Below are 144,179 nucleotides of genomic sequence, written 5' to 3' on the forward strand. Positions count from 1 at the left end.
GAGACCTATTTAAATCATTTACTCGTAAGTCAGAAAATACTGCCTTGTGTCCATGATTCCATCTTTTTACTTAGGGAAGATTGTGAATTATTATAGAAAACTTCAAACCAAAATAGTTCAAAATATTTAAATACTTAAAAGAGTAAAGCTTAGCTATCTGAACAACATACACAACTGAAGTGTTTTTTTGTTTTTCGTTTTTTTTTTTTTTTTTTTTTTTTTTTAATAATGATTTAGGGGCACCTGGGTGGCTCAGTGGGTTAAAGCCTCTGCCTTCAGCTCAGGTCATGATCTCAGGGTCCTGGGATCGAACCCCGCATCGGGCTCTCTGCTCAGCAGGGAGCCTCCTTCCTCCTCTCTCTCTGCCCGCCTCTCTGCCTACTTGTGATCTCTGTCTGTCAAATAAATAAATAAAATCTTTAAAATAAAATAATGATTTAAACTTTTAAAATATTGTTTGTATTGTATACATTTTGTTGCTTTAATTATATTATAATGGTAATAAATATCTATTTGGATATGCTAAAATCTCAGCCACCAGCCCATGAGGAAGAGTGAGTCTGAAGCCAAAACTACACAGGTCAGAAGATGCACAAATTGGCATGGCCTGGACGTTGAGAGCTTGTACTTAGGCCCCAAACCTGGCTCACTACTTTTTTGGGTAAATTATCCAAGCATTCCTAGTCAGATTTACTTATGTATAAAAAAATGGTAATGATTATAGTATCTAACTCATGGGTTATTATAAAATTAAGGGAAATAATGTACACAAAGTATTTAGAGCACTGCCTGGCACAGAGGCCGTATTTAATAAATATTAGCATTTCCATTGGATTAGCTCCTGAGGAGCTACCAGCATCCATTCTGATGCTCCAAGATGTGTCATTATCTCAGGCTTGATTTAGGCCGATATCCATATCTGAGGGTGTCCAGCCCTGCTTGCTGGGCCACATAGCAGGAGGTTCCAGGCAGAGGCCATAATGACAATCAGGTGGATGGCAGCACTGTGGTTCCAGATGGTCCTTTGGCAGAAGGTCACATCCATGGCTAGAAATAGAGGTGATGGGGTCCAACCCCCAGGGGATGGTAATGAAATTCTGAATAGGAATCCAAAGTGAACACAATGGTATTTAGGTGAAGGCTGCGGCTTGGTAAACAAACAGATGTCTGAGTTTCACTCCCCGTACACCAAGTACTGGGCCATTGGCAACTGTGTCTTCATGGTGATAATAAAATGATCTCCCCACTGTGTCTTCATGATGATAATATAACGATCTCAATTTTGGGGGGCGAAGATTGGCTCAAAAAATGGATTGGGCTAGAACTGCAGTTTAAAATATCTGCAGGTGAGTGACTTGGGGAAAAGCCATTTTAGAACATACAATCGTATTTCAAACATTGTCTCATATCCTTCTCGATTCAAAAATGTCAAGGTTGAGATACAGAATCCTATCCCCAAAGCATGAAATTTATAAGTGAAGGAGCCATGCATGGAAACTTCCTCTTCTCTTTCAGGGAGGTCAACTGCTTCTCCTTTTAGTAGTGGGGTCACCACAACTACAGTGTTATGTATAGTGAATATTCTAGTTTGAATGTAAAGCAGATGATGTATTGGACTACTTGTACCTAGCCAATATGGCTGCACAATAGTGCTCCATCAGTGATTATTGATGAATGTATAGATTACTTTAGTATAGTCTAATTACCTCATAAAACTGTGTCCACTTGTGCATGTAATAATTATTGCTTGAAGAGAATGGTGATATTTAAAATTTTTAAATGTAAAGATTGGGTTGTAATTGCAGGGTAATAGAAGTGAAGTATATTTATAATGAAAATACTCTCCAATACTTTTCTTTAAATTCTTTGATTTAGTCCCTATTTTATGGGCCTAAATGTATAAATTATTCTGTATGTCTCACTGAATTCTGATGACATTATGAAGAAAAAAAGTCATATATTTACCTTTCTCTTTGAGAACATAATAAATTAAATCCCAAAGTCAGTAAAATAGGTACATATTTAAGATTGTTTCAGATAAATGAATGTGTGATAGATCCATTGTAGACGCTTGTGATGGGCAGGGTTCTTGCTGTCATCTTCCTCTAGTTTAGGTAGAAAAAAATAGATTTTCTATTGACCTCCCAGAATTATACTGGCGGCACTTTACCTCTATCAAGGGCAGGTAGTTACTGAATCAGGAAGCCAGAGTCAACGCCACTTCTTCCCCATCAACTCTGTTTTGATGTACCTTAGCAAAATAGGTTCTCTGAACACTTACTTACCTTACATAATTTAATTTCAAATCAGTTTTGTAAAAAAACATCTGCTGGTGCAGAACCTAAAAACATTTTCGCTCCAGCTTCATGGAAGCCAGAAAATACAGCCTTAGGTATTTTTTCTCTTTTTCTTTCTTTCTTTCTTTCTTTTTTTTTTTTTTTTTTTTTTTTTACTATAATTCTATACTGGAAATTCAGAATTTGCCCTACTTGGAAACAATCAAACTATTGAGTGGTATTTTGCTGTCTCGGATGTTGAAAGCTACTGCAGATGTCAAGGGATTATATAGACATTAGGAATGTTTTATCATTATGTTTTATTTTATGCTCAACAGAACATCCTTTAAAAGTCCATTTCTGTCTTTATCACACATTGGACTAGATAGACTGTGTGTATGTAAATCTGCATGGAAATTTTCTATGAAAGAAAACCAGCTATCACAGTCTTCTTTTGTTACTGAATGTCTCCAACAGCGCCCTAAAAGAATCAGGAATCTGGATGAGACTCATCCACTTCCGAAACCATGTGGATTCTGATTATGTTACCATTACATAATTCACAAACTCAACTACAGAATCTTGCTTTTGATTATAGTCAAGGAAGTAAAGTAAGCTGAAAAGAACATATATATGCCAAATCCTTTCTTATTTATATTACTTGTAATATAATAATATAATATAGTACTTGAAAATATTTCCATATGTATACACAAAGCCACATGGAAGCTCTTTAGTAATTTTGTTAATCTATCATTTGCAAATTATTCACACAATGTAACACAACACAATACAATGCAATAAAAAAATAGAGCTTTAAAACTTGATGTTAATAAAAATTTAACATCTGTAGCCTGATTAGTCAATTCTTATTTATTATACCCACATGTCAGATACTATGTTTAGACAGATGCCCATACAAAATTATTTAGATCAGTGGCTGTCAGATAGGATGTCCAGGGTGTGGATGCATGCTGGGGGATTGTGCCATGACATAATAATAATAATAATAATAATAATAATAATTATAATTATAATAATAATAATGGGATAACAGTAAAACAAGGGTGAGGTCAAGGAAATATAGGTAGTGAAGCTAAAACATGGATGATATGCTAATAACAATATTGGTAGTAAACAAGAACAAATCTGTCTCTCTCTGTTTTATCAATCAGTGTGAGGTGAAAAACCAAACCATGTTACTTAGACAAATCATGTTAATAGAGCAGAGCTGATGGAATCCAGCATCAAAGAGGCTCTTCATGGGGCGCCTGGGTGGCTCAGTGGGTTAAGCCGCTGCCTTCGGCTCGGGTCATGATCTCAGGGTCCTGGGATCGAGTCCCGCATCGGGCTCTCTGCTCAGCAGGGAGCCTGCTTCCTTCTCTCTCTCTCTGCCTGCCTCTCAGTGTACTTGTAATTTCTCTCTGTCAAATAAATAAATAAAATCTTTAAAAAAAAAATAAAAAAGAGGCTCTTCAGCACCACAGTGGTTGATCAGGAAAGATCTAATATGAAATGATGAGGTCCCCACACCATCAGCCAAATATGGGACTTCCAAGTTTCCAGATACGGTAGCCATCTGTTGGACTTTTCCATTGGCAGCAAATAGAAAAGTCCTCAGGTCTTTGGGAGGGTGGATATGAATGAAGATTAAAAAGTGGAAATGGGCTCCTTCCTCAAGGCTGGATCTGCCTGGAATGGAAGGAGGTGGGAGGGCAAACAGCAACAGCAGACACAGATCATAACTTCTCCTCCACGTGCTACCTGCCCTCTTTTTTCTCTTTGTATTCTTTCCAATACAAATCCAAAAATTCTAATGCAATGTCTATAGGAACACCTTGAGAAAATGCAAAATCTATCTGGGCAATATCCTTTACTTATCTGCCTTTATAAAGCCACGGTAAGAAGGAAGAGGAATCCTGATTCAGGTTCTCTAAATGAATATCCCACCGCTTCCCTTTATATATCCTACACCACTGCATCTGGCGCACATACGGAAATGTAATTTTCCCTTTGCTCACAGGTTCCTGTGTTTCCCACTTATCCAAATCCCACCCAGCCTTCTTGACTCAGCTCACATCTCAGCCATTCTACTCTTCTTATCTAGCTCACATGCTTGAGCTCTACCTCTCTGCCAAATTCTTAGAGCATTTAAAGTCTGCAGCTTACAATTCAGTACTTAATATATCATCTATTCTTTGTTGTTGTTTCTTGTATCTTAATCCTCTTACTCTACTTAACAAAATTGCAAATGATACAAAGCTGTTTGAGATAGCTAATCACGAAAAATATAAATTACAAGAGGCAGGAGTAATGGGTGCAAGACACCATGCTAAAACTTGATAGAAAAAAATGAAGTCACCTTGGCCAATGACAACAGTAGGCCCTGAACTGCCAAGCATGATTAACTCAATTCTGTGCATTTTAGGTCCATTAAAAAAACAATAAAATTATAAAAATCCTGTAGGTAGGAGTGAAAATAGAGTTGCATGTATAGAATAGTAGTAACATACTAAAAACTGTCTCTGTATAACAAGGAACTAGCTCTTTCATTTACTCATTTATTTTTATGCATTCATTAAGCATTTATGATGACCTCAGAGGTCCCTCATACTGAGCTGAAAAAAAAAATGAGCTGCCTCTCTCCTCAAGGATCTCACACATCGCTATGCAAACTGAGGACTGGTGTATAGTATGGGGATACAGGCATGTTCAGAATGCCGGACGAAAGCAAAAGCTCAATTTTAGTAGTCAACCGGCAAATTAGTGGATAAGGGGTCCATGCAAACTGAGACAGATTCCGGGATGCACATTGTTTGAAAAGAACAAGTGAGAAGGTGATCCCCCAATCTTTATATAGGCAGACCAGAAGAGGGATGCTGTTAATTTATCAATAACACATATTAAGAAAAGGATTAGGGGATTATGGTGTACTCTGAAAGGGGCCACAGAAAATTTTAAAATAAGGGGAATTGTAATGACAAAAGAACAAAAGAAAGAAAGAGAGGAAGGAAGGAAGAAAGAAAAGGTGATTATACTTAGACACCTGAAGGAAGTATCTGGGGATACTTCCTAGATATCCCTAGGGAATATCTAGGGAAATAGGGAAAAGGGTTGGACTTGTTCCATGGAGGAAAAAGGCTGGACTTGCTCTGAAAACATATGTAGGGCAAAATGGGATGTGGTGGCCGAATGATAAGGAGGTAGATTTTGGCTAAATAATAAGTGGAATGCTCTAACAGTAAAAGTTGTCCAAAATGACAACATGCTGCCTTGGGAAGGAAAGTCCTCAAGTAAATGACCCACTGTCCAGATGAAATTTCATTGCATCATGTTTAAACTTCTTTCCGTATCTAACAATGATGAAGATTTTGATTATATTTATTATAATTAACTATTTATTTCCATAGTACTTACTGAGAATCTACTATCTTCTGTGCACCATATTAGGTGACTTATATTTAGCTATGCTGTTACGTGATTGTTGAAATGGGACAGTGGCATAACTGATAGAGAGATAGCAACAGGTCAAGTTAAAGGATATGGGAAAGGCAACTCAAAGGAAGCACATCCTTCCAGAGGACGTACGGGCTTTCTAGGAACCCTAATATTCCCCATCAAAACACTGAGCTGCTGATGCTACCACTACAGTAACTGAGAAATCAATCAGGAATAAGTTCTGTCACTTTCATGGAACATGTCTTAACTCTATCCCCTACTCCCTGACTGCTGTAGAAGCTCTGTGAGGGTAAATCTGCCCCCCAAGGGCAATGGAATGCTCCAAAACAACCCTAGAGTTTGCTACTTGAGAGTGTGTATCAAGGTGCGATTGCCCTAGAGTCCACTGCCTTAAGCCAACCTTTGCTTCAGGCTTGGTGATTTCAGAGGGAGAGTGGCCTGGGAGGTACTGACAGAAGGGACAGTCTGAGACTAGATTCCAGCTCCTGCAAAATCTCAAGTTCTCAAAGGCCTTTTTAAAACCTTTCAAATGCAGATATTTATGAATCAGACAAAATACTGAAAATGGCTAATTTTTCCAGTCGATTAGGAATCAGATTCTGTATTTACATACATAGAAAAAGTATATCTACATATATCTACATTTACTTGAAAGAAAACATGTTGTTCGTGGCTATTTCTTACATTCCTCCCTATAAGATGCTACATGGTATAAAAGGCCATGCCTCTTTCTTACTCATTTTTGCAATGGACTGCATTGGTACCCAGAGCATTGCAGACTGCGGACAGGTTCTTAGGGTGCAGAAGGGTCAGCGAAATGGAATTACATAGTAACAGAAGAGAAGCACAAGGAATCCCAGAAATAGTAAGAGACTGTTAGCACCCTCCCCCCTATGAATACCAAGAAACAGATAAGAAACAAGATGACCAACTATCACTTCTACCACAATACCCCCTGAGTGCAGGAACCTGAACCTGAATCAGCCAATGTAAGACCTGATTTCAAACTGATTTTGCAGTATCTACAATGAAAAATTAAAATTACAGCATAGCCAAAGTCTCTGTAGCTAAAACAATGACAGAAGATAATGGAATTGCATTATTAAAGTGCTAAAGTTCACCCTAAAGATGCTATAGACAAATCCTAAAGTAGGCTAACAGACTGGAAAAAAGATATTTGAAAAACCAAATAAACAATAGAGTGATATCTATGGGGTAGAAGTTTACTATATACACACTGTGGCTGAAAAACAAATATTTGGCCCACTTTGAGTGCAAATATCCTAGAATCAATTTCTTAGGTAGCTGATTAAATCAGAGTTCTTGGCAAAAATAAATGAGTGTGGCAATCTACTCACTGAGAATTTGAATGGTCAGCTTTAAAAATTTGACATCATGGTGCAGAAACAATGTGATATAATCTAATTTCTCTGGACTGCTTGTTACTAACAGCTTCTCCAGGCACAATGATGAACTGAAAGTAAAGTTTACTTGCAGTGGACATGTGGCAGCATCACTAATATATTTACACACACCAGAATGTAAATCAGGGGCTGAAAATCAGTCGCATTTCTAGAAGAACTTTTTCTTGCAAGCTTGGTCACGTCTCAAAAATCTCTCAATTTCAGAAACTGAAAATTGTCTCTAAAAATTATTTCAGTGATGTTTAAAATTTTGGCCTCCATAGTCTCAAAGGTGGATAAGGGATTATCTTGTTAATGTGTACTTTTAAAGAATGCTATTTTGAAGTTGGACGAGTAAGAAGAAAATTTGTTTGAGCTTTTTTATTCTGCTTCAACTTTTTCTTCTACTCTTTATATTCTTCACTATGTTGAGATAAAAAATAATTTATAATGGATATTGTTGCACATGATTTTGTAGTTTTTCCTCCTCATGACATTTAGAGGTGGCAGAGTTGAAAATCTGCTTTTAATTCGTCCTTACAAGATATAAAGTCTTCTCAAATAGGACTTTTTTCTTGAAAGGCTCTTGGCCTAAGCTGAATTAAATAACTAAAAATTAAATATAGCTCTTAATGCTTCTAAAGATTAGCATTGTGATATAATCTAATTTCTATTATCCTGCCTTTTTATTAGCATTTAAATTTTTATAAACATTTGCTGGCTCAAAACGGATATTATGTTCTTGTTAATGTTATCTATCTAATACACTCTCTCTTATTCATAATAACTGCTAATATTGTTTAACTATTTGAAAGTTCTTAATAATTTTTGTACACCAAATTAACAGCTTTCAAAATCAACATTAATTATTTCAAGAATTTTATTATTATAATAAATAAATATGCTTATATTTCAACTGCCTAAAGAAGCCTAGCCCATGGAGGCTTTCATTCAAAGTTGTATGTAGAATGCTTGCCTAAATTTGAAAATGAATATTAATGAACATTCAGACGTTAGCAATCAAGTCAAAGGCCACATCTTATTCATATCCTTGTTATCACTGTGCTAATTAGAGATGATGGAAATCTGTGTGACCACATAGCTATGGACAAAGGTGCCAAACGGTAGTATTTGGCTATTTTGTCTTCCCAAGGCTGAGGCTGAAACTAAGTATCATATTTTTTTCTGAATACTGAAGCCAAAGGTAAACTTCAAGGCATCCCTACTTAAAAAAGAAACCCTCCATAAAATTAAGAAGAAGAAAAATGGCCTTGTCTATAAATAATCCCCTAAAGTGGAAATTTGAAACATCGATAAACCTGTGAAAAGTTCCTTACCCCTGCCACTGATTGGGTCATGAAGATTTAGACAGCAGTGAGCTGCCACATCTACCCAACAGGTTTGAGGGAAAAAAATGAACGGTATTCTCACCAAACATTGGTGAGAATACATGTAAATGAAAAGCCACAAGCAATCTGCTAATACATGGTAAATGTAGAGCTTCATATACTTGCAAATGAGCAAACTCATTTTTAGTCTATCACAGAGAGACAGTTAAACATATACACCAGGGGTAATGGGAGGGCTGTGTTTTATCCAATAAGGAAATACTATACAGTAATTAAAAGGAGTAAATGGGATCTACTTTTATCAAATATAAAAAGAAAATAAAAGCAAGCTAGAAAATGGCGACTGAAACAATATCATATTTGTGTTATATTTTAAAAGATGCTAAAACATGTCTTTCGTGACTACAGACACAGAGGAAATAGACAAAGAAAATGCTTTGGAAGTTTAGATAACAATTCTAAGATGGTGATTACTTCTGAAAAGGGAGCCAAATAGCGCTATTATATTTTACTACTTATAAAATAGGTCTGAAAAATAAAATATATGGAAGGAAAAAATAGCACTGCCCTCTTTTTACAGATGGGGAAACTAAGGTACAGAGAAATGATATAACTGCCCCAAGATTACACAAGTAATTTGGGCTAAAGCAGACAGCTGAACTAAATCTATCTCCGGTGCCTACGCTCTTGATTACTATACTGCATTGTGCTCAACTGTTAAATGTTTCAGTAGATACTGTAAACAATAACAACAACAAAAAACTATTTCCATTAGTCATCTGGGAAGTGATATGGACCCACTTTAAGCAGACTCAAAACACCTCAACTAATAGTATCCCCATGGTCCCAGAAATTTAACGAGGAAGGATATCCAAATATTTAGCTCAGATGAAGGAAGATACTCTTCAAAGAAATTAACAATTTACTGTGTGCCATCAAGTCTAAAGATCTTCCATACAACCCAGTCAACCCTGGGATTTGGTTGCTCTAGTAATCGGTGTGCCTGTGTAGGAATTCCAGCCTGGCCTTTCTCACAACATTTATCTGACTGTTTCCAGAGAAAATTCAGGTAAGAAGTTTGGGAAGATAGGGATTTCTGGGTGGTTGAGTTGGCTGAAGATCTGCCTTCAGCCTAGGTCCTGGGATCAAGCCCTGCACAGGGCTCTGCCTCAGTGGAGAGTCTGCTTCTCTCTCTCCCTTGGACCCTCCCCTGTTCATGCTCTCCCTCACTTACTGTCTCTCAGATAAACAAATAAGATCTTGAAAAAAAGAACTTGGGAAAATAGGAAAAAGTATTATAATTTTGTGAGATTTAAAATCTAACAATCAGCATTGAGACCTCACTAATTCAAAGGGATTTGCTAATGTCAATTCAAAACAAGATCAAGAAACAGACTTGTAGTAGGAGGATAATGTTGCCATCTCTGGGAGTCAGGACAGGAGCACATGAGAGAGAAGTGGTCACAATATAATCCATCTTCTTTCTTGTAGCTGACACTATCTTATAAGCATGTGTTTGTGGCCCTGTCTGCTATAAACGATGAGTCATTCTTTCAAATAAAACATATATTAATAAGTTTACATGCATTCTGTATATTATACAAATCCTATAACCGATGTTCCAAAAAATAAATTACGGAAGCAAAATAAATCCTTAAATTGGCAATGTTGACAGGTGAGTTTGTGTGGTATTCTTAATGATGCTAGGAGATCCATATGTTATGTTCTTAAATACCACCCAAAGATGTTAGCTAGTATTTGAATATTCGCAATAAGCTATAGTTCTTTGTAAAGCAAACCCAGTAATTTTATCATTAAAAAAGGAAATGAGCTTTGTAGTAGGCAGCATAATGGCCTCCAAAGATGCTTGCTTCCTAACTGTACAAACTGGGAATATGTTACCTTATATAGTAAACTGAATTTAGCAAGATGTGATTAAGTTAAAGATCTTGAGAAGGGGAGAGTAACCTGAAGTACACAAGTGGGTCCAATTTAATAGCCGGAGTCTTCACATAGTGAAAGAGGGAGGCAGAAGGTCATAGAGAAAAAGATTTGAAAATGCTGTGCTGTTGGCTTTGAAGATGTGAAAGGGACCACTAGCCAAAGAATGTAGGTGGCCTCTCCATGCTGGGAAAGGATAAGGAAAGGATGTTACCCTGGGCTTCCAGAAACAATGCAGCCCTGCTGATGCCATAACTTTAGCCCAGTGACAATTTTGACCCACAAATTGTAAGATAATAAACTTGTGTTTCCTTAAGCCAGTAATTTTGTGGAAATTTGTTACAGTAGCAAGAGGAAATTAATGCAGAGTTTATATGAAACGAAATGAAGATGTTTCTGAATTCCCTCTTAACAGTTTAACCACAGAGTCAATGATAAAAGAAGGGAAATTTTCCATATCTGCAACATTTATCCCATGCAAAGACCAAGAATATAGAGCAGGGAATTTTCCACATTTTCACAATTTTAGAATGGCTTTTATTAATTTATTTTTAAAAGATTTTATTTATTTATTTGACACAGAAAGAGAGAGAGAGATCACAGTAGGCAGAGGGGCAGGAAGAGGGAGAGGGGGAAGCAGGCTCCCCACCAAGCAGAGACCCTGACTGTGGGTTTCAATCCCAGGACCCTGAGATCACGACCTGAGCCCAAGGCAGAGGCTTAACCCACTGAGCCACCCAGGCACCCCAAGAATAGCTTTTAAATATTTGTGGTATGTCTTTCAGTGTTTTGACCTTTACTTGGTGTAGATAGTTGCTTCGTTTATTTATCAAATGACAGTATCAGGTAGATAACATTTAATGTGTTACTAAAATACACACTTTTTCATTATATATTGGTTCATAACAGTATAAAAGTGGGCATTGGTTATTGTATTTTTCCCCTTTTTAGCAAATTCTCTAAAGCTTTATATAACTCTGTCGTAGAAAACTGATTCCTTGTGGTTCACTATAATTAATAAGTATGTAAATATTTATGAAAATATAGAATATCTTATGATTTCTAGAATTCCTGAGGATTCTTGGGAATTTTTATTTACTTTTCTTGGTTTTTTTTGAGAGAGAGAGATTGAGAGCACGTCCATGCGCCTACATGGGGTGGGGTGGAAGGGCAGAAGGAGAAGGAGAGAGAATCTTAAGCAGGCTTCACACAGCTCAGAGCAGAGCTTGCCCAGGGCCTCTATCTCAGGACCATGTGATCATGACCTGAACCAAAATCAAGAGTCAGATGCTTAACTGACTGAACCACCCAGGTGCCCCTACCTCTACCTGATTCCTCAACATAAATATGTATTTAGAATTTGACAAGACTATGTAGCAGGTGTGTAGGGGTGTGACTCCTCTTAGAGATTATAAAACTAGAAACTCCTTTCTTGAGTCTATACATTCAAGGGTATGTCCTCTAAAAAAAATACAGTCTGTCAGACTCGCATCATCATCCAGTCAGCCCTGGCAGAAAATAAATTTCAGCACTATAAATAACAAAGATGAATTGCTGGAAAACTATGGTACAGTAATGATTACAATCACATTAACTCCATCACCTCCATAGTATAAGAACAATGGTTGAGGGGCACACGGGTGACTCAGTCAGTTAAGTGTCTGTCTTCAGCTCAGGTCATGATCCCAGGGTCCTAGGATCGAGCCCCACATCAGGCTCCCTGCTCAGCAGGGAAGCCTGCCTCTCCTCTCCCTCTGCCTGCCTCTCCCTCTGCCTGCCACTCCCCCTGCTTGTGCTCTCCTTCTCTCTCTGTCAAATAAATAAATAAAATCTTTAAAAATAAAAACAAATTTGAAAACAAAGAACAATTGTTGAAACTCTCCACATTTATGGTACTATTTGGTAAAACGGAATAATTGGAATAGATCTAATAGAGCAAACCTAATTGAATAGCTCTATCCCTGGGACAGAATTCATTGTACTATGTACTGAGTCTCCCCATACTCTGAATGGGAAAGCTCAGACTTGGAGTGGCTAAGTTACTTTGGCACAAATTCCCCAATTCCTACCTTATTTGATACTCTGAGCCATTCACAAAAGTCATTACCTAATGAGATTTGAACATAGTCTTTGAATTCAATATTTCTAGGATTAGAATCACTCATTGTATTTTGTTCTATTTCTAAAAAGTGAATGCAATGTAAACCAAATTGCTGCCAGCCTATAAACTTGAAGGAACAACTCTTCATATCATGTTTCTCATTTTTGTGGATATAAAATCAGTGATCATACGCATGGGCAGAGTTTTCAGAGATTTCAGGAAAATGACAAACTGTTGAGATGAAACCTCATGGTATGACACCATCCTTTGCCAGGGGATAAGGTGATGCCTTTCGTGTTGCAATGAACTCTATGTTGGGCATATAGTGTACCTTAGCAGCGGAGGCGAGTACGAGGACCTCTGGGAATGGTTTCATGTTAATTCCATCTCAAACACAGAAAATAAACATCTACTCCAATGTCCTAATTAAGACTTCTGAAATTGAGATAGCAAAGGAAAAAGCAGAATCTATTCTCTTTATTTAGACATTCTGACAGGGCCGTGTAATGGAACATCTGTTGTGTAGTACGCTTAAAACAAAATCACAACCACAACAAACAAGTTTTTTCTGTAGTACCTGAGGTAGAGCCTCCCCTTTTTGGACCCTGACTAGATTGACACCCTAATTGCTCTGCATTCTCCTGGCTGTAATTGATGGGCTTTAACCTTTGTCTTTAAATTTGAAGATCTTCCATGTTTAAACAACTGCTCACTCTCTCCACTCTCCCTTGGTCTCTTTCTCAAAAACAAACAAACAAACAAACAAATATTAAAACAAATAGTATGCCTTTAGAATCATTAAACTTTTGTCATGCAATATTTAAGCTGCAAGGGTCTTTAGTAATTATCTGTTTCAACCATGCTTATTTTTAAACACAGAATCCGGTCAAAAAGCTTTTGGCATCACTGCATATTTGAATCCAGGGTCCTTTCTACTTAACAGTAAATATCATGTTTGCCCCCTACTTTCTGTCCTTTTTCTTCATTTTGCTGTATTTCAGGATTTCAAAAATCCAAGATGGGCTTACATCTGCATTGCTATCACAGTTTATTTGAAGCCACAATCATTCTGTAGAGGAAAAACAGAACCAAAAACAACCTTTCGGGTAGATATTTAACTGCACAAGGAATCAACAATATGAGGCTTTTGTGATGTTGTAATGGTTCAGTTTGTTACAAATAATCAAAAATATGTCAGGAGACATATTTCATGAAGTATGTTTAATTGTAGTAGTAAACTTTTCTGAGGTATTCTATAGAGATTATTTTCAAATTCTTATATTGTATTCTCACATGCCAAAGTTCATCCTTTTTTCCCCTAAAGTTTATTCTTCCATTAGATAAAGGTTGTGCCCTGGCACCTTTATTCATGGTAACCAGTGCAATGCATTTCTTCTTTATAGTATTTGTCAGTCTTGTGATAATACAATTATATGTGTACCTATCTTTTTAGTGTGTCTCTATGTTTTATGTGCACAGAGTCTACTCTGAAACTGTTCATTTATTTTTGAATAATTAATGCAATGTGATGGGACTGAATCATAGGCATATAAGCTAAATTTTTTTCTCAATGGAAAACCCTTTGATCTCCCTTCACAGTCATAGATTCAGGAGATATGTTAGGACTAATTTCCGATTCTATCGCATGAATCTGTTGTGTTAATGGAAGCAATGATATTCATCACAAATTTATTGAGCACTGATTACTTGCGAGATTTGGGGTTTCAAAGAGTTCTGACTTTTTTTCGGTTTAACCATAAATTTGAAATATGCAACATAAAGCATATTTGAAGAATGTTATGGGTTGAATATTGACCCCTCCCCCCAAAGAGGTATGTATATTGTAATCCTAACCCCAGTTCCTGTAAACGTGACTATGTTTGGAAATAGGGTCTTTACAGACACAATCAAGTTAAGATGAGGTCAGACTGCGTTAGGATGGGACCTACTCCAAAGATGACTGGTTTCTTTATAAGAGGAGAACAGACACAGAAGCAAGGAGAGAAGCAGGAAAAAAATTCTCCCTTCCCTCCAGTGGGAACCAAGCCTACTGACATCTTATTTTCAGAATTCTATCCTCCAGAAATGTGAGAAAATAAATTTCTGGGTTTTAAGCTGCCCAGCTGCGGTATCTTGCTACATCAACTCTAGGAAACGAATTCAAAGTGTTATTGTGGTGAGGTGGAATTCATACTGCAGCAAGAGACACGTGGGAACTTGTATTCAAGTTCTTCAAGTCAGTGACCTGGGCATTGAATTGTGTGACTGGGCAAGTTGACTGGGCAAGTTACCTAACCACTGCTACTAATTAGTTTCTTCATTTATAAGGTGAGGATTGTTAGACATACTCTAAAACTCCCTATGAGGATTAAGGATAAATTCAAAATATTTAATGGAGAGTCTGGCAAATAATATGTATTCAATAAATTGTTATCATTGTTATCATTGTTACTTACTGTTACTTACTTACTGTTACTTACTGTTACTTACTGTTACTTACTATTCTTGCTTTGTACTTTGTTTAAGATTAGAGGAGCAATGGGTATTACTTCACTTTTAGTTTATTACTGCCTGGTGTGCACATTTCAGATAATAAATACTTTTTTGACTGATGTAATGGTTTTGAAAGCAATTGCAAAGGTGAATAGCAGATATCTCAGCTGTCTTTTTTGTTCATTTTTGTTTAAATGAGGGAAGGGGATTGATCTGTCAGTCTCAATTTGCTTGAAATTCACAAAAATATGCAGCCCTTTAAGAAGAGAATGGAAGGGTTTCTACTGGGCCTTGCCCAGGGAGCTTATGACACAGAAGGCACCTTTTGAAAAGGGATGAACCCCATCCTCATTGGCTGTTCAAGAAAGTAAGCAATTGTTGGTCTTTGATGCATCAGAACCTCTCCATGGTGACTCAGCCATGGCACTCTAAGAGTTAGAAAGTTGAATTAAATTGGGGTGCCAGGGTGGCTCAGTCAGTTGGGCAACTGACTCTTTGTTTCAGCTCAGGTCATGATCTCGGGTTGGTGAGATGGAACCCTCTGTCAGGCTCCGTGCTGGGGGAGAAGCCTGCTTAAGACTTTCTCTTCCTCTCCCTCTGCCCACCCCCCACTGTCATTCTCTCTCTCTAAAATAAAAAGCTGAATGAGATTGAACATTTGTTAGTAGTGTTTGCTCATTAGTTCATTTCCCTCTTTGTAAATATGATATTTAATATTCATCAGGAGGATTCCTGTCCCATCTTGATTGATCACCTGTAAACTGCTGGGGACAATTCCTGTTGGTGAATGAGAAATATAAACTCGTTTATCTTTATATCATATCAGTTGCAAATTAAAGTAAAAACGTAGAGTTTGCACACTAAAATGGTTCTACTGTGGAGCAATGTGGCTATAAAACAGCATGCTAACAAGCATGACATGATGAATGCAATGCAATAAACTGCCATGATTTCCATTCCCCCCCCTACAGCTGATCAGAGAACTCACACCTATTGGGGACACAATAACAATAGTCCAGGGAGCCTAGTAAACCACCTTGAGGGCAGTGATCCTCAGCCTGCCCAGGGAAACCGTTCAGCCAAGCCGAGAAGAGCGGCGCTGAGCATCCTTTCCACAAATCTCTTCCCACTGTATTTGCATGCAAATGCTGACAACCACAAAATGTGCAGTATTGATAGAGGGTGGGAGCAATGTTAGCACCGGAGCACCTTGAGGTAATATTTCTCAAGAGGCAGAATGAACAAGGACTAGCAACTTCTTTAGACTTCCTAAGAACAAAGGCCAAGGGTGAGTGACTTATCCCCTTCTTACCTTTCAAGGCACTGTTATAATAAAGAACAGAGGAGTCATGATTTTGAGAGATTTTAAGTGTGAAAAAAGTTCCCAACACAGATCAAAACCAGTTTAATTCCATCTAGGCACTCGTGACCTGGGAAATGTGAAATACCAGAGGGTAAATACTTTTACAAAGTACTTCACTGTACTATGGATTTTTTAATAATGTGAGTCAAGTTCCGAGTTCTGTGTGCCTAGCAGTACCGAAGTCTGTCATCCACGTTGTGGCTGAGGCGTCCATCTTTCCCACTTTCTTGGGCCTCTTGCAGTCTAGACTCTCCATATCATATTCCTCCTTCATCTGAAAGTGTTCATTTTTCTGACCATTTTTTTTTTATTTTCCTAGAACATTAAAGGTATTTTTAAAGTTGGACAATGCATTAGCCATTCACTAATTTTTGTTTACCATTGGCCTTATGTTACAGTTTTGTCTGACAAACAAAGGCAAACAGGCAAGGCCGGCAAGCTCTGTATTAACAGACACCAGTCTCATTGCCTGGCAGAGACTAAAAAAAAAAAATACTTTAGCAAATTGATGGCAAACACAGCAACTTACTAGCAAATCAAGTAAATATTTTGTTGATTCTACTTGTGAGCCAAGTGGGGTGAGGGGGTCTCAAGAAATCATGTCAAAAAATGGTGTGCTCTGAGTGCTTTCCCCTCTAACTAGGATGGAGGGATAGTTATCAGATTTACCTTTCCACCCGAAGCAACTTAAAAAATAGAAAGAATATAGGAAGCAGTGGTTCTCAAGATACTGAGCATTAACTTAGGAAGGAGAGTGTGTGGAATGTATGTAAGAGTCACGTGGCCCCACCTCTCTGATGGTCCCTGCCTCCTGCCAGGGGAGAATTTCCAGGCTGTGGTACAGGCAGTGGGATCCTGAGAGCTCAGTGGACTTGAGTGCAGGAAATGAGCTGGAAGCCCAGGAAATCCAGGTGGCTGAAATTTGCAGGGCAAAATATTTGAGAAGAGAGAACTGTATGGGGAGACAACTCCAGGGTTTGCAGAGGAAGCGGGTGGAGTATTGAGCTAGGTGCTGCTCAGCTCACGAACGTGAGGAAACTTCCCATACCTGGAAAAACTACTCCAGAGGATTAGAAGGAACAACAGAGAGAGTTCATTCAGGGTTGGACAGTCTGTGTGGCCACCAGTGAAATTCCTCCTAATAATTCACCAGGTGGCAGGTAGAGAGGGGTTTCACCTCAGTAGTAAATAAAAATGAACTCTAGACCAAATGTTGTTTTTGTCCTACCTGACAAAGCTTTACAGCAAGATTTAAATGGATCAAAATGTTTCCAAGAGAGTTAACTGCATCCCAGAAAGAAACTCAATAGTCTTTATAGGAATATAGGAATACAGAAATATTCAGCACCCAACAAGTTAAAGTCTATACAGTCTGGTATATGATCAAAATTACTAAGCATCTCACAGGGAAGAAAATAAAAGTTCTTAGCAAAGATCCAAATCAAGCAAGGGAAATGGACTCAGAAATTACACAAATGGTGGAAGCAGTAGAACAGGCACTAAAACATATTTAAGGAGTAGGAGGAAATATGCAGCATGTTCAACAGACATGAAAGATACAAACCCAACCTAGGTGGAACTTGTGGAGATGAAAATTTAAAAATCCACAAGGAAAAATGTACTAAATTATATTGATGGCAGATTGAACATTGCACAAGAAATTGAGCTGGAAGTCATTGCAGTGGAAGCTTTCCTAAATGAAACAATGAAACAGAAAGAGAGAAAAGAGAGAAAAAGGGAACAAGAACCAAGAGAAAAAACAAACTGAGGAATACATGAGCTATAATTAGAATCACTTAAGGACTCTGAAAGAAACAAATACTTAGAGAAGTACTGGTCATATATTTTCCAAATTTGATAAAAACCCCAAACTCACAATCCAAGAGTTTCAATGAACCCCAGATTCCCCAAATTGAAGAGAGCTAACAAGTCACATCATAACCAAATTGCTCAAAACCATTAATTAAGGGAAATCTAAAGTAGCTGACAAGGGGGATGGCGTAGAGGGGATGTTTGAATAGGAGAACAGTAAAATTATTGGAACAAATGTAAGAGAGAAGACAGAAGAACACCATCTTTAAAATACTAAAAGGAAAAAAAAAAACCAACTAGAAATCCTTATCCAGTGAAAACATCCTCATAAATGAAAGAGAAATAGAATTTTGCAGTTATATAAATCTGAAAGAACTCATCCAACAGCATACCTGCACTGTAATAAACATTAAAGGAAGCCCTATATGCAGAAGAGAAATCTAGATCTATACAAAGAAAAAAATAAAGAAGATTGGAAATTATAATTAGTTGGATAAAGAGAATTACTTCTTATTACTTGAATCTCCTTAAATATGCTGGACTGTGTTAAAATAACAAAATTGTTTATAAAATAAAAACATATGTGAAAATCACATATATGAAAAAACTAATTTAAAGTTCACAAGGCAAGATATGGAATTATACATCTGAAATATTTGTATGCTATGCATGGTATAATATCACTAGAAGGAAGACTATTTTAAGGTAAGCAATTCTAAAGATAAACTAAACCCCTACCAAAGTAACAGAACAAAGAGTTATAGCTAATAAGACACCAAAGAGATGAAATAGAATCATAAACAAATATTCAATTATTGCAAACAAAAGCAGAAAAAGAGGAAAAGGGAACAAAAATACATAGGCCAAATGAAAATAAATAGCAAAATAGTAGATTTATACCCAACCATATTAATAATCACATGAATAGAAATAGTTTGAACATCCCAATTAAAAGTCAGAGACTTTTAGTTGGATAAAAAGCTACACAAAACTATATGTTTTTTACAAAAAAAAAACCATTTTAACTGTAATGACACAAACAGGTATGAAGTAAAAGGATGGATAAAGATACACCATTTTAAGGTGGTCATTATCGACTATAAAGAGACTTATTTCATAATAATAAAGGGGTGAACTAATTAGGAGGAAATAGCAAATATAAACATTTATACTGTCCATTAAAAAGTCTCAAAACATGGAAAGCAAGGACTGATACAATTGCAAAAGGAAATATATATATCCATATAAAGACCTATCCACAACCATTCATAGCAGTTTTATTTTTCATAGCCAAGAATTAGGAACAGTCCTAATGTTCATCAGCTGATGAATAAACAAATTGTGATACATCCATACAGTGGGAAATTATCATGACATGTCGAAACATGGATGAATCTCAAAATAATTATTCTGACTGAAAGAAATGAGACAAGAAATAGGACCTTTTGTAGCATTCTGTGCATGTAAGATTCTGGAAAAACCAACCAATCTATAGCAACAGAAAACAGAGAAGTGGCCATCTAGGTGCTGAGAAGATGCGGAAGGGAAATGAAGACTGACAGATGGGAGAGAATACAAAGAGACACCAGAAAACTTGAAAGGAATGCATATGTTTCTTATCTTGACAGTGGTGATGGTTTCATAGATGTATACATATGTTAAAAAAAAAATCAACAGTTTAAATATATATATACTGTCTGTCACATGCCAATTAAATACTCTGATTGAAATTCACTGTTGATGGGGCTAAAATTAGTTGCCATAAATGTCTATTTTTATGGTCTCTGTTGACATGGCCTAAAAATAATATGAACATGTGTAGTAGTCTTTGCATGGTTTCTGTTTCCTTTCAGTCTTACACAGTCCTATGAATGAATTACATTTTTTCATTTACTCTAAAACTGAAATAACTCTCTTGTTTTAAATTTATTTTAAATAAGGTGAATATTCTAGAGCAGTGGTATCCAATATAATACCCCCTAGCCACATTTGGCTAATTACATTTAAATTAATTAAAGCTTTAAGAAAATTTAAAAAGCGGTCCTCAGTCACATCATTTAAATACTTCATGACCAGTGTGGCTGGTGGCCACCACCTTGAACAGTCCAGCTGCGTGACATTTCTATCATCTCAGAAAGCCTTATTGTACAGTAGGTACATGCAATGAAAAGTAAAGAAATATGGCTGGTAGTTTGAGCTCTGCCTTGAGAATGAATAGGTCTTGTGTATGTCAGTTTATTCAAGTTACTCTTTTTTTCATTAGTCAGTTAATAGAATTGATCTCTTTTAAGGTACCTTTCTATTCCTAGCATCTAGGATTAATTCTACAAGATCACTGGGTGTTATTGGGAAAATATCTGTGGGTAGTCTGGGACACCAACATGTGTCTCTCACTCTGTATTTTTGTGAACATATACCCCTCCTTTCCTACAGTTTCTATTTAACATCTGCAAGGGTGGTAGGTAAATAGTTTCACTGTACCTTCCTGGCTCATCTAAACCAGGGCCCATCTTTGAGGTAGAGATCTTGAAGGGTACAGACAATGTGAGTGTGTAAATAACACTTGAGACAAAACCATGCTAAGAGTTAGTAAGGAACTGGATCATCTTTCCCCTCAACTTTACTCTCTCTTTTTCTCCGCTAGGCTCTCTTACTACTAATCCCTTACTTTCTTTCTTAGCAACCTGACTTTGACCAAGGCAATTCCTATTCAGCTAGTTCAAATATCATCTCCTCCAGGTCACACGAGGACTTTACTGATGCTCTAGACTAGCTCAGGTTTGCTCTGTTACTCCTTTTTTAAAACAGTCATCACAGTTCAGGTTAAACAATGTATGCTTAACTGTTTTACATAGGTTGTTAGGTTGAACAGGGCAGTAACCTTATTTACCTTGAAACTTTCTAACCCTGAAGTCTGGCCCAATGCCTGGTACATAGTGAGTATGTAATATATGTAATATATTTGTGTGGACTGTCTGAAATTCAGAACTTTTATTCCACTGGATGCAGTGAAATACTCCCAGAGAGAACTGGGGTTGAAAGTCATCATAATATGCTTCTACAATTTTTTTTTTTTGAAATTTAAAATAGCTCTCCTGACATTGAGTCATTCTGTCTTCTGGGTTCTTGAGATCACTGTCAATAACTCCATCATAGCACTTACTACCCCGTACTGTAAATTGTTTGGCTAAAGTCCAGTGATGTGAGTTTCTCAAAGGTTACCAATCATATCATTTTTTGAAATCCCTTAGTTATGAAGTGTAAGGTACATTAGAATCTCAATAAATGTTAGTTCAGGATACTCATGAAGTATGATGTAATTTGCCATTTCTAGCTTGAAGAATTCACAAAATCTTTATGGTGCACTTGACTTCAGAGACTAACCAAAGAGCTTGATTTCAGGAGCAAACTGAACCACAAATGCTCAGTTTTTCACACAGTGTTAGAAGTTGGCCAAGAGTGCCAGGGCTAGGTCAATTTCAGAAATTTATACTATTAAATTAAGTATCCAAGAAGGAATTTATGTGCCCCAGGGAACATGTAAAGCCATGGGTTAAACATGGATTCTTCATGAACCATCATTGATTTTCAAAGAGTTTTCAGGGGAAAGTTAAGCTTTTGCCCTTGGCCCAATGGCTTATTTTTTGATGAGTGGCAATCTCTTTAGTTTTATTTTTAAACATTATAAGTCATGTTACTAAATTTTGAAACATAATCATATGACTTTTTTAATTCATTCATCTAGAGGTGAACTATTGAAGAGGAACACCACAATGCAATGATCTTTTATTAAATACAATTAGTTCAAAACATCTTGATGAGCTGGATGAACCTCAGGGTCTTGAATTATGGGTAAAATTTGGATTGATAGTCTTGCTAGGTTTTAGAAACTTCCCTTAATTATAAAACATATTTGGCACATTTTTGTACTTTTTTATATTAGAATTAATATCATAGTTTTAATTGTATAAACCTGATCTTCCTAATTATTGGTAAATTCTTAAAATGCCAGTTTCATGCCATCCCTTCTCTGATACTTCTTATGGTATTTAACACAGGCAGAGCGAAGAGGAGGCGTTTAGTCAATTACTTTTAAACAGTAGGAAGCACTTACCTCCCATCCATATCAGGGTCCATTAGAACTGGACCTTCTTTGGAGCCTAAATTGTATCTTTAAGAGTCTCAACCATTAGAGGTTAATACTCTAGAAATATGGAATGAATGAGGTGGCCCTATATTTGGTGTCAGTTGGCTAATCTTGAGCCAGGAAGAAATTCTGACATTTTGGTCTACCAAACCAAATACTTGACCACCCCTTCTAATAATTTACTAAAAATGTTAATATCATCATGTTTAAAGATTAGCAATCCACTGATCTATTTGTTAAATATTTTTGGGTGCCGATCATGTGCCAAGTGTTGTGGGGACACTGGGTAGTCAAGGAAGAAATCTGTTACCAGCCACCAAAGGAAAGTGATAATTAGCAGGAAACTGGGAAGACAAATAAAATGATAATTCTAATTTCCTAGGGTTTTTGTGAGGACTACATGAGATAATTATGTAAAAATTACCACAGTGACTAGCACATTATATGTATTTCACATTTGGTACCAACCATTACCATGTACTAATTGGGCCAGGCTGGAAAATCATTTTTCATTCTACATTTTTGTGACTCAGTATCACAGATTGGTATGTAGCTGGAGAGTTTTCCCCAGAGTTCAGCTTGCATTTTTATCTTTATTTTTACCTCTCTTGGGATAAAAATACCTTCTCTGCTCAGTTAAGCCCATTTGCTAGATTCTGAATCATTATGCAATCTCACATCCAACACTTACCCTTAAGGAAACAAATACGATTCACATAAGCAATGTTTCCACTTAAAGCCTTGTCTCCACTTAGCCATTTTGAAAACTTGTGTCTGGAGGGAGTGGGTAGTGCCAGCGGATCAGTGAAGATTGATTGGAGAAGTGACTATAGGTAGGTGAGGTCAGTCCTGGGGAACAGCACATCAAAAACCCGTAGGCTCTGTTACCATCCAAAGTCACAAAGTTCTTGATGCATATGAGGAAAGACTCGTACATTGTCTGCTAGGCTGGGAATGGCATGGGTTGCATTCTGCTCTTCCCTTTGAGTATAAAGCTTTTAAAGTTTGTACCTTCTGGGGTGCCTGACTGGCACCCAGTTAAGCATCTGCCTTCAGCTCAAGTCATGATCCCAGGGTCCTAGGATCAAGCCCGGTCTTGGACTTTCTGCTCAATGGAAAGCCTGCTTCTCCCTCTGCCTCCTGTCTGCCTGCTTCTCTCTTTCTGATAAATAAATAAACAAAATCTTAAAAAAAATTTTTTTAAATAAAAAGCTTGTAACTTCTGATTAAACATACTTTAAACCAAATGCCTGCTCTGTGGATGCCCAGCGCCTCCCATTTCCATGGCAAAGTAAAGAATAAGGAAAGACACCAGAACATGTGAGCTTTGGCTTTGGCATCACATTAGCTGAATTATCTTGAACAAGTCATTTGTCTTCTATGAACCTTTGTTCCTTGAGGTATCAGCAGGTCTCACCCTCCCCTACTTTCCAGAGAGAAAACCTTTTAACCCCCACTGTTAAACCATGCAGTCATCTAGAAAAGGAACATAGACCAGTATTCCCAGCCATTAAATAGATGCATAGATTTATATAATATTAAACATCACTTAAAAACATAAGTCATTGCCCTACAATTTTAAGGGCACTGTACTTTTTAGTAGCCTTTTTGTTTTATGCATAAAGATGCTATAGTCAGGCTGGCTTCAGTTTGATAAGCATTGGCCTATAAGTTAAGATTTAAAAACAGACCTTGGCCAACATGATATTGAAAGACAAGAACAAAATTGAAGGACTGACACTGTGCAACATCAAAAAGTCAAGACACCAATTGGGTTAAAATATTTGCAAAAGACATATATGATAAAGGGTAATACATATATTATCCAATATAAGCATATATTATCCAATGCAATATATATTATCCAATATATATATATATTGGATAATATATATAAAAGCTCCAAAAACTCAGTAATAAGGAAACAAACAACCCTATTAAAAAATAGGCCAAAGACATTAATACTTTACCAAAGTACACAACTGGCAAATGAGCATATAAAAAGATGGCCCATACAGTCACCAGGAAAATGCAAATGAAAACAACAATGAGATACCACTATGCGTCTATTAGAATCATCAAAATCCAGAACACTAATACCACTCAATAGCGGCAAGGATGTGATGCAACAGGAACTCTCATTTTTACTGTTGGGAATGCAAAATGGGACAGCCACTTTGGCAGCTTCTTCTGTTTTAATAAGATATTATTTATTTATTTGAGAGAGAGAGAGTGCACAAGCCAGTGGGAGGGGTACGGGGAGAGGGAGAAGCAGACTCTCCTCTGAGCAGGGAGCCCAATGTGGTACTAGATCCCAGAACCCTGGGATCATGACCTGAGCCAAAGGCAGATGCTTAACAGATTGAGCCACTGAGGAGTCTCCAGTCTGGTAGCTTCTTATAGAACTAAGTGTACTCTTACCATATGATCTAGCAATGATGTTCCTTAGTATTTACCTCTAAAAGTTGAAAATGTACGTTGACATAAAACCTGCACACAGATGTTTATAGCACTTGTAGTCTTAAAAGCCAAAATTTGGAGGCCACCAAGATGTCCTTCAGTAAGGCAAATGGAGAAATAAAAATAAGCTGTGCTACATTCAGAGGGTGGAATATTATTTGGTGCTGAAGGGAAATGAGCTATCAACCATGAAAAAAAGCATAAAGAATCTTTAAGTGCTTATTACTAAATAAAAGAAGCCAATCTGAAAAGGCTACATACTGTGTGAATCCAACTATATGGCATTCTGAAAAAGGCAAAACCATTGAGATGGTAAAATGAACAGTGTTTGGCAGAGGTCGTCAGGGAGGAGAAATGAATAAATAGCACAGAGGAATTTTAGGGAAGTGTACATAATAGTGGATATATGTCATTATACATTTTTCCAAGCCTGTACAATGTACAACAGCAAGATAAACCCTAATATAAACTACGGTCTTTGGGTGACATGTCAAAGTATCAATTGTAACAAATATCCCACTCAGATGAGAGATGTTGATAATGGAAGTGGCTATGCATGTGTAGGGGCAGGGAATATATGGGAAATCTCTGTATCTTTCTGCTCAATTTTGCTGTTAACCCTCTACTGCTCTAAAAATATAAAGTATATTTAAAACAAACAAACAAACAAACAATAATAGACCCCAGACACGTGTCCCCATCAGCCCTGTCATTGCTATATGACTTTCCTACAGGGCTTAGCCCTCTCCACCAAGGACTTCATAATAAAAATACAATTCAGGACAGTAACACGTTAAGATTCATATAGAGTTAACTTCTATTATAATCTGTTCCAGTGTGGATTACTTTGAGTCAGTAGAAGAAAAAAAAAAATGAGCATAAGAGGCTCTGTTTTTGAGAGGAGGCCTGGGTTGGGCACTATAGTTTTGATGGCCCTGTATTAGTCAGGGTTTCTAGAGAAACGGAATCAATAGGATTGGTTCATTTTAAGGAACTGGCTTATGTAATTGTGGAAGCCCCATGAAACTAAAATCTGATGGAGGAGGCTGTGTGGCCAATCACTCAAGAAAAGTTGCAGTTTGAGTCCAAAAGCCGTCTTCTATAGAACCAGGAAGAGTCAGTGTTGCAGATGAAGTCCAGAAGTAGTCTGCTATAGAATTTCCTCTTCCTCAGATATGATCAGACCTTCAACTGATTAGAGGAGACCACTCACAGTAGGAAGAGAAATTTGCTTTACTCAGAGTCCACGGATTTAAAAATAAATATTAATATAAAAATGCCCTCAGAGAAACATCCAGAATAATATTTGACCAGATATCTGGGCACTGTCACCCAAATCAACACATACGATTAACCATCAGAGGCCCAAATAATAGGATGGAATTGCAGAATTTGGTGAAATCATCAATATCAGAATTGTAAAGAGATAGCATGGGCAATATATACTTTGAGGTTTTGTTAAATGCCAGGGATATTCATGGAAATAGGATCGCTGCAAGAATAGAGAAAAAAGGGGCGCCTGGGTGGCTCAGTGGGGTAAGACCTATCCCTTCAGCTCGGGTCATGGTCCCAGGGTCCTGGAATCGAGCCCCGCGTTGGGCTCTCTGCTTGGCAGGGAGCCTGCTTCCTCACCTTTCTGCCTACTTGTGATCTTTGTCTGTCAAATAAATAAATGAAATCTTTAAAAAAAAAAAAAGAAAAGAAAAGAAAAGAGAAAAAATATGAAAAAAAAATTTAGCCAAAAATTTTGTGGACCTATTTCTCTTGAGAGAGATGATACCAGTATCATCAGAAATAGAGCATTTTTTAATAGCTGAATATGAAATGTTAGCTTGCATGACCAGACATAGCTATTACCTTCCTTCTCTTCATAGTCAATGTGTTCTTAGAAATGAATATATGAATATAACAGGCAGATGAATGGCAATAAGACAATAAACAAAATAAGTTAAACAACTTCTCCTTTTATCCCTTTGCATTTTTAAAATGTGGGGTAACTGGGTGAGGGACTTTGGAGAGATTATGTGTTATGGTGAGTACTGGGTATTATATAAGACTGATGAATTACAGACCTGTAATCCTGAAACAAATAATACAATAAATGTTAATTTTTTAAAAATATCCAAAAAGAAGAAATAAAATGTTTCATATTTTCTGACTTCTCCCAGACCTTTACATTGCTGACTCTTTTGTATCATTCTTGGCTCAGAGTAAATGTCATTTCTTTTTTTTTTTTTTTTAAGATTTTATTTATTTATTTGACAGACGGAGATCACAGAGAAGCAGGCAGAGAGAGAGGAGGAAGCAGGCTCCCCACTAAGCAGAGAGCCCGATACGGGGCTCAATCCCAGGACCCTGAGATCATGACCTGAGCTGAAGGCAGAGGCATTAACCCACTGAGCCACCCAGGTGCCCCTTGAGTAAATGTCATTCGACAGAGAAATATCTTTGGTCCCCAATAAAAAGGGGGCACACGTTTCATTTACATCATAGCAAAATATCACTGATTCATGCAACACATTCCATAATCTCACCCACAAAAATGGTAGCTCCATGAGGACAATAGACACCTCTTGTGTGTCTCCTTCACTCGTATACATCCAGGGTCTGGAATAGTATCTGGAATATGGCAAACATAAAACATTCAGGGAAAGCACAGAAATCTGAAGTTTGGAGTCTAGTGAGTTGTTTACAGGGCACTTTGTGTAAAGATTTATTCTCTAAATCTGTCAATAGACTTATAAGTCACTTTGTGGAAAAATGAAAAGTTGCACCTTTGAAAAAATCATCTCCAGCCAGTCAACAGCAGATTACATAGCATCAATCTATGAAAATAAAAGGCTAAAACAGAGCTAATTCTCAAACCCTTCTTTTAGAGGGAGATAATAGAATGGCTAAGTAATTCTTATAGGTTGATTTGATACAAAGATAACTTTCAAACTTCAGAGCAATCAATAAGTCAATATAAAATAAAATCAACAAAATCAATTAAAAGAATAATGCTGCTATATAAGAACTACAGCTAAACTGTTTTTAGAATAACTTTTCAGACCAGGTTCTGCATAATGGTATGCCATTCTGATTCCTAATGCAGTATTAAAACAAAGTTCTGAGAAAAAAGAATTTTAAAATATGTTTTAAAAACCTATTTAATTTAAACATCCTATATCTTTTGCCTTCCTTTCTTAAAGTAGTGTCTACTAAGCAACATGTATAATAATATACAATTTATTTAACCCCTGATAGCTGGCTTCCACTCTCTCAACTTTTAGATAGTTTACCCATAAGGGGGGTAGTATCACTTGACTTTCTTAGGCAATGGAATCAAATGAAATTGTAAGTGAAAGATTTTTAGAAGTATGAAGCCTTTTGAAAATAATACAGTGTTTTGGAAAGGAGGCACTACGAATCCAAAGAAAATATTATGAAATAGACACCAGAGTCAGGATTTGAATGGCCTTCATATTACTGAACACAAATCCCTGAAATATGAGGTAAAATTTTCAAAAAGATTTCCATTCTTTAGGTCATTTTGGAATGCTCTTCATTGATAGAGGATATGATCCTCATTTAAGGAAAATCCAATCCAATTTCAGCATCAGTCTGCATGTTTCCAGAGACAAATGAAGAAACTGTTTTTTTGCCCCAAGGAAGGCCATAACAATTTTAATGTATCAAATTGCTAAAAGAATTTCAAGTTACAGACGCCACTCATATGAGAATAAGGTTTTGAAATTACTTAATATGAAGGTTGTTTGAGGATAATAGAGATTCAACTTTAAGAAGACTTAGGGAGTTTTTGATGATTTTCTTCAAATATATAGAAGAGTGATTAGTTTTATTCTGAATGTACCTGGTGATCAGAGAGCGGTTGGACATAGCAACAATGTTGAGCTTAATGGAAAAAAGAAAATTTTAATAAACAGAGCTGCAGGTGGATGTCTCAATATATTATGTTGTTATTCATCCCTAGAATGTTTAAAATGGACAAAGTATGAATGTGATCAATACTGCAGCAGATCAACCCCCAGGTGACTATCTGAGCCAAAAAAAACCACCCTGGTCCCTTCTAAAGTTGAGGTTTGATGAGTTTGAAAGAGATTTTTCTCTACTCAAGACAACTCTTGGACCTAGATGCCAGCTCCATGATTTGTATGTAGAAAATAGGTTGGGAGCTCCTCAAATTCCATCCCAACCAAAGTCTTAACATTCCCATTAGTTATAAAAAATAAAAAACCTGCCTCATATGTTGCAACATAAATAATCCATCCTTCCGATTTGATCAATATACTCAGGAGTGATCATCCATCACCTCCAAAGATACCTTATTCCATTATGGGATTATTGCAATTGTCAGACATTGTTTTTCTTCTTCTTAGGAATTTGAGCAAGTGAGTCCATGCTCTCAGCCTCAGGTAGTTCAACTGTAAATGAGGTGTTTATGTTATAGTTTCTGAGTGTCCAGTGTGAGTCTAGTCACCTTCAAAGGCTGGCCAACTATTTAAAGAAAACTGCCATGGGTCCTTCAGACATCTGTTTAGGAATCCCTCTGAGTGTCAGTGTATGAACAAAAAAGTACATATGTCTCATTAGATTATAATCAGATTTTGTTTTTAACCAAAAACTGCATTACCCAGCTTGAGCACTCATCTTATTCACTAAACTGGGCTCTGAATGTCTTTCAGTTATTTCCAAAAATTGAATCCATCTGTAAGAGATGAAGATTTACCACTATCGAGGTCTTAAAAAAAAAAAAAAAGTGCTACAGGCTTTGAAAAAATTCCAAAAGAAGAGTTCAAACAGCCTCTGAGTTATAGCAGCATCATTAAAATAATTATATAATTGCCCAAGGGACAATAATCATTTGAAGGTATATGTTCTGATTTGATTTTTTAAAAAAGTGACATAGCCTGTTTCATTCACAAAAATACTAAGTAACAATATGAAGCAGCATGTAAGAAATAGGGAACATAATAAGCCTTTACAGAGGTTCACAGAGGGAGGGTGATCACTTTACACTGAGTAGTCAAAGAAGGTTGAAAAGGTAAAATGTGTTCTACTTTGAAGAGTAGACAGATTCTTAGCATCCATTATTACCTGAATAAAAATATATATTTTACTTTATCAGAAGGAATTAGTTGGCAACAGTAGTTAGCTTTCACTCAGAAAAGAGTTGGATTGTGAGAGACTAGAGGAAAAGTCAGTTAATCTTTGCCTTGGTAGAGGTCTGCAAGGGCCAACATCAGGGTCACAGGGAGAGTGGAAGCAGGCCAAGTGCCAAAGGGATGTCCTCACTCTTTCCATCTCCCTACAAACATGTCCAGTTCTTTGGTCTATGAAGACCAGCATTTTCCTGAAGTAAAATCTCACCCACCACTAACCACCAGCCCTGAGGAAGCCCATAAACATCAATAAGAAACCGAAGCAAGATCTATTCACCCTTTCAAGGAGGCAACAAAAGACTCCATAAAGACCCAGATATACATTCGCCTACCATAAATAGATTTTTGGTTCTTAATCTCTGCTAACCTACCTAAATTTACAGTTTTTTGTTTTTTGTTTTGTTTTGTTTTGTTTTCCTAGAAAGATGTTATAGAAAGGATTCTCAATTCTGACTTTTATAACCACTCCAGAAGAATGGCTAGCAAGTGACAAGATTATCAGGACATTTAAAAATATAGAAACTGGTTCACAAAAGGAGACTGGAGGTGATGAAAATGATTCCTCCTCACTTAGAAGTGTAACTTGAGTGTAATCTACTTGCTCTTTCTATGTCTCAAAGAGAGCAGGGATGGGGAATGTCAGTAAACCAGTGTGTCACATGCATGCAAATCTCTAAGTGTTCTAAAGGTCATTTGCAATCCACATGGCTTGGCATTTGCCTTCCAGAACACTAAAAGGAATAATTTAATTAACTCTTCCAAAGAAACATAATCAGACTTAATTGGAATTTATGCCGATCAAAATGTTTGAGCCTAGGACCTCGATAACTGGAAAATAAATGATACAAAAAATATTTGATAGTTAGTGTCAGTAAATTAAGGTTGAGAAGTACTTGAAAAGGAAATCAGAATTTAACGTACAAGAGTTTGCACTTCATAAGAATTCAGTTTAGCACTTCAGCGGTTTTTTTCTTGGTCCCCTTGCCCAAATTCTTAATCTCTAGAAAATATATCAAAAATGAGTCAATAACAAAGCTTGCCTCTGAAACAGGAGACTTGACAACAAATACTGCCCAACTGTCATTGTTTAAGCTGTAGTTTACTTATGAGCAATTGAATCTCATTATTTCAGCCAAATTATGTTTTACTGCGGTGAGAAGCCAAAAAAAAAAAAAGAAGAAGAGGAAAAAAAAAGATTTTGAACTGTTTTTTTTTTTTCCCCTGTACTTCAGATTTCAGTGATATGGAAAAACACTGAACTCTCAGGAAAACAGGAATGACTTTTTAGCCAAGCAGAACAACCCAGGAATGGCAACCAGAAAGTTTTATTGACCTAAAAGATAGAAAAAAAAAAAAAAGAGCATTTTAGCCAGATCTTTATCAACCAAATAGTTACTTAGAGTAGAAAGTATACAACGGGTATTTCTAAAAGTTATGTGTATTTGGCAGAAGAATGCAAGGAATGTTATATCTTCTAGAAAACATGTCTTAGTAAATGACTAAAAATATAATTAATAATAATAAAATTACTATAAATCAAGTGAGGTTATAAGCTAAATTATTTGCATCAATTATCTTATTTAAATTATCATGTTAAAAATACTGTGAAGTATTTCCACAGATGAGAAAATGGAGTCTAAAAAGGATAAGTAATATGCTGAGGTTACCCAGCTACTGAGGAGTTATACTGCCTTTATAGTAAGATGCAATACACTTCAAAATGGCTTGGAATAAAACAATGAGAAGGACATTGAGAATAAAACATAGAGAAGGACATTGTGGCCCATATTAAAAAGGTGTTTGACAAGATAACCCCACCTGGCACTGCATCGTGGGGAGGAACTTCGGTAGTTATGTGACACATGAAACCAAACACTTCATCTACTTCTACCTGGGCCAAGTGGCCATTCTTCTGTTCAAATCTGGTTAAACGCATGGACTGTGTCACACACCCAGTGATCTATCCAAAACCAAGGACTGCAGCCTTAATTCCAAATACCAGAGACTAAAATCTTCAACCTTGCCTAGGGGAACACCTCGATCTTTGAACCTTTATTGTGTCATTCTGTGCAAGGTATTCTCTGTACAAATTTGTTGTGGTTATAAAACAATTAGCAAAACAGCTTACATTTGTATTTATTTTCCATTCCATACCTCTGCCCCATGTTTTTTCTCCTCAAAATCCATTCCTTTCAAATAAATCTGTTGGAGAAGTGAAAAAAAAATCATGAATGTGAAACGTCCAATGGCAGATGTACCCTCAGTTTGGTAAAGATGTCACTGAGATTCTGTCTGTTTTCTCCATGCCCTGATCACTTTTCTTCTCTGTCATCTTCATTATCAGGCAATATTCCTACATGAGAGCAGAGAAAGTCACCAGCATCCTAGGTTACAGCTGTAGAGGTTTGACATGACATACTCTCAGAGATGCAAAGAAATAAAAGTACGTTGAGTGTTATAACTACTCTAGTTTTGTTCTGGAGTTTCTGTTAATGCTGAAGGCGGCACTTCTCCTACCCTACACACACTCCTAATAAAAAATAATACAGTCTCTAGTCAACGATATTATAATAGTGTTGTATGTTGACAGATGGTAGCTACACTTGTGGTGAGCACAAGATGATGTATAGAGCTTTTGAGTCATTGTGTTGTACACCTGAAACCAATATAACATTGTGTGTCACCTATACGCAAATAAAAAAAATTAAGATTAAAAATTAAAAACACTGTCTCTGCCACTTCACACCAGTCTATTTTAGAGTATTTCAAGATGTTTTCCAAAACACTCAACCAAATTTGAGATTCAAACATTTTTCTCAACTCAGAAATTGGGCCGTCTATTTTCTTTTACCCAAAATGGTAACTGAGTGTAGGGAAAACTCATCAATCTTTATGGAGATGGGTAAAGGTAGCTGTTTTGCATGCTACCTTCATTGGCCTTGGCAGGGATGTCCCTTGTCTGCTTGACCAAGGCTGTTGGCTCTATATTCCCCGTTCCCTTCTGTCATGCTCACCAAGGTTTACTCTACATTGTGCACAGGCTGGGGGTATAAACATGCACAGTCCAGGGCCAGCTCCCTTGTGTGAGATGTACTTCCATTGTATGTGGCTTCTTCCATCCAGTGCTGGTTCCAAGCACTGTGTGAATCAGTCTCTTCCACCAATTGTAAATGGAAAGCTGCATGCAAACCTTCCCTGTTTTGGATTTTCCCCTCAGATTTCATATTTTTAAAAGGACTTCTTCTCTCATTCAAATCTTATTTGGAGGTAGAAAGCTTATTTCCTGTCTTCTTCCTAGAATTTAAGGATTTTTTTTTTCATTCCTCTTTCTTCCTGAGATGAATTTCTTCTATGTCATACTCTCTCCTTTCCAGAGGAATGGAATATGTAAATACAGCAAAGAAAGAAACCACATTACGGAGAAAAAAAAAAGGAAACATGTCACCAACACTGTAGTGAAGATGAATCCTCTCTTGATGGCTTTAGTAAAGTCAGGAGCATGACTCATGATGATCCCATGTGGGTTCTATGCTCATTCTGAATCCATCATTGTGGAAAGGAAATGGAACACCCTAATTGGCCAAACCTGAGTCAAACGTTAATGTGATACAGGTAGTAGGGATGAGATAGAGTGGGTTAGCTTCACTCAAACTGAATGGAATTTCAGAGAAGAGAGTATAGAAAGAAAGAAGAGATTTATTATAAGATACACAAAATTATGCTTGGTGTGCATTGTAGATACAGTGGAATGACTAGTTTTACAATTAATTTACTTTAGTGTCCTTCTATATATTTGGAAAACCCAAAGAACAGAAACTTGTAAACTGATATACCTTTACCACCCCCCTCCCCCCGCCCTGCCAAGTCTCTCATCTATTTTTTCCTTTAACTTGGCCTCTACTCTTATAAAGAAATTCAGTTCTCGGTCTAAAAACAAAGCCAAAAATAAAAAGCCATCCAATACTTCTCAGTATCCAAGATCTCAGTTTCTAGTGATTGGTTATTTAATCAATTTCTAATAGATTTCACTATATGAGATTTTATTTTTCAGTTTATACCTTAACTTTTCAATCTAATTCCTAGGTAAGTTATCCTCTCTACATGACACATCTCTATCATGTAGTGTACGTAAGAGGCTAGTCTTCTGTGTTCAAATCCTCATAATCAAGGAATGAGTTAGAACATCTGCCCTAGTGACATTCTACCTTGGATTCTGGCAATAACTTCAAAATACATTTCTTAAGCTCATTCCTGCAGTACCTCATGAACACTCAATTATATGCGGTCTTTCTATGGTCCTCAGGATGGAAGCCAAAGTCCCGAGTCTAGCATGTAAGACTTTTCACCATTTGAACCTGACATACATTTCATATGGATTTAAAAAAAAAAAAAAAACAGCAGTTCCATACACCAATAGTTGTAAAAATTTAGGAAGGCTAACATTTGAGGATTTTGCTAAAAATTGAGAATTCTAGGCTCTACTGGCTCTAAATTCTGATTTAAGAAGTTTAATATAGGGCCCCCAAATATTCCTTTATTTATTCATTTCCCCAAAATCTATATTTTATTTTATTTTTTAAATATTGTATTTTTTTATTTGCCAGAGAAAGAGAGAGAAAAGAGCATAAACACAGGGAGCAGTAAACGGAGGGAGAAGCAGACTCCCCACTGAGCAGGGAGCCTGATACAGGACTTAATTCCTGAACCCCAGGATCATAATCTGAGCCGAAGACAGCTGCTGAACTGAACTGGGAGTCCCCAAAATCTATATTTTAAATGAGCATTTTTGTTAGTCAAGATATGCTAGTTTCCACTGCAATAACAAGGAAACCTCCAATCAAAGTTGATTTTCCATTTGACAAAATATACAACATAGTCAGTTGGAGACTCTTCTCTAGGATCAAGGCAGAAATGTTACCATCCACATCAGCTGAAGAAAAGACAATGTGTTGAACTGTATTTGTTTTCTAGCCTTTAAAGCTTCTACCCAAAAGTATTTTTACTTTTTCCACCAGTTTGTGAGAACATATAACCTCAGGATGTTAAGGACCAGGTGAATGTTATTTATGCAACTATTCCGAGGACTTTATTTTGAGACATTGGTACCATATTATTTATTCTGAGCTACCTTGTCCATTAAATTTCAAAATCTGTTCTCAGTTTTCTTCAGTACATTGGAATACCCCTTGCTCATGCTGAATCTGTCTTTCCTATTTCTAGGTGCACTAAGAATTCTAACCATTACGCTTATCTTGACAACTAAGAAGTCAAAGACATTTGCTCAATAATTTATTTACTTTTATTGTATTTTTTGAATACTCAACTTGTCTAGAATCATTAATATATCTATACCATAAAATATACTCTTATTTTTAAGAAAAAAAAATCTTTCAGAAATCAAGTCAAAGCAAAATGGATATCAAGAAAATTAGCTCTATCTGCTCAGCAGAATACAACTATTAATAGCTTATTTTCTGAAATTTTCTTTATAAATCAGTTGTTTGAAAATCTTTTCTATTTCTCCATTGGGGCAATATTATAATGATTGAGATTTTTGGGAGAGTATTCCAGTGCCTAGTTAACTCATTAGGCTGTATGTTCAAAATGAAACAATGTAAAATAAAATTATATAATATAAAATACAACACCTACACAGTGCTAGTAATGCAATAGGACAAAAAAAGGTAATTTTCAAACAAAATGTTTGTTATCTATATTTTAAGCTAATACTGAGGCAAGCCTTTTTAATTAAAGGAGAGTGAAAAAACAGGTGACGATTTTAGAGATATTTTGAAGGGGACTTAGGAGTCTTTCCAGGGGTTTATATGTTATTGTCAGTGGTTCTTGATTATTCCTAATTGCCACTTCGAAGCATTTGTCCTTGCCTTAAAACAGGTATGTCACTAACCACACTTTAAAATCTCAAACAATGATTATTCTATTGTTTGAATCATGATTGCAAGAATAAAGAAAGAATAAAATAGTTAATGAGGAAAAAAATAAGGAGAGTGAGAAAATACATCATGCTAAGTGGGAAAGAGTTTTAACAGATGAAGGAGAAAACAATAAAATGAAAGTACAGGTGTTTTATCATGACATTGTCTGAAAGGGAATCCCTGAGCTGTTAATTGGTAAACCGAAAGGGAGCGTGGTCCATCTGAGAGAAAAATCAAGTTGGTTGTGGTATAGAAATACTGGAGTCAGACAGCTTAGAGCAGGAGAAAAGGGGAGAAGAGAATTACTTGCTTGATGTTTAAAGTAATGAGTCCGAGTGAGACTTGAGCTCATATGATGATGTATTGGGTGGGAAGGAGACAGAAGAAAGAGCAGAGAAGGTACATCAAATATCTCTTCTTTAGTGTTTGAGGATGACACAGCGTAAGCATCATCTCTGCACTGAAGCTTCCAGAAGTTGAGGCAGAAGTTTCCACGGCCTACATCTTGTTTATGAGCTTAGCACGGCATCTGTATCTGCTTTTCCTTTGTCCATCAGTGAAGTCTGCATCAGTGAAGTCTGGTAGCCTTCTGGTCTTCATCACATTATGCCTCCTCCTTCTCCTCCCTCTTGCTTTACCCTATCTTGTCTTCAGGCTCAATCCTGGGAATTTCCCCTGAGTAGATCACAAACTAAATTGGAACTCGGATTATTAACAAACACAAAGCCAGGTGAAAACTGGACGTGCAGCAATCCCGGGAAGACAGTGACTTGATTCAAATGAGTCAAACATGTATCGAGTGCCTCCTTATGGATCAGACACTATGTTATGAAATTTCACATATATAATTTCTACTTAGCATTTAGTCAGTGTTTTGGCGATCATATACTCAGCAACCACATGCAGGGGCGGGAGGGCTAACTGGCATAGCTTCAGGTTCAAGTCAGAAACCCGAGCAAGATCATGACAGCTGGGGACCACAGGAGACGTAGGCCTGAGGGCAAATTCTGAGATCTGAAAGTGTGCCTTTTGAGTCCCTGTCTTTTCCCACTCCTCCTTCCTTGGATAGTTATGGTTCCCCTCAAGGAACCATTGCAGATCAAACCTGGTTCTTACAGCCTTCATCACACTGACATGTGAGTGAGACCTCCTTTAGGTGCCAGCAGTCTAAGAAGGCCAAGCAATTTCTTTTGAATGGAAGCCTTGGGATAAATAAATCCATTCATTTATGCATTATTCAGTCATGTATCGAATACCTTCTACACGCCAAACACTAGGCAAGGCTTTCTTGTTACCTGTCAATAGAAGTTATAAATGGCACACTGGAATTCCAGGTATTAGTTAAGAAATATAAGTTTGAAGGATGGAGATACCAAGGACTTCAGTCTTCTCTAAAAATCAGACCACAGTGCCCTATGTCCTTAATTTCTTCTTATCTCGATTACATGTTGAGGAACACCAGTAGTTTAAAAACAAAATGGACAAAAAAAAAGGGGGGGGTGCTTGGGTGGCTCAGTGGGTTAAAGCCTCTGCCTTCGGCTCAGGTCATGATCCCAGGGTCCTGGGATCGAGCCCCACATCGGGCTCTCTGCTCCACGGAGAGCCTGCTTCCTCCTCTCTCTCCCTGCCTGCGTCTCTTGCCTACTTGTAATCTCTGTCAAATAAATAAATAAAATCTTAAAAAAAAAATGGAATAGTCCAATGGACCTACGTAGTTTAATCATACCTGAAATGATGGGGGAAATAGCACAACCATAAACACGGAAGGGAGAAGGTAAGAGCAGAGACACAAAAGATTTGAGGAGTCCGTGAAGCAACTTGCTCATGCAAAGGCAAGAAGAACATGTCCACACAGATTAGGACTAAATCTAAGCTTCAAAATTACAAGAGAGGACCAATAGAATAAACAGACCATGAAATCCAGTTCTATGCAAGGGAAAAAACATTCAAAACATCAGTTTATATTTTTAAAAAGTGTTATCTATTCATCTATCTAAATGAGAGACATCATATAACATTTTAAATGGCAAAATATCTCAAGATAGGCCCAAGCCTTTCCTGAAGCACAGAGGTATGTGTCTATTCTCCCCTGTGATGGGATAGTAGGGCAGAAGAGTCTAGGCGTTGCTCTATGACACCTTAGGCTCAGGACAAGACGATCACTTGTCAGGTCTTCTCTGTCCAAAAATATTTCCTATCTTCTTCTGTCACTAAATTGTACCCCATCTTCATTCCTTTCCTATATCAGGATCCACCACTGACACTTCCTTGGGAAACACGGATATTTCTAGGAGGAGCAGCAAACTGTTAGAAGTCACTTTAAGGTTGTGAATGAGGTTATCAGAGAGCCATCCTCCGGCAAGCCAGGAAGCCAGGAGAGACCAGGCTTGACTGACGCCCTGCTGTGAGGTCCAGGTGCTCCCACTGGGCTTCCTGTATGGATTAGACTAACCTTTGAAGACAGCAGGTAGATCACTGGTTCAGTAGTTCTCAGTGTGGGGCCTCCAGACCACTGGTGTCAGCAAGACCTCAAGAATTTGGTAGAAATGCAACGCCTCGGTCCCCATCTCGTGTTGCTGAATGAGAAACCCTGGGGGCGTGATCCCAACAATGAGGTTTCAACAAGCCCTCCAGGTGGCTCAAATTCATGTTCAAGTTTAAGAAACCCTGACCTCGGAAGTTCCACTGAGGGTCCACCCTGCATCACGGATTCAGGTAATCACCCAAGAAGGAATGAATTTCTGGTGCTTTCCTGAAGTCCGATTTTGATGTCATGGAGAAAGAGCTAGAATGAAAGCCTCCAGGACCGGGAGTTGGCAGTGGCGGAGTGTGGGGTATAATGAGACGAAGGACAAATGTGGATGGTGTGAGAGCAAGTCCAGAAACAAAAGCACAGAAAAGGGAGAGAGACTGCAGGAAGACACAGGCATTACCATTTCTTTCTAGCTTAGTCTTAGCTTAACTTCAGTCTCTACCATGATAGACCTTGACACTGGGGACGACTGGGTCACAGACCTGGATTAGGGCTGCCCTGGGGACCATTTTATCCCGGGTTTTTGTTTTTCTGTCTCTAAAGGCAGTAGCAGCAGGTTAAGCTGCCTCCCTGTTTGTGAGCTTTCTGCCACCCCAACTGGTGTTTTTCTTTCTTTATGTAATGAGTTCTGATGTACTTACATCTTTCCAGGGATTAGGCCTGACAGCGACAGCCCACAATAAAGAGAGTACGAGGTCACACAACAATACAACAATATATGGGGAAGAATGAACTACAATTAAGCCAGCATAATTGCATATGAGCAACACCCTCCAAAGCAGGGAACAATAAATCTTTGGCTCAAAGTAATGAGGGATCGGCAGATGAGAACATTGGAAGAGCTCACTCGAGCAGTCTTAAAACTCAGAGTGAAAGAAAAACAGAAAATAAAAATTATTTTCCATGGCTTCCTAATCCCTGGAAAAATCAGGCTGACCCCCAAAATTGAAAACTCCAGCTTTCCAAGGTACATCATTGTTGCCAAGTGCTTAGTTTCCTCCTGGTTTGTTGCTGGATGACAACAGCCTTGCACCTTTATTACTGGAGCGGGTGTTCAATTACCAGGGTAATGGAGAAGAGCCTTATCAAGAGTAACCCAAACCTAAAGCTAATCAGCACAATATTCAAATTAAGTCACAATTCATTCTGTTTCTTAGTATTCTCATTCCAGCAACAAACTGAGTGTATACTTTGCTTCAAATGATTTTTAAAACTCTCCAGGTCCTACAGAGCAGAAGCAGGTTTCTGTTTAAGTATCGTTTCTTGCTGAAAGTCATCTAGAAAACTGACCTACTACCCGAGAGGAAATGCCACGGTGAGGGGCTGGAGGTTCATGCTAACGTGAAGATGGTTATTATTTCTATCTCCTCCTTAGGGAGGAGCAAAGAAGCCGCTGTATTGTAAACTATGGAAAAAGAACAGAGAGATGGGAATTTCCTGTTTCTTTAGAAATTAATTGTCTACTTAGGGCCCAAGAGCAGAGGATGGTGGATCTTTGGCTTAGTACATTTGTTCCTACATTACTCATATAAACCTTCATAATTTAGGACATTAGTGAACTAATAATTCAATCACTCAGAAAACATTAGTGAGTGTTTTAGAAATCTCCTAAATGTGGCCTAGTCATGACCCAAACAGATCACACTATCTTTCCTTTTTCCAGAGAATGTATAATCTATTATAGGGGTGGGCTGGGTTAAGACTAAGATACCTGAAACACCATAGACTATTTAAGTGCCTACACTTTTTTATTATGAGCTACAGATTACCAAATCAAAGGCAGGAATATAGAGAGATTACCAAAGAACAGAGAAGCTGAGAATACCAGAATTGAGCTTGACTTGAAATTAAACTCTTTATAAGACAGAAAATCCTTTTCCCCACCTTCTTCCTTGTACTTTCCCTCCACACTTGCAAAAATGGGCTTCAAACTTTCAGGCCAGTTTAAGACCATCTGGAGCATAATCTCACCACGGACAGTACTTTATCATATTAGCTTTTTGTAGGATACACAGAATGTCATTTAAAATTCACTCCTTATCAAGAAACTGGGTAGCAAAAGGCACCAGACTAGTTGGAATCTTAAGAAACTATGCCTTTTGAAAAATTTGCTAAGTGAAGAAAAAGAAGAGACAGAAAAGCACAGAGAAACAGAGATGGAGATACAGAGAGAAAAAGGAGGGAACTCAAACGATAGGCAAGGAGAGAGAAAAAAAAAAAGTTGAGCAGAAAAAGTTAGGATATTTGGAATATCTCATCTTCCTGTGAAAGGAATTTTATGTTTTAGAAGCACATGTTGCGTGTGTTGAGTAAGAATGTGTGTGAGTGTGAGTGTTGTGTGTGGGAAGTTCTGTAGCTGATCTCTCACCTTATGCACCATTGGTTTTACAACTGTTATCAGCCAGTTGTATTTGAAAACTGATCTCATGTGTGAAAACATTTTCAATTTACTATAGCAGGAAGAACAGGGTCATATGTCTTTCGGCTTCACTATAGTGACAAAGACAATTCTAGACCCCTTGCCTGCAGTTGGTACCTGCTTACCTATTGACTTGAATACGCAAGGTCCACATAAACTCTCCTTTGGCCCAAAATAAGTTGACTTTGAGTCCAGGAACCATTGACTTGAAAGGTAGACTCAAACACAAATGAGGCTGAAACTGTAAGGACAAAGGAAATTAGGGGACCCTTTCTTACCTCAGATATAGAGGAGGCATATGTTAGAAATGCTTGTGCTTACTAATTAAATACATTTTATTTACTTTTACATCTTTTTTGCTTAACTAAGGAGAAAATGTGCATTATTTATAGGAACCAAACATAATGAAAACACAAAAAAGAAAAGGAACCATTTTGATTCAAATCTTGGCAAATATCCAACTTGCAATAACTTGAAGATTTAATATTATTACATGCATACACACAAAAATAAAGCCTAATGCTCATCCAAGCATATTTCAATCAAAACTCTCTCTGGGAACCTTCCTACTGACAATACAATTTCGTGCAAAATAAACAATAAGATGCAAAAACTACAGTAAGCAGTTTAGGAAATTACATATCAAATATCTTCTTAAGAGCCTGGGGGTCTTACTGAGCAGAAATTTTGCCTAACAAGTCTCATTGCATATGCAGATTTAAATAATTCACTTGTTTAAGAAATCTCTTATTCTCTATTTACTCAAGCTCTTCAGCAATGGCTTGTCGCCAGCAGTCATGCCAAGAGTCAAAGGGAAAAAAAAGGTTATTTTTCTAGTTCTGAAGGAAATGATATGAAAATGAGTAGCAAGCCTAGGATTTTGCAGTAAAGTCAGGTAACAATAGTATATTCAGTCAAAATCTCTTCTCCGTAAGTGTGATTTCAGAAACCGGATTGTTCATACAGATATACGAACACTTAACACTGAATAGTGGTGTGGATATGGTTAGCTAGCCAAATGGTCTCCTATCTGTCCTATCATACAGGTGGGATCCCAGAAAGAGATGTTGCCCAAGGTCACAGGACTAGTGTACAAGCACTAGAGTACTTGACTAGAGTACAAGCACTGGAATGAGACAATAGAACTTCCAAAGGTTGGTTCTTCTTTTCACTACTCAAAGACAGCACACATGGCATCCTGCATGTACAAATAATTCTATGTAAAATCTTAAGTGTGTGCATGTGTGTATGTATTATTTTCCTAGACTTACAAGTTATTTAGACCTGTTAAAATGAATACATCTCCAGTTTTCTCATGCACTCACAGATTTTCCCTGATGATTTAGTCAATAATAGAATAATAAAATAAAAAGACAACAATGATAAACTAACCAAATCTTCACTAAAGGAGGAAATTAACAAAATCAATGTCTAAAATACACATTGTACTGAGGTAAGTATTCAGAGGTTTTGGGTATGAAAGTCCAAATAGAAATGGACTGATTACTGAAAGTCTTAAACTTTCAAAAGATGCATTTTTATTTCAGTCCAATTTTTTAAAAGAATTTTTCAAGTAAACATGTATTGGATGGGAATATAGAAAACACTACTTTTACCACCTCTTTTTCAGATAAAAGTGGCCCACAGAGTCTAAAGCAATCATTGATAATAAAAGCTCACAATAGGTGTGGGCTTGGTTGGATGTGTTATTGGGATTTCCAGACCCTATTTCACACTTTCAGTTTTTCTCTGTAAAACTTTCACAGATATTCCAAGACATTAACTTTCTTTTTATTAAAAACAAAAACAAAAACAAAAATACACTGTGCCTAGGACAGGGAGAAACCCAAAGTGGAAGATACTTTGTTGCCGCTACTGGAGTTCACATGCTTGCTGGGATAAGATGACTTTTTTTTTTTAATTATTAATTATTTATTTACTTGACAGAGATCATAAGTAGTCAGAGAGGCAGGCAGAGAGAGAGGAGGAAGCAGGCTCGATCCCAGGACCCTGAGACCATGACCTGAGCCGAAGGCAGAAGCTTTAACCCACTGAGCCCACCCCCAGGCAGCCCAAGATGACTTTTTAAATAAAAAATAACCAGTTCAAGGCTATATCCTCCTGAAGGGATTCAGAACAGGTCTCCCCAAAATGTGTCACTTGGCGTACTGGCTAGCTTGATTTGAAGGCAATCTAGACTCTGCAGGCTCAGAAGAGACTTTTGCCCTCCCTTAACTACCTAGAAAAATCTGCACTGGGGTCTTTCCCAGAATAAGAGCTATTATCAGAGATAAACTTTATCTCTGACTGACCTGTCTGGCAGGGCAAACATCTGACTATCAAATACGTGCTCTTCTTGTTGTCCTGTGACTTGTCCTATATTAGATGGCCATCTTCTCCTTTGAAGCCCCAGGTTACTATTCTGTTCCTTAGCTCAGCCTCAATGGAACCAGCTTGTCTTCAGGTCTAGTATTTTTTATTGGGCTCCTATATATTTGTAATCACATTTGTTTTTCTCCTGTTAATGTGTCTTAAGTCAATTTAATTAATTGAACAGTCAAAAGAATCTAGAAAGGTAGAGAAAACATTTTTCATCTCCTACGCCAATTAGTTGATGTTATTTTACACAGGGCAAAGAAACATGACATTTGAGCAGATTTTTCTTAGTTACCTGAAAAAGGCGCTTTTTTTTTTTTTTTTTCATATTATAGATGACCTGTGGACCTTCATCACTTAGCCGTATAATTCTAAAGATCTGTATTGTAATTACTAACCAGGATAAGTTTCCTCTTCAGTAGTTAGTGTTGGAGGAGTATTGGAAGTGGTGACAATGTCTGATATGCAGTCCTTGAGGACATGCCTAAGGGCTGGATGAAAGGATCAGCTGGGGCCTGCCTCATGCACCCCTCAATTTCACAGAATACCTCTTCGAGTTTTATACGCTTTTGCTATCTCTCATTGCACTTAGGATAGAATTGCAAATCCTATTGATTGATTAAACCAATTTAGACTGGTTCACTTGCAGATGGCCCAAAGGGAAAAACACAAAAACAAACAAAACAGAAAAAAAGCCCAACTTCTTTCACTTCCCTGAGCCTTTGGGCACTTTGTACTACAGAGAACAAGGCTCTTCTTACTGTTTCTTTTTTTCAAGAGTCCATGTAAGTTGTTTATTGTTTTTAGCCCCACACAACAGGAGAATGTAAAACAGGCAGTTGTTCCTAGTAAGTTTGAGTTTTAGACTGACATCTTGATGCCTTTTTACATGAGTTATTAATTACAAGATCTCAAACACACACCACCTTCCAATGTATATAATTAATTTTAGTTTGAAGAAAGGACACAGCCAACTCTCATTCCTTTAGAACATCATGAACTGTGTACACACACAGTCCAACTTGGACTCTTCATCTAAAACTCCGGAAAGGACCGAGAGGGGTTTTGGGGAGGACAAGAACTGAAACTAATGTGTGACTTACACATGCTGTCTTCTGATTGACTCCACTTAACAGGAAAACGCAACTTCATTTAAAATTCATGTCATGCAGAAAAGGAGAATATCATCTTGGGGTAAAAAAAAAAAACTGGCCATATTTCTACCCAAGGTAATATTAATATCTCAATTTCTGAGCAATCAGAAACATAGAAAATATGTCCAAGTGGCTACATGGTTCATTGAGTCATGGGCTGTGACTGTCATACCCTTGTTTTCGGTAAATGATTGTTATTCTTGGCATCAAATTCAATGTTTGGAGGACTGTTCTTATGGAGCTGTTCCTTGATGATCCATTTTAGTGTTATTATCTGCAAATATCTTATTCAAAGTAATTATATACTCACTATTTACTTTATATCACCTCTCGGGATTATGAGATTCATCCTTCTATTTTCTAATGATCAGAGGGATTTTCTCCATATATTTTATTAATTTTTAAACATTATTTTAGTCTCATAATAACTGAGGGGAGAATTTCATTTTCCAAGTGATCTATTTCATGGACATGCTCTAAGTTCAAACACTCAGTCTTCATGATGTAGTAGAATTTTTAGCTATCCACTCTTAATTCTTTGTTTGATTAATGGTTTTAAAAGTGCACTTCTATATCCCTTTGCAGGTCAAGGCTAAAGAGAGGAAGGGAGGGGGAATAAGCCCCTTTCTCCTCATCTAATCAGGGTGCTCTCACTCTTTACACATTAGGCTACATATTTGAAAAATTAAAATTGTATAACCACTAGTCAATACTTATTTCATTAAATAATATATTCAATATGTATTTATACCATTTATGTATTTATGTATTTATGCCATTTATGTGTAAGGAAAGAATGTAAAATCAATGATTAACCCTTTCTCTCAGAGTCTCCCCCTTGTCCTTTGTGAGTCATACCCGGGAGAGTGTCCCTATTTCTGTTCCCAACAGTGCATTTTACCTGCCTTTTTTGTAGGGCTGCGATAACTTATGTTCTATCTTCCACAGCACAACGTGAGTTTGTTGAGGGCAAAGACTTTGCCACTTTTCTCTGTATACATAATAACCAGCACTAAGGAAGAGCCTAATAGGTATGGAAATCAAGGTGCCAGTTGAATTCGTTCTAATCTGAGCAGAAGACCTGAAGAAATGATGTAAAATTCACTCAAAATAAGTAATCAAGTGGGAGAAATGCTTCCCTGATGACACGGAGATTGTAAACTCTCTCCCCAAAAGACTGTGTGAAAGACAATAATTATATCTTTGAAATAGTCACCCTCTGCCACTTAAAGACTTGATTATCCGAGTGATGAATTGATTCTTTCCTTCCTTCTTTCATCAAGTGTTTGTTACAGACCCACTATATACATAGAGCGAGGCTGGGCACCGCGGATGAATATGCTGTGGTGTACCATTCCTGAGGTTCTCATCATAGAAATAAATAAGGAAATAAAGGCAATGAGACCTACATAGAGACAGAATTAAAATTGTAGCTCAAGGCAGAATATAGGAGGCCAATTAGTTTAAGGAGAGAGCATAGTCCAGGAGGGTTCAGAGGAAGGCAGAAGAGCTGGGAACAAAGGCTTGGATTACGGGATGGGGGTCCAAGGAGGCCTTTGAGAGAAAGGCATGTTGGTTTGCATGACTTAAATGGAAGGAGGAGATACAAAGGGAGACTGGACAGGCAGCATGGGGTGGGAACGGGTGTGTGTGTGCATGTGTGGGAAGATGCACAAGGCAGCAACCAACCTCAGAATGAGCAAGAGACCTTCAGAACAATCCAAATAGCTTGCGGGAGCAAAGGTTCAGGTTGGATTGCTTAGTATTATTACAGCCTACTATCACACTAGGCTTTGTGTGAGTTACCACCCCCTCTAAGGACACTCACTGAAAAACCAAAACGAAATAATGGACATGAAGAATCCCTTGCACCTCTCCAAACAATAACAAAGAAAACAAGATCACTATGCTTCTGCAATAAAAAGAAAAGAAGAGAGAAAATGCAAAAAAGTATATGGAAGTCATGGAACATTGATATGGGCTGGCAGAGGAAGATATAATATATCCTTTTGGTTTGAAACTCACCTGCCCCGCCTAGAAGCAAAGAAGTGGGACCCTCAAGGTCCTTTCATGTGATTCTAAATCACTGCAACCCAAAAGCTGTGGCTCTTACCCCAGACTTTTTGGTAGTAATACACAAATTTCTCTGACTTCTCATCCCAAAATACCAGGATTAAAATGAGATTTACTATAGCTTCCTTTAGTAAAGGAGGAGCTTTTTTTGGTTTAGAGATTTGATATCCTCTCCTTTGACTCCATGGCCATGGGTGTTGATCCTTTTGTTCCAATCCGAACGGTCAAAGTGTTCTGGCCTCCTGTGTGCTCCCCTCTCAGTCTGGGAACACAGCCCAATTCAGGAGCTGGGTCCTGGAGCATATATGACTCCTTGTTTTCCAAAATGGAGAGAGAACCTTAGCATTTGGAAACTCTGGCTCCAGCTGTAGGAATTTTTAAGCCTTCTTACCTCTGCTAATTCCTCATGGGGGAGAGGGAGGGGAGGTTCCTGCAGATTGGAACCTCAGTGAACCCAAGTCAGGAGAGGTTTGGGAAAGCACACATTTTCTTGAGAGGGCTAGCCTACTTCCCATCCACAATCCCTGCCCTGATAAAATTCCTCAGCCCCTTTGAAGAAAAAAGAAAAATAGAACAAAACAAAGCAAGAACCTAGAATTACTTTCTTTTTCACTCATGTAATTTGAATACTAAAATCAACAGATTCCTATGGGTTTACACGTATTTCCATTCATTTTTTTATCCCTTGATATTTATAAAAGGGGGGATCTGAATGACTTAGGGGAAAGAAAATGAAATGAGCAAATTTGGCATTTAGATGTTCTGATCCACTTTACCCTATCTAAAAAACAAACAAACAAACAAAAAACCACACACACAAAAACCAATCAGCTGGTTATTCAAACTTGGATACAAATGTTTAAAGTGTTAATGAGTCAGAGATTTTGCATTTTAAATACAGAGATCAAATCCTTAAAGAATAGAAGCTTCCACAGGGGCTTTAAGAACATCACTGAACTTGTGCTCCATTGTTTCTGAAAGCAGAGTGAGGGGGCAACCTGTTTGTCTTTCAGGTGGAAAAATTAATGCTTCTAAAACCCAGTAAGACCAGGAACGTGTATCCAGAGCAGAGCAGATGTGCCCGACTTTCCTCCTTCCAGACTCCCTGTACCTGCAGAGGGCTGGGTCTGCTTCTCATGGAGGTGTGTTTTTATTTTTTCCATGGTCACTTGAGTGTTATTTGTTAAAAAAAAGAAGTGAAGAATCTAAAACCTTCAGAACAAACAAACAAAACCCTTTTACTTATAAAAAGGAAGGCTTTCATGGGATAGAATTTAGGACAGCTCAACGTTCTAAAATTCTCCTTCCAAATCTAAATCCCCTCCTTTTTCTTTCTCCCTCTTAGATTTCCTCTCTCTCTTTTCTCTTTCTCCAGATATGATCTTTTTCTCCCCCTCCTTTCTTTTTATCTAATAGTCTATCTCTTCCAGGGGTGTGCTGGTAATAGAGCAACCTATTCTCTGGAAGACAAACCAATCATCCTGATTGGTGTTTGCGACATTGCTGATTTCCATGGTGTAAACGCTCCCACTATGGCTAATTTGGCATGGGTTTGTCTGACCAGACTCCAGATGCCACAAATGCCCTCTGTGTCCATCTCTGTGTGTCTGTGTGTCTCTCTCTGTCTCTGTCTGTCTCCATCTCTCTTTCACACACACACACACACACACACACACACAGGCACACACATCTAAAACGTTACTATCAGAGGGATACAGAGGATAAATAGAGAAGAAAACCCTGCAACCAAAAATATATTCAAGAATTCCTCCACTTATTGAAGTGTCATTTTTGTCTCCTGGTGTTTGAAGTTTGGGGCCAGCAATGTTCTACCTCTTTTTCTGTAGAGTTGGGGAGAAAATTCAGATCTCAGCTGGGTTCTCACATTTTTTTCCTTCTAAGAAAAAATGAGCCCTAGGGAAGAGGAGGAATCTGAAGAGTTTATGTGTGTGTTTTCATTAGTTGCTTTGAGATTCAGAACTTTTGTTCTATTGTCACTTTAAAAAATATTTTTTTCTCTTTAAGTCAGCAGGGAACTGGAGATGATGAGCCCAGGACTTGGTTTCAGCCCTGGGGCACAACATCATAAGATTTAAATAATGTCTTATAGGTTTTCATACCTTTTTTTCCCAGGGAGTTCTAAGCATGTTGAAATGTGCAAGTTTTGCTCTCAGTATTCATTTCCCACTGGCTTTCTTTCCTTTCAACATTTCCTCTTCTCAAAGCCTTTTCTCTTTCTTTCCTTTTCCTTCTTTTCATTCCCTTTCCTCTTTTTAATTCCTTTTTTCTATCTCCTTTCCTATCACCCTTTCCCCGTGCTTTTCAGCAGTTCTCTTTCTAACTTTTCCATTCACCCCTGACTTCACTGTTTTAAAAAAAATCTTTATCCAAATTTCTCTTACAGAACAGCGTCATGCAACAATTCCTCATTGCAATTACACCAAAACATTTTGGAGCCGGGAAAAGGGTCATTAAATAAGGAATGCGAAGAGCCTTAGTAGGATTTAGAAGAGGGCATCAGTTGAAACCCTGAGCAAACGTCATCGGAGTCCAAGTCCATGTAAGTGTGGTTGTCACTAGGGCTGCTGGCCGCAGGGTTCTGCTTCTCCCTGGAGCTGGACAGCATTGTGCTTCCCTTTCCCCTTGAGCTGGGTGTGACCTCGGAACACACTTTGGGGGGTAAAATGTGAGTTGTGGGCACGTGACTTCAAGACAAACATTTCAAGAGCCGATGCCAGGACAATTTACAATGTTCTGGGTGGTGGACGCTCAGTCAGCATGGGTCCCAGAATGAGAATAAAACAGGACAAAACCTCCAGAAGACTTTGTGGTAGAAATGTAAAATGAGCAAGAAATAAAATTTGTTTTAAGACTCTGAGATTTGGAGGTTGTTTGTTATACTTACATACATAAGATAGCCTATTCTGAAGAGTACAGTAACCAAGAGAAGAAAACATAAAATAAGCTATTGGCTCTCAGAGATAAGAGTGTAGAGGCTCAAAAGAAAATGAAAAATGAGGTTAAATTATTGTCACTTCAAGGAAGATTTCCCCAAGAGTGTAAGGGTTGGCTGAAACTAATCCTATATTTTGGATGAATACAGAAAGTGCTAATTCCTGTTGTCCATGCACATGACATATTTAAGGCCCAACAAATACTTCAGAGCATTTGCAAATGTTGTTGCAGCTAGCCAAGAGGAAAATGTGCCTTGTCAAAAGTGTTTCCATCCAAGATCTGAAAATTGCTGCTAGATCCAGCCTAAGGCCCATGCCAACCAAAGATGTAAGTAAACCCATTACTTTCTCCTGATACAGGATAGGCAATACTCTTTCACCATGTTTATAGTCAAGTGTAAACTTTTTATTAAAAAATTATCAGATGTCTGTTTGAGACTAAAGTAGACTTTAGAGTTTCAGTTTTATTATGGTTAATGAAATACACTGGGAAAAGTATCAAATGGGAGATAAGAAGAAGTGAGTACTTGCTCTAATTTTGCCACTTCAGGTAAGCACACCAGAGCCTCACTTTTTCTTATTTGTAGGTTGAGGGATGGTCCCAACACTTATATCCAGATTGAGTATCCCTTGATTGCATGTATAGAAGCCACAGCTTATAAGAAATACTAGTAATTGATCCTCAAAATGACTGAGCTTTGTAGGAAGAAGACAATCCTGTTTTATCCCATCAGGGGCTGTCAAGCACTGTAAAGGAAATGTGATTTAACCAGATTTGCAAGCTAACAAGATAGCCTGCTGTACCTTTAAGGATATAGGCTGAAGACATGTCATTCCTGCGTCAGAGACAAGAGATTGTATTGCTTATAGAAATAGCAGTCGTGAAAATATCAGCAATTCTCGTGAAGGATCCTTAAGTCTCAATTCCCATAGGGTGACACAAAGAGGGCCAAGAACCTCTATACATGCAGTGGGTCACATTTTTGGAGGAAAAGTCTTAGCATAGGGAAGCCAAGTCTTTTATAATGGACATTAAGCAAGTCTGCCCTTAGCCCAACAGGGAGACATTATCTTTATTATATTGGGCAGGGGGAAGCATGACTGCCCTTTGCTTGAGAGGAAGACACTATCTCTGTCTCCCAAGGTAATAGGAAAACTCGTTCTTTGTTCTGGAGGGAGATATTAGCTCTGTCTTCCAAAACAGTTCACAGTATAGACATCCTCAAAAAGCTAATCCAGAACAGAGGTAATCAGTGTGCTTGCTCATTAAGCCTGAAGAAATATGTGAGACTCAGGGAGAAAATAAATCTCCCCTGGATAAGGTACCCTTTATTTTTATACCAACCTGGCTTCTTAAAAATGTTTCCATCAGAAGACCACTCCATCAACCATTTCAAAAATCTGACATACCTGTTCAGTTCATGTTATAAAGCATTTACTTAAGGAATCCAACAGGACCCCAAGCAGGAGGATAGAGTCAGTCTGTAATATTTGGCCTTCAACCATAACTCCAAGTTCTTGTTCCCATCCAGTCAAACAAACTTCAAACCATTAGAGTCCACCTTAGAAAGCAGGGTGGCTTTCTCCTAAGGGTTCTGTATTGACCTTAGTACTTGGCCCAAAGTGTTAATGTAGGCACAACAGACCGATCAGTGATTGCATAGACTGTACTTTGAACTGTAAGGAGGAATTGTGCACCAATTCTATTAACCACAGCAATGGCTGATGAGTTGAGGTTGACCTGAAGGCCTCCTAGAGCCAAGGTGGTGTCATTGATCACATCAGGTAAAATGAGGGACAAATTTTGTACCTCCTTTTCTAATTAGATGATCCCCATCCTATATACATAACACCCAGCAGATGCATCTAAATAACAAGATAGAAGATGGTTCTCTATCTAGTTATCTAGGAACAATTTCATAACTAAATATGAAAGATTTCAAATCACATCTGACTTTGCTAGAACAGTGCCAATCTGGAATAGGATAGGTGATATATATATTTTGCTGTCTAAACGTTATAACTTAATGCTTCCTGCTGCTGAGGCTAGTGGGGAAAAGTCTCACTCCTTTGTAACCCTTAGGCCCCTTTATTAAAAAAAAAAAAAAAGTGAGAATAAAAGTTCACAGAACATCAAGTTGGGCAAGCCCTATTTGTATGCAGAAGATACTTCCCCACATAGTGTGCAGATAGGCATCTCTGATCTAAGTACATTCCTGCCACTTGCATACCATTATGTTTTGAATTTCCACCATTAGATATGAATTTTTTTATATCTAAATCTAAGATATATATATATATGTATATAAATATATGTTGTAATTTACTTATATGTATGGCTGTATAAGGAAGAGAATCTTGCTTAAAACTAATATCCTTAAGAAGAAAAATTCTCTTACATTATTATCCACACATTTTCAATTAATATGAGATCTTTCCTATGATTGTGACAACATCTATTTAAAAGAAATTTCTTATGAAATGAGACCCTCAACCGGTCAGTTCTGAAGAGAGCAGAATAAAGAGAGAAAAGTCAAGTGCAGTGGTGATGACAGTGGAGAAAGGCGTGGGATGGGGAGGAAGAGAACAATGGAAGTTATAGGTTAAGGACACAAGGCACCAAGACACCTGCAGGGAAGGGATGGGGAAACGGGGAAGACACTGTAGAGACCAGATTGTCAACATCTCAGTTTTGTCTAATAATGCTCTTGTGGGACATAAGGAGTTGCTAAATGCCTGAGGCCTGGAAGACCAGCTTTTTCTGTGATGGACTATAACCAAAAAAGCATGCTGACTCCTTTTACTTCAGAGCAATGTTGACCCATGCCCAATGAGATCCATCAACACCCCATCTCTGCTGACTCATTTAGCTGCAGAGAGAGGTTCACAGACCAATTCAAAACAGAAAAATGGCAAGGTGCACCAAGTTACAGAGAATGGAGAGGTATGCCAAAGACTTCTAGCATCCTTTAAAAAAAAAAAAAAAAGTAAAGCAAACCAAAAACAAAACAACAAACAAACAAACAGTAAAGAAAAAGAAAAAAAACCTGTTTGGAAATCATTTTTAGGGGGAGTCTGAGTGTAAGACCTCTGTACCAGGTGCGCAGTAAGCGAAAAGCATAACCTTTTGTCTCCAGGAATAATAGATGGAGGATCATGAAATCGTAAAATCTGGAAATGCCTTTTCCCACCACTGCCTGAAATCCTGGCTCCAGCGTCCCACATCCACAGCCCAGATTTCATCTCTCAGAAGCTAAAGGGAGGCATGGGGGGCTCAGCTGCCAGCCTGTGTTGATAGCACGTAGCAAAGACTGTTCAAATGGACAGATTTTCACTGGGATTATGCCTACCTGAATCGTGAGTCACTCACCCTTCGTGACTTATCTGCTTTAATTTGTTTATCTTGTTTGGTCATTAGTTTTGTCTAGATTTTATATTCATTATTCTGTATCGTATCTCTGACATTTCAGTTTAGGAGGTGATTGTTTACCATATACATTGATTCTCCCAGGCCCTCAAATATTCCGCAATCGATGCTAACAAGATAGTAACTAGGAATAGTCATTATTTGGCTATTTTGGGACACTTTCTCCATCTCATTTTAATGCATTCTTATGTTTCTAGTCTCCTGGGGACTCTCACATATTCCTTTTGAACCTTTACTCTTTAATGCTACCCAGACAGAGCCTTTGTACCTCTTTGGAATGAATAAATACAGACTATCTCAGGTGATTTAAATCTCTCTCTCATGTGCCTTTAAAAATGCACACTTTGCTTTTATCAACCCCATATTTTGCACTTTCAAGAAAAAACACTGCAACTGGCATAGGTTCTCTTATCAACCTGTATTATAGATGAGGGGACCAAGTAAGGACAGGCTTGTCTTCTAGGTTCCTAACAAGTCACAGACACAGCGAGAATATATTATGGATGTTGTAGATCATTTGTCTGGTCTGTTTGCCATTGTAGTTTTTGTTGCTAGTTTATCTGTTTACTGCACCTGGAGTTTCCATGTGGCCTTTAATTGGGACTGAGTAGGAAACTGTTACTCCTGGGACCTAAGTGAATATGCACAGGGTTTCCTGGGAGTTTGCTAAGTCTGGTGTAACCAACATACTGGTCCTACGTGACAGACCAGTAGGAACAACTGCCCCTTTTAATCTCCTTTGTGTATTACTTGATGTTTTTTTTTTTTTCATAGTTAGGTTACCACTGGTGTAACTCTCCTTGCTCTGTGGTTAGGGAAGTCCAGGATATTGAGATACATTCTATATATTGGCAAAACTTGTATACATCGCATCCTGTGTCTTCATGCTGCAACTTTCATATAATGGTATGATATGGTATGATATGTATATATGATATAACTTGGTATGAAAACAGACAAGCTAGCTTTCAATGGCTGTGGTTTCATGAGCAGACCTAAAACGGGTTTTACATCATGCTGTTTGAAAAAGAGCTTACCTATTTACGTCAAACTGCTGAGACAGAGTAGCAAAACAATAAATGCAAAATGTGCTGCCTTCTGCAGGACTGTGCAAGCAGTTAAGTACCTCTGGCCAACTGCCAGACCAACCAACACAAGGTCTATCACACTGTGTGCTTCATCGCACTCTACCCTGAGATTTGCTTTGGAAGAGACAGAAGATGGAAGAGGGACAAGCAAATGGTCCTCCTCAGCATCACATAAGACCCAAACACACTGGTGGCTGAGTTCTGAGCACAAATGACCCCTTATCCATAGCTAAGCTTTGTTTGCAATATTCTGTTATCATCTCTTCCCCAACAACCAAGATACAAAAACACTTTCAAGGAGATGACAAACCCCAAAGTAGAATACAACACAGTGTATTAGGAGTCCAGATTAGCTCAGTTAGATGTCTGGTCCCGGGAACAAAATATTCAACCTTTAAATAAATACACAATAAAAATAGCACACTCTTACTATAGGGTTACTGGACTGTAGCAGTAAATGAACTGAATAAAATTTTATGGCTTCTTAACATGCTGAGGTTTTCGCAGTGTCTTCCATCTTGTAGCTTAACAACATTTTGCAGTCTGCTATCAGTGAAACTAATAGTGCAGATGAAAATTTTATGAAAAATGGGAAATCTACATTGGTTTTATATTATGTCAGTGAAATGAATAAAGATCATATTTTGGCATTAACAGCTAATGGTGAGAAAAGAAGTGGGGGCTGGTTACTCCATTTTTGGCCCTGGAATTGATGTTTTTTAAAGAGTCAGCCATAATTATGATATTTGAATGTCATTATCATTAAACTGATGAATTATTTAGAAAGAAGGTGAACAAAGCAAAGAGTTCCTCAGTGTGTTCATGCATTTTAGTTGTATTTTGCCAGTTGAGGTGCTCCTTTCAGAGGGCGGTATTAATCACACGGATGGTGCAAATATGTTATGCTATTATGCTATTATTTCTCTTAGCAAGGTCAAAGTTTTCTACTACAGAGCATATAGGGGATAAGAAAGAGGAAAAGAGGAAGAGGAATTGCTAAAGAATAACTCATATTGCAAATGTTGATAGGAAGTGGTCCCCACTCTTTGAGATGGATTGTTTTATATCTTCCATGAGTTGCTATAATGACCTCCTTATCAACTTTCTGCCCTCCCACCTTGATTGGCTTCAAGAAAGCTTTTTGATAAGAAGGAAACATAATTTAAAAAAAAAAAAAATACCACTATTACAATGTGGGTGAGAAAAATATTCAGTTTAAGATACAAGCAACTTTGCCTGCAAACATTCTCCTTGAAGCAAATGGCAAATTAATAATGAACAACCTTTATTTTCTCATTTTCCTTTCTCAGACTCCCTCTCCAGGAAATAACATTTACTTGTTTTCAGTAGCTCCACTTCTTGGGAGTCTGAGAAATAAACTTTTCTCTAGATCTATTTTAAAAATTATGCTTCATTTACCTGGCTTAAATTGGTATGTTCCTGCTTTCAAAATGAAACTTGCCATGTCAAGTCCTTTGTGCCAATCTTTGATTCTTACTGAGTATCAAGGTGGCATAAAAGATGAAACAGATGAAGTTTTTTACTTTTGGATGGTATAATTAATATCATATTTTTAAGGTTTATTTATTTAGTTTTTAGAGAGAGAGTGTGGTGGGGAGGGACAGAAGGAGAGGGAGACAGAGAATCTCAAGCAGACTCCCTGCTGAGCACAGAGCCCAACTGGGGTTCCAGCTCAGATCTCAAGTCCCTGAGGTCAGACCTGAGCTGAAATCAAGAGTTGGACGGTCAGCCACCTGAGCCACCCAGGTGCCCCCATATCATATAATATTTTAATTCCATCCTATAAAATACAAGCAAATTTTTTTGTGTCCTACAGATTTTTGTGCATTTTCATGTTTATTAATATGAACACTTCTGTTCTAGAACATTCTGAATGCTCTCTCTTGGTCATAGATCTTTTTGCTTTCCTGAAGAACTTGGTAGAACTCTGTGATTCTAATGAAGTAACTTTTCTCTGTCCTGGTTTTTGTGATTTTTTTTTCCCCCCAGCTGGGGGCTGATATTATTTTCACTGGGGATTCTCTGTTGACTTAGGTCTTGGAGCAAAACAAACAAAAAGCTACATACTTGGAAAGGACCTTGGGTACATGACTTTAGATATCACTATAAGGATAGTTTTCTTCCATGTTTTCTCCGTTTGGCTTAATTCATTCAGAAAAGGTCCAAGAATGTGTGACCCAACTCTTGCTTAGGATAAAGAATATGCATTTGAATGGACTTTCTTTTCTACTCTAGATTTGAGAAAAATGGAAATGGATCCTTGGAGATAAGGAAAACTCAATATCCAAGTAAATTTTCATTCAATATGGTGAGATTAAAACAGGGAAATACAAGTCAAAACCACATGAGATATCACCTCACACCTGTTATAAAGGCTATTATCAAAAAGACAAAAATGTAAGTGTTGGCAAGGATACAGGGTAAAAGAAACCTTTGTGTACTGTTGGTGGCATGTAAATTGGAGCAGCCACTATGGAAAAAAGTATGGAGTTTCCTTTAAAAAAATTAGAAATAGGGGTGCTTGGGTGGCTGAGTGGGTTAAAGCCTCTGCCTTCGGCTAGGGTCATGAACTCAGGGTCCTGGGATCAGGCCCTGTGTCGGACTCTGCTCAGCAGGGAGCCTGCTTCCTCCTCTCTTTCTTCCTGCCTCTCTGCCTATTTGTGATTTTTGTCTGTCAAATAAACAAAATCTTAAAAAAAAATTAGAAATAGAACTACCATATGATCCAGCAATCCTTGTTTCTGACGTATTTATTTGAAGACAATGAAAGCATGCATCCAAAAAGAATCTATACCCTCATGTTCATTGCAGCCTTATTTACAATAACCAATATATAGAAACACCCTAAGTTTTCATTGATAAACAAATGGACAAAGAAGTTGTGGTATATATACACAATAAAATATTATTCAACCATAAAGATATCTTGCCATTTGCAACTACATGGATGGCCCTCAAGGGCATTAGGCTAAGCATGAAGTAAGCAAGATGGAAACAGACACATACTGTGTAATCTCCTATGTGGAATCTAAAAAAAAAAACCAAAATGAAAATGAATAGAGATTGCTGGTTACTCAGGGTGGGGGTGAGGAAAGTAGGTAAAGAGAGTCAAAAAGTACAAATATCTAGTTATAATATGAGTAAGTCATGGGGGTATAATGCCAAAAACAGCAACTATAGCTAATAATACTCTACTGTATATTGAAAGAAGTTATAAGAGTGAATCTTAAAAGTCCTCAACACAAGAAAAAAGTTTTGTAACTACGTATGGTGATGGATTTAACTGGACTTAGTGGTGATCATCTTGCAAATGATCAAATATATATATAAATATCAAATTATTACATTGTATACCTGAAACTAATGCAATGTTATGTCAATTATACAAACAAAACAAAACAATAAAACAGAATTATTTTCTCTCACTAATCTTTTTTTTTTTTTTTTAAAGATTTTATTTATTTATTTGACAGAGAGAAATCACAAGTAGATGGAGAGGCAGGCAGAGAGAGAGAGAGAGGGAAGCAGGCTCCCTGCCGAGCAGAGAGCCCGATGCGGGACTCGATCCCAGGACCCTGAGATCATGACCTGAGCCGAAGGCAGTGGCTTAACCCACTGAGCCACCCAGGTGCCCTTCTCTCACTAATCTTATTGTGGATTTGTTTTTCCTCTTATATTTTTGTCTAAAATAATTACTGCAAAGAAATTTCACCATGTTAATAATCTACAATAGACTTCTTACTGTTAAGAGAATTTCTTGATTTTTAAAAAAAAACTTTTGGGGGCACCTGGGTGGCTCAGTCATTTGAGCATCTGCCTTTAGCTCATGTCATGTCTCAGTGTCCTGGAGCCCATCAGGCTCCCTGCTCAGTGGGGAGGCTGCTTCTCCCTCTTCCTCTACCCCTCCACCTGCTTGTACTCTCTCTCTCAAATAAATTGTGTCTTAAAAAAATCTTTTGTTGTAGCAAGTTACTCTCTTTTATCTGTTTAAACAAGTTCTTTTTCTCTCCAGTATTTCGAATACTTTGTATGTTCACATACACACATAAATGCACACATACAGTCTCATCATGTGAATATCAAAGAGAAGCCAGTCAATTTATTAATTTATTCAGTGTTATTTACATCAAACAAATGAGATTTTATTTTCTCCGATAGTATTTACATTTCCTACTGTTTAATTTATAATAAAGAATAAGGATCAGCCACATATTTCATTCACATGTGAATTTTTAAGCACTGGAGCTTACACAAATTAACAAATGATTAGCCTTGACTAAAGAGTAAAAGCTGAATATTAAGAAAGTGATAATATTTTGTCTCTTGTTACCAAACGTGAATTCCTGTAAGGTCTTTAACTCTTAATATGTGTCTCTTCTCTCTCTTAATTTTTTATTAATAAATGATTTGGGAGAATTTTATAAGCCATTCAGTTTTGATTCTAGATGTGACCTAAGGCTAGTTCTACCTTTGTCTTTTCAACAAAAGCAGAACCACATACTAAAATCTGAATACTATGTGCATGAGATGCTAACCATTTAATACTTAAGAATGGTATATCCATATATTATGCCTATATTCTTCTGGAAACTTTATGTAGCCAACACCTCAAATTGGGGGACTCAAAAGCTTCTCCCAAAATACCAAATTTGGTTCCACTGATACAGTTTGAGTTTATTTGTTTGCTATTCTTGCTAACTTGTTATTTTTTTCTCTGACCTACTTTGGTGGATCAAATCACATCACTTTTTTTTTTTTTCCAAGTCGTAAGAATTGACTGTTTAACTTGAGAAAGATAAAAGAAGGTCCCAAATTTTTATTTACTTCTCACACCACTAAATATGGAGTAGGAAGGATGGAAACAGAGATCAAGTCTTTCCTTCTGGAGCATTTCAGAATCAGAGCTAGAAAAAGTATTTCTTTGGGATTTCATCAATCAATATTTACAAGAGTTCCATGTAATGGTTAGAACTGAGACACCATGCTGAACAAGTCAAATGTGGCTGAAATTCACCCAGGGACGAATGTTGAAGGTATTAAATTATCCATGGGCTCCAGTCAAGCAATTCAATACTCAATCTGCTCAAAGCCCAAGGAAATAAAAATCACATAAGGAATTCCAGTTTGAAAGAATATTTTCTTTTTAATTTCTGACGTACAATGGCAGGCCATCTGACATCATGTCACATCAGCTTAACTCCCTGGCTGCAACAGACCTGTTGTGCTGTATCAGTGGGGGAAACGTACAAAGAGATTCTTGTCCTCAATCAGATTTCCCTGGTATCAGCCTGGACAGCAAGCAGTCAATCCCAATTGAGCGGGCAGATGGAGACAGAGCAGATTAATAAGTGGATCCTCTTTATCTGAAGAGCTGGCAGGCATCATGGTTCGCCAGGCACCTGAGTTATATTTTTAAATAGGTCAGCACATCGAGCGTTTACAAAGGGGAAATGGAGTTAGCTGGAAGATTGGCACCAGTGGGGAACACAATGTGGGAGGTGGAGCTCAAGGTGCACCTTGATGGAGTCTGAGGATTTGGGAGATTGGAGGATAGAAAATAAAGAGTTGCTGTCCTTGTTTTACCGTCTGGTTTAAAAAAAAAATTTGAATGTACTATGGAAAGCACATGAAATATATTGGGCAATATCTCTGAACCTGAACAGGTATTTTCATTTTTAAAACTTCCAACAACATCATCACTGCCACTCTACAATTGTCATCAGGGTAACAATGAAGGGGTTTGCCTGTTTTGCGTCTTGCACAGTATAGGGTCCTCTGGAAGCTACAAAGAAAGGGAAGAAATTGGACCCTCAGAGCAGGGAGACAGATCTATTAGGTTCAACTATACAATAGTAACACCTGTGTGTGTGCATGTGTGCATGTGTGTGCGTGTGTGTGCGTGTGTGTGTGTGTGTGAGAAAAATTCATTAACCTGCCTTGAAATTATGCCCCAAAGGAAACAATTTTGTTTTGAACAGAAGCAATATATAAGCCAACATATAAGTAAGACATTTATAATGATGCCTATGATTTCCAAATAAGAAAACAGACCTTTCTTTATCATATTCAACAATATGATCAATAGCTTACATTTATTAGCCTTTCTCAACCAGGAAGTTTTGGTCCATTAAAGAATCAGAGAAACCTTGTTACTCCATTTTCCAGGGTATGGATTCCCAGGGATGGAATTACAGGAAAGTTTGATTTCAATTCTTAACAAAAACAATGCAGCCCACTTAAAATATCCTATTTCCAAATCTCAACCCAGATTTACCAAAGAAGTCCAAGGAACATAAGCAGATTCACTATTTAGGAACTAGCTTATGTGTGAACAAATAGTGTATAATCAAAAGAAAGAAATAAAATTTTCCAACTTTTGAAAATTATCAATCTGTGTTTTACTCCTTTCTCTCTCTTGGTGGTAGGGGAGGTTTTGGGACTGTGCCACATTACCCAGATTGAACAAGGCAAGATGGAGTGATTTGCACTCACAGGGTTTGCCTCAACACTTGATTTGACAGCTGGAAGTCAGACTCCATTTGCTTGTGTTGTTTCCAAGGGTAGATAAAAAAGACATTTGAAAAGAATAATTTGGGACCTCTAGGGAGAATAGCGTATTGATTGAGATGAAGTGTGCAAAGCTAAAGAAGCAAATTTCTCCTAAAATGAGACTCAGGAAAATTAAGTAGCAAGAAAGCATTGAAGTAACAATAAATGCTTAATTTGGAAAGGTTTTTAAAGTCTCCCAGAGTTCTTGAATCCTCTGATCTCAGTGTCTTAGATTTAGTCAGTGATTAAATGATTATCTAATATGACAGTACACTGTGGTAGGAGTTTCCTCTATACCTTTGTGTAGGAAGAACCATTTTCTTTCCTTGGAGAATAGAGGAATAAGTATTGGTAATATATATCCAAGGTGTATTGGGATGTAAAAGCAAATGATAGAACTCTGGATTTCTTTGAAGTCATTTAAAAGAGAAAGAAGTAGAAACTGAGGAAGTAAAACCAGTCTTGCATGGATAGCCAAGACAGTGCTCAAAAGAGGGGAAATGACCACTGGGAGACTCTAGTGGCTACGGAGCCCCCATCTGGGATCAGGGAGCTATGACAGAACTAGATCAGGCAACAGGCCTGGAGAGAAGCTTGACAAATGGTTCTGGGAAAACCTGGAAGGATCACCAGGTCCACCTCCAATTAGAAATACAAGGTTTGCCTTTCTTCAATTCTTCTCCTGTCCATTAGACAGGAGAGTACTTTTGGTTATCATCCACCTCTCCTCCTCTCCCACTCCATCTCAGAAGCACAGCTGTAAAAATAATAGCCAAATGGGTCTTCCCAGGCAACAAAAACTGGTCAGTCTTTGAGTGACTTCCATATCCAAAAACCAATAAAGGATCATTTATATCTCTGGAGAAAACTCCCCCCTTTGACTTCTGCTGTGAACACAAGTAAAGATACCAGCAAAGAAATATAACCAGATATCTTTTAACAGAATATGATAAAATAATAATAAAATCTAGAAGTAAAAATAAGATTCCTACTATTGTAACATAACACTTTTCATTTCCTGCATTCTCAACTCTTCTGTTTAGTCCAGTGTATCAAACACAGAGCTGGCCTTGTAAAAAGGATGGAGAGATGAGTAAGAAATTACCCCTGCCAAAAAGAAATTTCAAATTTTAGATGGCAGAAAAATAGTCATCTGTAACAACCATGATGTATTAAGTACTACTCTATCCATTTAAGAAACAGTCTAAGGAATAAACAAATATATATTTTAAAAAATTCTGGTGCTAGGTCAATAATATTTTTTATACTGTAGCGGGACTTTAAATATGTTAATTTTGAGACTTGCATTACAAGCCTATAGCATCATTTTCTTAGATATTTTCCTTTTTGTTGAATATAAGATATTTCCAGTATTTTCTCTTTATAAATATAGTTGTAATACGTAATTTTAGTGTATTATTTTCTCTTATATTGTCTTTATGCTCAGTTTACATGAGTGTGATTAGTATGTTAGAAGATAAGCAGATGTTAATATATATATTTTTTTCTTACAGAGAAACAAGTATAGATCCTTTAAAATTCACTTGGCCATCTTTAGTTCCTCCAAAAATGCACCACACCCTTGTAAGAACTAGCGGGTTGCTCATAAGAGAAACACAGGAAACAGTCTGGGGCAGCTTTGATAGTTACAGTATCACCTAGTCAGATTTATTTAATGCGTTTGGATACCCTCGGTCTTGGTCCTGTACTTGATAGAGTTTTGCTTGTTTTTTCTTGCATTGTCCTTTATCCTTTCCAAGTTCTAGCTTCCCTTGGCTTTACTAATTTAGTTAATGTTAGTGCTTTCCCACTAATGCAGTACTAGTCTCCCTTCGAACAATACAGGAATCTTCCTCTTTTCTTTCTAAACATGGTAGATAGCAAAACACCTTCTCCCAGCATAGTCCAGACCTTGTGCCCTCCCTCCCATAGTCAACTGCTCATAAAGGCAATATCATGGGTAAGTCCAATAGTTAGAGTACCTAAATCTGGTGTTAGAGTTGGCATTCAAGCTGCCTTATTCCCAGGAAATCTGGGAATAGCACATGAGAGTTTAGTACATAATAAACTTCAGAAAACTTTGCAAGGGGATTTCTATACCTAAAATTTTGCCAGCTGAAGGTGATACATCCACACCTGCCACCAAAAAGTTCTTCCAGTTGCACTTATCTTTCAATATTCCCTTCCCCATGCATTCACCTTGTACTCTTCCTCATCCTCAGAGTGTGAGTATAATGACTGTGCTGGAATGGAAACCTCCATCTGACAGTGTATCTTTATGCTGAAAAGATTTGTTACTCTTTATCAATTATGTGTGCATAATATATTTATAAATACATGTGTATATTACATATGTATAATTCATGATGGCTTTAAGAAACAATAACATAAATAGTAAAATCATACAGAAAAAACAGGACTGGTTTTCTTCTCAGCCTCTTAAGACCACTTTTCAGTATACTTTATCCAAAAATGATGATTCCTTTCCCTTAATCTATAACTCTCATTATCATAACACTCAGGTCATTTTGTGTATATATGTATATATGCATGTGTATTAAATGTATTAATCACATATGATATATTAGCATTAAACATATAAATATTAATAAAACAATAATATAAATATTAAGCTCATGTTTTCTCTTCTTAAAACTTTATAAAAGCTCCTAAGGATGGAGATCCTGACTTATATTTTCCTTTTACTTCCCTCAGTTATTAAAAAGCACTGAGTACAATAAATATTAGTTGATTGATGGATTGATGTTAAAATGTTAGATATATGACCAAGGTAACCTTTGGTCTACTATTGCAAATGGCCCTCAAATTGCATTTTCCACTTATAGATTCCCTAATTATTTTGCTATCATTCCTAATCCACTGAATGACCACCAAGAAGGAGCTGATGTGTTCACAGGAGCGAGTCTTAAAATTAGAGTTGCCAAAAAAGGTTGTCTTTAAGGAACAAGACTCATGATATGATTAAAATTGTCTCCTTGATACCAAAATACACAGAAACCGTAGAATGAAAATATGCCTCAGGCCTTTCCTCTCTTATATCTTTAGTCAGTGTCTGTGGCACCCTCCCTTTCTTGATAACTGCTGGTCTTCACCTTTTTCCCAGAAGCCATTTTATTATTTTTCTTTCTTTTTCCCTTGATAAATGATTTCATCTTCCCCCAACTTGGTTGGCAGAATGGCCAACATTAAATGTTCATTTGTTTAAACTAACAGAGTGTGGTCAGTTGATTCCCGAGGGAGGAGAGGAAGACAAACAGGTTGAAAATGGCATCATTTAAGAACACAATCAATTCATTATCTTTTTCATAAAGTTCACATATGCATGCATTAATCATCATGGCATGGCACTGGGCAGGAAGTTCTTACCTAAGCAAGTTCTACTCTACAATATATCTTTAGTGTTTAATGGCCGTTTGCAGCTTTGATTTTATTGTGTGCTCACTCATCTGTTGTTTTATGAGCCAGTCTGTGTCTTTGTGATGAACTGATTAAGCAACTGATTTTGAAGTTAAATTCATAGGCAAGTCAATACTCTATCTATATCTAGCTAAGGATTTTGGCCATTATGATCTCATTTCTTTTCTAGAATAGAGGTTTGGGGCTGGGGAGAAGCTCCTGAAAGAACTTAAGGTTGCTTAGTAAATTAAGCAGCTGAAGAATTCTAGATGATGAGTAAAAAATGAGAATATTAAGTAAATATCCTAGTGCCCATCTTCACCTACTCAAGGGGTATATATGTTAAAGAAAAGAAGTCCCTATGTACTGCTCCAAAGAACAAACAATAATGCTATGAAAAAGAATAAGAAGAATAAGCATTAACATAAGAACTTTCTCAGCATGCAACATTGAAACAAATTAACTGAGGAAAAGTTGAGATTTTAGCTAATGAAATGATTCCCCCTGAACTGGTGAAGTTTTGTCAAGAGTATTGAAGTCAATCATGCATATACTGTGAGATTGGACATGGTAACCTTCCTTGTTAGAGTCCATGATGTTAAGGAGAATTTGACATTTAGCAGTCTTATCACTTATTAACCAGTCTGGTGTAATAACCCGTTTGCTTGTTTTCTTCCTCTCTTCCTTTCTTTCTATTCGTGTTTGCTAAATTGTTTTTAGCTCAACTTAAGCCTTTTCATTACAGTTATCTATTTTATATGAAAGCATAGTCATAGATTCAAATGCTCCACCGATGCAAACAAATTCAGAACTAATTTGGGACCAAAGGGTTTATACCTTTCTATGTTTAGCTATTTCCCCTGAGTAGTACGATGCCACTCTTCAAAACAACTGGCTCATATTATCAAAATTCAGAATAGTTCACCTCATTTTTTTTCTTGAATAAAGAACTAAAAATTGCTTAATTCTTTATTTTAGAAGGAAGTTTATACTTTTGGTGCTGTATATTAATAAACAGGATCCAAGAAAAGACAAAAAAATGTCAAAGACATTTCCAATTCATGCTGAAACACATGCCAAGTTTAGCTTTAAAGCCCACCTAGAGAAGAAGATCATAGAATCTCTTCAAAGCCTTAAGAAAAAAAATGTGTTGGCTAAACAAAATCCCCTATTACCTTAATTTAATCTAATTTGGGCTTCCTTGCATATGCAAAATAGTTTTTTTCTTATAAAGATTTCTCCTATATTTGTAGATTGCAATTAAATCACCCCTTAGCCTTCACTTCTCTATATTAAATTAGAACTCTATCTCCTCCCCAACGCTGTTTTGTGCCAGCTCCTTAAAGATTTATGCTGCTTTCTGTTGAAATCTTACTCAAAAGTATTTCTATACAAAATTGGGCTGAATTCCTTAGATGCTAAAGCTCATACTGTCCTTCTAAGATTGATGTATAACATCATCTACATTTTGAAAGTTGGGAAAGAAGTTAAAGAGGAATTAGGCCTGTCATCATTAATAGACCCTGAATCATGGCTAGGATTAGAAATCAGAAGCTCACACCACAAATAATGGCGAGATGAACAGCAACTTCATCACTCACCAGTCACCTAACAGGTTGCCCTCCAATATCATCTTTATTTTATAGCACTATATTTCTTACCTCTGGGGATCTTTGTGAAATGGATGGGATGATCAGCTGGGCTGTGATGGATGAAGCCATACTGATTGCTTGTTTTCCAAGATTGAAGACTCTCTGAATGTTAAACCATACCCACTCTGTGGTGGACAGACTTTAAGGCAGCCCCATGACCCCCACTTCCTGCTGTGCATGCTCTTGTATAATCTCTCCTTGAGTGTGGATGCAACATGTTGACGTTCTTCTACCCAGCTGAATATGCAAAAGTGATGGGCTCTCACTCTCATGACTATATTATGTAATATATACTCTGCCTTGCTAGTGGACTTGCTTATGCTCTCCTACTGGCCTAAAGAAGCATGCTGCTATGTTGTGAACTATCTGTGGAGAAGGCCGGCAGGAGCTGGGGAATCGAGCATGGCTTCCAGGTGACAGCTAGCAAGAAGCTAGGACTCTCAGTCCTATATAACCACAAGGCAATGTATTCTGCCAGCAACAGTGTGAGCCTGGAAGTGGATTTTTTCCCAGTTGAGCTGCCAGATGATAATGCAATCTGGTCAAAAGATACCTTGATTGTAACTTTGTGAAATGAAAGCAAAAGACCCAACTAAGCCATGGCCAGACTTTTGAGACACAAAGACTGAGATAATAAGTGTGTGTTATTTTAAGCTCCCAAATGTGTGGTAATATTTTACACAGCATCTCTGCTGTGAAAAAAAGTGATGATGTTGATTGTGATAGAGAAATTCCCCAATAAGCTTGATAAAGGGACCATAATTCAGAACTGTGAGGAGGATAAGGATTTTTTGTTTAAGCTTTAACCTAATGACATCTCAAATGCAAAAAGATATGACACAAAGAACAGACGTAAGGCTAGATTCTGCAGACTTGGAGTTTTATTCTCTTTACCTTTTATAGTCTTCCAGAAGATACTCTGGATAGCTATAAATGTAGGAAGAGAGTCTGAGGATGACACGGAAATGCTGATATAATTTTCAGCATTACAAAGGAGCTGTGGTTTTATTACAAGTCTTAAAGAAACTTTAAATTCTTACCATGCATATTAACCTACTTATCAGATAGATGTTTCCTTAAAACAAGGGAATGAAAACATGAGTTATTTATACTTCATACATGAGAAAAATAAAAAAGAAACAAAAAAAGGAAAGAAAGGAATGTGGAAAGAAAGAAGGAAAGAAGGAAGGAAGGAAAAAAAGAAAAATGAGGGGAGAGGAAAAAAAGAGGGAACAAGGAGAAAGGAAGGAGAAAAAGATTGACAGAGGTAATAATAATAACCCTTTTCTGAGAATACATGAAATGTATTTTTAAATACTTTGTTTATAATCTTCTCTAGCAAATTAGTTAAATTTATGTGAATATACAATGATTCATATGAAACAAATGTTAAAAAGATATGGGAGTTGCCTGGGTGGCTCAGTGGGTTAAGCCTCTGCCTTCCGCTCAGGTCATGATCTCAGGGTCCTGGGATCGAGCTCCGCATTGGGCTCTCTGCTCAGCGGGGAGCCTGCTTCCCCCTCTCTCTCTGCCTGCTTCACTGCCTACTTGTGATCTTTGTCTGTCAAATAAATAAATAAAATCTTTAAAAAAAAAGATATGGGAATGCCTTATTTTATGTTAAGGACATTATTACACATGTAATTATAAATTTCTTTTAGATACTAAAAACTAATGACACTCACACAGTTTTGAACACAGTGTTCACAACTTCTGGACCCTTCTTAAGTTTGAAATTTATCAGCTTATCTTCACCTGCTAGTAGAGTTTGTACTATCAGCCACCTTCTTTGAATGTAGCCTTTTAGATTCAGTGTCTACAGACTGCCATATCCGTATAACGCCTATATTTCATAAATGTAATAACTCTAGATACCCTCGACACTGGTAGTACCTATAATCTTTTTTAATTGGCTATGATTAATTCTGCTCACTTAATACAGAAAATTACACAAGAGGGATCCATTTAGACTCTGACACACTACACTAGGTCAGCAGTCTTCAAGACCTTGAGGAATAGAATCAAAACTTTTGACAGAGTTTAGGCAGTGATGTCTCAGAAAGAGTAGCGTTCAGTCACTGATTCTGTAACTTCCTATTCTTGTTCAGATCCCCTGGAAGGCTTATACCCTGTGACTCCTTTCTCAGACATTCAGGGGCTCTCATACTTTTCTTGGATAGCCAAGAATTCTAATTTTGGTTTTCCTTGTATATTCTTACACCTTAAAAAATGCTCTGACTCCTATACTTTCTCACCCTTTACCATTCACCAGCAGGAAAGCCTTCCTCATATTCCAGTATTAGTTAATGCTTGCTTTCCTGTCTAGTTCTCTTACTATTATACCCGCCTAGATTTCTATCTCAATGAATCCACTCAAACCAACATTCTGCTTAGAATGCCCCCACTTCTCTACATTTTGCTCATTGTTCGTAGGCCCCTGACCAAAGGATGCTGAATTTGAACCTCAAAAGAATGAGCAAATACCCTGGCCCCAGGCCCTTTCTACTTCAGTTTCTTCTTTGACTAAAGTTGATTAATCATTTCTTAAAAATATTATCTAATTTAGAATTTTAGGATACACTTGAGAACTCCAAAAAACTTGTCAAGCATCACAATAAGGGCTATCGTTCTATTTATATTGTGTATAGGCATAGTTTGCATATACCTATGTATCTAACAGGCAAAAAGTAAGGTTTTGAATAATTTTTATACACAATAATAAAAATACATTATTTTGTACACAGTATTTAATATATTGGCCATTAAATAAATAAGTAGGGGCTCCTGGGTGGCTCAGTGGGTTAAGCCTCTTCAGCTCAGGTCATGATATCAGGGTCCTGGGATCAAACCTTGCATGGGGCTCTCTGCTCAGCAGTCTGCTTCCCACCCCCACCCCCCCGCCTCTCTGCCTACTTGTGATCTCTCTATCTCTGTCAAATAAATAAATAAAATCTTTATAAATAAGTAAATAAATAAATAAGTATTTGATGAAATAAATACTTGCTAATCACCAGTTAAAAATCAATGGAAAATCTAACACTTAGAAATAAACAATTTAAAGGTGTTCATTCGTTTTCCATTATTATTACACTGAAAAGCATTACTGAAAATGTTCAGTTTTCAATGCTAAATGTGGAAAATGACTCCCCAGGTAAAAGAAGTGATGAGAATATTTTAAGGGGATAGGACCAGGTCCCTAGGAAGCCAATAAGGTTATGTTGCTTCAGCCTCATGATTCACTGTTTACCAGGGAGATCATTTGAGTAACAAATGCAAGAGAACAGCTGCAAGTTTGCATGGGGTGGAGGTAAATTTAGGTGTGAAAGGAAGCTAATTGCCTTAGTGTGTGCCAAACTTTTCAGGTGCTAACAAGATCCTGCTCAAGGACACTGGCGGAGCTGGAAGGGGAGACTGGAATCCACTTAAACTCAACCATTGACGCACATCCTAAAATCAGTCACACACCAAAGGGGGAAAGAAAAAGACCTCCACTGAGGTTGAGGACAAGAAAGGAGGTTAATCTGTCAAATGTCAAACTGTATAAGGGTGTCTGGGTGGTGCCCTTGGTTGAACACACGTTGACCATCTGACTCTTGGTTTTCACTCAGGTGGTGATCTCAGGGTCATGAGATGGAGCCCTACGTTGTGCTCCGAGTGGGAGTCTGCTTGAGACTCTCTCTCGTCCTCTGCCCCTTCCCCATTTTCTCTCTCTCCCTAAATCTTTTTTTAAAAAAGTCAACCTATATAGATAAAAGAAACTGCATTTAATCAATGTATCTTCATTCTTTTAGGGGAAATGTAGACAGAGAATGATACAGTTTTTGAATGTTTTGGTGAGGTTGGTGTTTTGGTGATGTTCGGAGCCAGTGGCCAAGAAAGAATTCTTGAGATGTCTTTGGTGCAAAAAGTGGTTTTATTAAAGCACAAGGATAGGACTAGAGGGCAGCTGCTGCCCCAAGACTGTGAGAAGCAACTGATTCTGTACTGTGGGGTTGGAGGAAGTAAAGATAAGGGAAGTTGCAAAAGGATTTTCATAAGGTAAAGACTCATAGCATACCAGAGGCCTTGCTATTGTCAAACCAAGGTTGTTTTTCCCTTTAGCAAGGCATTAACATTAAGACAGTTGGGAGCTTACTGGAGGAAATTTGTACTTGCCTGCCTCAAGTACTTGTTGATGGGCTGCAGGTTATAAGGACATTTAATTTTATCTATGTTCCCTTCTGCCTTTGTTTCCCACATGAAGACTAAATCAAATGCTTTAACCAAAGTGGATACTTAGAACAAGATTTAGAGTTTTTAAAAATATCTATGCTCGGTTCAAGAGAATGATAAATATGTTGTCCACAATTTCTGCAATTTTGGGAAGAAGATGGTTCAAAAATCAGAAATCACATAAAAGTTAGTTCAGCTCCTCATTGTGACTTTGGATGCAGAACTCATGTGTGTATTTGAGTGTGAATGTAAACTTTCTGGGTAAGAAATAGATTTAAAAAAGTCTCAGTGGCCAATTACATATATTTAACAGTTAGTTAAATATCCTCCTATAATGCTCTGAAATGATAAAGAGAAAAAGCAAAGCAGTGAATAAATCAATAGTTTTAAATAAGTTAGTTCAGTGCAATGGAAAAAAATTGATATGTTTTAAAAGTGGTAACATCTGACAACCTCTGCCACTTGTTCTTATTGGTTGTTTCATGGTGGGTCTATTCATATGGGACTTCTTTGCTTGTGCCATCACAGGAAGATGATGGATAAGGACTTATTTTAGGACAGATAGATTCCCAACTCTAGGATCTCAGAAAATTCATCTATCCACCATCCTTGCCAACTTTAAGTCTAAACTATCCTCAAGCAGTAGCACAGGTGTTCTGTTCTTCAGTTTGTCTCCTGTGCAAATGATCCACCACATTTACATCAGTTCTTTATTCTTAATTTATTTGGGGATTTTCAGTTAGGGCTAGAGAACAGTTACAGGCTGAAATTTTAAAAAGCTAACATTTGAATCTGATTTCCTAATACACAAAGCCTTAATTGGTACTTGTGGAATGGGTGAAACACTAGAATTTTCCTAAAATTGTCTACTCCTTATATCTATTTGCCAAATTCATGTCTCTACCTTTGGTCAAAAGCCACCTCTTACAAGATGTTTTCCAAGATTCCTCCACTTCTTAATGTTGTATAGTATTTTGTTTACACTTAAATTATAACTCCCTCCCAATCTTAGAGCTACCAGTATTTTCCTATATATACCTCTGCCAGCTTCCCATGGGGCTTTCCACTCCTCAGCACAGAGTCAGGCACCTCAAACTCTCTCTGCCACCCTCTATTCATGAAAGGTGCAACACTCAGGCAACTTTCTCCTTTCTAGGTTTCTACATGCATACCTGCACCCCCCCCCCCCACAGGCCCCACCATGGTTTTCTTTCTCCTAGGTCTGATGTTGGCTATGGACACATTTTCCTTTAGTTCTACTTTCTTATGGCTTCTAAATTCAAGAACACAAATTATTTTCGCATTGTAGGTTTTATTGGTTATAAGAAGATAGACTTGGGAAACAAAAATGAGAAATACATAGAAGGATAAACCTGTCCTAACTTTGGAAGCTCTTTGAATCATGCCCACTTTTCTTTTCTTGCCAGTTGTGTTAAGATGAGCTTCTGCCATAGGATGTAATTTCTGAGTTCAATGATTACCAAAGTACCTGTCTCCTGACTTGCCTTTGGGAGAGGCACTTAGAGTCCCTTATTTTTAAAGGCCTCACTCTGGTCCTAATGATGCATTCAGCAATCTCCATTTTTTTTCCAAAGGTGAATTGTGTTTTCAGAAAACCCCCATTGTTTACTCAGCTTCTGCCTCAAACAGATATATATATACACCTGAGTTTCTTCATTTCCCTCTGAAGGGTGATCTTTGCAGAGGAAGGATCAGGGCTTTTTTGTATCTATATTTTGTATTTTATCATCATATTATGCATAACATGTTTGCTGTATATTTATTCAATGATGTGATCTGAATACAATTAATGGTATATAAAAATGTGACATAATGTTCAAGGTGTCTCTTCTGTCCTGAGGAAATACTTGCCTTGAGGTAAAATACAGTACATGGCTGTGGTATGTAAAGACTCAGGAAATGAATAAGAGCCCTCTGTGGGGCATATATGTGATGGGCATGGTGGTGTGATTAATTGAGAATGATAGTTCTTTGCTCTCCCCATGAAGAGTCTGAGTAAGTTTAGGTTTGTTTTAATACTCAGAAACTTTCAGTATACCAATAGCATTTACTAGCCTGTTTCTTAGGGAAATGGTTCACACCATTGGATGGCTTACTAAAGAGTTGGGAAGAAATACTAAATACTAGGTGTGGCTTATGGCAGATAACATGCTTTCTGATAGATAAAACCTAAAATGTCTTGGGAAGATTACAAAGTAAGACTATTAATATATGTAGAAGTTTATTTTATGCTATATGCTAAAACCCAAGTCTCTGATGAAAGAAAGGTAAAATAATGTTCAGAGAAGGAGTGGAGTTAATTAGGGAAGGACTACTATACCCAAACCCACACTTTCCATTGAGTCAATTCCCTATTCTTTCCTTGCTGGAGATGAAGAACAGCTGGTTTCTGTCCTCCATTCAATAGATCATCATATTTCAAACACAATTCTCAGAGCACCCTTTAGTCTCCTCTTTGCCAAGCTAAACAACATCACTTTCTTAAACTTTTCCTATGGGACCTATTTAGCCTCGAATCATAGCACACATACTTGAAGTATACTGTCTTCCATAATCCACAGCTTAAGCGTGCTAATTTTAGGGAAACTGCAAGAAAAAAAAAAAAAGTATTTTGACAACAACTATTATGCCTTGGTAATTACTCCATCAAGGAAAAACAAAACCAAAAACAAATAAATAAATAAATAAACAAAACAAAACAAACCCCAAAAAACTTGCACCAGGGATACACAACAAAGGCAGTTTAATTTGAAAGATGTGTATTTAGGTTTCCTGTTCCAAACACATCCTCAAAATACACTCATCAGATAATGTGAGTTATGGTTGACCTGTCCATCCCTGTTGCATTTATGGTGCCTAGAAATGGCCCTGTGCAAATGTACCATGTGATGATTCCACATGGATGAATAATAGGAATAGGTCAATCAATCTAAAGATTTAAAAAAAAAAATAGACTTTGTTTTTTAGAGCAGTTTTAATTTTGCAGAAATACTGACCAGAAAGTACAGAGAGTTCCTATATACTGCCTTCCCACAGTTACCCCTATAAACAAGTTCCCTGATTGTTACTATCTTACATTTACGTGGCACGTTTATTACAGTTTATGAGCTTGATTGGCTTTTTAGACTTAGTTAGAAGACATTTCTTGTCACAAGGGTTGAATCTGAGCCCCTCTAGAATGCCCTTTAAAAGAGCCTGGTTCAACACAGGTTTCATACCTTCTCCAGAGTGGATTGCTCCACTCTTGATGAGATGGGATGTTTTCTGGGGCTGCTTCCATGCTCAGCAGGAAAGCAGGTCATCACTGATTAACAGTGACTGCCATGCCCATGGATAAAGAGGGTGGTAACATACATGATACTTGTTTGTTACATTGGAATACCAAAAAGATTCTGTATTATGAAGCAGAAGCCTGGATTCTAGGTCTCTCTAGAATAGTTTTATAATTCCCCAGAAGCTTATCTAACCTTTCTGAACCTGAGGTGCAATAAAACAGAAATATTATTTTAACTTGTGTAAAGTAGCACAATGAACTAGAAAAAGTTTTGAAAACACAGCTCTAAGACACATGATTCTGAGTGTCTTTAAAGAACATTGCTGAGTCAGTTTTCATCACCTCAACCAAGAGACATACAGCTGGTATGTTACCACCATATAGGCTTCTTGGCTGAAAATGACTTTTTCCGTAATTGAATCCAATAATTTATTTCTGGCCCAAGTAAATCCAAAGCTATACACTAAAAATTCAAAAACAAGAAAACAAGGTAGGGAAGAAAAATCACTAACATTTTTCATTTGATCATTACACTCTATTTTGGTGGCTGTCAAAAACAATATCTAATTTACAGTATTTTATATTTAAGCATCTGGCAGTTTAATTAATTTGATTAATTAATTTCTTAGAATTCTATCAACTGTACTGCACCATAACTTGTATAAAAAACTATGCAATAAAAAAATAGCTTTGAAAGGAATTGAAGATGTCATTATTTGAAGTTTGATGTTATTAAGTTCTCATCTGAAAAAAGCTAAATAAGGAGATATTAGAAAATTAAGAGAAAAAGAAAAAATAGACTGTCAAGATAAACATACATTGTAAAGACATGTAACAGGCATTTTATTTTAAGGTGTTATATTTTATATATATTCCTAAAGATATGAGATGTTTGGTTTCTTTAAAAGAGTACTTGTTGAAAATACATTCTCATATTTTGGGCTTAATCTTTGATTTCCAGCTAAAAATGGGACTCCCTGGCGCTTTGGATTCTGCCTTCTGTTTGGCACTCAAGTGTGGCAAGTCCAGCAGGATCCTCATGCAGAAAGTCTGTTCCAGCACTGGATCACCTCCTTGTGTCAAGCATTTTCTTCTGGGGGACAGAAAATCAATCTATTTGCTGCACTAGTTGTTATGCAATCTGCTATCTGGGCATCATGCTGCTGATATGTTGAAAACATCTCTCAACTGACAGCTTTCTGAAACTGGTTCTCCCAGCTATCCAGCTGATGAGCTTATAGCCATTCCACATTTTCCTGACCGCTGCAATTTCGCAAGCAGAGCCTAGTGAGGTAATCACCTGACCTCAGCAAAACCACTGTATAAAGGGAATTTCGTTAACATTGTTGTCAGCGCAGCTGGATGGACTAACGCTGCTTTCCTTTGCAGATTTGTTAGAGTCTGTGCATTCCAGCAGTCTGCAATGGTGTTCCTGGGTTCTTGCTGGCATGCGTCTGCATCTGGCTCATGCTTCTTTCTCAGGTGGTTAAGCAAACTGCCCATTTCTGGAAAAGTTCAGCAGCACAAAAGAAAATTTGCTTGTGGCTTCTCTCTTGGCATGGCATTGCAAGACTGACCTAATACTTCAAAATTGGGGTAGGAGAGTATGCAGGATGGCAAAAGCCACACATTCTTTCAACTCTTCTCAAATCCCCATTTGCAGGTGTAAATGTTTGTTAGGTCTATGTGAGTACATGAATACAGATCACATATATTTGCATATTTTATTCTCATTTACATAGACTGTTGCATATTCTGGGGCCAGATTATTACCTAGAATTGTATTATCTTCTTAGAGATTTTATGTTTTGAATGCTCACGTTTATTTTAAAATATCTTTCACATATGTGAGTGCTTCCTGGACATTGGAATAGAGAGGGCATACATACCAAACTGAGGACAAGGGATGAAGGGGTTAATGATTTTTGGCAAGGGAGGAGAGAGTCTCAGATTCATTTCTGTTTGGAAAGTAGGAGTGAGAAGTTGGGCTCATGGGCTGATGGAGTGGTCCTCCTTATGCAAATTTTGTGATTAGTATTTGCTTTCTACTACCTCTTTTTTCTCTCACCATCCCATTTAACGCCATCTAAACTCCAAGTCCTTATACCTCAAAAAATGAACTCTTAAGTTCCCAACTGTTTTCCTTTATTCAGTACCGTACTCAGTCCAAATAGGCTTTCTTAGGGCTGCAGACCAATCCAGTGACTTCATTTTCCCCCAGATGGAATGTTCCAGCCCTTCAGTTCTGATCCTGGGCTACACGTGTACTGTATGAGAAGATCTTACAAACTAATAATCTGAAAAAAAAGGTGACTAGCTAAAAGTAACTTAGAATCTTAGATCTCAATGAGATGTTTATATCTAAATAAGAAATTGATAGAGACTGAAATACTTCAATTGAGATAAACAATGGACGGCAAAATTAGTCTGGTGCCATGGGGTGGGAGAGACATCGGTAGAAAGGTCATCCTGTTGCTCATCAAATTAATGCACAAATGTCAAAAAATTATAAGGCAATGTATGGTATTGTTCAATGAGTTCTAGGTACTGTAATCAAGAGGTGCTCATTAGAATGCAAAGAATTGGCTTTATATCTAATACAAGGGATCTGCCTTCTCTCATTATAACCAGACATGGTATCCAAAATAAAAACAAAAAGAGATTCATGAGAAACAAAGAGGAGAAACAAAGGAGCTTACAGGCAGCTTGGTGAGGTATGTGGGTGTTAAGGGGCAGTTTAGCAATTGAGTACTGACATAATGAAATGAACCTTGACCACCCATCAACCATCCCTTTGCGGTCTTGAATCCTATGGGCCACAGTGCAGAATTAGGAGCAGCTCCAATGTGACAAGATTCTAACTGCACTTGAAAAAATTCGAAATCCAGAAATGTTTCACAACCAAACAATTGCACTTAGGATCCACTTCCAATTATGAGACAGTACCCCACGAACCTGTGAGCTAGGGACTTCAAAGTATAGGCTTCCCATCCCTTCTTCAAATATTCAAGGAAATTTGTGTAGAATTGTAAGTCACCACAGGAAAATAATGCCCCATTTGGTTTTGGTCTCAAGTTTTAAACAAGTACTAGCAAAACTAGGATATCTCTTCCAAGATTGCTAGTGATAGATTTTTCATCCAAACTATATTTTGTTTCTGTACTCTAAGATCATATATGAAGAGTTTCAATAAAGCCAAGCGGTTAAATTGCACTGGCCTATCAACTCATCTCTGGTTATTTGCTCCTCCAGCCATTCCAACGCAAGTCTCTATGAGACAGCTCTGGGCCCCCTTGGAATCCTGGCATGGGTTGAACTTATTACCTCTTCAGTAGTTTGTCCTTAATGCAGCTCATTTATTAACTGCAGTGAACAAAAGTGGATGGACTCTGCATCTTTGCTTTAAGCTCTTCAGGTAAGCAAAGAAGGATATTTGCTGACTCTCCGCTGTGACTAGTTCACCCCACAGGAAACTGAATGTATAAGCAAAGCAATAAAAAAAGCAAACAAACAAACAAATAACTAAACAAATAACACTGTTTTCCTGATTCTAAAGTTGGAATAAAAGAGGAATGTTATAGGTGGAGACAATATACACATCGTATTCTAAATGATAATCAGAACTATAATAAAAAATCATCTTCTGAGGGGTGCTTGCGTGGCTCAGTCAGTTAAGCATTCAACCCTTGCTTTCAGCTCAGATTATGCATGATCTCAGGGTTGTGGGATCCAGTCCTGCATCCAGCTCTGCACTGGCTGTGGATCCTGCTTGGAATTTTCTCTCTCTTTCTCCTTCTGACCGCCCCCCCACCTCTCCTTTCTTTCACTACCCCCCCAAAAAACCCGAACCAAACCAAACCAAAGAAACAGCCCACCAAAAAAACATCTTCTGAGTGTTGAGTCCCTCTTACTGAAATTCAGACTTTCCCTCAAGTTATAACCCTTCTCTGCTGTCCCAATGCTGGCCAGTCTCTCTTCTCACTTCTCACATCTGTTTCCCAGGACTGGTATTTACTGTTTTATACATGTCCCATTTCCCCATTTATATGGTGAAATTTCTGAGATAAGGGATTTAGACTTGTACCTTCTGGTATTCCTCACTCAGCCCAAGACCCCATTTAAAGGATTCAGAATGCTTTCTTCCTCAGGCTGCTATATGACTAGCAGCTTTTCAAACTTAAGATCTCAGTTTAAAAATCACCTTATCAGGGGCGCCTGGGTGGCTCAGTGGGTTAAGCCGCTGCCTTCGGCTCGGGTCATGATCTCAGGGTCCTGGGATCGAGTCCCGCATCGGGCTCTCTGCTCGGCAGGGAGCCTGCTTTCTCCTCTCTCTCTCTCTGCCTGCCTCTCTGCCTACTTGTAATCTCTCTCTGTCAAATAAATAAATAAAATCTTTAAAAAAAAAAAAAAAAAAAAATCACCTTATCAGGGAGGTCTTCCTGAGCAGCCCATCTAAAACATTGCTCAATGCTGCTAAGGAGTTAGTTACTCTTCAGTATCCCATTTGTTTGTTTCATAGCAACTCTTTTATAATCATTTATTTTATGGGTTTCTTTATTTTCTGGTTTTCCAACTAAACCAAAATATCCATGAAAGAAGAGACTTTGGCTGGTTTCATTTCTCACTGTACAACCACAGTGTGGCTTATTCTGTAACTCATTCATTCAAAGATATTTGTTTGATTTTTTTATATTCCAATATTTAAGTATATTTAATATTTTAAATTATTTATATTTTAAAATCATGAATATTTAAAAATATTTAAACATTTAAAAATATTCATTTAGAATTATGTGTCACTCATTTATTTTGATTCTCAAGATGATGACAAAGAAGATGATAACAGAAATAAACCTTTGCAAAAAATCCCATACATATAATACATGAAATCTAAATTGGTTTTTGATTCCCATTTAAAAGCCAAATTTTTAAAGCAAAACTAAAAATTTTAAATTAAGTTTTAAATTAAAGATTAAGAGTAAACTTGCTACAAGCACTTAGCATATTTAAGGTAGATAGAAAAGCACATAGTTTTTGGTGAGATTGGGCACAAAAGATAATGTTGACTGGAGGTGACTGTCCTATTGAATTCCATGGAATGAACTGATTCAGGTTGAATAAACCCTGGGTAGTTTAAGATGGCCTAGAATCTGGGATCTAAGAGTTCCCTACCTGACAAATGAAGAAAGGTGATATCAGGAGTGGTTCTGTTCAGATCCTTGTCTTCATTTCAGATTATATATCTTATTTCTTCCTTGTCAACCATCTTGACATTGGAGGTAGCTATCTTTTTTTCTTCTTCCCAATCCAGTTGACAGACATAATTGTTTCTATATCATGCATATCTTATTCCTGCTGCCAGTAGTTAAATAGCTACGCTTGTGGGGTTCCTGCCAAAATGGTCTCATTATTAGATCCCAACTGGGTAACCAATTGCTTTAACTCATGTTTTTGGCAGCAGTCTGGACCTTTTCATTTCTGTCTTCGAAAAATTGAGGTCAAATGTGTAAAGGGCCTTGAAATTTCATCAAGACAACACACCGACTTTCTTCCCTTTATTTTCTTGGTTCCATCTACATATCCTCACCATGGCTTTGAAAATATTTTTGGACCAATATAGAAAGATCAAAATCAAACCCTTAAGTCATGTACATATGGCTATTTCCATTACTTGTCTGTTATCAAAATGACCTCAGGGAAAGCCAATAGTTTGATTCACTGATTACCATGATTGTCATCAAAGTAATCAATTAATTAGAATTAGACATTAGGGGACTTTCAGGATACAATTAAATATAGTAAATTATTATAGTTCTTAAGAAACTCACAAGGCATCAGCAGAGAATGCTTTCCTGGTCAATTAATATCATGGATACCAAAATCATAGAGCTGGTAGCAGCACTAGAAATCATGTAATCAAACCCCTTAATTGTACAGCTATGCAAACCAAAGCCCAGAAAATGTAGGTGACTTGTTTAAGGTAATTAAGTGTCCTGATGGCAGAGTCAAAGCCAGGGCCTTGGTTCCTTACCAGGTAACAATTTAGAAGGAATTAATTGACATCAACTAAACATAGAACAGGAACTGGGACAGCACCTTGGGGAGCACAGAAATGCTTGGGAGCTGTCAAATAGGAACCCGGAGAAAGGAATTACAATAACAGCCACCATTTATTGAGAAGCTATTATGTGTGAGGCACATTGCTTGACATTTTATAAAATAATCTCCAATGCTCACAACAGCTCTGCAAAGTAGATATTATTCATCTCATTTTCCAATGGAAAAATAGATTCAGCAAAGTTAATAAAGTAGCCCAAGGTCACAGAGTTAGAAATAAGATTCACACTGAACTATGCGAAACCAAAGCTCACATTCTTTCTGCTAAGCCATATTTTCTCAAGGGAATACTAAAGATGTAGGGGCCATGTTTGATTAGACATGATTGCTTATCTAACGGAAGTGCAGCGTGTGCATGGTGGGGGTGGGGGGGGTAGTTTCGAATGATCTAATTGAACATGGTTAAGGGAGTGAGTGAAGACTTCCACAGGGATTCATTAACTAATGGAGCCACATTTGAAAATTGGTGCTTCAGGAAAGAATCTTTTGTAGCGAAGGCCAGGTGATCAATCAGTTGGAAGACTGATGAAGACATGAATAGCAATAGTAAGGATTTGATTTTTTTTTTCCCTTTCCCTCGTGTTTCCTCACAACACTCCAAATTATCCTGCAGTTGGATTTAGAAAGCGATCCCAAGTCCTTAGTGGCATTTCTCCTTCTCACACAACCAGTCCTGATTTTTAGCATGTGCTTGCAGCACTACTGCAAGCAACTAGTATGACTGGTCACGTATCTGTTCTGAGGGAGGTACCCATGCCACAGCAGATGTTCCAATTTTGAATATAATTCCTTTGTACATCTAAAATAAACCCAAACCGTCCTTCAAAGATATAGTCCTACTGAAGCACATGGGTTTCTCTGAGCACCTCACAATTCAGCATCTTCATTAGTAAGCATAAGGGTAGTTAAGCTAATATTAGTGTTGTAGAAGGCCCTGGAACTTGACATTTTGTTATTCTTGTTTTCCCAGAACAAGAAATGAGGCTGTTCAGTATTTTGCTCATGCTTACCTTTCTATCCTCCATCTTCCTACTACTCATTAACAGGCATCCGTTATTCCTAGCCACTCAAAGAGCTCTTTGTCTTTTCTGCTCTATCTGCAGGAGTGCTCTTCTCCTCCTGGAATACTCCCGCTCAATTTTCAAATACCCTTGAGGATCACCTCCTGCAATAACTCACGGTATTTATGCTACCACAGAATCCCGTACTTAAATATCTCAGAACAATTATATTTTATGACTGTTGTTGATTTGATTGCATGTTTTGCCTCTAAACTGAAAACTTCCCATAGATGGAAATTTTGTTTTTCAACATAAGTTTGATTTTCAACCTATGAAAGAATTGGCACTGCTCTATAAATATTTTTAGAAGGAAATATTGAAGAAGGGAAGGGTAAAAGAAGGAGATGGAAGAAGAAAAATAGCTATGTGAGAGTGAATTAAATGTATAAGTAGTTGTGATTGTTTGTTCTGGAATTTCTAATTTCTCTCTTTGTGGTTGGTTATAGAGTGGGATTTGGCTGTGTTACCTCATCCTGGAGACCAGTCAGCATCTCTCTCTTTCTATGTGTGTGTGTGTGTGTGTGTGTATGAAGTATATATATATATACATATATACACACATATATATGTGTATATATATATATATATATATATATATATATATATAATATATGAAGCAGGTAAAAAAGAATCCAGATTCACATATAATTTGATCATTGTTTAGGCTGAAAGTATTTCTGCTCTTATCTATTGTCCACTGCATAGCAAAGGGCTGGGAATATGTTACTTGTGGGAAGAGATGATGATGGCTTATTCATTATATTTTCTAACCACTGTGCCCAGCACAGTGTTTGGCTCATCACAATTTTCTAATCAAAATTTGGGTGAATGTTAAAATAAAGTTCCATACTTTTTGCTTGTTACCCAAGACCTGATTTTTTTGCTGAGTAATTCCGTAACCTCTGTGAGCTCCAGTTTCCTATCTATAAAGAGGAATAAATATTTATCTGCTTACTTTTGCTGTTCTGAAGATTACCAAAGATAACATATTTTTTTAAATTGGGTACATGTTAAAGTGTTTAATAAATGTGAATTATAGCTCTTATGAATGGATTGAAGTAAATAAATGAGTTCTCCCTATAAGCATCAGCAATTTTTTAGGGTACAAATGAGAGAGTTCTTGGTATATATTAAGAGGGTTGAGGCTATAGGGAATTTACCTTTTTCCCAGTTTTGCCTCTCAAACTATTCTTTTCAAGCCTTATCATTTTATCAGTTAAAAATCACTTAAACTGAATAATTTCTTAAGATGATGACTTAGCCTTACTTTGTAAATACAGCCAAGGTATTAAAGTAGCCAAGGTTAGAGAGAGCCAAATGAGGGGAGATGCATCACTGCTGAGGCAGATTTGGCTCTTTCCATGAGAATCCATCACTGACCACTAATTAGAAATTTCTGACAAAGATTCCTTATCAATTACCATAGAAAACATCTATTTAACAAAAATCAAGTTTTACCAAGTTGTGTATGATTGGATGCATCGGAAAACACTGTCCCACAGCTGATCTACTCATTTGGTTTAGCATTGATTAGTTGTGGGTTTGATTCTCTTTTTATTATACACCTTTCCCACACTTCTGGCAAGCATCAATCTGCTATCTGTATCTATGAGCTCATTTTTATGTGTTTGTTTTTTAGATTCTGCATATAAAAGAGATTGCATGGTATCTGTCTTTCTCTGACTTATTTTACTTGACATGATGCCATTGAGATCCATCCATGTTGTTGCAAACAGCAAAATTTTATTCTTTTTTTTACAGCTGAATATTCCTTTGTGTCAGTATATATATATATATATATATACACACACACACATATATACACATACACATATATAGACACGTGTATGTTCACACACACATATCTATATCTCACATTTTGTTTATTTATTCATCCATTGATGGATGTTTACATATCTTAGCCATTATAAATAATGCCACATTGAATATGGGAGTGCATATATCTTTTCAAATTGGTTTTTCCATTTTCTTCAGATAAATACCCAGAAGAGGAATTGTTGGATCATATGGAGTTCTATTTTTCATTTTTTGAAGAACCTCCATATTGTTTTCCATAGTGGCTGCATATATTTACAATCCCACAATGATGCACAAGGGTTCCTTTTTCTCTAAATCCCTACCAACACTTGTTATTTCTTGCCTTTCTGATAAAAGTCATTCTAGGTATGAGGTAAGATCTCATTATGATTTTGATTGCCTTGAAGATTAATACTATTGAGCATCCTGTCATCTATTTGTTAGCCATTTGTATGTCATCTTTGAAAAAAATGTCTATTTGCATCTTCTCCCCTTTTTTTTTTTTTTTTAAATCAAAGGTTTTCTTTGTTTGCTATTAATATTTGGACATTAGTCCCCTATCAGATATATGATTTGCAAATATTTTCTTTTATTCAGCAGATTGCCTTTTCATTTTGTTGATGGTTTTCTTTGCTGTGTAGAAGCCTTTTTGATGTAGTTCTACCTGCTTATTTTTGTTTTTGCTTTTGGTGTCATATTTTAAAAAAATGGCTGCTAAGACCTATGTTAAGGAACGTACTGCCTATGTTTTCCTCTAGGAGTTTTATATCTTTAATCCATGTTGAGTTAATTTTTATGTATGGTGTCAGATAATGATTTTCATTCTTTCACATGTAGCTGTCCAGGTTTCCCACGGCTATTTGGTGAAAAGACTGCTTTTTCCCCTTATTGTATATTCTTTGCTCCTTTGTTGTAAATTAATTGACTATATATTGGGTGGGTTTATTACTACATTCACCATTCTGTTCCATTGATCTGGGTGTCCGTTTTTATGCCAGTACTATATTGCTTTATTACTATAGCTTTATAATATAGTTTGAAATCAGGGAGCGTGATGCCTCCTACCTTGTTCTTTCTCAAGACTGCTTCGGCTATTCAGGGTCTTTTGTGATTCCATACAAATTTTAGGATTATTCAATTTCTATAAAAAATGCTAATGGAATTTTCATAGGGATTGCACTGAATCTGTAGATTGTTTTGGGTAGTATGGATGTTTTAACAATATTGATTCTTCCAATCCATGAGCACATAATATCTTTCCATATATTTGTGTCTTCTTCAGTTTCTTTCATTAATGTCTTACTAAGACATTCCTTCAGCGCACACTTGATTTATGTCAAAGGAGGAACCAGGAAGAAAGTAAGAATAACTATAGAAAACCAGTTGCCAGTTGGAAAAAGACCAGAGAGGAAAGAACTCATCCTCCCTGAATTCTTTCTTGGTTCCGGGCCCTGGGCTTGGCGATGTGCATATATTCTCTCATCTAATCCCCGAAAGGCAGTAATTAGAGACTTCATAGTACAGAGGAGGAAATTAAGGCTTAGTGAGCCCAGGTCACTTGCCTAAGGTAACTCACAGGTTAAATGTCAGAGCAGATATTGAAACAAATGAGTCAGACATTGCAGGACCGCAGTGTAACAGTTTATGCCAAATATCTTCCATTTGCCTCTGGAAGCTCTCTCCACCTTCTCCATTTCAGCCCTTCGAGGCTCATCTGTAACAGACCATATTAAAGAGCTCCCATATCCTCTGGCTTCCATTTGACTTTAACTGTTAAAAGCCTCAGAGAAGCTGGGAAGAAGGAGGAGGGAGAGGGTGGCAGAGTATTTACTACCTGACTCCTTCCCTATCAAGTCTTCTTGGGATATGTGTCCCTCAACAGATGACTGCTTTTCTCAAGGTGGCCTGTTGAGTAGAACCTTGTCCTCTGAATCCTGGAAATTTCTTCTTGTTCCCTGGACCTGCCAGTGGTAACAGCTCCTCCAGTGCTCATCCTTGGTTCCTGCATTACTTGTGATTCCTCTATGCCAGCCCACAGCTTTTTGTTAGATCCTTCTAGAATCACCATAAATTGCGTATGCCATCTGTTTCCTACTGACACTCTGGCTGAAACAGGTGAATCTGGAAAGTCTTACTTATGTACAAAAGTTGCATAAAAATACAATTTCAAGGTAAATACTTTGTCCAAAATTCATAGTGCCATAATTTTGTTGCTAAATCTATGTATTTTGAAGTGAATCAAAGTTTAAAACTGTGACTTAGGAACTCATAACTAAGAATGACTGTTTTTCTAGAATTGTGTTCCCCAGACAAGCATGCTGTGACTTTTAATCATGAAAAATGCATTCACTGCAGAAATTCAACACTAACTCCACGAAGTTTTTGTAGAGAATATTTTCAGTCAACAAAACACGTCAGAGCAGTGAGTAAAGTTTTAGAGGAAAGGCAGTGTTTGGGGGATGCTGAGAGAAATACAAATTGAGGATTATACATTTTGCAATGTCTGCCTCAGACTACCATAAACAAATGTATCCTTCAGGACTTTACAATGAAGCAGAGAAATCATTTAAGCTACTGTTAAATGCTGGTGATAATTACTTGCTTTGTGATAAAATCAGTTTCTTAAAAACTCATTGAAAACTTCTTCTTCTTTTCCTTTTTTTTAAAAAAACAAAACAAAACCAACAACAACCTTAAAACAACCTATGTGTCTTTCCTGGTAAAAGGTGAATGAATATAGAGAAGTGGTTCTTAGATAAGATTTTTTTTTCCATTTGTTTATTTCTTCTCTTTATTAAAACAGGCTTTAGATAAAAGAACAAAACCATGAAGTGAAAATTATGAGAGTTCATTAGATATGCCATTATTAGTTTCAGGGGAGTTCCAATTAAGCTTAAAAATAGGTGAGCTTAAAATATGGAGATGGCTATTCTAATTCACTCATTAAAGAGTAAATATTTGGACTTTACCTTTGAGGACTTAAGACAAATTCACATGGAGAGATACTTTAAACTTAGTAAGGAAAATTTATTTTCTTAGATTTATGTCAAGAAAGGTTATCACATTCTTATGCCCCTTAGAAATGGAACTCAAGAGCCTGCCTGGGTAGCTCAGTCATTAAGTGTCTGTCTTCGGCTCAGGTCATGATCTCAGGGTCCTGGGATCAAGCACCTCATCGGGCTCCCTGCTCAGTGGGAAGTCTGCTTCTCCCTCTCCTACTCCCCCTGCTTATGTTCCCTCCCTTGCTCTCGCCCCCCCCCCCCGTCAAATAAATAAATAAATAAATAAATCTTTTTAAAAAATGGTACTCAAGGCTAAATGTCAAAGCCAGTATCATTTTCTTTTTATTAAAAAAATTATTTGCTTTTAAACTATTTAAAAAAAACCTGAACCCCAAAACAAAAATAGTAAATAATAATTAAATTTGAATTACTTTGAAGAATAGGTTTGAAAATCGTCGTGCTATCGCCCAGTGCATTATCCCTCCCAGCCCACCTGCTAACCTCCCGGGCCAGATCCTCCTTGCCTCCAGCCTTTGCAGACGCCACACCTGAGGTTGAGGTTAATGGTTCTCAAACTTTAGTGTTCATAAGAAACTTCTGGAAGAGTTATTATAACCTGACGTTTCCTAAATGACTCATCAGTAATTCTAATTCAGTTGAGGCCAAGGCAGCTGTGCTTGAACAAACACCTCAGGTTCCCTGAAACTAGTGGTTGGCAAACCAGGTCATGAGCAACACTGACTTGGTGTTCTCTAGGCTTCTGCTTTCATCTTGATCACAGAAAGGAGTCGGTGATGAAGTAAGGGACTTTATCCAGCACAAGTCTTGACTTAGCTCAAGTATCACTTCTTACAAAAGTAGTTTTATTGGGGAGCTGTCATTTTTTTCAAAAGAATTTATTTATTTATTTGAAAGAGAGAAAGAGATCACAAGTAGGCAGAAAGGCAGGCAGGGAGAGAAGGGGAAGCAGGCTCCCTGCTGAACAGAGAGTCTGATGTGAGGCTCCATCCCAGGACACCTGAGATCATGACCTGAGCCCAAGGCAAAGGCTTAACCCACTGAGTCACCCAGGCGCCCCAAGGTGTTGTCATTTTAAAAACAAGAATTCTACTTGTTTTCAGGACAAGGAGTAACTCTGACTCTCAGTTCTGCTATCTGGGTAGTATGTACTTTGTTGGGTCCTACCCAAGTTACTTTGGGGGCCAGTGCTCTGCTTTACTCTTACCAGTCTCTCTGACACCTGTGACTCAATTTATTTTGGGTAAGAAGGGAATGACAAATTAGTAACAACTTCACAATTTTTTAGTTGCTGTGAGAACTAAATGTGTAACCATGTAAGGTACTTAACACAGTTTCTGGCACAGAATCTGTACTAAGTGTTAGCTGATGGTATTATTATTATTTTTTTAAAGATTTTTATTTATTTATTTGACAGATAGAGAACACAAGTAGGCAGAGAGACAGGCAGAAAGAGGAGGAGGAAGCAGGCTCCCTGCGGAGGAGAGAGCCCGATGCGGGACTCGATCCCAGGCCGGGATCATGACCTGAGCTGAAGGCAGAGGCTTTAACCCACTGAGCCACCCAGGCGCCCCTAGCTAATGGTATTATTGAAGGATTATCTTACTTACACTGTCTTCTCATCTCATGGTAGAATAGACTCTCTCCAGCTAAATCCCTTGCCACTTTCTATCTCAGCAGAAGGCCACGGTTACTCCTTGTATGTCCCCCACCATCTCAGACACTGAGCCCCCCAAAGGCCTCAGCTACTTGTGGCCATTCACAACGTCTTCTCATTTTTCTATTCTTTGTGTTTGTCCAGAAAAGAAGGCTCGTAATCGTCTATTAAGTTAATACATGAAGATGTGGATAAGCTTCCTAAAACATCAAACTGGAATTTTGGGTGTTTCTTTTTCTGCTATTTTGCCAGAGTTACCATGTTATCATGGATTACGGGGCCAGTGTTATCAATTCCTTTGACCTAAAATGGAAAGTGAAACGATGTGAGATGGAGATGATAAAGGACATTACCAAGAAGAGGAATGGCATAGATTGAACCAGACCTTTAGTGACTCACACAGAAGTATCTTTATGCATATGGGATGTCATGGACACTTAAACATACCAGGTCTTCAAAACTAGCTTTCATAGGACTTCACAGGGCGAACTGATGTCTGGCAGCAGGTTAGGCTCTTGCTAAATTCTCTACCTTGGAAAGCAGCCCATCGGTTCACACATGTCGTCATCATATGGATGCTTCTACAAACTGGGTTGCAAAGACTTGAAGAAGAGTGGGCGATATCCTTACCCTGACTCTTGACTTAGCATGGGCATTGTTTGCCTACCCCTCTCTGGAGGTCTGACTCCATGATCTAAGCTGCGGCAAAGATGGCATTACAAATCCCAGGGATTGCTGAGAAGTACTAATGCTGTCTCTATCCCATACTCTGGTGACTCTGAAAAGGTCTTATTTGCTCCCCCTTGCTGAGGAGGCAGCTGTGTTGTAGCGATATCGGCCCCTCCGACTTTACAGCAGCCTGCGACGCCTCCTGTGACATGGAATAATGTCCCAGAAATCCAAACTGCCAGCGAGGCGCACAGATCAGCACAGCATTTGTGGTTCTTGGGGCCGGACCTGAGGTCCGCCTGGGACATCTTCATGTAAATGAATGCTGGGGACAGGATTTGGACAGCTTAATCCTGCATTATAAGAAAGGCTGGAGCCAATGTAAGTTCCAGACACGCTTTCATTCAGAACTGGAATAAAATTTGACTATCTTCAACTTTTATTTCTCATTATCTCCTAGAGACCTGAAACAGTTTACTAAGAAGAAAGAAAAAAAAGGGGACGAGAGGGAAAAAAGACCAGTCTCTATCCCCTCTGAAATCCTGTTCAGAGGATTTGCTGCAATGGCATTCCAGCTTCAAATAATACTGATTAAAATAAAATTACTCAGTCTCCTGACCCATAGCAAATTTCATGAGCTGCAATTTGTCTAGTAGTTGAGCTGTGAGTACAATCTGATTGGCTATAATTTAGGTTTATAGTCCCCCCCCCCCCCAAACACAGTAGAATCCAGTGATCCTGAAATAAAGAACTAGAAGGAAAAAGGAGGGACAGTATAAGCTAAGAAAAAATGGAAAGAAAGAAATTTTAAATATGGTAACACCATTTGCTTTTCGAAAAGCCTGAATTCTCCGTGACACCAGAGCTTTGCAGGAAATGTCTGTGCACCTGCATTTTTGCCTCCCATTCTCAATTTCCTATGTGTGTTTTTCTTGTTAGAGTGTCCATTTCTCTTTTTTCCATTGTCTGTTTTCTTCTTTCTGCTCTCATTTCCGAGTTCTAGGTCTGTAAGTCATGAGAGAATTTCTAACTCTGGAAATGCTAACGACCCACAGTGCCAAGAATTTCTAACCTATGGCCTACGGAAAGTAGCTCTCTCTTTCCAGGGTCTACTTCCTCCTGTGGTTATCAGCACTCTTGACAACAAAGTAGCTTCTTTTCCAAATGACCAGTAAGACACATTAGCAGCACTGACTCCAGGACACTGTGGAGAACACCTTTGACTTCCTCTTTTCTGGGATGTTGGGATGAATCTTTTCAACAGCCAGAAACGGAAATGTACATTGAAGGAAAATGAAATCTTAAGTAACAGGTATCTGTTTAACTTTAGCTTCCCCAAGCAAAACCACGGAGATGATACATGGAGTAAGCCCTCTTGGTTCTGAGACCATCAGTCCTGCTATTCAGGCTCCTCAGGTGAGTTAGAGTGAGGTGTGCTGGTACAGCAGGTAAAACAGAGAGACAAACTGAAACCCAAGCTGGTGTTTAACCTTCTCGGTAATGCATCACTACAACTGAACAGTAATTATATACACTTGGGTCACAGGATTTCCCTAATTCTCTATAAGATGTACCGTCCAACTCTTTTCTTCCCCTAATTAGAGCTCACTTGCTGGCAGTCTGGGACCAAAGACCTAACTTGGCTGTAGGGGAGAAGGGGCAGATGGATGTGAGCACAAATTGCTGTGGCTCTCCTGATACCCTCTGGATGCCATAATGTGGTAAATCCTTCTATGGTGGGGGGTCGGGGATGGAGATTAGCAAGGCCTTCCTTATTTCCTTAGAGTCACCTGTGCTATTTCTTCTGATATGTGAAGAATTTTAAAGAAACAACTCTAGTTTGAGTTACCACCCTGGAAGTACCTGGCATGCAGTAGACGCTCAGTTAAAATCTGAGGAAAGGTCAATGAGTGGAGTTGCTCCTCTGTACACTATGCCTTGCTGAACCGGGAGGACCCCTTATCAGCCTGGAGGCCCCTCACTGCCAAGGGGACAAAACAGGACCATTGGATTGCCTGCCTCTGGGAGCTGTTAAAACCATCCACTATTAGGAAAAGACGTTTTGGAAAGCTCTGCCAGAAAATGGGCTCAGGAATTCTTTCCCTCCCCCACCTGGCTCTGTAAATGAAGAGAGGCTACTTCTTTCAGAATAAAACAAAACAAAACAAAACAAAAAACCCACAAAAACACAAAACACAAAAAACAAACAAAAAACCCACAAAAAACAAAACTCAAAAAACCAAACCAAAACAAAACAAAAACCTGGCTTGGCCTCAGGAAAAAAAAAAAAAAAAGAAGAAAGAAAAAAAAAGAATCTCAGTTAGAATATTAGCTCTACAGGTTGTATGATAACTGGGACAAATTGCTTTGCATCTCTGAGGCTTAGTTTCCTTTTCTACAAAATGAAAATAATAAAATCTACCTTGCAAGAATGTTAGGAGGATTAAATAAAATGAGGTATCTAAAACTCTTGGTACCTAGTAGGATCTTAATAAGTGAGCACGGTTATGATAAAAACACATGAAGAGCACTTGGCACTTTCCTGAAGAAATCCTTCTTTCTAATTCACTTCTTCTCATACATTGCTTAAGGCCACTCTAAAAAAGGGGAGCTTTTATTGAACCACCAATGCTTATTTTAAAATATATAATCACGAGAGAGTCTAAAATGAGAATCAACCATTCTTCCTATGTTTTCAGGATTGGCACAGAGTCTCATTAACTTGATATTCAGGAGAACATGGAAAATTGATTCCAACTGCAAGTCGTTTAACTTTTTTATTATGAAAAGATTCAAACTTACGCACGAGTAGATAATGAAATCTAGGCATCCATCAGCCATCTCCAGGTAGCGCAGACACCCGAGCCCTGACAGCCTTATAGGATCTTAGATTTCCATATTTCCTTCTCAAGATGAAAAAAGTGTCCTGTACTTATATTCTTATTTTATATTTGAGAATGCTGTGGTTCAGAGAGACTGTGACTTGTCCCAAGTCACATTTCAACCTGCAAGAGGAGTCAACCCTAGGGCCCAGATCTGATGCCCACCCCCAAAGTATTTCTCCTTTATGACATTTGCTCATGGATAAAGATGGGAGAAGAAGTCCTAAGAGGAAAATTACTGTTATTTTGGTTAGTACCTACTTATCTGCATCTTCCTTCCTCTTGTTGTAGCAATTCAAATAGTTAATGACTTCTCCACAAAGAAATTATTATTTTATGGAATATTTACTTCGTATAACCCAAAATAAATTTCAGATTTTAAAGCAGGTAGTTTTCATATTACCTATTCCAAAAACACACTGCCTAGGTGATCTTGGTTCCCCTTAATTAGATGATAGTTAGAGGGGACGTTTTTTCCATTAGGGGTATTCTTTAGCCAACAAGAATGGTGATGTCAGGAGATAAAAGAATTTCTCACTCCGGATTGCTGAACATCACAAGGAGTACATAGTTTTGGGGAGGAATGAACATTGTCAAATTTTTAAAAACCCAGGAGAATTTTGGGTTTTTGGAAGACTGGACACCAGAGGGTGCTAAAGAGCTGCATAATTTACTTCTGGGTCTTTCCCCATCAAGTTTCTATGGTAATGGGTTCCGCTGGCACGGAGGAAAGGGGTTGGACATGCTGGTGCCAGGGGATGTGTTCCCTGGCTCAAGACTTTATTAGAGGTGTACACCCACCTGGAACCACATGCCACATTAATGGGCCGCGGTGTGGCCATCGCCTGGTTGCTGCTGACTTGACAGTTGGTTTGGTCAATCCCATTGATTGTGAGGAAGTCAACTGTTAAAAATAGAATCAATGGTGCTACCACCAGCTCACTAGCCATTTACAGGCACTCATAAATACTGAAAATGACTGCCCAGAGGCTGAGCTTCCAGGTTTCTTTTAGCTTTACTTTGAATTTGCTGCTTCTTGCTACATCAGCAGAAGAGAAGACTTGAAAGAGCAGAAAACAGCCCAAGCCGCATGAGTCTCTCAAGAAAGGAATTATTAATAAAACGTCAGCTCCTGTGCATTAAGCTTCTTTTGAAAAACTTTCCTAAATTCATGGTGTACCAGGTTCTGTGCTTTGGACCTGCTCTGCATTCCTGGGAGCCACCCTTCTGCTGTTTGAAAAAGAATTACTCCTTTACCCATTAGATAAGGCCCATTTCCTGAAATAAATGTAACTACTGAGAGTTTAACACAATGCTTGGCACTATGTAGAGTAATAACTGAGTCTAACCTCAAGAATCTTGCAATGACTTAAACATAGGAGAACATGTAATGAACAATATGGGTTGCTTTATAAGCTACAGGTTTGCTTGGTATATTGAGTCAGCATACTGATGGGAACTCAGTCCAGTGTCCCACATGAAGAATATGGGAAATGTATGTGTATATATATGCATGTATATGTTTATATATGTATATACAAAATGCACCTATGTATTCATATAAACAATATATGACTATTAGTTTGTGTGGATTGAACACTACATAAAACGTAATTTTGAGAAAGTTTGGTCTCACAGTCTGTTACTTTTCTTATCACTTACTATTCCCTTCCATTGTCGTTTCATAGTCATGATGACATGCACACTTCAATGATTTTGTTCATACAGTGATCTCTTCACTACTCATTCAGTCATTCATTCATTCAGTTTGGAACTCAACAGATATTTTGGGTAACATATACTGGACATAGGGTGACAATCTGCTTAGGATACAGTGATGAGTAAGATGCAATTCCTAACCTCAGGGAGTTGACTGTGCACGTGGGGCAACAGGTAAACTGTTATATAGATAAATCCTAAAATAGAGATACACAGGGGTCTTATAGGAGAGGTGGAAGCCTATTGAGCTCTGACACCGGAGGTTAGACAAAACATCTTCTGAAGAGAGGTGACATCTGGGCTGAATCCTAAAGGATGAATTGAAGTTAACCAGGTAATAAAGGGAGCGTGGGGATAGCTAATGGGAGTTGGGGGGGGGGGTTGATGTGTGAAGAGCCTCAAGGTGACAAGGCCTTGGCACATGCCAAGAATAACAAATCATTCAGGATGAAGAGATGAAGTGTCAGGGGATTGGCAGAGATGAGCCTAGACTGATTACAAAGAAATTTGTGTGTCATCCTAGGGGGTTTAGATTTCATGCTGTTGGAATGGGGAGTCATTGAAATATTTTAGGGGAGGAGATAGGTTGGGTAAGGGCTGCATTTTGGAAAGGTCACACTGGCTCCACTGATGTGGACAGGCCAAAACAAGGGGCAGGCATACCAGTTAGGCAATTGTGTCCATAGTTCAAGCAGAATTTCATGGAGAACTGAACCCAAATAACAGTAGTAGTGATGCTGAGACACATGGAATTTTTGGTTGTTATTGATGAACTCCGGGGCATAAGAAGTAGGGAGTCAGCAATGAAACCCCTGGATTCCGAATCAGACCATTCTCTGGTGAATGTTGGTGTTATTCTCTTTGGAAATATGAGGCTACAGGCCTTTTAGAGGATCCAAGTTTTGGATGAAGTCTTCTGTGCTTAATGCCATTAACTCTTTGAATTCATGTCTTAACTAAATCATACCACTGAACACTTACCACACTATTTTGCATTATTCTCTAATTGTTTTAGGTAAGTAGGTCATGTTTCCACATCTCTAGGATGACAAAGAACAATCCCCTCCCCGTGCTCACTTGCATGGCTGTTTCTATAAGGGAAGCATATAATCATATTCATATTCACAATCATATTCAATGACTCTCTGATTTCAACCTAGGGCTTGGGTTTAGAATGTGGGATTACCGGTTAACAGAAAGGCAACCTTTTAACATGGGATCAGAATCTGCTAGCAGCTTTCAAAGGCTTTCCTAATGGACCTCCATGTAGACTCTTTTCCACATGTCACTCTGACTTCTTACATGTTTCTACCAATCCCCATACTCTAAGGTTCACTGGATTTCAAAAGAAGGAGAAATAAGTTACAATAAATAGTGGCTTGAAAGCTTTACTTTCTGTAAACACCTTATACTCACAGACCTAGATAAATTCATGGTTTTGAGAGAAATTAAAAAACAAAAACAAAAACAAAAACTGAGTTTCTTTTTTTCTCATTTTCTCACAAATGTATTTGGAGAATTCTGCAGTGTAGCATTAGCACCTTTCAGCAAGTAGCCATCTCCACCTAACCCCCACCCTGTGAACCATCTCCACACCCAGCAGCTCCCTTTCCTCAGTACCCGCTTGCTGATTCCTTGGATAGGTTAACAAGATGCACAAAATCAAATCAGAATCATTTACCCTTGTGGGCAGAACCCAGAGAGTAAGAGATTACTCAAATATTTCATTTAATGGTTCCCCAAATAAAACAGTTTTCCCATGATAATATGAAGTATTTTAAGTCATTATTTTTTAAAAGACTAAAAAGTATAAAAAGCACATTTGAGAAATATTGTCTGAATCTTATCAATTATTATAATGCTGTTAGCTTTTCTTTGAAAATATTTTATAACCGTCCTCCCATTGCTCTAAAGCATATTAGACATTTTAAAAAATCTGTAGGTGTGTGAATGTATATGTGTATACATAATCAAATAATATTTAAAAATATTTAAAAATAAATATACCCTTTCTCACTCACTAAAGTATCTTTATATAAATATTTTTGTTTATTTGTTTGAGAGAGAGAGCATATGTGAGCAGGGTTAGGGGCAGAGAGAGAAAGGGAGAAACAGACTCCCCACTGAGCAGGGAGCCTGACTCAGGGCTTGATCCCAGAACCCCAAGATCAAAGATTATGACTTGAGCCGAAGGCAGACACTCAACTGACTGAGCCACCCAGGCACCTTCACTCACTAATATTGAAAGATATCTTTCCATGCCAATAAAATACATATCTGTATCATGATTTAATGATCTAACATACCAATGTTTATGGATACCTATAATTTATAACCAGTGCTCATTAGAATGTATTTGGTCTTTTGGTAAACTTTTGCAAATATACACTATGACACCATGAACAAATGTGTGCACTCATATCTATTCCTTCTTCTTTTTTTATTTTTTAAAGATTTTATTTATTTATCTGAGAGAGAGAAATTACAAGTAGGCAGAGAGAGAGGAGGAGGAGAAGTAGGCTCCCTGCCAAGCAGAGACCCCAGTGCGGAACTCAATTCCAGGACCCTGAGATCATGACCTGAGCTGAAGGCAGAGGCTTAACCCAGTGAGCCACCTAGATTACCCAAATCTATTCCTTCTTAACATTATTTTAAAGATTAAGTCCTAATAGAGAAATATAAGATTCAGAGATATCCATAGATTTTAACACATTTATTTTGCCAAATATTCCTCTAGCAATGTACCATTCACTGTCCTATGAAGAGTAGAAGAAAGCAAGAATGTAGGTGGTGTCCCTCCCTGGATTGTCACACACAGCACAAAACTTGGTAAATCTTTTTTATTACTTATTAATTCAGTGAATACAAAATAATAGTATATAGATTCCTCAAAGAGTTGAAATCTTAACTTAATATTTTAATTATTTTTTGTCCATATAACTTTCTCCTTTTGCAACTGACTTATTTTCTTTGTCTCTGTCCATAGAAGGTCCTTCAGTATTTGTTTCCACTGATGTGTTATTTGCTCCTGGCCAATCTTACATTTTTTAAATTATAACAGTTTTGCCATATATTTATAAAAAGTAAAAATTTCATAGGAAATGCATGTAAAGGTTTGAAAAAAATCACCCGTAAAACAAACTAACCCTAATTAAAAAAAAATTATTCTTTATTAAATTTCTTTTCCTCGCATGGTTGAATTTTGTTTTTTCATTTTAAAAATCATTTTTGGAGTCAACTTTGCTATTTTAAATTTTCTTAGAGTATTATTCTAGTGATTTACATTTCCAACATTATTTTTACAGGGTTCGACAAATTTCTCTCTTATGACTCATTTTTTAAGAATGAGCCTTCCTCCTTTTTGTTAATTCTTAAATGTATGTATTGCTACTTTTTAACGTTTTCTTTGTTATGCACATTGGAAACATTTTTTTTTCTTAATACAAAGAATCTCCTTCTGATTTATTTATCAAGTTCGATTTTCAAAAATTTATATTTCTTTCATTTCAGCTCTCATACTTTTTTCTTTCAATTACTTTGATAGCACTAAATTAATGCCTTATTTTCTAACATGTTGAGCTGATTAATTCATATTTTTTGTTTAATAATAATTACAGCTTTACAAAATTATTTAGTTTATTTTAACAGCTTTATTGAGGCACAATTGGCAGGAATTAACTATTTAAATATAAGTGGATATTTTGTGAACTATTACCACAATAAAAATAATAGACCTCTCTATCACTCCCAAAGGTTTCCTTAGGCCTCTATAACCCATTGTATCCCCTCCTTTCTGCCCCACCCCACACCCTCCCCTCCCTCCCCAGGAAACCACTGATACACTTTCTGCCACTGTACATTAGTTTGTAGTTCCTAGAATTCTATATGAACCGAATCACACAGGATAAACTTTCTATACTTTCTTCATGTGTCCAGTTCTCACTCAGTGCAATCATTTTGACATTCATCCATGTTGCTGCATGTATCAGTTGTTCATTCCCTTCTGTTGCTGAATAATACTCCATTGTACTAATATATTACAGTTCGTTTATCCATTTATTTGTTGGGGGACATTTATGTTGTTTCTAATATGAGGCTATCACAAATAAAGATGCTATGAGCACCCATGAATCCATTTTTGTAGACATAAACTTTTATTCTTCTTTGAAAAATACCAGGAGTGAAATGACTGGCTCTTCTGATGGGTGTATGTTTAACTTTTTAAGAAACTGCTGAAGTCATTCCCAAAGGGATTAAATTATTTAAACTTTCAGTAGTGTATAAGAGTTCCAGTCCCTCCACATATTCACCATCATTTTGTACACACAGTCTTTTTAACTTCTGCCATTTTAATTTCTGTATGTAGCAATACATACATTTAACTTCTGCATAGTGGTATCTTACTGGGATTTCAATTTGCATTAAATTCTACATGTTTTGTTGTATCCTAGATGTTCTTTGATTTCCTTTAGAAATAATAATTATTAAAGATAATTAAAAAGTATCTCCACACTCATTCTCATTCTCATGAAGGACTAACTTCAGTGTCACATGAAAAGCCATCAGTCTTGAAGCAACCTAAATTTCTTAAACCCCCTTTTGAAATACCATTTAGAATGATAAAAAGGTCATAAATAATGGTTGCATCAAAACAATGATGACAGTAGTTGATATATACTTATATCATAATGGGTTACTTACTGAGTATTAAGATATTCAAACCTGAAAATCATAAGCCTCTTTATTTAAAAACTATATCTCTGCATTTTGCAATATGTATTTTTTACCAATAGCCAGGGCTTATCAGTATATATATGTAAGAAAAGATAAGTGTAATTACTATCTAACAGAATCACAGACAGATTTTGACACCACCAGTTTAAATAACTGTTTAGACAATTGGTCATTAAGGAATGACACAGATACCATTAAAAATACCATTGCCAAGTCAATGACAGTCAGGAAACTAGAGATCCTGGTGGATTTCAAAAACATCTTTTCATCAAAATCAAAAGTTTCTGCACAGCAAAGGAAACAGTCAAAAAAACAAAGAGACAACCCACAGAATGGGAGAAGATATTTGCAAATGACAGGACAGACAAAAGGTTGATATCCAGGATCTATAATGAACTCCTCAAACTCAACACACACAAAACAGGCAATCATATCAAAAAATGGGCAGAAGATATGAACAGAGACTTCTCCAATGAAGATATACAAATGGCTATCAGACACATCAAAAAATGTTCATCATCACTAGCCATCAGGGAGATTCAAATTAAAACCACATTGAGATATCACCTTACACCAGTTAGAATGGCCAAAATTAACAAGACAGGAAACAATATGTGTTGGAGGGAATGTGGAGAAAGGGGAACCCTCTTACTCTGTTGGTGGGAATGCAGGTTGGTGCAGCCTCTTTGGAGAACAGTGTGGAGATTCCTCAAGAAATTAAAAATAGAACTTCCCTATGACCCTGCAATTGCACTCCTGGGTATTTCACCCCAAAGATACAGATGTAGTGAAAAGAAGGGCCATCTGTACCCCAATGTTTATAGCAGCAATGGCCATGGTCGCCAAACTATGGAAAGAACCAAGATGCCCTTCCATGGACGAATGGATAAGGAAAATGTGGTTCATATACACTATGGAGTATTATACCTCCATCAGAAAGGACGAATACCCAACTTTTGTAGCAACATGGATGAGACTGGAAGAGATTATGCTGAGTGAAATAAGTCAAACAGAGAGAGTCAATTATCATATGGTTTCACTTATTTGTGGAGCATAACAAATAGCATGGAGGACATGGGGAGTTAGAGAGGAGAAGGGAGTTGGGGGAATTTGGAAGGGGAAGTGAATCATGAGAGACTATGGACTCTGAAAAACAATCTGAGGGTTTTGAAGGGGCGGGGGTGGGGTGGGAGGTTGGGGAAACCAGGTGGTGGGTATTAGAGAGGGCACAGATTGCATGGAGCACTGGGTGTGGTGCAAAAATAATGAATACTGTTATGCTGAAAATAAATAAATTTAATTAAAAGAAATAAATAAAAAGGGTGAAAACACTCCAAAAAAGGGGTGCCTGGGTGGCTCAGTGGGTTAAGGCCTCTGCCTTCGGCTCAGGTCATGATCCCAAGGGTCCTGGGATTGAGCCCCGTATCCAGCTTTCTGCTCTGCAGGGAGCCTGCTTCCTCCTCTCTCTCCGTCTGCCTCTCTGCCTGCTTGAGATCTCTGTCTGTCAAATAAATAAATAAATAATCTTAAAAAAAAAAAAATCCACAAAAAAACATCTTTTCTTCATAGAAACACATTTCTAAGATGTTACACTCAAATGCATGAGTACCTGGGAGGCAATCATTATACCTACTGGGGAGACCTCATCTAAGTCAGACAGCCCTTCTAGGCCTTGGTTTCCTCATTATTAAAGGGAAGAAGCACTTACATGTTCTCTACATATCATTAAGGCTCTGATAGTTCGTGATTTTGTGTGTTTAGGTACCTTCCTTTTTGACAAGGGGTAGAAATTACATGGCTTAGAAGGAACTACTTATTCCTACAATTCAGAACAGTGTGGCCAGGAAATGTAGTACCCTAGAATAAACTCTATTAAGAAATCCAGGAAGAATTGGGTCATTCAGCCTGGAGAAAAGAATACTGAGGGAGGGTTTATTACGATCTCCTGAGGCATTTTCTCAGCATCTATGCCAGATGGCTTTTCTTAGTTTTCTTGTTTAGGCCATGTGTAAATGAAGTCATTAATATGACCTGGTGGCAGCCTCCTTTCTGTCTATTGGCCTTACAGAGGCTGTCAGAACGTTTGTGGGATATACTTGCCGGTGAACTATATCCTCCCCTGAATCCGAGTGACAAGTGGGGTATGTTAGTGAATAACTGAATGTGAGGGTTCTGACTGAACAAAGGGAAGTGACCCTTCCCACAGGGAGCCTGGGCCAGTAAATAGACCTTGAGTCAACATAAGAAATACAGGTTTGCTTTTAAATATGTACATCAAAGAATCTTTATTCAGTAAAACAGTGAACTCTCTGCCTGAGATATGGACTGCTTCAGCTAGTGTTAAACTTAAACATGCACATACATGACCATTCCTATAGGAGTAACAGCTCTTCTCATAGTGGACATCTTGGTATCAAAAAGAAACTTCCCGAACATGCCTCCTTTTGTCCATTTCACAAACATTTTCTTAGAGCCTACAGTGTAGTAGTCACTGCCCTGAGAATCTCCACATAGGTAAACTTAAGTGCAGGCAAGAGAATGATCCAACTTTTGCACAATTAAATGTAAAATAATTATTTAAAAAATGCTCTAAATGGAAAAGGAAAAATGCCACTTGAACTCAATGGAGAGAACTAGTCTGTGGGTGTGAATCATCATGAAGTAATGTTTGTACTAGGTTCTGAAGGCTAAGAAGGGGAAGGAAGGGGAAAGAAGGTAAGGTAATTCCAAGTAGATGGAAGAGGACGTGCAAGCACCCTGCCGTCCTAGAAATGTGATTTAATTGAATTTCTACCCAATGTGTGTGGCTGGCACGAGATGCCACCTGGTGCCCATTCATTCACTCATTCCACACTACTTGTTATTACCCTCTGTGCTATGTGGAGGCACTATGCTCTATGCTGGCAACAGGATGATGAAAAAAGAAAGAGAAAAGACCAGATCTGGGACCTCATGGAACTTTTAATCTAACAGGAGAGATGAATATTCAATTAACAGTCATGCAGAAAACTGTATAAATTATGATCATAAGAACCTCCAGAAAGCAGATCACATGATGCCTTGCCTTGAGGGTGGAGCACAGTTGTGAGATGGAAACAGGAACTCCTTGATTGATGAAATATTTAAGCTGAAGCTTGCAACATAAAGAGAAAAGTGGATTATTCCAGAAGGAAAGGAAAAGTTTTCCAGGAAGAAAAAAATATTGATTCAAAGTTGCTGAGACAGGAAATAACCTAGTACTTAAGTGGAAAATAAAGACAACCAGAGCAGTTGGAGCAAAGCAGACAAAGAGGAAATCAGCAGAGCTAACCTGACTTTGAGAGCAATGGTAAAGGGCGTGGTATCCATTTTGGTGTGATTCGGAAGCAATGGGAAGAAGAGTTAATGAGATTTGTGTTTCAGGAATATTTTATGACCGCTTTGTGGAGAATGAGCTAAAGGTAGGCACTTATGAAAACAGGTGATCCATGAGGAGGCTGTTGAACTTATCTAGATGAAAGATGATGGCAGCTCAGAACAGAGATATAGAGCAGGAATGAAGTTAGAAATATGTTTAGGAAGCATGTTTAGGGAAGATCCAACTCTATTTCAATGCCATGACGTAGGTCTAGTTACCTTGTTGCCAATACAGGCAGATGTATCATACCCATAGAGCTCTCCCTGTCATGTATCATGTTCAAAAGGATATTTCTACTGACCATGCTCCGTGATGTTATGTTTAGTTTTGGTCCAGATGTGAGCATCCATACGTGATGGACATATTTATACCTGTACACCGAAATTAAGTCATTAATTAAGTCAAGAGCAATTTGACCGAATGTTCGTGGCACAGGTCATTTCCCCTGCCAGATCTCCTAATTTCAAAAAGTTGGATTGTATTGCCTATAAATGCTAATCTAGACCTACAATTCTATGATTCCAAGCCAATGTCTCTGAAGTTAACAAAAAGGTAGCTTCTTAAGTACTGAATCAGTATTTTCTGCCCAGGTCCAGGACAGAATTCTACTCACTCATGGATTCTTCTAATGGTAGTCCAAACCCTATTGTGAGATTAATAGTCATGCAGAAAACTGTGAAGCTGAATATCTAACTTTACATGAATAAACCTCAGCATAGTGTCACTTTCTAATCCTGTGGTTCATTCAGGTGTGTTTTTCTCTCTCTGACACCCAGATTAGCAAGTGTTTTACATGGTGAGGTCTCAGGAAATCTGCCAACACAAAAATGTGCAATCCTCCGTTCTTGAACTCAGTTTTCCACACAACTTGACAAGGTTTGCTATGAGACCAAAATATATTTTCAGCTGTTACAGACAGCTTTAAACATTTGCAGCTCGATGCAGTTGAATATTCACACTGTGTTTTTAATTAGGCTAATGTGTGCTTGCTCCAATGTATAATAAAAGACATAATCCATAATTATAACCCCTTTGCACTGCTTCCTGTCAGAGGGATTGGTAAAAAAATTCTTGTTCTATCTTTCAATTTGTTAATGGGATTATGATGAGCAAAAAAAGCCTGATTACCATGGCCGAGCAGGCATGCCTTAGCAAGGTGAAAGGATTAATACTACAGGTCATCAGTAATTTAAAGATGTCAATTGCCAGGCTCATCCATGGGTTTCTGAGAAACCAATGAATCTAGAAAATGTTTGCTCCTAGGAGGTGAGCACGTTAGCCACCTTTAATAAGTGCATGGAGAAAACGTGTGTTCATACAACTTGGCAATTCAAAACGATACACCCATAAAAGGAAATACTCCAAACACGAATCTATATTTGGGAACAAAAAATAAGAGTAAAAGAAAATTGCTCTTCAGTGGAGTTTAAAACACTCCAAAAATTGAGTTTAAAACAAATTTCGTACTATGAATTCTATCTTGGGTCTTCATTATGACTTTTAGTGTCTATTACCATGCATTGTTATTAGTCTTTTCATGTGTAAGATTTTTTTCCTCCATAACTGAATTTGATACCCCACATGATTTCAGCACGTAGTACTGGATATTGCCTGTGGTGGGTGCAGGACACAAGCTCTCTGATACTATGATGACGGCAATCCCATGCATTTATAAGCCAGGGAAGGTGATTTCAAGTCACTCATGGTAGGCCTTCATGGCAGGTTTATTTTCTTTTTAAAAATGCATAAAATTAAAGCTTAGAGAACTATAGTATTTAATACTTAATTCCGTGTCTCACGCCATACTTGTTTTTGTCCTGGATTTTTTGCGCAAAGAAGATTTTGTGGATGCTTACTTACTTCCAAACAGTCACAGTCGTGTATTCCAGTAGATGACATGACAAAGCAAGTCATGGGTTGCACGGAATAAGCATTTGGTGTCTCAAAAATAAAATTAAAAAAATTAGTGTGACTCTCAATCTAAATCAAAATCAATTCCCCAGTTGCTTAGGAGCAAGAAATCTGGAGCCTGGTTTGTGAGTTATTTTATGGAATTGTCTCCCCTTTTCTTGAATAAGAAAGTGTACTTTGTTACTAGCTTGGAGAATAGCAAAGTGGGAGAATGAAAGGACAGCTGGTGGCCTCCTTGAGAGTAACAGAAAGGACACCTTATCTACACTGGAAGTGACAGAATACAGGAGAAGCTAGATACTCGCTCTTTTCAACATAAGTTTTAAACAATTTCTATTTAAGTAAGTAAAATTCTGAAAATAATTAATTATTTAAAAATAAAAGAGCAGTGATTTAAATATCTTCAAGTCAATAAACCAAGAGGTACTATTTTATTGATTCTGACACTCTATAAGTAATAATAATTCCCTTCTCCAGGACTATTTTTCAGTTGTCTTTGATGTATCTTTGTTGTCTTGGAAGAAAATAAAAGAACAAAATTGTGTGGGTTTTTTTTTTTTAATTAATTTTGTCAATACCGTCTGTTCTCTTTATTACACAATATAAGAACAATTAAGTCATTTTTTTTTTAAAAAAGTAACTTTGAAGATAACAATTTTAGGTTATTGCCTTTCTTAAAAAAAAAGATGAGGGACCTAATAAGGAAATACATTTTATTACATTTGTTATTGATGCTATAAAACACAATTTTAACAGCCAGGAAATGCAATGCAATTGATCATATGTTAGAAATGCATTAATTTGAGTTACTGTATTTTTCATATGTAATTTGAAATTATGTATAGACATAAAAATGTCTTATTGCATGGTATAAATCTATGCATTACTATTTCATTACATTAAATTAAAGCCATGTCTATAAGAGATTTTCCCTAAATTTTCCCTCAATATCTGACACAATTTGCTGGAGGATGCTCTCGTGGACTGAACTGGCTATGGTCTATTATTTGGGGTAATTTTCTCCACAGTTCTCTCTCTGGTCTATACTTTGCTGCTTTTGACCTATTGTTTCTTGAAACAGTCATTGGACTAAAATAATGTCATCCATAAAAATGACCATTTAGTAGTAAAAAATAAAGGACTTTACTGAGGACAGAATAATCAAACACGAGACAGCAGTTTAACAGCCCTTTTTAAAGGCTACTTTGTTTTCAGGAAGGAGCTTCTGTCTCCCAGATCCATCTCCATCACTCAGCATGTCAAGCAGTGATGGCAAAGGCACGTACCCCCGGTGTGTCTGGGTTCCTCTTGCACAGCTAGCCAAGCTCAGAAGAAGAGGTTGGCAGGGTCAGAAGTGTATTTTTCAGATGACTTTCTAAAATAAAAACATCCATTTGATCTAGCTATGATGAAACAACCTGGATATTAACAAAATATTCTAACTCTATATGGGACGCCAATTATCCAATTGCCAGGGAAGTGGAGTGTGTGTGTGTGTGTGTGTGTGTGTGCACACAGCTGTAGGTTTCTGTGCTGTTCAGAGTCCAAATGTTTTAATTAGTTACTAATTCTTTCTTAGGCATAATCTCAGGAAATATGTGTAAGCTGATATTGCCCAGATTTACTTTTCTCACTTCAGCCACTGAAAGCATGATTATCTTGGTATCTTACATTCTATCTCTGCCTATCTGAAACTTTCCTAGAGTTAAATTTGCAAGGGAGGAGAGTTTCTTTGGCTTTCAAGTACTAACTGAAGAATGCTTCATATTTTACAGTGCCTTTTTCATGTGATGATGCAGTCTCCTGCTCAGGTTCATAACCTTGGAGGTCATCTTTCATCCTGAACACCCTTTGATTATAAATTTACATCACACAAATCTCCTTCTATCATCTCCAGAACATAGCAAGGCTGTGACCAAAGCTGTCTCAGGAAGATGCCAATTCAATAATTCATACCGTTATTATATCGCGGCTGGTCGCAGTAATTCATCCGACTTGTAACACCAGTACCTCTCTGGGCCCTGTATTTTAGTAGTGCTGAAGAGGTCTCCCATCTATTGCCAGTGCTGTGGCTCTAACGTATCTGATCTATTTGTCTAATACAATTGAATTATGCATCCAAGTGTCTCCATTCCATTAATTATTAATACAGCTTTTAGCACCTCCATGCCTACCTTTCTTCAATGAAAGAGAGGACAGTCATTGGTTGTGAGGATCGAAGGATATCAGAACCTGAGAAGTAGCTTCAGGGAGGCTGAAAGTTGACCCTATTTTTGCGAAAATACCCTCCTGGAAAAGGACAAAGCAACCAGAAAGATAAAGAGACTAAGTAACAAACCAACCTGATTAAAAGAAGGATCTGAAAGTGAAACTGCAGGTTTCCCCACTGGATGGATATAGAGAGTTCTTATGAAAACTGTCATAAGCCAAAAGAGCATCAAATGAAGAAGCAATTAATAGTAATTTATATGGAAAAGTTGTTGAGGTTCTCAGACCCCAAAAATAACCTCTCTTAGGTTTTTCTGACACCTTAGGACACATCTTGCTAACAGATGCACAAAAATCAACTGAGATAAAGCACAGATGCTCAAAGACACAGTTCGAAGCTCTGGCAGCTGATCCTGAAATGCTGAGTGTAATTCCTGGGGAAGGAGCTTGGTGGGGCCACTAGTGCTCCTCGAGGTGTGCACTACGTCTAGAACTGCTTCCTGCAAAACAAAAGCTGAAAGCTATTTTTGCCTTTTGCCTTTTCTGGTAAAAGTGAAAATCCTCTTCAGATTTCTTTCTGTTAGGGGGAAAAAAAAGTTTCTGACATAGGTCTTTCGTAAAAGTGAAGTAGCAAAATATGAGCTTTCGAAAGTGGGAATACCTGAATAACAGAATGAGTGAGAGTTATCATTTTAGTTTTGAAGGCTCTCCATTTAGCTAAGAGGGAAAATAGAGTGTAGGAAAAGAAATCTGTTGTTTATTCCATTATTCAACAGTTATTTTTCAGGTGCCTAACATATTCTAGGTGCTAGTCTAGAGACGGGAGGTCTAGCAGTAAACAGACAAACAAAAACAAGAACAAAGGTTAACAGGAATTAATTCAAGTAAATCAATGAAAAGACTATTATAATATGATTTGCTGAGGTGCACTGGAAGATGGCAAGACCTTAACTATAGTTAGAGAATCTCACTCTCCCTTCCTCAGAAGTCTAACAGAGTGTTCTCCTTTGTTCTCGTGGGAGCTTCCCATTCACTTGTGTCAAGGCATAATATGGGCAAACAGTTGTCTAATTGTATAAAATAAGTGTGAATTGCCTTATGGTTTAGGTCTATTAGAGAATAAAGGGGTCAACTGATGAGAAATGGAAAGCATAGGAAAGTTTTAAAATTCAATATTAATCCATTCTAAGTTTAAAATACTATAGGACAATGGGACAGAAAATAATCCACAGAAAGTAGATAAAAATCATTAAAAGCATTATGGAGAACTCTCAAGAGAAGACTTAGATTTTTCCAAATAAAATGGTTCTGACCACCTCACTGAGAGAAACAACTTAGATGAAAACCAAAGTAAAATTTTGATGATAAAGTATGGATAGCTCTTTCAAGAATGACGGAATATTAAAATAGTTAAGCTGGAGCCAAAAGAAGTAATATGTTTAGATATGGAATTTTCTAGAATGGGACAGAACCGAGCTAGTGTGTTCCTTGACAGGGAGAAGTCAACTTGGAAGAAAACTCATAAAATAAGTAATGGCATTATTGATGGAACATCATCCTAAAGGAGTGGTAAAGGGTCATCAGATAAAGATGAAGGTGAACGTGGGGGGTTTTGCGGGTACGAAGGGAGGGAGACAAACCATAAGAGACTCTTAATCTCACAAAACAAACTGAGGGTTGCCAGGGTGGGGGGGTAGGGAGAGGGTGGTGGGATTATGGACATTGGTCGGGGAGGTATGGGCTTTGGTGAGTGCTGTGAAGACCTGTATTCACAAACCTATACCCCTGGGGCTAATAATACATTATATGTTTATAAAAAATAAAATAAAATTATAAATGAAATAGCTAAAAAAAAAAGATGAAAGTGAGCAGGAAAGTTTAATGGAAATACAGAAAGGGTAGATTGGATTGGGAGCAGGAAAGAGTTAAAGTAGAGGAGAGGGCAGTGGGATTGAGCTCTCCCTCTGATCAGACGGCTTCAATATCTCATAAAAAAAATTCATACCATCCTTGTTGAGCAAGTATTGTGTAGATTTACACACAGATATGGTGGGCTTATGAAGATGAGAGACAATGTGTAGAGTTTCCACATGAAAATATCTTAGTTAGTCTCTTTGCTGACTCCTCAATAAGAAATCACATTTTCAGAAACATGACAATGATGAACTAACTCTGGTTTAATGGTGTTGTCCAGTTGAAATTTAAATAAGCTGTATGTCTTATGGTGAGGAGACAAGTAATGGATATTTACCTTTAGCTATAGGCCATATAACTATTTGATATGGTGTTTGTACATAGTAAGAGGATCTTGAATGTATTATGAGCTTGGAAATTTGTTTTTTAAAGATTTTATTTATTTATTTGAAAGAGAGAGATCACAAGTAAGCAGAGAGAGAGAGAGAGGAAGAAGCAGGCTCCCCACTAAGCAGAGAGCCTGAGGCGAGGCTCAATCCTAGGACCTTGAGATCATGACCTGAGCCAAAGGCAGAGGCTTTAACCCACTGAGCCACCCAGGCGTCCCAAGCTTGGAAATTGATGGTTATTTTTAAAAATCTTATCCATCTGCCCCAACTTCTAAACCTGTGCTACACAGGATCTGCTCTTTCATTACCCAAATCCTATATCTCTGAACTATTCCTAAGATTACTTCTACTTTTCAACTACACTATAATATTAACTTTTCTTTGAAAAAGAAATTTGAAAATTTCTTTGAAATTTTTGAAAACACCATTTCTTCTGACCTCTAAGTGACAGCTTTTCATTCTCCTGCAAGTATTCTCCTAAAGCCGGAAATTCTCTTGGGTCTACATGACTGTTCCTTGGATGTTACTCACCCAGTGCCCTGACCACCTTTTCCTGAAAACCCATCTCCTGTTATACTACTCTCATTACCTGTCACCATCACTGAATGATGTCCAAATCATGCCCACGATGTCAATGAAAGTTTTTTGTTTTCTTTTCTTTTGTTTTGTTTTAGCTTATGTCTATTATTGCCTTTATCCACTGAGGATTCACAATTATGCTCCTTTAAGAGCCCTGGGCCTTGAGTTTTATTCCAGTTGGATTTCCCATCCACTCCTACTTTGTTCACACAAGATGAGGGCCATATACTTCTGCAGTTCATTTCATTCACTATATCTTTAAATATATTTTTTACACCCATGATCATATTTTTACCTACAAACCTCTTATGAATCCTGACTATATATGTGAAAATATTATTTTTACCACTTTGTGTGGAGTCCAAGTCCCTTCAAAATTTCACTTGGACCATACATGTCAACCTCCTTCAAAATATCCTTTTCTCTTGAACAAGATTGTGAATTTTATGTTCTCTGAGTTAACTATGAAATTTTCATGACTTCATGCCTTAGCAAATCCTGTGTGTTCCATCAGGACTAAGCTTTCCTTTAGGTTTCTCCCTTTCTCAATCCCAATTCTTCTGACCCAGCTCTAGTACACTTAACCTTCCATAGATCTCTACTTTCAACCTGATCATGCATGTGTTTTCATCATGATCTCCAGCATTCTGCTCATCTCTCTCTCTTCCTTTATTATGGAGAATTTATAAGTAAAATAGGTACACAATATCAAGTCATTAGTTATTTCTTTTGGTCTAAGTTTCCATATTTATAAAAAGAGAGACCTAGCATAGATGTCACATGATACTTCCATTAGCTCCAATATGTTATGATTTACTTGTATAATATTAAATTTTCATCATTTTGTATTTGCAATTACTTCTTTTAAATCCTTTGTATGGTACTTCTATTACAACGCATGACCAGCTTCCTTTACCTCATTCTTATTTATTGAGAACTTGATATATACAAAGCACAGTGTATACTATGGGTGTGCATATGTATGCGCATAAAATCACGGGTCATAACTTCAAGTGAATTACAAACTGGTTCACTGAAATTCTCTGAACTACTCCATTTACATGGACTCATTGACTTTATAGACAATGTCCATTCTTTCTATAAAACACACTGATGGAATCCTACAAATACTGAAAACTTCCTCTTATATCAATTGAGTTGTGTACTTCCCAAGACCCAGCTGTGTTTATCCCCAAATCAGCTTATGTCATTTAATGTGGTATTCATAAAATTTAATTATGTATTAGATAAGCTGACTAAAGATGAATACAAAAGAGTGTTATTATTTCTAAGAGAAGGAATTTAATTTTAATGCTTGTGATGGACATACCATAAAGTGACTCTCAGTGAGTCATACTCTTGTATAATCCCTCACCTTAAGTGAATGTGGAACTTCTGACTTTCTTCTAACTAACAGACTATGACAAAGATGAGGAGATGTCACACCCTTGATTATGTTGTGTTATATGGCAAAGGTGATGGCATGTTTCTCCTTTGATTATATTACATTATACAAAACTACATCTTAGCAAGCTAGAGATAGAGATTCTTATGGTGGCCTTAAAAAAGCAAAGTGTTGTAAACTACCTAGGGACAGAGCCATGTGGTGGAAGTTGTAGGCAGTCTCTATGACTTGGAGGCTCCTCCAGAAAACAGCCAGTAAGAAGTCAGGGCCTTCAGCCACAAAGTCACAAGGAAATAAATTAAGCCAACTACCTGAAGAAGCTTCAACGAGGATTCTTCCCTTTTTGAGCCTCAGATGGGAGTACAGACTGGCTGACGACCTGAGGCAGCTTTGTGAGCCTCAGATCAGAGGAGCCAACTAAGTTATGGCAGGAGCCCTGATCTTCAAAACCTGTGAGGTAATAAATGTGTGTTGTATTAAGTTGCTAAGTTTGGGGTAACTTGCTATGCAGCAATAGAACACTGTGGAGACAGTGGAGACAAGAGAAAAAGAAATGTGGGAAATGAGAGACTTGGGGATGGCCTTGGAAGTTAATAGAGGCCACATAGACCAATCCTGGTATGATGTTAGAGGGGCCCACACAAGGGTGTGAATATGAGGACACAGGAACTCTGTGGGGCATCTCGGAGGCTGACTACCACTGGGTGGCAGGGAGGGGCAGAGAGAGAGTCTCAGGAGGACTCCTAGCTGAGCATAGACCCTGACATGGTGCTCGACTTCACCACCCCTCACAACCTGAGCAGAAACCAAGAAACCAAGATACCAGAAACCAGAAACCAAGAGGGGAAGTCTCAACAGACTGCACCACCAAGGCACCCTCAAAGATTCTTATGCCAACAAAGTCCTAAGCTTTTAAGAAGGAAATTCTCTTGTCCATGGATATTTGTAAAATGCTTAATTGCAGTACTTTTGAATTTCAAATACACTATGACTAATGCACTTCTAGAAATCCAAATGTAAATAAAGGGTCCCCCACCCCGCCAATATCTAAAAGATGTTTTAGAAGGTTTTATACACTAGTGATTGGAAAATAAACCAAATTCAACCCCCTCCCCAAAATTACAATGCCTTAGAAAGGATCATTAAGTCAATTTGCTAGTTACAAAAAGAGCCACCACATAGTGCTGCTGTCAATTTCAGTCAGGGCAGGGCAACAATAAATATTTGAGGAAAAAAAATGTAAGAGTCTATACATATTTTTCCTTCAGATTTTAAAGAACAGTATATAAGATGTTGCTCTATTTTAAAGAGCCTCCATATAGGGGAGCCTGAGTGGCACAATCAGTTGAGCAGCTAACTCTTGGTTTTGGCTCAGGTCACAATCTCAGCGTCATGGGTTTGAGCCTCACATCCAGCTCCACACTGACTGTGAGAGATCTGCTCTGGATTCTCTCTCTCTCCCTCTGTCCCTTCCCTGCCCTGCCCTGTCACTTCCTTTCTCTCTCTAAACTAACTAAATGAATCTTTAAAGAGCCTCAATATGAGAATCATAGATGGTATTTTTAGGAAACAGTTCATACAAGAAAAATAACCAGATTACAAGAACCAGACTTATATTCAAATTACAGTCCTGGGAAATACCAAAAGATTGAAGAATTATTTTATGTTTCTCAGTTTTAAGTTAGAATAAGGAATGTAAAGGCCATATCCCTTAAGAAATCATCCCTACTGTAACTTTCCTTTAGCAAATCAACTGCAAGTATTGTGTTGGTTACAAAGATTTCTTCAGCAGGGAGAAAACTCCGACCCAATTAGTGACTGCAGTTCTAGCATGGCCACGACAGTCCTTCCACAGGTATTCACGTGGAGAAAGGAAAAACTCTGGCTGAGGCTATCAGAGAAGTACTCACAGAAATGAAGATGTTTGATACAGGCAGTGGATGGGGAAGAACAAATGGGTAGGACTTCAGCAGGTAGTGATGATGAAGGAGAGCCCTAACAAAGAGTATGTACCATGACATCAAGTGCGACGGCAGGATATTACTGTGAGTTTCAGAAATGGTGAGACCCCAGTCTACAAGAAAGAAGTCACCAAGCAATCATCAAACAAAGGATTGTGGGTAGACATGGGATGTGCCCACCTGTCAGTCTTAGAACTCTTTCAGTTTACAGGAAATAGTATTTTCACTTAAAAAATCACAAAATCGTTGAGTCTACTGTTTTTAGGGAAAACCAATTTGCAACTTTACCTGTAAGTACAGCTAAAGCACAATCCAATTTCCAAAGAGTACAATTTAAACAACAATAACAAAAAAGAATCTCAAGACCTGAGGAAGTTGTTCACTAATATTATTCCAAGTGGGAAGAAAGTCAGAGGAATGTTTGTAATGAATCACCCTACCCAGGTGTCTACAGTTGAAGAAAGCTCAGTTAGCCAAGAACTCCATTAAAAAGTATGGTATATAACCTTTGGTTATTGAAATTTTTATTGCTGCTATATTATCCTTACACTGAATGCCCATTATCCCAGCTACTGGTTCTCATAGGTTTTTGTTAGCTGCTTTATCATATTGCAGTTTATACTACTTAAGCAGGCCATGATGATATATTACAGTCAGCTAAAGTGTAGAACATTCTTAGATTTATTTTGACACCTAAAGCAACTTTTCATTAAGCTGGTAACAAGCCATATAGATGCCATAGTCCTCACAAAAGCATCATTAGGATGTCGAAAAAGTGCTGACATAAATGTGGACATTCTCAAGAACATGTTTAAGAAACTGATAGGGTGGAAGCTCTTAATTTTCTCAGGTAGCAGTAGGGGGGAAATCTATATGCAAATGGCAGAGCAATGGTGCCCATTTTTCTTTATAGGAAAAGTTCCCATTATGCACGTCTAAGAGCTCCACCCTCCCTTGACTGACTTTTATGAAATTACAGAGCGCGCTGGAGCATTGTTTGAGCAATATCAAGTGCTTCCAACAGCTGCTTTGCCGTTCTTGGAATGGCAAGAACATTTCATGGGACACATAAAAGACTCAGGATAAGATAGGCAGAGGAGCCCACTAAAATGTATTATTAAGTAATGAAACATAGAAACAAAAACAAAGCCATGCCATTTATTATAAAACCTTATGTTAATTTATTTCACCCTGGAGGTAAGGAAAATAAAAAAGGTACAGTCCACATGGACCACCATTACTTACTAATGTAAGGGAATCCTCTCCATCACTGTATAACAGTTTTCACTTGAATTTCTATGGATTTGAATCAAGTGGGAATACTAGCCCACCAGATGCACTGCTTTAATAAAAATAGTGTTTTCTTATAAATTCAAGTAAGATTAGTACACATATATATTATTTAAATGACCTGCCAAATTGAATTAAGTGTGTTAGAAGACAGACATATCACATTATCTGCATATATTCCCATATTCATATTATGTAACAGTAATCACAACTGGTCATCCAAATCTCACCCCCTCCACCAAACTCATACAAATTAGCAATCACACATTCCAATTCCTTTCTTTATCTAAACAATTTTGGTCATTCTTTAACATTATTAATATCTCTTCAAACTGAGCCTTTGCTTATTTTATCTTGATCAATTTTTGCTCTCCATTGTACCAAGCCCTCTATCACATTTTTCTAAAACTTGACTCAACAGTTTTAAGAAGCCATTCCATTTTATTCCCACCCTTCTAGTCAGTGTCTTTCAATGGTTATATACTCACTTTGAGTAGTTTTAATTAATTAACACTTAACATTCTATAACATAGAAATTTTTGTGTGAGTGCTTTGTCATGCTGAATATGGTATTTTCTTACTTAATGGAAGGTACTTGAACCACACAACACACTATCTTCATTCTTTGTCTAGAACTTCAGCAAATACTCATCCCAGTTGTTGTTGCAATTAGCATTAGTGATAGCAGTTAAAAACCAATGCTATCCTTAATATAGTATTCTGTTTGTATTGACCATGGTGTGGTCTGTTTTTCTGTACTTTTATAGACCCAGCTTTAGTGCTGTTGACCACACTTTATCTTAGTGTTAAACACCAAATCTATAGGTCATTTCCTCTTTCACGATGATATAATTGATATGCTGCACCATCTGTTTAACTATATTGTGAATCAATAAATCAACATAATAGACATGAATGTCTAAATTTCTTGCTAAAATCACATGTGGGAAAGTGAGTGAATCTGGTGTATGTTTCTTCATCTACTCATGCCTTTATTCTTATTCCAGATGACTGAGAATTGATCAGAGAAAGAAGAAAAGGGTAACCTGGTGTAGAACAAATGAAACACAAATGAGATCTGGGGAATCACACCCAAGAGGTATGTATGGGTGTGAAAGACATTTAAAAGATACTTCTACATGCATTTTTTCCCTTAAGATCTAATATCTGTCTCCATATCTGATATCATGAAAATATCCTGATTTCCTGTGTATCTCTGGGTTCCACTATGGATAATTGCTTTGTTCAGAACTCACAACCCTTGACCTCCCTGTATTACTCTACCATAGTGTATATGCCAGGACTAGTGCATAATTCATAGAAAGTTCTACTTCAATAATATAGAGAACTTCTCTCACAGATTAGCACACTACATATATTCATAACAAGCTGTTTTTTTTTTTTTTCAGGTAGCTTATTTCCTGGAGAGGCAGCAACAGTATCAGTTGCGGTCCTCTGATCCCCTTAAATGTTCTTATGGGGGATGTTATTGGCTATGAGAACAATAACTCTCTTAGATAAATCTTGATCACTAATAGATTACCATCTTTAATGCCTTGCTCCAGTGGAGTGTCAGAGCGGAGTCAAATCTCAAAACATCTCCTGAACAGACCAATTGTTTACATCGTTCTTGGTAGGGTCCCAAATTCAAAAATAGTCTTTTTTTTTTCTTTTCTTTTTCCTCTTATTTATTAATTCTAATGTTATTAGATGTTGGCATCAGCTTATAATTGAGCCTTCATCCCTAAAATTGTTAAATCAAATTAATATCCCTTTCACAGAATATCTTTTCAGGAGAGGGGACTGATTCATGTGCTTTATCTTGCAAGTGCAGTAATGTATATTAACAATAACCAAAGAGACAAAAGTATAGGCTGGTAAATATCCATATGTTTGCATTATTTTTAAAAATCCAGACCATATATGCATTATATATGCATTCCAATTGTTTTTTATTGTTTATGATCTTTGTTTTCTGTTTGGGAATATTAGATAATCATATTTTAAAAAATGCCTTTATAGGAGTTCTTTTCTAAAATGACAGCATAGGTGATTAATAATAATAATAATAATAAATGATAAAGACCTTCCCACTGAAAACAATTAGAAAATTATACTAAATATAAAGCTAAAAATTATTAGGAGGCCTCAGAAAGCTTATGTATACATTTTGAGCCCAAAATTTGTGAAAAGGAAACCCAGAGAGGTGAGACCACTTTTCAGCCAGAAATAGACTGGCCTGACAAAAATTTAATCTTGGATTAAAATCGCCTTCATCTCCTAAAAATGAAGTTGTTTAGAATTGCTAGTTCCCATACAGTTATGTGAATTAAATGTACATATTTTCTGGTGGAAAATAACACTTACCTTCACCTCAAATTACCTCTATACAATGGCCAGTATTCAATAAAAAAATAATCAGGAAAAGATAGCATGATTGAAAAACCAAGAAAAGCTACCCTTTGTAAACAAACTAACAGGATATCCACAATTGAGTTAATGGTCATGAGCTGTAAAATAAGAAAGCTAAAAATATTCAAGAAAAAAAGAGGTTTTGCAGAAAACAAAAAACTACATGTTTGATCCAAAAGGAAAATTCTGTAACTGAAAAATAGACAATTTTATCAGAGAACTAGATTATACATACATACATACATACATACATGCATGCATATAAATGGAAATCCTAGGAACAAAAAAATAAATAAATAACAACTTAAAAGTTTAATAAATAAGCCCAATAGCAGATTAGATATAGGAGAAAAAGAATTATAGGATTGATCACTAAAAAATACTGAAGTTTAAAGATCATAAGAAGAATATGCAACTTGGTGAATTATTCTAACACATAAATAATTGGAGTTCCAGAAAACAGAGAATGGACTAGGAGCAATATTTGGAGAAAATCTGGCTGAGAATTTTCCAAAATCATTTCAAAAAATCAAATTAATGATTCAAGAAATGTTACAAACAGAATATCGAACAGAATAAAGAAAAAGGAAGCCAAGAAAATACTAGCTACAACATATTATAATACCAGAAAACCAAAGACAGAGAAAAATTGTGAAAGCAGCCAGAAGGAAAATAAATCCATTACCCTCAAAAGAGCAACAATAAGACATATAGCTGACTTTAAAGAAGAAATGATGACAAGAGCTGAAAGAAAATAACTGACAAGCTAGGATTTTTTATGAAGCAAAAATATGTACCAGAAACAAGAGAATGTATTGCCAACAGACCTGTGCTAAGAATATGCTAAAAGGACTTCTTCAGGCAGAAAGACATGATCGAAGGCAGAACCTGATAATGTAAAAAAGAAAAATCTCCGTAAAGCTAAACCTGCTGGTTATTCCAAATTAGTATTGATAGTTTGGAGCATGGATCAGCAAAATTTTCCGTCATGGATTAGCTGGCACATATTTTAGGCTTTGCAGGCCACACATGGCCTCCATTGCATATTTTTCCTTCTTTTCATTAAACATTTAAAAAAATACATTAAAAAAATTCATTGTTCACAAGCCATGGATAAACAAACTGGAGCCTAAATCTGGCTCACATGCTGTAGTTTACTGAACCCTGATGAAAGCAACAACAGTAATATAGTGTAGGATACAAAATATAAGCAGGATTAAAATATATGAAAAAATCTATAAAATGCAGAAGGAAAATAGGCACTAAGATAGTTTAATGTTTTGGGGACGCCTGGGAGGCTCAGGTAGTTGAGCATCTCAGGTGGTTGAGTCTCTGCCTGGGCTTGAGTCATGATCCCAGGGTCCTGGGATTGGGCTCTCTGCTCACCGGTAGCCTGCTTCTCCATCTCCCTGCTGTTCCCCCTGCTTGTACCTTCTCTGTCAAATAAATAAATAAATTCTTAAAAAAAAAAAGATAATTTAATGTTCTTATATTTTCTGGTAAAAGTTCTGGTTTAAGGTAGATTTGTAGAAGTCAATTATGTATGCTGCAATCTCTGACACTAAGATAATAATAAAAGTACTTACAATTAATAAATGAATACAGGTTAAAATGGTATAATAAAAATAATTGATTAACCCAGTGGAAAAAGAGTCATCTGTGATATAAATAGAAAATAAATAGTAAGCTGTAGTTAAATCACATAATATGAGCAATCATTAAATCTTGATTTAATCATAAATCATAATCATTAAATATAAATGGACTTAAACTCCAATTAAATCACAAATATTGTCAGAAAATATTTAAAATATATATATATATATAGACTATGTAGAAAAGAAATATCTCAAATATAAAGATATATTCATGATTCATTACTTCGAGCTCATGTCCAACAATGCTGTAACTCATGCCTAACAAAGCTTATTTAAGACATGTATCTTTTCTGTAAGGCACATCACAGTCTAATTATACTAAGTAATCTCAATACACATTAGCAGTGAGTTTGAGGGCCATTTTAAACAATAAAATCACCCCAAAAGGCACTAAAATGAAAGGACACTTGTTTATAGTATGAGAGGTGAGACAAAAAGGCAGAGTATTGTCTTGTTCCATCTTATCTGGGAATGTATGTGTCGGTGTTTCAAATTTTTCTCCACTTGTTCACAGTGACCATGAAGATGCCACACGTATTCATTTCAGTGTAACAAATAAATTCCAGTGGGTAGGTGAATTCCTAAATATGGGATCTGTGAATAATGAGAATTGACTGTACACACACATACACACATATTTTCAGATCAACTATTTTAGTTGGTAAGTAAAATTAGAAAGGTTGTTGAATACGTAAGAGTTACAAAAATAAAAAAAATCAACTGTTTTTCTAAATAACACCGAACAGCAATTAAAAATACTTTAAAACCATGCTATTTTCAATTCTTCACACACACATACACACACACACTTATCAGGAAACCTATTTGAAAGATGTGTAAGACCTTTTCAGACAAAATATAAAATATTACTACACCAATGAATTGAAAATGACCATAATTTTAAGAAGTAAAATCTCTCATAAATTGATATACATATTCAATGCAGTCAGGCCATCACAATATAAAATTTAGCAGTTTATTTCTGTGGAAATTTTTAAACTTTTTAAAAAGTATGAATAGAAATACAAAGGGCCATGAAGACTAATGATTTCTAATGTTCAAATATAGAACTAAGATGAAGACTCTCACTCTAAGATAATCAAGCCTTCTTAGAAGACTGTAATCATTGTTTAGTCAACAAAATTTTATCAACACAAAATCAGAGAGGTCGACCATTGGAATGGGGATAGAGAGTTCAGATTCAAATTCAAATCTGATTTATGAAAAGGTATTACCACCGGACAGACAGGAAAGACAACCTTTTTCAATAAATGAGTAAAATTATTGCATACATTGAAATTTAGAACTTCTCTTTATTAAAAAAGACACAGTTAATAAAGTGGAAATGCAAGCCACAGAGTGGGAAAAGAACCCTATAATACATTTATTCAATAAGGAACTGGTTTTCATAATACATAAATTATTTATACATAAATTTATAATGAATAAGGAAAGGACTTCCAACCTATTCAAAACACCAGTGAAAGACTTAAATAGGCAATTCACACAAAAAAGCATACCTTAATGTCCAACAAAGATAACAAAAGGCGTTTGCAATGACTAGAAATGAAGGAAAAGTAAAGTAAGCCATAATGATATGCCATCAGACATTGGCCACGATGGCTACAGTTGAAAAGACTGACAACAATGCATGGTTGGTGAGGATGTGGGGCAGCTAGAACTGTAACATACTTATGGAGAGTACAGACTTGAGCAACCATTTTGGGGACTCGACATATAATTATCAACCCACCTGAATAAATGCTTACCAAATGAAGCCACATTTCTATGTCTAGGTACCTACCCAACAGAAACGCATTCACATGCTAGAATGCATTCCCATTCTATGCTACAAGAAAGATACCAGGATATTCCCAGAAAAGTTTTCATGGGAACCTGAGCCTGGAAGCTACTCAAAGGTCCATCAATAGTATCAGTGATTAGAAGAAAAAGTGTGTTTCATTCACAAGTGGTATAATATACTGCAGTGAAAATGACCATATTAGAGCTACAAGCAATCACATGGGTGAATACTGCAAACACCCCAATGAATGAAAGAAGCTAGACATGAAAGAGTATATGTTGTAACATGCCATTCATATAAAGTTCAAAAGCAGGTAGAAATATTCTACCATGTTAGAAGTCAGGTGTGAATCTCTATAGGGAAGAAGAATGGATGGGAAGGGTTTCTACAGTATATATATAAATCCTTGCCCTGGGTAGCAGATATATGTGTGTGCTCACTTCCCAATAATTCATTCATCAATATACTTATGATTTGTGAATTTAGGATGTTTTACTTGAACAACTGTTTCTTAATCACCCCATACCATACAATTTAATAGACACATTTTGAGCACCATTTCCTGTGCCAGAGACAGGGCTACATGCTCTGGATGCAGAAATCGGTACAACAACTCATCTTATTTTGAAAAGCTTAGAGCCTAAACACTAGCGCAGACATCTGTTCTGGATTATTCAGTTGTAAAGCTACAATAATAGTTGCAAACCTATTTGTAATCAGGGAAACCAAGTATATTCTCGACTGATTATAAATATTTTATCTTCAGTATTACAGAGATAAGGTCAGAAAGAAAAGGGAAACTCTCCTTGCCATTTAATCATTAGTTATATCAAATCCTCCATACGTGCTTATAACTGAAGGCTGAAGCACTATTTCCCCAACCTCTACAACTTTGCTTGAGTTCATGAATGGTAGGAATGAAGAAGGTGGTTTGCCTTGTGTAGTCATCTACAGTGCACTCAAAATAAAGCCATCACTACAAAAACTGTACATATTTCTCACTGAGTCATCTATCAAGGCAGTTGAAAATGTATATTTGGTTATTTTCCACTGACAGTCGAATGATTAGGACAGGGACGCTAACACAACGTACACAGAATGCAGCTCCTTCCCTGTACATTTCACTGAAGTGAATCCTGGACAGATTCGGTCACCTAACAGAGGTAATACAGCTAATCAGACTGAGCTGAGACTCAGCTCTTTGCCACCTTTTTGTAGTCTTCGGGTTTCTCCCCTTCATTCTGCTAAAAGCTAGACAGGAAAACAAAAACAAAAACAAAAACAAAACCCAAAACAAAGACCTATTAAACAAGGTGTGTAGTGGAATTAAATTACAGGTCCCACATTCCTGTATTTCTAGGAATTCAGTAGACAATGATCAATGGTGGTTTCTCATTCATCAGAAGGAAAGAGACCCTCAGGTCAGCATCCAACCATACGCTGAACGTTTGGCAATTAAATTCAAAGTGTTTAGTAGCAGTAAAAGGCAATCTGAAAGTGACTAAGAAAATGTCTTCTTCTCAGGGGCTTGTAGTGAAGTCACCAATACTCCTTGTGCTAGGCACTGTCATCTTGCCACATTATGAGTTGCTAAGCTCCCTTCTTGTAGACCCTTCTCTTTCCCTTCAACTCTATCCTTTTTAATTGTGATTATTTTTTTCTCTCCAGTTTCCTTGCATTCACAAGTCCTCAAAGCTTGCTTTCTTCTGTTGAGAATGAAAAAGCCAGAGTCTGTTTCTTTTTCATGATTGGCTGCTAAAGTAATAAAAAAAATGAATATCCAAAGGAATTGCGTATTTGGTTGCACATACAGAATAATTCTTTTAGACATTTTCAAAAGGAAAGCACTTAAAATGTACTGTTTAAGAATCATCCTCTAACTCGTTCTTGTCTTTTAAATTTTCCCTGCATTCTTCTCCCAAAACACTAAAAATCTTCTCATTGTCTCCTCTTAGAAGATAGAGAGAAATAAAAGTATATTCACGTGCCATCTCCATTTCTATCTTAATCTTCCTTTTTCTTTTCTTTTCTCGTAGGGATCGATGGTGTCTATCTGCATTTTCCTTCTCCCATCCCAACTCAGCTGCCCTGACTAAACTGCCTGGAGTGACAGTCCCTTGAAGAGTGGCAACAGTCGTCATCAGTCCCATACATGGGATGAATTAAGATTTATGCCAATTATTAAAAAATGATGTTGATTTGCCATTTTTTTCATCTGGATACGTGGTCCTTATAGGGTGAAGGAGAGTAATGAGGAGGATGGCAGACATAAAGCTAAACTTGTCTGTTCCCTTGTTCCCTAGAAACAAGGATGGCCTTGTTTCTAGGCCTCCAGAGTTGTCCATTTGCCACAAAGAAAGCATTTCCCGTGACTCAGAGTGCCAGGTTGTGACTAACAGCAGAAAAGGCCTCTGAAGGGGAAACTGGAGTCCTCTGATCTTATTCCAGGCTCTCCTAACTTGCTGTTGAAAATCCAAAGAAGCACTTTGATTTTCAGTGTTCTCATCTGTTGAATGGGGTAATTATCACTATCTTCTTTTCACAGACTCACCATGAAGATTCATGTGAAATTGAATGAGTGTACTTCAAAATGGATAAAGGATATGCATGTTTCAAATGTCACTGGTATCAGTGTAGTTATTAACATTGTCATTAACATACAGGTGTTAGTAGTTTCCGGAATCATGTTCACCTATAGAACAGTAGAGTTGAGCCTAAGGATATCAGGCATGAAAATGGATGACTCTTTAATATCAGTGCAGTTCTGAGGTCTCAAGACAGTGGCAGGTGGAGTTCACCTGACAAAAACTCCTTCTGTGTTGCGTGGAGTTCAGTCTAAGGTGGACCTTACATCTGTCTCCTGCTTGGTCCTCCCAGGAAGGGAATGGCAACAGAAAATGGCTTCTCACTCCCCTGGGCAGGGAAAAGAAACTAACTTTTCATACCCATTTTCCAGGCCAACTATGAATCTGGCTATTAATTTCAGTGATGATTGTTTTTTTCTATACTTAAAGCTATAATCAAATGGCTCAAAAAATTTTTTTTTGGTCTTCATATGTGGATAATGGTTCCCTCAACATAGGAAGTCTCCCCTAATATTTATCAAATGCCTTTTCATGTTCCTTCATTTATCTTTTTTCTCTTAGATTTATTGATTATCAGGGGTAGGCCTTGGCATTCTCAATTCTGACCCAAATTCAGGCTATCGAGAAGTTTTATCTGAGTTTCAGAAGCAATAATTAGGTAGCCAGCAGTGAGGTTTTCTTCCTGAAACACTTTGTTCTCATAACAACTGTAGTACCTGTTGAAGAGGGGAGAAAACAAAATTAGGCATGAGGTCCTGTACCCAAGAGATCCTGAAGTGATGATGGACCTTGTCCCAGTCCCAAGTGCCAGATTTATAGTCATTCTGGGGTAACCACTCACTAGACAGCTATTTTGTTCCATAACCTTGTGTCATTTAATCAGAACACCTTTTCAAGGTATCTTGGAGTTGAAAACTGAGAACCAGAATGTTGTTTGATTGGCATAAAAATAGAGCAAGTAGACTTGGATGAGTTTCTGAAACATTTCTCTTTCTTGGGTGGTGCCAACCTTGACAAGTTTCTCTTATCAAATTATTATTAAATACATTTTCAATCATCAAAACTTATTTGCCTTTTCAAGATCAGTTAAGACCCCAAAACATAGATTATTCAGCCTGACCCCAGTTAGCCTAATTGAGTTGGGGAGAGAAATTATTCCTATTTCCTCAAAATTTTATTTAAAAAATTTCCCGAGGGTAGACACATAGGTTGTTTCTAGATATGACTATATTAATTCATTTTTTGGTGCATTACATTGTTTTGGATGCATTTCAGTTTCAGAGGGTTCCCCTTTTCCCTGATTTTATACTCACTTTCTCATTGTGGAGTGCATTTTTTTTTAAAGATCTCTGACCATCTCTGTATCTAATAAACTTGTGTGAAAAGTAAACAGGAAAAGATCAGCTTTATTTTAATATTCATAGTCGTAGGCATTCATTTTTTTTCCTAATAAAGTTAGCTACTATTAGATGGACCTGCTTCTTCCAGGATTAATCCATTCATTTTAACATCATTGATAGTGAGAATTACTGAGAGCTTAATTCTATTCCAATGGTAGAACTTAAGGAGGCTGAAGGTATCAAGATAAATATATATGGTATTCCACATGGAAATTTCATTCTAGTAGACAAAGTGTGTAGCCTTCCAATACACCTTGGTTCAGAGTTCACTTTTGATTCAGAATCCCACCTCATATATAGAAGGACTAGACCTTTTTCTCTAACATCTGAAGCATTAAGGCAATGATGTCAAAAAAGAAGAAGAAATATTGGAGAATGAGGGGGAAAAATGTCTCAAGGAGATCATTTAATTTTTAACCGCAACAATAATTCTTTTCAAAATTACCTAGCTAAATGCCTTATTTAAATAAAATTTCTTCTTGAAAAAAGCTTTAGATTTTTAAATGATGTACCATGTATAACACCCTTAGGGAAAAATATTAGCATTTAGAGGGAATTACAATTAAAAAGAAAACAAAACCGCTGTTTGAGATGTCAAAAAAAGAATCCTAATACTTCAAAAATGACACAACTTACTCCTGTGATATATTTCTGACTCCCCCTATTTAGAACCTGTAATAACTTAAGTTCTCCATATGGCCCCCAAAGGGGCATAGCAGACAAATTTTCAATCCATAATAAAATTTTCAATCCATAATAAAATTTTCAATCCATAATAATAGGAGTCACATGCCAATCATCCTTCCTTTTCTTCAAGAGACTATCATACTACTTGGCACGTAGCAGGCATATAATAAGTATTGGTTGAATTTCATTGAAGTTTTTTAATCACAAAGATGATCTCAACATAGTAAAAAACTCACCAAGACAGGAAAACTAAAATCAATTTCTAGATATGACATATTTTCAGGTGAAATTTGTATTCATTTAAAAACAGCTTTGATTCTCAATGAAGAGAGGATTATTATCAGTTATTTCCCAGGCAGACTAAAATCCAAAACATCCAAAGCAGCAGCTGCTTAGGTAGGTGAAACAATGTTCCCTGTATTGAAAATCTCTGTAGTTATTTGCTTGTTTTTCCGCTTGTTTTTAACCATATTTTCTGAAGCATGCCTTCTATTTTCTGAAGCATGCCTTCTATTTTCTGAGGCATGCCTTCTATTTCGAGAAAGCAACTACCAATTCACCATTATGGAAATCCTCTCTAACACACAATATATAGTGTGTTATATATATGTGTGTTAGATATAGGTATGTATGTATATTTATACACACACACACACATATATATTTGTATAATGTGTTAAAGATAATCAAGATTATAAATTGGAAGTGGTCTCTTAGAAGGAAATACTTTATCTCTGAAGGAAACCTTCAGGTTTCCTTGGATCCCTGGATTTTGCAACATCTTTTTGGTTAAACATAAACATTCAAGCCTATCCTACCCTTAGGCTGATTACTTCCAGGAGATAACATAATAAGAAACCTTGGGGTAAATGTATTATTACTACATGTGACAGAATCAACTATGAATTCAGGTCTTGGTCATCTACATATATAATGGATGTGTGTAAAATGAAACAATTACCTTGTAGTATTAAAAGCTGAAAATAATATCTTTTCTACCAATATTGTAATTTTATGTTTTGTTAGGAATTTTCATCCGATATTGTCTGAAAAGATCAATAGACTATCTCAGCATGTTATGCTGTGCATTTATTTACTGTTGCCACTGATGCAATAAAATTAAATTACAGTACTTCATCAGCTTATACTATCCTGTATTTAATTTACTTACAGTGTCATTTCCAACAATATCTGGCTGGTCTTACGAACACTGGGGAGACAATGCCCTAACAAGCGAGAGAGGTGGGAGTCAGCAGGAAAGGAGGAGGAATAAGAGCTTCTGCAGTATGTAGCAGAGACATGTAGCCTCGATTTAACATGCTTATTCCAACCACCTTCTTTATCCAAGTCCTTCTCTTATATTTAATACTCAGTATCACCAGTATCAAGGTTCCTGAAATTCTCAGTAAAAATACTACTGTTGTCATTATCAATATTAGATAATAATGCAAATAATGCAGGATGTCTTTGGAAGGGCTTCTTAATATACAGAGGATATTACTTGCCTGGAAATTATGACTGGAGCCCCAAGTTTTCCCTTTGTGTGTAGTAATTTATTGGTACAGAACAGTTAGGAATATATTGGTACAGATGCATTCATTAAGTGATTTATGCATCAGACCATTAATTCAACAAATATTCATTTAATAACTTCCATTCACCTAAGAGTGTGTCTGGTTTTGGGGATAAACATTGATATTGTGGCTAGAAAAACGATATTAACAGCTATATTACAACAGCAGTAACATTAAGTTACAATGAACTTAATAGAGGAAGATGCATCTTCATCTGTCTAAGAGAGGAAACTTCATAAAGTATGTGATATGTGTTGAGTTTTGATAAAAGTTTAGCAGTATTTCAGGAGGAAAAGCAGGGAAACTATATTCCAGGGAGAGGAAGATGTAGGTACAAAGATCACATAGGTATGAGAGAGAGACACCCTCAGAACTTCAAGTACTTGGGTACTGTTGGAGCCTGACACATAGTAGATGCTCAGTAAAACCTCACAGGGTTGTCTTTATGGGTGTACTCCAGGGAATCGGAAGCTAGAGAAAGACCTAAGCCAGGTGGTTCAGTGACAGCCCTTTCGTCAATGTGATTGCCTCCCATATTAAAAGGACTGATATTGCTCCTTTCTACTTAATTTTAAGACCATAGTAAGGTCAAGGTGACCTGAAAAAGAATTATTTAACTCTGGTTTAGTTTCTATAAACGAATCCATGAATTAGATTCAGATTCATTCTCCCCCCTCCCTCTCCTCCTCCTGTCCTTTCCCTCCTACCCTCTCTCCTTGTCCCTCACTCTCTCTTCCCCACTTCTTCTCCCTAGTATTCACTTTCTTCCTTTTCATATTTTTTATTGTGTGGCTATAACCCAAATCTGGGACTCTTGCTTTTGACTTCACATTATATAGAAAGAGCTAAGATGCATTTATAAAATCCTAAGACAACATTCCATCTCGCTAGGGGGGTGGTCAGGGCAAGTCAGAGAACTGCACTTTCTTTACAGTAGAAATTAATGGATTCATCATCCCAACAGACTTCAAAAATATTCCCCCTGTTGGTTTTTATCTGATGACTTATATCCTTCTCTAGTGTCCAAGTTCCCAAACACCACTCTCTGGCTGCACTCATCTTACTCTAGCTCTTCTCTACCACTCCTGCCCGGTGGCTTGTAATCACAGGCACTTGCACATCATCATGTGCCCTCCACCCCTACAAGGGCTCATGAGACTGTGTATCTCAGAAGTAGCCACAACTTCTGTCTCTGCCTCTAGGCAGCTGGGGTTCCAAGGTCCATTTGGGTCATTCTCTTGCCAGTCACCTCCAAGTCCTTCTACTTTTACCTTTCCATCCCAACCAATGCTGTAAAACCTCAGTGCTTCTTTAATGTAATCTTTCTGCACTCCTTGTCGGAACTTTAGAGCTCCTGGAGAAAAAGGCATACCTATGATGACTGATGCCACTACAAATTCACTATCTTTAACCTAAGATAGAACCTCTACATTTCAGATATTTAAAATCTCTTCAAGTGGTTCTGTCCTTTCTCTTCCTCCTCTTTTCTTTTTAAACACAGTTTTTTTTGTAGACATCTATGTTTACAATTGGAAATGTGGGAGTTAAAAATTCACAAGCTTGCCTGTGAGCTTTTTATATACATCCAGAAAAAAAGTTCTGGCCTTCGCTTCTACATTGTTCTGCTGTGCTTTATCCAAATGTATCTTTAGGATCCAGCTGCTCTCCTGATTCAGACAAATTCACTTACCCACAATTTTACTTGGAAGATCCAAGTCTTGAAGGACTGCATCATTGAGCACTTTTTCTTTTTCTTTTTTTCTTTTCCTTTTTGTATCTTTTACATATGAGGTAGAATTCTCCACTGAGCAATAGTGACAACATGCTTCTCACTTAATGTTTCTCCAATACATGCACTAGCTGGATATCAATCACCCGGGAAGATTTCAGGTGAAGAACAGAAATAGGATTATAACATTCTTCTGACCCTTTCTAACTTTAATTTTCTTGGCTGCTGGGATAGTGAGCTGTCTTTGCTGAACCCTGGAATTTACTTCCAAGTCCAGGACAATCTGAGAAATTCCTGACTCAACTCAAAATCACTGGACTTGAATGAAACATGAACTTTTCTGGCCAAGCACTCGGGGAAGAGACTGAAGTCTTAGGAGAACTCAGTCTCTCACTGACAGAGGGAAGAGTCATGCCAGAATCACTGGCAGTCCTCTCAACTGGCAAAGCTTTGTCTTGAACTCAGACTTTGGTACTTGCCATGTCCTCTCTCTATACTGCTCTTTTCTTCTACTTTCATTTCCTCCATTCTGAGCCTTTTTCCTGATGAATCCCATTTTTATTTACTGTAACAAGCTCTTCTCTCCCTGAATTCACATTTCCAGCCTCATGTCAACCAGGGAACTTAACTAAATTTAATGTTTTATGTTCAAAAAACTTTTATTGATCACTCTTCCATACTTCTTTGCAAACAGTAAGTAAATAAATAAATAAATAGTAATTTAATGTACATTAAAAAATGATTTCATAGGTTCTAAGTGACCATAGGTTCTCAGAGTTAAAAAGTTTTTCTGGATCGAGTTATCATTACAATGATCTATTATTGCAAATAATTGGTCAAAATGATGTAAATACTATGTTACATTTTGATAAATATTTCAAATAGAAAAAGTAAAATTTATTGGAACTAATTTCTTAATGACATAAAAGGGCTTTTGCTTTTAACTTTAAATTCATGCAACTAGTTATGAATATTAATCATCTCTCAAATGAAGGAGAATTCACCAAAAATTCCCTTTCTGATTTTAGTTCATAAAATTTAAGCATGATAAATTTCGTCCTTTTACATAGGGAGACTTGAATGGAAAGATTTGTTGAACACATATCTTTCAGATCCTTGACTTCCTTATGAATTATATGCAAACAGACAACATACACACACACACACACACACACAGTCACCTAGCATGTCTGAGGCAGGATAGAAGGGCCTCAAGCCCTATCCTTTCCCATATTTGACAAAGAGTTTGGATATGTACTGTTTTTTTGTTGTGGTGGTGGTTTTTGTTTTTGTTGTTGTTCACTTTGTTCTGAAATTAAGGTAACCAAAATAAAGAAGATACAGTTTTATACAAAAAAAAAAAAATCTTTAATATTCTATATGCCATGAATTCAGTTAGCCCTCCTTCAATTTTGTTGAAAGCAGCTCATTGAAAACACCTGATTCATAAAAGGATTTCTTAATCAACAGAACCTTTCACTTTCTTGAGCCAGAAACCATCATTTTGAATTGTTCTTTGTTTCATGTCCTAGACATAGGTTCTGCTATCTGAGGGTGATATGCCCTAGTAAGCTTTTCTTCGAGACTGGCTGCTGAGAGGAGGTAGGCAGAAGAGGAAAACCAGAGCAGATGACACATATAAACTGCTGAGAGTATAGAAGTTGTTATCTCAAACACTCTCTGAACCATTATATCCTCAGGAAGAACATCATCCCAGAGAAGTGGGAGAATCCTAGAAGAAAGACTGCTGTTGTCCATTTTGTCCATTTACCCTAGTCTGCCTCCATAGTTCCCTTTGTCAATTTCTTACGATAATCACTTATAATAATTACTTTATGTTTGTGTCTTCACTAAAAGTTACATTCCTCAAGGAAAGTGCCTGAGTTTTGCTCTCTGCTTTGCTGAGTATGGCACATAGGAAGTGTTTAATTAATGTTTTTAGGATGAATAAAAAATAAATAAATAAATTACCAAGAAACTAATCTGCTTGGGTTACTTCCTACTTTTGCCTTCCTTAAATAAAATTCCTTCCTGATAAAAAATCTTATGAATTGTCTAACTTCATTATAAATTAGTTACTACTTTACTTGTGGAGAGCAGCTGGTGAGCATAAAACAAAGGCAAGGAAGACAATGGGACCTGTATGGGAAAACAGTGCAAAGAGGAAGATGAAAGACAGATATGACAAATGTTTTAAAACTAGCTTGTAGTTGGGAGAAGTATAATGGCTAAAGGATTATTAACATCTTAGGGTAATGAAGTCAGAGAAACAGGAAACCTTGAATTCAGTATTTCTGATGTGTGGCGGAAAGATACGAAGCCCAATGAAAAGTTAAAAAAAAAAAAGATACTTATGCTCAAATTGAAGGCAGTTTCATATTTGAAACTGCAAATTCACAGCAGTAAAATCCATCCCTTTCCCTGCCCGAGTTTATTCTTTTCAAGGTGAGTTTATTCTCATATAGCTCCAAGGCTGATCTCTTGGGCTGATAAGGTCTTGGTTGGATTTCCATTCCAGGAGAATTGAGTAGAGAACCTTGTAAAATTAACGTTCCTCTGCTTCTCTGAAGATAAGTGCTTGGCTGACCCCAGAAGTGCAAAGCTGACTATAAAGTTCACCTTCTTTCCATATCCTAATGTTGAAAGAAGGCTGAAATGGTGAATAATTCATCTGGCTGTGATAAGCAATGTGGCCTTGTTGGTAAGGGCTTTGTGATGCTATCACCACCCATTCTCTGCATGGAAACCTATCAAAGGGTTTTACTTTATGTCTATCCCACTTAGAAAGCAAACAAAAAGAAGCTAACAGCAGTCAAAGTGCAAAGGTTCAATTAGAGTTACTTGGGTCATTTTTAAAAGTTTGATATTATTTCATTTGGATTATTTATTATATCTTACATGCAAGTTTTTCTGTATGGAATTTCCTTATTTCCATCATTAAGGGAGTCAGTTAAAATATCATGATTTATTGAGCATAGGGAAACCTACCATCAAGAAGCCTTTCCACACACGTACATTGACCTTAAGTGTGCAAGAAATTTGAAATTTCTGTTTCTAAAATTTTTTCAGTTTCATTTCATAGGAGTCCCTCCTTTTCTTTCAGGAGTATATGTGCCCCTGTTCCCATCATCACTAAGAAACTTTCAGCAATTTATCAGAAAATTAAAAAGTATAACTAATTTAAACATCAATCCTTCCCCGATCCCCAAGCAACATGTTTGGACCAAAGGGAATCAGGGAAGAGTAGGTACATGCAGGGGAGTGAATTTAGTTGTTACTGCAATAAATGAAAGATAGCCTAGAAACTGATAAATGAGTTATCTTTTCAAAAACCACTTATATTTAACAGGAATTAAAGCCATAAATTAAACTAAGAAAAGAATTCTGATATTTAAATTTCTGCATTTCAATAAGAACATTATTTGTGTTTAAGAAGGATTTTATAGTGAACATAAGAATAAGCAATACATTTTAGTATCAATTGATAAGGCTGGACTTCCTGGATCATTCATTCATTTACACGACAAGTATTGTGAGCCCAGTTTGTGCAAAGCACCATGAGAATAAAGATATATAAGACACATTTCCTGTTCATAGGTCAAGGTCATAAGCAAAGGATTGAAATAAAAAAATATGGTGTTGTAAAGTGGTAGTATACAAAGATAACTGAGGAATACTAGGATATTTAGACCAGGTTGGATATGTCAAGAAAAGCTTTACTAAAGTTGTTACATATAAGTGTGTATAAGTAATAGGTAGGTAGAAATGTATCCCAAATGAAAATAACATTATATTTTAAGACAATGAGCAGGATTATAGGAAATATAGGTTTCATCTTTGTAGTTGTGTTAAGTTACCAAAAAAAAAAAAAAAAAAGGCCATAAACTGGATTAGTCAGCTAGGTGGAATATATAATTAATATGCTGTATACATATTTAAGTTTTAATTTGTAGGTGATGGGAAGCCATGGGGACCCTGAGCAGAAATGTGGTCTGGGTATTCACCCACACCCCTTTCAGGCAACCCTTGCTCTATATAATGAGTACTTATAGGGTTTCCCTTCCTTTAGCCTTTCTATGTCCTTTCAGGACTCATCTCAAAATTTATCAAGGAATTCCTATGTATGGAATGTAAACAAACATATTCATTTTGTATTTGGATAAGCCCACCAGTAGGATTGCATGGAACATACAGGATTCCTGTATGTTCATATAATCCCATATGTCCATGATAGAACTTTATAGATATAAAAGGAGTTCTTATGGATATTTAAGAAATGGGGGCATCTGGGTGGCTCAGTGGGTTAAAGCCTCTGCCTTCAGCTCAGGTCATGATCTCAGGGTCCTGGGATTGAGCCCTGCATTGAGTTGTCTGCTCAGCAAGGAGCCTACTTCTCCCTCTCTCTCTGCCTGCCTCTCTGCCTACTTGTGATCTCTCTCTGTCAAATAAATAAGTAAAAATTCTTTTAAAAAAAATGGAGCCAAAAATTTTTTTTTCAAGTAAGAATAAAGTCACAAAGAAGAAAAACAGTAATGCACTAAATTTAAGCTTATTGTTTCATGGTTTTGAAAAGCATAATTATAGATAATAACTTTTCTGATTTTTGTGTTCTTCCTGAATCAGAGTCCCTCTCTTAGTTAATATATTCTAATGAAAATCAGTAAAGATTAAGAAACATTGACCAAAATTCGTAAAGGATGACTTATAGCTATGCCATTCTGAATCCATATGGTGCTCTTGAGAAGATTTCTTGTCCATCTCCTGGCTTGTGTCTACAAGTCTTTCCTGTCTATGAGAACTCATCTTTGAATATTTCTATCTTATTTTTACCACTCATAAGTACCATTCCTCTGGACTTCTTCTTGGTCTTAACTGCTACCCTATCTTCCCTGCTACTCTACCATTATTGTTTATTTCTACCTCTGAGTCTCTTCAGTTTTTATCTACCCCGTAGTGTGAATCCTTCTTTCCTTGAAAGCCATTAAGAGCTAATCATTTCAGAGGTACAAGCATCTAATTTAAATCTTAAGGTGTCTGGAACTATTCCAATAATTATAATCTCATCATTTTTTAGTGGTTTAGGAAAGTATTCTTTTTGATTCCCTGACTTGAATGCTTATATCACTAAGAACAAGTTATAGAAAAAAAACAACAACAATAATTGAAATTGACCTGAACAGTAAAGAGGATTCATGGTCCCCCATACATAGAAAGGCCATAAGGTGGGCTTCAGAATTTGTTTGATTCAGTGGCTAAAGATGTCAAGGAGTTAGCTTCTTCAAGTCCTGTTGCTCTGTCTTCTGTAATGTCAGGTTTATTTTCATAATGGCGGGAAGGCTGTAGTTGTTTCAAACTTTCGTATCTCTTCACCAAACTGTAGCAGAGGGAATGACTGGCTTTGAAATGCAATTGGCCTTTTTGCTGGAGCCACAGATCTTGTCTCATCAGAGTACTTGAGTCCAGAGACTTCTGTTTCCCAATCTGAAAGGTTTCAAAGCCCTGCCTGCCCATCTCTGAGGTCCTTCCTTTAAGAGCATCTATATTATGCAAGGTCTTTGCCATTGGGTGATTCATAATGACAGAGTCGATGGAGAGATGCTGGTAAGTTGTTCTTTCCTTCAGGCTGCGTCTTCTAAGGAGCTCAGCTGTCATCTTTGTAGTCATAGACTACCAATAGGAAATGCTTAGAAAGGTCTCCATGTGAAGCTTTGATGATGCCATATATGTTAGGTCATTTACTGCCTGACTTTATTTATGCAGATTTTAGTTGGAGGAAGAGAATTGGGCTTTTCTAGTCCTTCTGGACTTCACATATCTAGACTTTGAGCCATTTGGTTCAGTCTGCAAGCAAAGAAGTTTGCAGATCACTTCCTACTCACCACATTGATGATGGAGGGGGTTCCCTTACTTAAATAATAAGATGGCAGAACACATGACACCTGACACTAGACAGATGAAATTGATGATAGTTTATTAGTCACATACACCCACAGTTTGGGAGAGGAAGACACTGCCTGCCACACAAGGCCACACAGGGCTTGCAATTGAGAGCAGAGAGACTCATAAGCATCTGTGGGAGGCAGGCTTTGTAGTAACAAAAGGGTGAGGTGCCATCTGGTACCTTGGCCTTGGGAAGATGTGATTGGCTTCACTGGATAATTTTGAGGGCTGGAAGGGAGGTGAAACCCATCAGATTGAAGACTGTGTGAGGTGCAGCTGGCTCAACTGATAATGCAAATAGCTTAATGGGGGGAGCCTTTCCCACTGAGTGGGGGGCATATCTGACTAGGGCAGTGGAGCTCATATTTAGGCCTAAGGGACCCTGTGAGGATCAAAGATGTCAAGGCAGCTTTTGAAATTTTAGATCTTACAATACAAGAAGTTCTCTGGTAACAATGATGTATTTTCTTTTTTACTGCTTTCAAAAGAGCCAGTATCAGGCCAAGTGTATACCTTTGTTTCTTTCTAAAGCTAGCAAGTATTCCAACAAACGGCTTCTTTTTCCTAGGCTATGGTTGGGCTTCCTATATACATGGTGTAATTTCCAATATACAAAAGATGAGGTTCAAATGCCATTTTACTATCAAATAATAAGTAATTCAAATACTCCAGCCTGGTAAGGGGAGGAGTCAAGATGGCGGAGAAGTAGCAGGCCGAGACTACTTCAGCTAGCCGGAGATCAGCTAGATAGCTTATCTAAAGATTGCAAACACCTGAAAATCCATCGGCAGATCGAAGAGAAGAAGAACAGCAATTCTGGAAACAGAAAAACAACCACTTTCTGAAAGGTAGGACCGGCGGAGAAGTGAATCCAAAGCGACGGGAAGATAGACCTTGGGGGGAGGGGCCGGCTCCCGGCAAGCGGCGGAGCAACCACGCACAAAATCAGGACTTTTAAAAGTCTGTTCCGCTGAGGGACATCGCTCCAGAGGCTACCCGGGGCAAAGCCCACACGGGGTCAGCGTGGCCTCAGGTCCCCCAGGGTCACAGAAGGGTCGGGGGTGTCTGAGTGTCGCAGAGCTTGCGGGTATTGGAACGGGAAAGCCGGCTACAGAGACAGAGCCGACAGTAAGCTCGCAGCTCGGGGTGACCTTGAACCGGTCGCAGGCTCGGTGAGCTCGGAGCACGGCCGGAGGTCAGGCAGAGGGGAGTAACTGGGCGCGGTTCTCTGAGCGCGCACTGAGGAGTGGGGCCCTGGGCTCTCGGCTCCTCCGGGCTGGAGACCAGGAGGCCGCCATTTGTATTCCCGTCCTCCCGAACTCTACGGAAAGCGCTCAGGGAACAAAAGCTCCTGAAAGCAAACCCAAGCGGATTACTCACCCCGGCCCCGGGTAAGGGCGGTGCAATTCCGCCTGGGGCAAAGACACTTGAGAATCACTACAACAGGTCCCTCCCCCAGAAGATCAACAAGAAATCCAGCCGAGACCAAGTTCACCTACCAAAGAGTGCGGTTTCAATACCAAGGAGAGCAGCAGAATTCTAGAGGAGGAGAAAGCAAAGCACGGAACTCATGGCTTTTTCCCTGTGATTTTTTTTTAGTCTTGCGGTTAATTTAATTTTTTTCTTTTTCATTTTTTGTTTTTTTTTCTCGTCTTCGGGTAAAATTTTTTTTTAATTGTTACCTTTTTCTTTTTTAACGATTTTTTACTAGTTTATCTAATACATATATTTTTTCTTTTTTATATTTTTCTTAGATGTTTTCTTTTTTTTTAAATTCTTTTCTTTTTGCTTTTTTTTTTCTTTTTTTTCTTTCTTCCTTTTTGAACCTCTTTTTATCCCCATTCTCCCCCCTCACGATTTGGGATCTCTACTAATTTGGATAAAGCATATTTTCCTGGGGTTGTTGCCACCCTTTTAGTATTTTACTTGCCCCTTCATATACTCTTCTCTGGACAAAATGACAAGACGGAAAAATTCAACACAAAAAAAAGAACAAGAGGCAGTACCGAAGGCTAGGGACCTAATCAATACAGACATTGGTAATATGTCAGATCTAGAGTTCAGAATGACAATTCTCAAGGTTCTAGCCGGGCTCGAAAAAGGCATGGAAGATATTAGAGAAACCCTCTCAAGAGATATAAAAGCCCTTTCTGGAGAAATAAAAGAACTAAAATCTAACCAAGTTGAAATCAAAAAAGCTATTAATGAGGTGCAATCAAAAATGGAGGCTCTCACTGCTAGGATAAATGAGGCAGAAGAAAGAATTAGTGATATAGAAGACCAAATGACAGAGAATAAAGAAGCTGAGCAAAAGAGGGACAAACAGATACTGGACCACGAGGGGAGAATTCGAGAGATAAGTGACACCATAAGACGAAACAACATTAGAATAATTGGGATTCCAGAAGAAGAAGAAAGAGAGAGGGGAGCAGAAGGTATACTAGAGAGAATTATTGGGGAGAATTTCCCCAATATGGCAAAGGGAACGAGCATCAAAATTCAGGAGGTTCAGAGAACACCCCTCAAAATCAATAAGAATAGGCCCACACCCCGTCACCTAATAGTAAAATTTACAAGTCTCAGTGACAAAGAGAAAATCCTGAAAGCAGCCCGGGAAAAGAAGTCTGTAACATACAATGGTAAAAATATTAGATTTGCAGCTGACTTATCCACAGAGACCTGGCAGGCCAGAAAGAGCTGGCATGATATTTTCAGAGCACTAAATGAGAAAAACATGCAGCCCAGAATACTATATCCAGCTAGGCTATCATTGAAAATAGAAGGAGAGATTAAAAGCTTTCAGGACAAACAACAACTGAAAGAATTTGCAAACACCAAACCAGCTCTACAGGAAATCTTGAAAGGGGTCCTCTAAGCAAAGAGAGAGCCTACAAGTGGTAGATCAGAAAGGAACAGAGACCATATACAGTAACAGTCACCTTACAGGCAATACAATGGCACTAAATTCATATCTCTCAATAGTTACCCTGAATGTTAATGCGCTAAATGCCCCTGTGAAAAGACACAGGGTATCAGAATGGATAAAAAAACAAAACCCATCTATATGTTGCCTCCAAGAAACTCATTTTAAGCCCGAAGACACCTCCAGATTTAAAGTGAGGGGGTGGAAAAGAATTTACCATGCTAATGGACATCAGAAGAAAGCAGGAGTGGCAATCCTTATATCAGATCAATTAGATTTTAAGCCAAAGACTATAATAAGAGATGAGGAAGGACACTATATCATACTCAAAGGGTCTGTCCAACAAGAAGATTTAACAATTTTAAATATCTATGCCCCCAATGTGGGAGCAGCCAACTATATAAACCAATTAATAACAAAATCAAAGAAACACATCAACAATAATACAATAATAGTAGGGGACTTTAACACTCCCCTCACTGAAATGGACAGATTATCCAAGCAAAAGATCAGCAAGGAAATAAAGGCCTTAAACGACACACTGGGCCAGATGGACATCACAGATATATTCAGAACATTTCATCCCAAAGCAACAGAATACACATTCTTCTCTAGTGCACATGGAACATTCTCCAGAATAGATCACATCCTCGGTCCTAAATCAGGACTCAACCGGTATCAAAAGATTGGGATCATTCCCTGCATATTTTCAGACCACAATGCTCTAAAGCTAGAACTCAACCACAAAAGGAAGTTTGAAAAGAACCCAAATACATGGAGACTAAACAGCATCCTTCTAAAGAATGAATGGGTCAACCGGGAAATTAAAGAAGAATTGAAAAAAATCATGGAAACAAATGATAATGAAAATACAACGGTTCAAAATCTGTGGGACACAACAAAGGCAGTCCTGAGAGGAAAATATATAGCGGTACAAGCCTTTCTCAAGAAACAAGAAAGGTCTCAGGTACACAATCTAACCCTACACCTAAAGGAGCTGGAGAAAGAACAAGAAAGAAACCCTAAGCCTAGCAGGAGAAGAGAAATCATAAAGATCAGAGCAGAAATCAATGAAATAGAAACCAAAAAAACAATAGAACAAATCAACGAAAGTAGGAGCTGGTTCTTTGAAAGAATTAATAAAATTGATAAACCCCTGGCCCGACTTATCAAAAAGAAAAGAGAAAGGACCCAAATAAATAAAATAATGAATGAAAGGGGAGAGATCACAACTAACACCAAAGAAATACAAACTATTATAAGAACATACTATGAGCAACTCTACGGCAATAAATTTGACAATCTGGAAGAAATGGATGCATTCCTAGAAACATATAAACTACCACAACTGAGCCAGGAAGAAATAGAAAGCCTGAACAGACCCATAACCAGTAAGGAGATTGAAACAGTCATTAAAAATCTCCAAACAAACAAAAGCCCAGGGCCAGACGGCTTCCCGGGGGAATTCTACCAAACATTTAAAGAAGAACTAATTCCTATTCTCCTGAAACTGTTCCAAAAAATAGAAATGGAAGGAAAACTTCCAAACTCATTTTATGAGGCCAGCATCACCTTGATCCCAAAACCAGACAAGGATCCCACCAAAAAAGAGAGCTATAGACCAATATCCTTGATGAACACATATGAAAAAATACTCAACAAAATACTAGCCAATAGGATTCAACAGTACATTAAAAAGATTATTCACCACGATCAAATGGGATTTATTCCAGGGCTGCAAGGTTGGTTCAACATCTGCAAATCAGTCAATGTGATACAACACATCAATAAAAGAAAGAACAAGAACCATATGATACTCTCAATAGATGCTGAAAAAGCATTTGACAAAGTACAGCATCCCTTCCTGATCAAAACTCTTCAAAGTGTAGGGATAGAGGGCACATACCTCAATATCATCAAAGCCATCTATGAAAAACCCACCGCAAATATCATTCTCAATGGAGAAAAACTGAAAGCTTTTCCACTAAGGTCAGGAACACGGCAGGGATGTCCATTATCACCACTGCTATTCAACATAGTACTAGAGGTCCTAGCCTCAGCAATCAGACAACAAAAGGAAATTAAAGGCATCCAAATCGACAAAGAAGAAGTCAAATCATCACTCTTCGCAGATGATATGATACTATATGTGGAAAACCCAAAAGACTCCACTCCAAAACTGCTAGAACTTATACAGGAATTCAGTAAAGTGTCAGGATATAAAATCAATGCACAGAAATCAGTTGCATTTCTCTACACCAACAGCAAGACAGAAGAAAGGGAAATTAAGGAGTCAATCCCATTTACAATTGCACTCCAAACCATAAGATACCTAGGAATAAACCTAACCAAAGAGACACAGAATCTATACTCAGAAAACTATAAAGTACTCATGAAAGAAATTGAGGAAGACACAAAGAAATGGAAAAATGTTCCATGCTCCTGGATTGGAAGAATAAATATTGTGAAAATGTCTATGCTACCTAAAGCAATCTACACATTTAATGCAATTCCTATCAAAGTACCATCCATCTTTTTCAAAGAAATGGAACAAATAATTCTAAAATTTATATGGAACCAGAAAAGACCTCGAATAGCTAAAGGGATATTGAAAAAGAAAGCCAACGTTGGTGGCATCACAATTCCGGACTTCAAGCTCTATTACAAAGCTGTTATCATCAAGACAGCATGGTACTGGCACAAAAACAGACACATAGATCAATGGAACAGAATAGAGAGCCCAGAAATAGACTCTCAACTCTATGGTCAACTAATCTTCGACAAAGCAGGAAAGAATGTCCAATGGAAAAAAGACAGCCTCTTCAATAAATGGTGCTGGGAAAATTGGACAGCCACATGCAGAAAAATGAAATTGGACCATTTCCTTACACCACACACGAAAATAGACTCAAAATGGATGAAGGACCTCAATGTGCGAAAGGAATCCATCAAAATCCTTGAGGAGAACACAGGCAGCAACCTCTTCGACCTCAGCCACAGCAACATCTTCCTAGGAACAACGCCAAAGGCAAGGGAAGCAAGGGCAAAAATGAACTATTGGGATTTCATCAAGATCAAAAGCTTTTGCACAGCAAAGGAAACAGTTAACAAAATCAAAAGACAACTGACAGAATGGGAGAAGATATTTGCAAGCGACATATCAGATAAAGGACTAGTGTCCAGAATCTATAAAGAACTTAGCAAACTCAACACCCAAAGAACAAATAATCCAATCAAGAAATGGGCAGAGGACATGGACAGACATTTCTGCAAAGAAGACATCCAGATGGCCAACAGACACATGAAAAAGTGCTCCATATCACTCGGCATCAGGGAAATACAAATCAAAACCACAATGAGATATCACCTCACACTAGTCAGAATGGCTAAAATCAACAAGTCAGGAAATGACAGATGCTGGCGAGGATGCGGAGAAAGGGGAACCCTCCTACACTGTTGGTGGGAATGCAAGCTGGTGCAACCTCTCTGGAAAACCGCATGGAGATTCCTCAAAATGTTGAAAATAGAACTGCCCTATGACCCAGCAATTGCACTATTGGGTATTTACCCTAAAGATACAAACGTAGTGATCCAAAGGGGCACGTGTACTCGAATGTTTATAGCAGCAATGTCCACAATAGCCAAACTATGGAAAGAACCTAGATGTCCATCAACAGATGAATGGATCAAGAAGATGTGGTATATATACACAATGGAATACTATGCAGCTATCAAAAGAAATGAAATCTTGCCATTTGCGACAACATGGATGGAACTAGAGCGTATCATGCTTAGCGAAATAAGTCAAGCAGAGAAAGACAACTATCATATGATCTCCCTGATATGAGGAAGTGGTGATGCAACATGGGGGCTTAAGTGGGTACGAGAAGAATAAATGAAAGAAGATGGGATTGGGAGGGAGACAAACCATAAGTGACTCTTAATCTCACAAAACAAACTGAGGGTTGCTGGGGGGAGGGGGTTTGGGAGAAAGGGGTGGTATTATGGACATTGGGGAGGGTATGTGTTTTGGTGAGTGCTGTGAAGTGTGTAAACCTGGTGATTCACAGACCTGTACCCCTGGGGATAAAAATATATGTTTATAAAAAATAAAAAATTATATTAAAAAAAAAAAAACAAATACTCCAGCCTGAAATATTGAGGCCTTCTCTCTTTTATACCATATATTCTGTGGTTAGCCTGTTTGATGTTTTGGGACTAGTAATTTGTAATATTTCAATGTTCCTTCAAACAGAATTTTTTAAAAGATTTTATTTCTTTATTTTACAGAGAGAGAGAGAGAACCAGGGAGGAGCAGAGGGAGAGGGACGAGCAGACTCCCCACTGAGTACAGAGCCTGAGGTGGGAGGTAAGAGAAGGGGGGGCCTCAATCCATGACCTTGAGATCAAGACCTGAGCTGAAATCAAGAGTCAGACACTTAACCAACTAAGCCATCCAGGCACCCCTCAAATTGTTACTTTTTTTTTTTAATTGAAATTCTTGTTTGTAAGGAATAGAAATCAACTCTAGCAAATTTATGCAGAAAAGATATGAGTTACTGAGTAACATATAGAATCAAAGGGATTGCTGGAGAACCATGTTCTTTACGGCAAAAACTAAAGTAGTCTAAACAGTAATCCTGTAAGCATGTAATGACACAGAAGAGTCTTGATCTTGATCCTGCTGGGCCCCCCATGCCAGCAGTGCAGTGACAAGCCCACTAATAATGGGACATGTACTAAACTCTCAACTCCTCTTTTGTCACCAGACTCCTGAAGCCATCATCATTGTAAAAATTTTCCAATTGTCAAAGTCTTTTCTCTTGGGATTTATTAGTGTATTACATGTGCATTAAGGGTAGTTCAAGGAGTTTTTCCAAATATATTTGCCTTGTAACTAGCTCAATGAGTTTTTCCAAATATATTTGCCTTGTAACATATCAAGATGTTGAAGATTCTCAGGACAGTAGAAAACTCTTTCAATACTCACTCCTTCTTCATTATGATTTTGCTTTCCATTTTTGTTGCCCTAGGTTAACTTTTGTTTTTCCTATTCTTGAACTTCATACAAATGATATCCTATGTACGCACTCTTCTATGCCTGGCTTATTTTTACTAATATTATTTTTGAGATTTGAACATGTATCTATTGTTTGCCAGTCATTTTTCCTTGCTTTATATTATTTCACTATATTAACATATCCCACAATATTTATTGATGTGCCCTCGTCCTGCTACCCCAGTTTCTGTTTTTAATTATCCTGAATGGAACTTCTATGGACTTTATTTACATGTCTTCTGGTGTGCATTTACACTTATTTCTATTGGGTAGGTATCTTGAAATAAATTTCTGAATCACAGGTTATGCAGATGTTTAGTGCTATTGATAACTACCAATTTTTTTCAAAAATGATTGTACTGATTTGTACCTATCAGTCTGTATGAGTGTTCCATGTGCTCCAGAGCCTTTTCAAAACTTGATATCATCAGATTGTTGTTGTTTTGTTTTTGAATAACCATTGTAGAAACTGTATACTAGTATCTCATTTTAGTTTTAGTTTGCATTTCTCTGATGGGTTATGATGTGTAACACTTTTTCATATATTTTTGTAAAGTTTTTATTTGTGCCTGTTGCCCAGTTTCATTGCATAGCCTTTCTTCTTTTGGTTCACAAGAGTTTTAAAACTTATTTTGTGTCGTAGTCTTTGGACAGATACAGGCAGTACAAGTGTTTCCTCCCATTCTGTATTTTTAATCTCTTAAGAATTTTTTTTTAATTACTGGAGGTGTTTAAATTTAGTGTGATTCAACTTAATCAAGTTTATTCTTGTGTTAGGTTCTTAGGTGTAAAGCTTAAAAAAAGATATCCAATATCACTATATTGTCTTTATTATCTTTTAGCTTGCTCTCAGTGATCTATTTGGAATTTAGTTTTGTAAAGGCTGTGGACAGGGGCATCTAGGTTTATTGTTTTCATATGCAGATATCCAGTTGATTCTGTAATATCAGTAGAAATAAACAAGCAAAGACTATTTAGAGGTTGCAATAGCAAGTGAGTCAGCCACCTCACTTGCATTTGGCAGGGACTCAAAACCAGGCAGAAGAGAGGGAAAGCTTAATAGTAGAAGAAGGGGAAGTACTGAAGACTTGCTTAGATGCTGTCAGTATGGAGAAGCTAGAGACAAGAAAACAAGAATTGGTGATTTGTTAGAAAAACATACCTGGCTTCCTCCAGTTGTTTTAAGTCAGAAGCAGGGGACAACTTTGGGATGCTGTCAGTTATTGATCAATTCCTGGCCATTTTGGGCCCATTACTGAAGGATTGTGGTTTGACTTCCTAGACATTTCACTGCGGAGGGTGCTTTGATTTCCAGGCTGGTTTCTTTTCAGGCTGTGGGTTCGAGTTCAATTTTTATGTATAGTTTGATCATTGTTCAGTTTGCATATTCAATCTCTTATATTTTTAAAAATGTCACCCAATTCTCTGAATTCCAGTAGCCTCTATAAAGTAAATTAAATGACTGTATTCTTGTGCTTCTGTAATCTTTGCTGTGTTCCATTAGGTTATGTGATTCTCTTTGAACTAATACCAGACTATCTTAATAATTCTTGATATCTTGTAAGTGAACATTCTCCATCTTTTTTCCCCTCAAGATTGTCTTTTGTATTCTTGATCTTTTGCATTTTCACATGAAATTTTTTGTTGATTTTTCACAAAAATAACCTGCTGGAAACATGAATAGCCTGGTTTTGATTAAAATTCAATTATGAGACATGATAGTTTACAATATTGAGTCTTCTACCTCTAATATGGTATATCCTTCCTATCATTCAGTTCTTTGCTTATTTTCTTAGTAATGGTTTACTTTTATTCCTAGGAATATGATGATTTTGGTCTATTGTAAATGCTATGTTAAAAATATGTCCTTTCCTGGGGTGCCTGGGTGGCTCAGTGGGTGAAAGCCTCTGCCTTCGGCTTGGGTCATGATCCCAAGGTCCTGGGATAGAGCCCACATCAGGCTCTCTGCTCAGCGGGGTGCGTGCTTCCCTTCCTCTCTCTGCCTGCCTGTCTACTTGTGATCTCTCTCTGTCAAATAACTAAATAAAATATATTTTTAAAAATGTCCTTTCCTAATTGCTTGCTCAATTTACTCATTATATCTAATAGTTTTTCTGTAGGACAGATAGATGGATGGGTAGATGCCTGCTTATCTTCTCAGGTACCGGTTAGTTATGGTAAAATCCCTATGTCTGTGCGGCATTTGTCTTCTCTCTTTTTAGTTTTGTAAATCTTCTGCTTTTGATATTCCAAAGTGGGCTTCTGTTTTCCCTCAAGATATAGAAAGCTTCAAAAAAAATCATTCCCAACATTTTGAGGAACCTCCATGCTGTTTTCCAGAGTGGCTGCACCAGCTTGCATTCCCACCAACAGTGTAGGAGGGTTCCCCTTTCTCCGCATCCTCGCCAGCATCTGTCATTTCCTGACTTGTTGATTTTAGCCATTCTGACTGGTGTGAGGTGATATCTCATTGTGGTTTTGATTTGTATTTCCCTGATGCCAAGTGATATGGAGCACTTTTTCATGTGTCTGTTGGCCATCTTGATGTCTTCTTTGCAGAAATGTCTGTTCATGTCTTCTGCCCATTTCTTGATTGGATTATTTGTTCTTTGGGTGTTGAGTTTGCTAAGTTCTTTATAGATTCTGGACACTAGTCCTTTATCTGATATGTCGTTTGCAAATATCTTCTCCCATTCTGTCAGTTGTCTTTTGATTTTGTTAACTGTTTCCTTTGCTGTGCAAAAGCTTTTGATCTTGATGAAATCCCAGTAGTTCATTTTTTCCCTTGCTTCCCTTGCCTTTTGCGTTGTTCCTAGGAAGATGTTGCTGCGGCAGAGGTCGAAGAGGTTGCTGCCCGTGTTCTCCTCAAGGATTTTGATGGATTCCTTTCGTACATTGAGGTCCTTCATCCATTTTGAGTCTATTTTTGTGTGTGGTGTAAGGAAATGGTCCAATTTCATTTTTCTGCATGTGGCTGTCCAATTTTCCCAGCACCATTTATTGAAAAGGCTGTCTTTTTTCCATTGGACATTCTTTCCTGCTTTGTCGAAGATTAGTTGACCATAGAGTTGAGGGTCTATTTCTGGGCTCTCTATTCTGTTCCATTGATCTATGTGTCTGTTTTTGTGCCAGTACCATGCTGTCTTGATGATGACAGCTTTGTAATAGAGCTTGAAGTCCGGAATTGTGATGCCACCAACGTTGGCTTTCTTTTTCAATATCCCTTTGGCTATTCGAGGTCTTTTCTGGTTCCATATAAATTTTAGAATTATTTGTTCCATTTCTTTGAAAAAGATGGATGGTACTTTGATAGGAATTGCATTAAATGTGTAGATTGCTTTAGGTAGCATAGACATTTTCACAATATTTATTCTTCCAATCCAGGAGCATGGAACATTTTTCCATTTCTTTGTGTCTTCCTCAATTTCTTTCATGAGTACTTTATAGTTTTCTGAGTATAGATTCTGTGTCTCTTTGGTTAGGTTTATTCCTAGGTATCTTATGGTTTTGGATGCAATTGTAAATGGGATTGACTCCTTAATATCTCTTTCTTCTGTCTTGCTTTTGGTGTAGAGAAATGCAACTGATTTCTGGGGTTGGGGAGAAGGGGGTGGGATTATGGACATTGGGGAGGGTATGTAATTTGGTGAGTGCTGTGAAGTGTGTAAACCTGGTGATTCACAGACCTGGGGATAAAAATATATGTATATAAAAAATATATGTTTATAAAAAATAAAAAAAAAAAAAAAAATCATTCCCATTCCAACGATGAATAAAACCCAGATATACTACAAAATTATATTTTTTCTGAAGCTCATCAGAGTCGTGAGGTGGCACAGTAACCTAATAATATGAAATATTAAGTGAAAGAAGTCTTTCCACATACAGGTGGGACGTGTGATTTATCCCACCTACGGCACAGTATGAGGGAGGAAGGACTCCTTGCAGGCTATACAACAAGCAGAGAAGAATCAGCTAGAAAGTTAAAGGAACTTTCCGTGGCCAAGTATGGCATAGCAAATCAGTATTATGTATTGCTGGGGGTGCCTGGACAAAAGAAAATGCACCCTCACTTGCAGGATCTTTCCCAGGGGTTCCCAGCATAGGCTCAGGAACAAATCTGGCACAGAGCCCAATATTAAGTCCTGCTGGTGGTGCAGGAACTAGTGGTAGTGGTAAGGAGAGGCACACATGAAATCCTTTGGGCTTCTGGACCTTGCTCCCCCACCAGTCCCCACAGGAGGGAAAGCTTCAGGCCCATAAACAATGGACAGAAAAGCCTCTAATGCAGGGAGTACAGTTGTGAGTGCCACTGGTAGACAGGTCAGGGAAAACTCTCCATTCCAAAGGTACAGGTAAAAAACACTTTCTTGGACCCTGTCTGCCCTTGCTGTGATGGTTGGCATGCTGTTGCTGGTGCAGGGGTAGGGAGAAGAGGGGCAGGAGCATGCAAGACTCACCAGGTTCAAAGCCCTTGGCTTCTAGGTGAGATAGGTAGATTGTAAAAATCCTATCCTATCCCAAAATTGGTGCATAGGGCCTTCCTAAAACCAAAGCAGAGCCAGAAATGACCCAGAAGCCCCTTAGCAGGTGAGCAGCCAGCCA

The sequence above is a fragment of the Mustela lutreola genome, chromosome 11 (genome assembly GCF_030435805.1).
Source record: "Mustela lutreola isolate mMusLut2 chromosome 11, mMusLut2.pri, whole genome shotgun sequence".
Taxonomy (NCBI): domain Eukaryota; kingdom Metazoa; phylum Chordata; class Mammalia; order Carnivora; family Mustelidae; genus Mustela; species Mustela lutreola.